This window comes from Vulpes vulpes, chromosome 14 (assembly GCF_048418805.1).
Source record: "Vulpes vulpes isolate BD-2025 chromosome 14, VulVul3, whole genome shotgun sequence".
Lineage (NCBI taxonomy): Eukaryota > Metazoa > Chordata > Mammalia > Carnivora > Canidae > Vulpes > Vulpes vulpes.
Genome location: NC_132793.1, coordinates 71856549 through 72000727, shown reverse-complemented (window position 1 = coordinate 72000727; position 144179 = coordinate 71856549). Strand labels below are relative to the sequence as shown.

Here is a 144179-nt window from a genome sequence, read left to right as displayed (position 1 = left end):
AATCCAGCTCCAAGAAGTTATGTATGGATACTTTAAATGTATTATTATTATTATATTTATAGAAATAAAGCATGAAGAACATAATGACACCCTGGAAGGAGGGAAAAAACTAATTTAGACTGAACAACTAGTTCTAATACAGAGCGGAGGATATTAAGTAGGGAGGTTTTTATAACATAATTTGAATTTTAGATGTAAATAGAATATCAAAACTTACTCTTCCATACTACTAGTTTAACCACAATGGCCTGACAGCAGCAGCATCTAGCATTTAGGTGCTAACCTGAACTAAAAGTTTCATTAGAATATTTTGGTTAATAAGTTGCTTGGAAGACATGACTTGTGAAAATCTTGTTCATCAGATATCTCTGGGAGACACTTGCCAGAAACAGAGGGAGAATTATGGCAAAGAAGGAAAGGAACATTAATTTTCTCAGTCAAGCTTATGTGGGTCAATCCTAAAATGATAATTTTAAATTGACCTGGGGTGCCAGGATGGCTCAGTTGGTTAAGTGTTCAACTCTATTTCAGCTCAGATCATGAACTCTGGATCCTGAGATAGAGCCCTGCATCAGGCTCTATGCTGGGAATGAAACCTGCTTAAGATCTCTCTCCCTCTCCCCCTTTCCCTTCTCTGTCTCTCACACTTTGTCTCTCTCCCTCTTAAAAACAAACAACAAACAGATAAATAAATCTATCTTTTTTTTTAATATGACATAAAAGTATTTCTTGGACCTTGGAACAAAATGCAAATGTACACTCATCCATTCAAGATATATGTAAATACATGATAGGTAAGCATGATGTTTCAATCACTGTTGTAGGGCAGCCCAGGTGGCTCAGCGGTTTAGCGCCTGCCTTTGGCCCAGGGTGTGATCCTGGAGACCCCGGATCGAGTCCCACATTGGGCTCCCTGCGTGGAGCCTGCTTCTGTCTCTGCCTCCCTCTCTCTGTGTCTCTCATGAATAAATAAATAACATCTTTTAAAAAAAATCACTGTTGTAGGTAACTTTGGGAACAGCAGTAGACAAAAAGAAAAATCCTTGCCCTGATAGAGCTTAGGTCCTATTAGAGGGTAGACACACAATAAAAATAAGCATAATAACTGAGTATATGACGAAGGAGAGGAAGTGATAACTTTGGGGAAAATCATAGGTGCTGAAGTGGGAATAGCAAGCTGGCTGCTGTGTCAATGACATCTGGGTGAATCACATGTAAGAAGCCTGGTTTGATAAAAAATTTAAAGGAGATGAGGTCCTTAGCTAAAATGGTATCAGAAGAAATAGTGTTGCAAGCTGAGGGAGTGGTCAGAGCAAAGGCTCTAAGATGGGAGACTCCTTGAAGACAGAGGGGAGCAGCCAGGCCTGTGTGCACATAGTAGAAGGAGCAAGTGGGGGTGTAGGGGATTAGGAAAAGATCAGAGATAATACAGAATTAGACCTTTGGGTTTTACTCTGAGAGATACGGTGATTCACTGCGTCACTCGAATCACCTCCCTATTCTTAAGGGATTCTATCCTTGGACACCCTTTTTGCTCTACAGACCTGAAATTAATTACGTACATTGATCATTATGGCTAAAACTGTGCTACTTCTGATCCCAAGTGCCGACCACTAACTTCTTTCCCAGAGCAGTAGCATAGCATCATCACTTACTTTATATTAAGGAATGATAAGTTTATGGTACTTAGGCAGTTAATGAAGAAATTAATAGCAGTAATAGTTTCATAAATTGCCTTTTACAATGAGCCAGGACATGAGTCAGCAAGCATTTCTTCCGTAAAGGAGCAGAGAGGAAAAACCGTTTGCCTCTCTGGCCATATGCTGTCTGTTGCAGATCCTCAACACTGCCATGGTGGGGTGAAGCAGCAATAGGCACAGCGTCAACAGATATGCACGGTGGGGTCTAGTAAAGATGCACTTCCAACACCAAGTGGCAGGCTTGATTTAGGCCACAGGCTGTACTTTGCTTACCTTTATCACACGATGTAGGCGATCTATCGGCTTTGGAGTAGGAACCAGGGGGTGAGGAGGAGCAGGGCACGGTGCAGGCAGGGAGCAAGCCTTCGACCCTAGTGTCAGCCAGACCTGTCCTTCAGGCTCCACTCTTCTATTTGCACAGTGCACACAGCAGGTGTTATGGGCTGGATGTCTCTGCCCTCCCCCTGCCTCAAATTCGTATGTTGAAGCTCTAACTCTCAGTGCAATGGTGTATGAGGATGGGGCCCTTTGGAGGTAAGCAGGTTTAGATGAGGTCATGAAGGTGGGGCCTTGTGATGAGACTAGTGTCCTTATAAGAAGAGAAAGAGAGACCAGAGTTTTCTCTATCTCTCTCCATCATATGAGGACGCGGCACAGAGGCAGCAATCGACAAGCCAGGTAAAAGATCATTGGTAGGAACTGGGTCTACAGGCACCTTGATTTTTTTTTTTTTTAAATTCCTCCACCCCTTCTTTTTTTTTTTTTTTAAAGATTTTATTTATTTATGATAGTCATAGAGAGAGAGAGAGAGAGAGAGAGAGAGTGAGAGGCAGAGACACAGGCAGAGGGAGAAGCAGGCTCCATGCAGGGAGCCCGACGTGGGACTCGATCCCGAGTCTCCAGGATCGCGCCCCGGGCCAAAGGCAGGTGCTAAACCGCTGCGCCACCCAGGGATCCCAACACCTTGATTTTGAACTTTCCAGCCCCCAGAACTGTGAGAAAAAAATGTGTGCTGTTGAAGCCACTCAATCATGACATTTTTTTATAGCAGCCCAAGCTGACTAAGACAGCAGGCATTCAAGAATACGAGAGAATGTTTACCACATAGCAGGCTTTGAGCAAAAATTGTCACTTCAGGATACAATGACGACTTAGAAATAAGGGAGCAAATGTTGCAGGATAGACTGTTCTCTCTCTAAATATTGCCTCTGTCCCCTTCCCTCACTCTTGTCTTCCTGGTTCTCCAGTTACACAGATTTACACCTCCTGACCATGTGGTACGTGTCTCTTACTTTGTTTTCGTTCTTCTTAGCTCTTTTTATGCCTCTCTTTTGCATATTCGTATGTACCCGTCTTCCAGTTCGCCAACCCTGGCTTGCATTGTGTTCAGTCTGCTGTAAAACCTACCCGATGATTTCCTAATTTCAAATATTATATTTTTCTATTCTAGAGTGTCCATTTGATTTTGCATGTATTCCAATTTTGTGCTTCATTTAGTCTTTTCTAATATTTAACCAATTTTCTCCTCTCATATGTGAATCACCTGTGAATCTTCTTTGCCCTCCGCTGGTTTTTAGCAAACCTACTGTGTCCTATGGATTAGCATGCCTCATAAGTTTGGATACTGTGGTTTAAAGAAAAGGACTGTAGAGGCCCTGTGATTTCTTTCAAAAAGAGCTAGTTTTTTTTGTTTGTTTTTGGCAGGCAGACGGATCCTGCTGAGGTGTGATTTTAGGCTTTCTTAGGGCTAGACTGTTCAATTATTTTTACCTTATTTGACCTTATTTCTTGTGGGTTCCCCTTGCTACTAAGGCATGCCCCTTCTGAAGTCTTGACTAAAATTGTGTAATGTTTACTGATGCGTCTCCTCTTTGGTAAGGCTTAAATTCTAACCTCTATTTTCTCAGTATGGCATGCTGCTGAAATCCGTGATCAGATTTTGATCTTTCCAGCTGCTGTCTTCATCTGGTTTGGCGGACTCTCGCCCGACTCGTGCACGGCTTAGACACTGTCCGCCAGCTTGTTGGGCAATGTGTACATGAGTTTCTGGGCTCCTTTTCTGAATTTCTCTCACTGTCCAGAAATTTGCCTCTGGCGTGCCTCACCCCTGTGAGACAGCCACTTCCTACGTGGGCCCTATTTCCCCGTGTTTGAATGTGGAACACGACCTCAGAGAAAAAGCCAGGGCAATGTGGAGCTCACCCTCTAGGCCTTCCTCCCTCAAGGCTCACAGCACCTGTATTGCAGGCTCCCTCCAGCAGTCATTTTATATATTTTATCCAGTTCTTATTACAGTTCCCATCATAACATGAATCCAATACCAGACACTCTGTCATGGCGGGAACTAGCTCCCTGCTACTCTTCAACTCACCGTGACATAATTTCCATCCCACTCCTCCCATGGAACTGCTCTTGCTGGATTCACGCATGACTTCCACGGTGCTACTCCGGTGGATTGTCTCAGTCCTTATTCTGCTCTCTTAAGAACATTGGATGCAGCTGACTGATTTCTGTCTTTGGCTCTCTCTCACTCTCTCCCTCTCTTTTAAAAATTTCATTTATTTATTCATGAGAGACAGAGAGAGAGAGAGAGGCAGGGCCACAGGCAGAGGGGGAACCAGGTCCCCGAGGGAAGCCCGATGAGGGACTCAATCCCAGGACTCCGGGATCACCACCTGTGCCAAAGGCAGACGCTCAACTACTGAGCCACCTGGGTGTCCCCGTCTTTGGCTCTCTTGCCATACACTTCCTTCTACCTCTGTGACTGTTTTTCCTCAGTCTTCTTGTTGAAGAAACTCTCCTTTACCCAACCTTTAATGTTGGGGCCCCCCAGGCCCTCTGATAGGCGCTCCTTTCTCCTCTCACCACAGCCCCTTCACAGGTGATCTCATCCAAATCTGATGACTACCACAATATGCTGGAAATTTTCAGGTTTATATTCCCATTTCTAAGCTCCACAACTTAGTTCTAATGGCCTACTAAAGATCTCCCCTTGGATGACTCACAGGATTTCCAAATTTAGTATGTCTAGAGCTGAACTATTTTTGTGCTGTAGGCTGACCTCTCCCTCTTCCCAAGTTCTTTCTCTCAGTACAGGGCATGCTCCTCCTCACCCTCCCTGCCCCACCTGTAGCTGTTGCCAGACACTTGGGAATAACCTGGATTCTTCCCTTGAGGTACATGAGGTTTCTGTAGCTTACCTTTTGCTTAGTCTTTCAACTTCATGAGATTCCATCTCTCTGCTGGCTGATGACTTTACTTTGCCCTGCTCTTGGCCAAGTACACATTTCTGGAGCCCATCAGAGTCTTTTATGTTAGGGTATTTGAGGGCCCAGGGGCTGTGAACCTTGAAATCACAGCATAGGACAGATACAGAAAGTCATAGGGAGACCAAGGTCATCCAATATAGATTCATTTATGTTTGCTATGCTTTGTTTTGCATGTTTGGAACATTTGTGATTAATTTTTAAGTAATTTCTAAGGAACTTCACAAATTTGGAGGCTAACAATGTGGATCCTAAAGTAAATTCTGTAAGGCTTGTCTTACAGAAGATAGGCCGTCTCACAGAACTGCTTTACAAATTGTGGAACTGCTACTAGCAGGGTGGACTAACAATTTATGTTCCACAGACTGAAATTTTAGGCTTATTTTTACTCATGGATAAATGGATGTTTTAGATTTATGTATGCCATGCAGTCTACTAAATGTCTTAAAAAATTAAAATACTTTTTAAAAAGAACAATATATTTTAGTTAATGAGTTTCTAGAGAAATGGTCTACATATAATGATACTCTTTTTTTTTTTTTTTTGTTAAGTTTGCCTCAGATCCCTAAGAAGCAGCACAGTACCCACCAACCCTCGGTGACCTCAGGCAAGTCACTTACCCTCTCTGTCTTTATTGTCCTCATTTATAGCTTGGTGATAATAGTGCCTGCCTCATTGGCTATTATGAGGCTTAAATTATTCAGTATTTATAAAGCACCTACAATAACGCCTGGTGCAGCATAAACACGATGATTGCTATTAGATAAATGCAGTATGCCTGACTTTTTTTTTTTTTAATTTCTGTAATATTTTGTGGAAGAACGATGGAGTCAGCAACTCTGGATTCTCACCTTGGAGGTATTTGTTTAGCCTTGTGGCCTTAGTACACTTGATTTTTAGTATCCCATAGTTTTGGTTCTGTCTGTAATGTAAATAACCCTAACTGATGACTTCCCTTGTGCTTCTATGAAGCACTTGACCCACATCATGTCACAACTACATGTCTAGTTAGGCCGTAGGGTAATAATCTGTATTTTATCTGATGTCTAGAGAAGACAATCACTTGCCTGAAGTCACACAGCTAATAAACATGGTATCCAGGCAGCCTCTTTGATTCCAGAACTCAAAGCTCTTGGCCTCCACTCTCAGATGCCTCATTCTTTCTCAGAGCTGCTTGTTTCTTACTTACAGAGCTTTTAGGCATTGAAAAGCAGCCCAGATTTCAGCCATGCCTCTGCCTCCGAAAACGTCTGCTTTGGCTGTAGAAATCCTTGAGATTGTCTCTTTAGAACAGAGTGAGACATCTGCCTCTTGGTGTAGGCTGGGGTCCAGCCCACTTGAGCAGCTCACTAGCTCTCCCCAGAGGTGAGTAGTGCAGCCTGGGCTGGCCTTCCTTCCTTAGCTTTTGGCTCTCTTCTGTCATTGCTTTCTTTCTAGAAGGCATTTGCAATTGTAACAAGGAAATCATGCAGACCCTAAGCCCAGCGTTCTTTCTGAATCATGTCCTAGTTTTCCTTGGCAACCATGTAGCTTGACCCCCACAAAGCAGGTCTCCTGTTGTTTCAGCATTTCGAAACTGAATCCTATTGTCAGTAGAATTGTTGGTTTTCCAGAATCTAGATTAGATTGCAGTGGCCCTCAATTGACAATGTATTTGTTTGTCATCAATACCTCTGTGCCCCTAATGGTGAGAAAAGCAGGCCAGGAAGGATCATAAGGTGGCAGGGTACTGTTCTCAGACCAGTAGAGTCTTCTGATATCTTTTAAGCCACACTGTGTCTGGGGCGTGGAGGCAGGATTCATCTCCTCCTCCACCCTGGACCAGTAGAGTCATTAACAGTCAGCGCTAGAAAGACTCTCCACTGTAGAAATAAGAAACTCAAGACCACTACAGGCTAATTGCCTTGCTCAAAGTCCTGTGTTACTTCAACATTTGGCCAGGACCAGCCTCCCTGATACCAATGCTCTTAACTCTGCATGGTGTCACCTCTTTCACACCAAACTCATGCGTGTAGCAGGTATAAATCCCAAACCACAGAATCAGGCGCGCAGCCTATTGAAGTGTGCCCCTCTACAAGATATGTTCAAGCCCTAACCCCTGGAATCTGTGAATATGAATAATCAGAAATGGGGCCTTTTCAGATGTGATCGACTTAAGGTAAAGTCATCCTGGATTAGGGTGGGCCCTAAATCTGATGACTGGTGTCCTTATGAGAAGAGAGGACACAAAAGGACACAGAGAAGGGGAAGGCTGTGTGAATGCAGAGATGGAATAGAATACACCACCTTCCTGAGCACTAAGGATTATTTTAGGCTGATTACTTTTAAGAAATGACGGAGGAATGCTCTGAAGTCTGAGTAGAAGTTACCCTTTTGTAAGAGACAGTTACATTTATAAGGGCAATCTTCATTTTGGGGGTGTCTTCCTCTCTAGACAAATCCATAGATTTGTCTATAGTTATCCTCTCTAGCAAGAGGAGGATAACTAAATCTCCAGAGACTCTTACCAGTGGAGAAAGCAAGGACTTTAATCCTCATAGCCACGCTTCCCTTGTTTACTGTGTTTTGCCTGGTGACCTCTCATAACTGCCCTCCCCCCAAATTTCTTTTGTCTTAGCTGAAGATGGTATTTAAGAGGGTGGCTTTGGCCATTTGGGGAAATTGATTATAGCAGTCCTAGGAAGCTATTATGAGGTGGCTAGTAAATATAATTTTATTTCTCTGTAATCCAACATGAAGTTTCTTTTGTCCTTTTTCCAGGGGGTAAACACTTAAACCCAGTCCATTTAGGTTACCCCCACCTCCCAGGGCTGTGTGTAGACTGCACTGCGTATGTGTCTGTGCAACCCAGTTGTCTGAGGACATGCCTTGTTTCTGCACCCGTGGCCTCTAGAGATGGAATGGCTCTAGCAGCTTCTAACCTACCACAGGGTGTGAGATTCCCGGACAGGTGGCGTACATTCATGCATACTCACTTGAGGTGTTATGGATATTCCCAAAGTGAGTGCTTCTTTGTCATGATGGCTCTGCCGGGAAAGCCTTGGGGCCTCACTTTCCAACACAGACCTGTCTTCTCTCGAATTTATCCCACCTCTGCAGTGGAAAAAAGAAATAGACCCAGTTCCTTCTACCTCAATTTTTGGGACTCTTCCTACACTTGTCATCTATGACCTGAATCCTCTAACTTCCTAACTTAGACTTTTGGAATATAAAACCCCAAATATTTGCAGGGGTTCAGAGCTTCCTGTCTCTCCACATCCCTCCCCCAGCCAATAAACCCAGAATATTTGTTACAGGGGAGTGGGGGAAGAAAAGTGGAAAATGCTGGTGGAAAAAACAACGAATATTAGTTTATGAAAACTATAATCTGGATGCATGTGATATAGAAGAAAAATGTACTCCTGAAGCCAAAGAGACCTGGAATCAGGTGTCAACAGTGCTCCTTTCTAGCTGTAACTAGGGCAAGTTATAGATGCTCTGAGACTTTGTGTTCTCACTTACCAAAACAAGGAAGCAAAACACCTACCCTCTAGAATTGTTGTGGGTTCTAAATATAGAGAGATAATATATGTAAAGGCACAAAGAGGATACTAACTAGCCAAGTCAACATGGTCGCACCAACGATTGAAGACTGGGTCAATTTCCCAATTCTTTCTGAAGGAGCCAGCATCCAAGGAGACACCAGCCATTTAGCCTGAAGACCCAATCCACATATTGTGCCCTCCACTCCTATGCAAGATGCTGCTTTGAGGATAGCTGGCTCTTTAATGGCCTTTCTTGTGCTAAGGAAGAGTTTGAGGATTGGAACCAGGTTTTCCACTCTTCCCTATCATCATTATTTTCTAGCTTTGGTGCACTTTGGCTTTTGTGCTTTCTTAAATCCAAATAAATACTCAGCAAATAGACAAATGCCTTATATTTTAATCTACTTGGCTGTTAAACTAGAACACTGCTGAACTTTTCTGGGGAATTAGGAGCTGGCGAAACCCAGGCAGAGCCACTGTTGACTTTGCCAGGTTTTCCTTCTCTGAGAAGGAAAATGTCATTCAGATGCAGAGCCACTAGATGTCACAAATGGGGAAGTGTTCTGCTCTGCTCCCTGTGTTTATCCTGCAAAGAGAGATGGCAATGTGCTATAAGCCTTCTTTAAGAAACAAAAAATAAAACATACATTTTAAACTGACTTAATATTTTTAGAACACTTTTAGGTTTATAGCAAAGTTGAGAGGAAGGTACAAAATTTTTCAAATATCCCTTCTCCCACACGTACATAGTCTCCCCCTGCATCAACATCACTCTTTTTTTTTTTTTTTTTTTTTTGTGCTTCACACTTATTTATTAATAGTGAGCTGCTGGAGCAGGTGCTCCAGCAAAAAGAGAGAGTATATTAACAAAGAAGGAGAGAGTGAATCCAACATAGGAAAGCAGATATGGGCAGTCTACGGTCATGGAGACAAAAAGTTCAAATCAATAGTTGTCAGAAAGCTCAGTGGACTGTTAATCCAGATGGCAAGGGAAGAGGAGAGTCAGAGGAAGACCTCGGCATCCCCGTGCTTCAGCTGCAGATTGATGCAAAATGCCCAGTTCCCTGGAAACTGCTTCCCGCTCACGGCATGGAGCTGCACTCTGGGCTCTATGCAGAACTGATTTCTGCTGTATTGAGATCCGGGCGGAGCTTCAGTGCGTTAGAGGTCCATGCTGTTTTTAATGAGCCTTTCTGTGAACCTGTAATCCTGGGCCCAGGCCAGCCCAGGGCGGTGGAGGGACTGCGGGAGGCGTGGGGCTGCGGGGTCCTGTCCCAGCTCTGACCCGTATCGCCGTGGGTAATCTTGGACAAGGTTTATCACCTGTGTGTGTGTGTCGGGGTCATCGGTTCTGAAACCGAGACAAGACTTATCCAGTCTACACTACCGCTGAGATCCTGTGAAACCATGTAGGAGAACACTTGGGGAAAAGATGCAGGTAACTCTGACCTCAGCCCCCTGTGGCTGAGTGAACACTGAAGTTTAACAGTGAAGATTAACTTCAGTTTTTATCAAGCTCAAATACCCGAATGAAAGGGTGGATCTAGGGGTGCAGAGGTCGCTTGCCCCCCCGCCCCACACAGCACACGATGTTATGAAAGGAGATATGTGTTGAAAAGAGGAAAAACACAAGACCGTGGGGGTGTAAAGGAACCAGCAGTGGGCCTTGATGAATGGTCTACTGGATTGAGAGACTGGTGTGCAAAAGGCCTACATGTATTCAGGATTTAGCAATGAGTCTAGGTTGAGCTTGATGCATCGTGTACCATAAGAGAGTAGAAGAAATAAAGCTTGAAGGACAGATTGAGACCAAATCCGGAAGGGGTTTGAATGCCAAGATGCAGTTTTAGGCCTTGTCCTGTATGCAGTGGAGATGGGGAGGGGAAAAAGCAGAGACATGTGGGAAGGTAACAATGCCAACTGTAGGGAGGAAAAGATAGAGAAGGAAGGTCAGTTAGAGACTTTTGCCACCCACTTCAGGAAAGAAATAAACTATGGCCCCTGTTGGCATAATAAGAAATATATATTTGGTCTTTGTCCCCGGTTCTTAGCAAAGAGCTCTTAAAACCATTGTAATTTAAGGATGCCTGGATGGCTCAATGGTTGAGCATGTGCTTTCATCTCAGGGCATGATCCTGGGGTCTGGGGATCGAGTCCTGTATCGGGCTTCCTGTGGGGTGCCTTCCTCTCCCTTTGCCTGTGTGTCTCTGCTTCTCTTTCTGTGTCTCTCATGAATAAATAAATCTTTAAAAAAAAAAAAAACGTACATTATTTTTTTTTTTAACCAGGGATGAACCTACATCGACACATGATTATCACCAAATGTCCATTGTTTACTTTAGGGTTTACTCTTGTTGTTGTATATTCTATGGATTTGAACAAATATATGGTGACATATCTCCATCATTATGCTATTTGCCATCTGTATATCTTCTTTGGTGAGGAGTCTGTTAAGGAATTTGGTCCATTTTTAAGTCAGGTTGTTTGGTTTCTTAATGAGTTGTAGGTGTTCTTGTGTATTTTAAGTAAAAGTCCTTTATCAGTTGTGTCTTTTGTAAATAGTTTTCCAGTCTGTGGCTTGTCTTCTCATTCTCTTGACATTGTCTTTCACAAACTAAAGTTTTATGTTGTAATAAAATCCAGCCACGCGATTATTTCTTTCATAGATCATGTCTTTGGTGTTGTATCTAAAAGGGCATCAATATTCCAAAGGTCATCTAAGTTTTCTCCTGTATGATCTAATAGGAATTTTATAGTTTTGCATTTTACATTCAGGACTGTGATCCATTTTGAGTGAATTTTTGTAAAGGCAGTAATGTCTGTGTCTAATTCATTTTTTGCTTGTCCAATGGTTCCAGCACCATTTGTTGAAGAAACTACCTTTGCTATACTGTACAGTAGTCCCCTTCCCCATGGTTTCACAGTCTGTGGTTTTATTCAACCCGTGGTCAAACACAGTCTGGAAGCAGATGATCTTCCTTCTGATGTCAGGAGGTCATTAGAAGCCTAACACTTTGCCACAATACCTATGTCATTCACCTACTTCATCTCATCACGAAGGCATTTTATGATCTCACATATCACCGGAAGATGATGAGTAAGTATAATATGATATTTAGAGAGAGAGAGAGACCACATTCACATACCTTTTATTATAATATATAGTTATAATTGTTCTTTTTTATTTGTTATTGTTAATTTCTTACTGTTGCCTAATTTATAAATTAAACTTTATCACAGGTATGCATGTATACAGGAAAAAACATAGCATGTATAGTGTTTGGTATTTTCTGTAGTTTTGGGCATGCACTGGGGGTCTTGTATCCCCAGCAGATCAAAGGGGACTGTTGTACTGACTTTGATCCTCAATCAAAGATCAGTTGACTATATTTACTGATGTCTATTTCTGGGTTCTCTAGACAGTTTCATGGGTCTATCTTTCCATTCTTTGGCCAACACCTCATTGTCTTGATTACTATAACTGTATAGTGAGTGTTGATGTTGGGTGACATCAGTCTAGCTTTGTTTTTCTCCTTCAATATTGCATTGGGTGTTCTGGATCTTTTACCTTCCATATAAACTTTAGAATCAGTTTGTCAATATCCATAAAATAACTTTTGGGATTTTGACTGGGATTGCACTGAATCTCTAGGTCAACTTGGAAAGAATTGACATGTGTTTTATGCCAGTCTCAGCCTATCAATAAGCAATGTTGTGGAGGGCCCCACTCCTGCGGTTCTCATTATGATTGCAAGACACGCTGAGCAATAACTATCAGGCAACTTATTTATTTATTTATTTTAGACAAAGAGAGAGAGTGTGAGAGAGTGTAGGGGAAGGAGTAGAGGGAGAGAGAAAAGAGAATCTACTGGGTGTGGAGCCTGACATGGGGCTTGATCTTATGATCCTAAGACCAGGATCCGAGCTAAAATAAAAAGTCAGACATTTAGCTGACTGAGCCACCAGGAGGAACTTTTTTTTAAAGGTATGTTACCTATTAGTTCTGGAAATTACATGGCACACTTGCAGGCACAAGGTAGTGGATAGAGAAAGACTGTGGTCTACTTTTGTGGGGGGTGGGAGCAGTAGAGAATTGAAGCTTAGGGTTTTAAGAGCTCACTTGTATTTGTGAATTTTAAAACATTGGAGAGGGAATTCAAAGCACAGGAAGAGAAAAAAACAAAACAAAACAAGCAGTCCAAACAGTCAGTTATCTACACCAACTAAGATCTCTAAAACAAAGGAGCCATAGGGAGTAGGGGATAGGTGTCCTGGCTCTTTATCTATTGTGGTTCTTACTGGGAACAAATGGTGAAGAGAAGCCAAGAATATGATTAAAGGAGAGTAAATGGCCCTTTTCTCTAGATTGGTGGGGCAGAAAGTGGGAAAGGACTGATCATTTCAGGGCAGGTACTGGCTACTGGTAGGTGTTGCTGCCTTGCCCAAGGGCATATTTTCCTGAGGTGGCTCCCATCCAACAACCATCTGGAATATAAAGGCTCAGTCATTTGCAATGAAAGGCCATTTTAACTTGAGAATTTCCTGCAGGATCACCTGGAGCTGTTTATTAGGCCAGCTTCACAGCTTGTCTTCTCCCTCAACAAACCCCACTTCTTTCTCCCCCTTTCTACAGCACTTTCTCATACCTACCACACATGAACCTCTGCCTCAGAGACAGCTTCTTAGAGAACACATGCATCAGTGTGAATGGAAAAGAGTTTCTTTCTCCCTCTGGAGCAAAACTAGGTATTCCCAGGAGTGAGGAAGTCGAGTGAGCAAAATAATTGAATTGGTATTAAAGAATAGCAGTGGTACTTCTCCTTTTTCTTTTTTAAGATTTAAACATTTGAGAGAGAGTGAGAGAGGACATGGGGGAGAGAGTATCAAGCAGACTCTCTGAAGATGCAGGGCTCGATCCCAGAACCACAAGATCATGACTTAAGCTGAAACCAAGAGTTGGACACTCAACCAACTGCGCTACGCAGACACCCCAGCAGTGGTACTTCTCAGCTGACTATGGCGAAAGGTAGTACCGGTCCGTGAATTATGGTACGCCACACAGAACAATGGGCTCCACAATCCAGCAGGGAATTAATATTTTATAACATTTAATTCTAGATAACTAGATGAACTCTTAGTTCTTTTCAAAATCCAGTTTAAATGCCACTGGCCTTGTTATTCTTTCTATAGCTTTCCCAGAAAAAGTAAATCTCTTCTATCACTTTGCTCACACAGCAGTTAGAATCCGTGTCATACCTACCAAAGATGGGAGATGGGAGAGGGGGAGAGCAATCTGCCCTGGGAACAAGCAGAAAGGGGATACATTGTCTGTGGAAACTTGAAAAACAATTCTAGAACTGACTAGAGGTTAGCTGCTTTATTATCACCATGCACTGGCAACTCTAAACAATGTCAGCAATAGAATATTCCTTCCTTCTGTGAGGCGTGCTCCACTGTAACTCATACACTCCTTTCCACCTTGGCCTACGTGACTCAGTCTATACCTTAATTATGGCACCCATCACCTCGTATTATACTGTTCACCCCAGACCGTGCATTCTTTATGGCTAATTTAAATATGGCTGATTTTGCTGCCTCTTTGTCATCTCTATATGATGCCTGTTATAATTCCTGACCAAAGTAGTCACCAATAATATTTAGTTGACTAAATAAAGGATAGTAGTTCGATTCTTCATCTACGGGTGGGAGTGTCAGGTTATTACAAGATAATAAAGTCTTCCGGCCCTAAAATTCAACCAACACCCTAAAGCAATGTCATTATTACCCCCTCAAACTTGATTTTCTTTTAATTTTTCACAATCATTAAATCAAAACTCCGCCTAACCTGGAACCACCAATCTATTGGAAGAGATGAAGTTATGCAATTGTAATAGCTTAAATGTCCCTGTCCGTGTCTCTACCTGCCTTCTCAGGACCACCAAACCCATGTATTCATGCATGCACTCCTGCAATGGAAAATTGGCTACACAATGAGTAAATATTGACTACCATGTCCCAGACACAGGACTAGCACCCCTGAAATCTCATCCAAGTATGTCTGACAGTTCCAAGGAAGTGTGTTAGCCATAACTACCAACAGCATAGAACTAAAACACACATTTCTCTTGCTAAGAGTGACTTCCTCCACAATGCAACAGTAATGCATTATTTCCTAACAAATGTCTGGTGTAATATGAGTCTTTGCAAAGAGTCCTTCCAGGGGTTAGGATAAGAGGGCTAAAGGGAAAGGAAATTCTCTTTTGCCATTTATTACTCTTCATTTCTTCATTCTATCCTTTACCTTTCAGTCAGATTATCTTGTATGTATATGGATAAATTTAAGCCATTTTCTTCACCAAATCTCATCAGTGGTTTCCTATTACCATAAAGTAAACCCAGATCTCATGACATTCAAGCTTAGTTGAAGGAAAAAAAACATACAAATAAATGTCACTGAACCAAAATGACTCACATATGGGAACTCTCAAATTTTGTCTTCTCTCTGTCAACTGAAGAGTGACCTGGCTTTGCCCTGTTTGGGGTTTTCTTTCCCTTTTTCTTTTGAGGAGAGTCCTTCTGGTCTCCTGTGCACAGCCCCTGGCTGGTGGTAGAGTTTGTCGGCTCCCCAAGGGCACCTGGGGCAATAGGGAGTGGCCAGCCATGACAGGTTTGTCCTATTTGCACAGTCCTGCATAATTGGCTTTTGTGATTTAAAATTGGGAGAACATAAGAAATCTGGGCAAGAGAAGAGAAGAAGAGGGGACACAGAGAGAATGGCTAGAGTGGGGAAGGAGGTTTTTAGGGTAGTTAGTGAGAGAAAGGATCAGAGAAGCTGTGGGTCAGTAAGGAAATAGGGAAGAAATGAGATTTTAGGAAGCATTGCTCTTATAAAGAATCAGAGCTAATTGGAAATTTCTTTTGGTCGCTGGACTGTGCTTTCTTTGTCTGCCATAGTGTTAGAAAAATCAGGGCAGGCTGGGTGGATCAGTGGTTTAGCACTGCCTTCAGCCTTGGGTGTGATCCTGGAGACCCAGGATTGAGTCCTACGTCGGGTTCCCTGCATGGAGCCTGCTTCTCCCTCTGCCTCTGTCTCTGCCTCTCTCTCTCTCTCTCTCTCTCTCTCTCTCTCTGTGTGTCTCTCATGAATAAATAAATTAAATTTTTTAAAAAAATCATTTTACACTCCAGACTCCATGTCTCGGTCTAACTAGCTAACTGGTTAATTAAGGTCTACAACTGCCTCCCAGGAAAATGAATGTTGGAAGAAGAAATCCTTTTGCGTTTATCAGTTGTGTGACTTTAAGAGAGTTAACATTTTTCTGAGCTTCCTTTTTTTTTTTTTCCATCTACAAACTAGGGTAGTAACAGCACCTGCCTCATAGAATAGACACAAGGATGAAGTAAAATCGTATTTATGGAAAGCTCTCTGCTCACTGCATGGCCCAGTGTGAGTGCTAAATAAATGATCATATCTCGTTATTGTTTATGTTGTTAGAAGGGGAAAATAAAACAGAATCTTCAGAAGTCTCTGGGAGGAAATTAGGTCTCCTTGCAAGCTAGATGGGACCAAGAAGAGACCCTGGGGCCTGCTGACTTACGGTGATGAGAATCAAATCATCCTACTCCTGCAGTGGTTCTCTAGTCTGTAGACAAGGCATATTTTTATTTCTAACTGCTAACATGTCATCCTTCCCCGAAGTGGTGTTTCTTTTGGTAAGCTTTTCATGTAATTTTAACATTTTTCTGCATCTCATTTACTAAGTTTGTTTGTTTTTCTTTTCCATATTCCATCTTGTTTACTTGCTCCCTTTCAATCCTATTTCTACTGAGAAGATTTGAGGACTGCACAGCTTCTCTGAACTTGGATTTAAATGGTGAAAATAAGCTTACCACCCCATCCCTCTTCTCTCCAAGCCATCCACCTTGTCCCTTCTTGGGGCCTACCCCCACCCCCTTCTCTGTTTCTCCCAAGAATCACTTGCTCCTCTAGATCTCAGCTCTCACCTCCAGAGGTAAAAAGGATAGAGTCCTTTAGTCAGTGGGATCTTTTTGTTTCTTATGGAATCAAAAACAATAACATCAAATCCATACTCCTTCAGCAGCTAGATGTAATTATAAGACAGATGCAACTTGCAATTCAGATAAACATTGAGGCAAAACTCTGAGCTAGAGTGGTCCAAGGGGACTTTGCCTGTCTTCCTTGGAGTTTTCTTTCACTTTCTCCTAAAGCTTGCTCTTTGCTTGTTGTCTTTCGGGTTCCACCCTCCCACATCATTTTCAAAGGCTCAATGTTCTTAATCTGTGGCCTGAGGATACTATGAAAAAGCTCACCACTGGAATCCACAGATGATTCAAGGGGAAAAGACCCTTTAAGACTATTTTAGGGGCTCCTGGTGGCTCAGTCAGTTAAGCATCCAACACTAGGTTTTGGCCCAGGTCACAATCTCAGGTAGTTAGATGGAGCCCTGACCCAGGCTCTGCACTCAGTGGGAGTCGGCTTGCAGATTCTCTCTCCCCCTCCCTCCTCCTCTGCCCCTCCTTGTGCATGTGCACTCTCTCTAAAATAAATAAAAATAAAATATTTTTTAAAACTATCTTAAAGGTGTGTGTGTGTGTGTCTATCTGTCCATTTACCTGTTTGTATTTATGTGTTCATGTGCACTTTGTTGGAAAAGGATCATGTGTATTAGTAAAATACCAAATATCCATCCAAAATTAGTCAAAATATATAGGACTTTAATGGTTTATTTAAATACTTAATTCCATTTATTTCGGTTTTGTTCCTACTTCTCTCATTGCATTTATATTATTTTTATACACTAATAACTCTTTCCAGGCATTGCAGATATCCAAGCCGAAATATTTCTTCCTTATTCATTATCAATTGAGAAGATTAACTCCCTGTTTAGGCCTAAGCATAGACATTTCAATTAAAATGATGGTTTCAAACAATAAGGATGCATGGTGACACAAAAGAGAATTTGGACTCTTGCTCTCCAGGACTTTCTAATATAACAGAAAGGCAGATGTATATTTAAAAAAGAAAAGAAGAAGAAGCACCACAACACCACCATCACAACAGTGCAGAATCATTATATATGGATATATGAGGAGTTAGGGAGGAAAAAAAAAAACTGAGAAGGTTTTCTTTTTTCTTTTTCTTTTTTTTTTTCTGGATGTTTCTGTATCTTTCTGGGAGAGTGAGGATAGATCTGTTGAAATAGGTGATATTCAAATGCATCTTGAGGGATACCTGGCTGGCTCAGTAGGGCAGGCAACTCTTGATTTTGGGATTGTAAATTCAAGCCTCACATTGGGTGTAGAGATTACTTAAAGATAAAACCTTTTTTAAAAAATGTATCTTGAAAGGCTTTGGGGAATTTTTACAGACAGAACAAGTGGGAATGAGCTTTTTTGGCAGGAATAGGAGCATGGTTAGTTTGGGTGTATCTGAGGCCTGAGGTGAATTAGCAGGTGTGGGATCTGTGGCTGGTAAGTTAGGTGAACCATTCCAGGTGAATGACTCGGGATTTCAGGTAGACTCCTGCATGTGTGTGTCCTTATACGTACGCCCATCTAAAGAAAATGGACCTCTGCTCAGTGCCAAGAACTTCCAGGGTGTGGGAGATGAGGAGGCAGAGAATGAGGACAAAGACACCATTTGGGAACTGAGTGATCCAGCATCTGAGCCCTAGAAAGGCTCAGGTCTGAGGGAGAGCTAGGGGACAGGTCCCTGAGCCATGAAAAAGGATCCAAATCTGTCAAAAGGGAAGGGAGACAAAGCTGCTGTGAACACTATTTAATACTATGAGCACTTTAAAAGGCATCCATGAATATAGACCCTTAAAGGCTTCTCAGTTTGCTTATTTAAACTGGGAACTTCCAGCTTATTTTATCAAGAAGCATCTTGGGTTTTGTGAGGTGCATTGTGCAGACTGCACATGGTTTAGGTCATGCAATTATGTTCCAAATGAAACTCTATTATTCCCTTGTAAAGGTCAGAAGCAAAATGACTATTTTTGAAAAGGTGACTTTCACATAATTCTTTTGCATTTTAATAGCACGTTCGTGGACACTTTATTCTGAGCACATCTTTAGTGCCTTGGCAAACAGGCCTACCCAGTATTTTCACTGATAAACACATTACTGATGGCAGGGCCTATAGACCAAAGAATGTAAGACTAAACATTGTGAAGTTGTTTGTAAGTTATGGCTCTCCTTGAAAGAACCAGACATTTGTATCCTTTGCCTAAGGCGGCTTAGAGACAGTTCAGATGTCAAATAAAGTCACTAAATGGGCTTTTAATTTACTGTATATATCAGAACCTGAGGATAATGTTGCAAGTATCTGAGAATTGGCTTATGGAAGAGGCTACGTTTGGCTGTTTCAGGTTAAAGGGCCACATTTGATTCCTTGTTTTAGTTTGCAGAACTTCAGTATTTTTAAGGAGGTGCTGAGATAATATATTTGAATTAAATATGGTGGGCAGAGTAACTATGGGAAAGATTTTTGCTCTGAAAATGGCTTTAAATCAGATAAAAGGACTTAGGCCCCCCCCCTTTTTTAAGATTTTATTTATTTATTCACAAGACACACACACACACACACACAGAGAGAGAGAGAGAGAGAGAGAGAGAGAGAGGCAGAGACACAGGCAGAGGGAGAAGCAGGCTCCACGCAGGGAGCCCGACGTGGGACTTGATCCCGGGTCTCCAGGATCACACCCTGGGCTGAAGGCGACGCTAAACCACTGAGTCACCCCGGGCTGCCCAAAGGCTCTTTTTCCATGAGGAAAAAAAGGAAAGAAAAGAAAATGCATACGCTGTTTTTTGTTTTTGTTTTTGTTTTGTTTTGTTTTCCCCACTAACTAATATCTACCCTCTATCTTTCTTAGTGACACAGGCCTTCTTTCTTCCCATTGTTACCATTGATGATTTTGGCTAGGCATGCTGCAATGTAAAGGTTTAAATCAAGAAACACTAGGGATTTGCAGGCGGGAGGATGCATAATCACATATTACAGGTACAATCACAGAGCAGAGAATTTGCTAGAAGTGCACTTGTTTGAACCTCACTTAGGTAGATCTATCTATGGGCTGTAGATACTTGCTTGGGTAGTGGGTTGAGAAAAAGATCTTAACCACCCACAGTGGAATTTCTGTTAAAGGGAGAAGTGTCTTTATGTAGGGAAAGCATTTGTGCAATGGACTAGGGTTAGAGATGAGAGCATGGAGGCAAATGAAGAGATGCGGAGTGGTTGTGCGTTGGGAATAATGCACAGAGACGTGGTTGAAGCATGCATATACCAAACAGCCGTTCAATTTAGGTACTCCTGATGCTCAATTTAAAATGTTATGTTGCGTGCTGCACATCTCATCCTTGCTCACGAGGACAGTTGAGGTAGTCAGCTGGGTACCTCCAAGGCTTTGTGTAGTTGCTAAGACAGCTCTTTTTATGGCCATCGGAGCCATATACAAATAATAGAAGAATAAAAATATGTGCAAGTGTTTGACATCTGTTCTTCACCCCTTTAAACACAGTTTTAAGATGTTAAAATGTTAATCAGAATGTTAATATACGTATTGTGTTTAGGACCTTTGCAGAATTAAGCAATAGCTAGAAGTTATTTGCAACTGTGCTTTTCCATTTGTTTTCATTTTTTGATAACTCACTTGAAATTGTGTCTAGATTCTTCGAAAAGTAATTTTACCTGGGGGTTTAAAGTATCTTTATCTTACTTCTTTTTTTTTATCCTACTTCTTATATGGTAAGTTATGACGGTTATTATTTAGAAAGCAATTTCTTATTTCAATTTGTCAAGTTGTCATAACCAAATCATTTTGGATGCTGGTACTCTACTATGATTTCTAAAGCCTTACATATCCTTTGCATATACATTGTTAGCTAAAAATATTTTGTCCAGAAATGTTACCAATCAGCAATTTAATTCTTCCCAAAGGTTTCTCTTAAGTATGAAATCACAACTTAAAGTTGTATTTAAGCACTATTTATCCAAAAACAGAGTTATTTTAAATTGTGGAGAAACTTAGTCACATAAAATTATAGGATATTATATAGTTCAAAATATTACCACCTTTTCCTAACAAACTTAGTATCAGCAGTGTATTGCCCTGTATGTTAGAAGAACCCTAGTTGCTTATTTAGAAAACTTTCCTCTAAAGCCAGAGATGCTGTCAATGCTAGTTCAAAAGGATGTTAATTAGCATTTGGTGTGTGGCATGGGATGCCTGAACACTTTTTAAACATGACATGAGCTAACAGATACAAATAATCCAAATAGTAATTTTTAAAATGAAATTAAATCAATGCATCTTGGTATATATATATATATATATATATATATATATATATATGATTTTAATTCTCTTTTCTTTCTAAGTCCAGGCTTGAATTGCTTGAACATGTTTGCTTTGTATCTCTGCCAACCTTAATCCCATTTCTCCAGCCTTTGGCTCAGCAGTAGTCCTATACTATCATGAGGTTGTCACCAATATTAGTTTAAAATTCGCTTTGCATTCACAAAGTTTCCCTGCTCTCAACACTTAAAAAAAAGGTCTATATGTGAAAAAAAAAAGTAAGTTCCTTTTTAATGTCTATAGGGAAACTGCGTAAAATCCTTATTTCCATAATTATCATTCTATGATGTTATTTGTGCACTTCCATAGCTTTAGATTTTTATTGGAACAGAATGCATAACAAAAGAGCTGTTAAAAACAAACATTTTATTGACAAGGCCAATGTACATCAAAATCTTGAAAAGCAGTCATTTGACCTATCAGATAACAAATGAAGGTAAATTAGCTATGGAAGCCACAGAAAGCCTCTTTTGGACAGATTGTTTCTGGTAAACAGCGATGGTGCAGACGTGCCCCCTCCATACTGCGGCACCGACCCAGAGTCCCTTCTAGCAGGAGTGCTGCTGCAGTCTGGCTGCTCCCAAGTGCTCTGCAAGGCTACAAAGGAAAAAAAAAAAAAAAAAAAAGAGCTGGAATTTTAAAATATTGGCTCAAGTTATGGTCAGAGGATCAGGATTATTTTAGAATAATTTATCTTTTGTTACTACAGGGTTGTCAGGGTTGAAAGAAGACCAGAGACTTGCCAATGATGGAGGAAGTTAAACTTGAAGCCTGCCTGGATCTCTTGTCTGTGGTTGGGGAGGAGGAAACCATGAGGAGGACTGGGAAGGGAGCATTTGTACAGTTTGAATGACACTGAGCATGGTCCCCACAGGGCCTCCTTGCACAGTGACCCCCCTTCCATGTCTGGGAAGCTGGCTCTGCCTCACGTGGAAACCTGCAAAGGTGACGCTGCCTCTTAAGTCGTGGGCCCAGCATGCCATTGGAGACAAATGATACTAATGGTTGCAGGCAGGGTGGACAGAACCCGATTTGGAGAGATGCTCGTGCTCCCAGGGGATGGGCACATTGTGGAAAACTCCCATCTGAAGCCTTCCCTTGGAGTTGGTCCCTGCTGGGGGCTCCTTGGAGCAGCCTGCACCCAAGGCCTGGCCAGTTCAAGGACATAGGGACCTTGCCCCTTTCTTAGTTCAGGACCAGCGTTAACTCAGGGAAGTGCATGCTAGCTAGTGAGTGCCTGGGGGTGGGCCAAGGCCTCTGAGCACACGCCTCACAGTGGAACAGTTCCCTCTGCTGGCTCTACTCCTGGGGCACCCCCTCGCTTTGTGATTCTGAGAGCACCGCTCTCCCAACTTCCTGCATGCAGATCTGCCCCCTTAGAATCTGGATGGTTCTAGAAGTAGACCTGAGACAGTTGCTGCCAGCACTAAGCCACAGAAACGGACTCGAAAATGAAATATTGGCCCTGAATGCTGGGCTGCTGGCTGGGGGTAAAACCCCACCTCTCCGCTCACAGGGAGAGATTGGAGAGCCCTTGGCTGATGGGGGTATTGCAATTGTGAAGACTCCCCAGGGGTGAATTGCTACGGATTTGGGGGGAAGGAAATGCACTCGTGCGTACAATATCTCAAAAGTTCCAGAGATCCAGGGAAAAATAATCATCATCAAGGCTGTGGAACAGGGGTAACTCCTGCTAGTGACCCTGGTACATTAGCGAAAGACCAAGAGAAGCTGGGGGTGATTAATCACCACCTAAAGGCAAAGTGTGAGTCCGCAGGTGGTCTCGGACGCATGTGAAGCAACTCAACCTTCTGTTCCTGCAAGGCAGGGAAAGCTAAGGATCGGGCTCAGGACTTAACTGGAAGAGTAGCTAAGCTGCGGAGAAGCAATGTGGAAATCCCACCCCCAGCAAGTCTCTGTCTCAGGGTGTGGGCTGCCGCGGGGAAAGTATGGGACCCTGGCACTGGTGTTCGGTGCACTGAGGCACCTTGGATCTGTGAACCCTCTGAGTCTGCAGAAAGGACCCACTCCTCCCCGTAATGGGCCAGTGCTCGGCCCTCGTTCTAAAGGTGACGTGCAGGCCTCTGCCCTGGGAGGCCACCAGCACCCCATTTAGGACACAACCCACCTCTGCTACCAGCAAGCAGCTGGGGCGGTAGAGCTGACTCACAATATAACCCGGCCAGAAAGTGCCAGGCTCCCTAAGGGAGGAAAGCCACTGTACTTTGAAGAAGCTGTGGGACTTGGCCAACATGTGCCACCGGAGGCTGGGAGTCCATGGATTGGACCAGATTCTAAGGGTGCTGGATCAGGGGAATAGAATTCAAAGTAGGGTAAGAGGTAGTTTTTCACTATGTGGCACAGGAGTGACTCTGACAAGCACCTGGGAGTCTGGAGATGGTTCTTAGAAGCTTGGAAAAAGTAATGGCCCACGCCAAGGGCAGCAGGAATGTGAGAGCAGCTGAGACAAATGAAGGGAAAAGAGGAAATACAAGCTTGAGGTGAGTGTGTCCGATGGGCATAGCATTTAAAAGCAGAAAACCCTGGCTTGGTTGAATTTGTAAAGAAAGACAAAGCTTGTCCTGTATCCTACAATTCCAGGTGGGTGTCATTCACCGTCAGTGCCTCTATCTGTCACATTCTGAGCCGCCCTAATTAGTAGGTGGTTAATAGGCCATTTCTGTTGCCGTTGGCTTTATCTCACCACATGTGCATCCTGAGAGAGAGCGTGGCAGGGCCGGGCCTTCCGTCTGCCGCAAGCTGTACACATCTGCTCAGGGGTGGGTGGGTGGGCAGGCAGGGTCTTGGGGTGCAAACCCCAGGGACGGTCGATGCGAGGCAGTGGGCTGAACCCTGGAGATGGATGGCATCAGTTCTTCCTGGCCCAGGCCCAGACCAGTCCTCCTGGTTTTCTTGACCCCCTCTCCTGCATCATTTCTTCTGACCCAGGGGAGCTGCAAACACCTCTGCAGGCATTAATCTGAGGCTCTCAGCTCTTTTAGGCCAGAGTGTTGTTGAAGAGTTGGGTATCGTGGATCTCTTTTTTGGCTCTGTGTAGGTGACCTGTATCTGCCTCTGAACACTTGAGGGTGGGGGGAGAAGGCCTCGGGGTGCAAGTGAACAAACTCAGTACTTGGAAGGAAGGACGGAAACTGTTACTTCAAAATATTACTGCACCGGGGCACAAAACTGTGTGTTGTTCGTGGCGTGTGAGGTGACAGAGATAGTTGGAGAACAGTTGAAATGCGTTGCATTGACCAGACCGATCAGGAAATGTTTCAGTCAAGTCAAAAAGTTGGTCTGCTTTTAAGACTTGTGGGCTCTTCTACGTTCCACTGGCACAAGTTACATACATGTCCACTCATTCATTTGCCAAGCTCAGGGGCATCTTGCAGACTTAGAAATTTATTTTAGGACCCTAATTTCTTCCCATCATTACCAAGATTAACTCACATTAAATCACCCAGCAGAACCTGGACAAGCATCAATAACTTTTTTCCCCTTATATGATTTGCTTTTCATTAAGGGCTACGTGAAGAGGAGAAACTCAATTATTTTTAGATAAAAAGTTCGATTAACTGGAACTCTGTATATTTGCCAGCCATCTGGTTCAGTCACAAACACCCTGGGGATCCTGAACATATTTGCAATGGAAAAGAATTTGAACTTGAACGACTTTTAAATTGGGACATAAAATGTGGCAACCAAGACTGTACACAGATACTTAGCAAGGACTAATGAATACATCTATTTTGAGCCTTATGCTCCATGATGTTGTTTTTTTCTTCAGAGGGATTGCAAACACTTGTGAATATTGAGTTAAAAGCTCGTTGCCTAAAATTAAACCGTACCTGCAAAATAGATTTTGAATTAATCTGTTCACTAACCAAACTGCACTTATCTCCACTGAGGGACTGAGCCTTTCCTCACACAGGCCCAGACAACAAGGTCTCAGGATTGTCATTTAATGATATCACAGAACTTTCATGCATATAACTGACAGTGAACAGTTTTGAGACAGTTGGCTCTAATTCTAAACCCCAGAGGGAGGATCTTTGATCAATGAGAAAAAAGCTTCCCTTGCTACAGGAGGCTATGCTAAGCCAGGAAAAAAAAATATTTTTGGTTTGGGTGTCACTCATCTTATATTTTGCGGAACTTCAGTCAGTTCAGCCCATGAGAAAATTTGCAGAGCACATGGATGCATACATTTTACATTGTATTTGACTTTACAATTCAATAATTGTTTGTAAAAACGTATTTGTTAATTTTGGTAATCTTTTTTGAAAAATACATTGTCAAGGACAAAAATCATTGTGTCTATTAGAAATATGGGTACAACTTACAGGGCTCAAATTTTGACTGTGAGGCAAGAACTGTTTAAGCCTTAAGCTAATCATCACCAGACTAGAGAAGGAATGACTTGCTTCGTACAGAGCATGGCATATAGTAGACTAAAGGGTAACCATTATATGCTTTAGGCTCGGGCCTTTGGACAAAATTGCTATTTGATAGACTGAGCTTGCAAAAGAAATCACAAATGATGAGTGTGATTTTACTGATGATGAATATAGCATTTTTTGATCACTTAGTAATGCCAGAGTATAGCATTTATTGAACACTTAGAAGCACTTACCCACATGAACTGGTTTAATTAACAAATAATCTTATCCAATGGGATAAATGCTGAGATGAGTTTCTTTCATAATTGAAGGCACTCTGAAAAAGACTGCAACAGATTAAAGATTAGGGTTGGGTAAAATATCCAGGGACTTCTTGACTGAGGCCCATGGCGGTGGCTGGCTTAGGGAGGAGCATCCCCATCCAGCTCTGGTGGACGTTAAGGTAGGAACTTGGTTGCGGCCATCTAGCAGAAATAATGAAGGTCCACTGGGGAACCTTTCCTTCCCCTTCTACTCAGACCTTCCACATTGTAATAAAAAAAGTCAGGCAGTTCTCAAAAAAGCCACTACTGCCTATGTTGGGGATGTAGGGAAATGTGTGATGTGTTTTGAGTTGTTATGATGATTAGAAGGGAGTAAGTAATCTCTAGCAATGAGTGTCTTGAAGGGTGAGGGATGTTAAGTGTCCTGAGAGGTGAGATAATCCCATAGAGTAAAGAATTACTTTATCTGAAATGCCCATGACACTTCTCGAGCAACATTGGAGGTAATTCGGGTCCTCAACAAGAAATATCAAAGGTGGCTTGATAGTGGCAAAACTGGAGTAGAGGATGACATGGGGGCTGGGGGTGGGTAGGAGTGTTTAGAATTAAATATGAAATGTTTATTCCATTTTTTGGGGGGGGGAAATTGTGATGCTCCAATGCAATAACATTGTGGCACATTGCTTTGTTAAATAACCTTTGTGTAATATACCTTTGCTGTGGAGACTCGAGAAGTAGTTTTACTAGGCCTGTGAACTGATTGATCACAGATAGTTGAGATCATCAAGACAACAGACTTTTTAAAATTGATGTTTTTGATAATTTGCATAGAAGTGAAGAACTTTGGTAGCCTCAGATCAATACCGTATGCTTGTAAATGTTAGAGTTTTTTGAAGGCTTCTGTATATGAAGAGTCATTAAATATTTACATTTCAGATAAGAGTAAGATTTAATCATATTTGCTGTGTTTTATTTATCCTTGTATCAGTTCAAACAAGATTGGAGGGAATTTATTTACATTACGTGTCAAAACTGACTAGTGCAATAAAGCTTTAGCCAGTAAGATGCAGGCATTTCTCTAGACTACTTGTCACCTGAGAGCTTTCTTCCATGGACTCTATAAAACATAGGCCGCAGTCTCTAGACACTCTTAAGCAGTTTACTGGCTCAGTATTTCTGTTTCCAAAGTACATCCTAAATAGTGTTCTCGCACCAAACCCTCTGAACTCTGATACCTGGACTTTCCTCCACAGAGGCTTTAATGTGGAGTCAGTTCTCAATGATTTGTCATACTTCGGTGACTTCCTGTGTCTTTTTTGGTATGAAGTAACTGCAGTTATATGGTTAGTGCACCTTTCTAATGAATGCTTATTCTTTTTAATCCAGCCAGCCAACTGGTTATCATTCTTTTTTAAAATTTAGAATTAGTATTTCCACTAGAGAGGATGCAAAATAGAACTTTCTTTTGCATAGGAAGTATTCTGATAGGAAGTCTTTATGTCTTTAGCCCCTAATCTTTCCTTTGTTTTGTCTAAAGTTAAGGATGGAAGGGGTAGGCCTTTATCACTTTTGTCAATACCTGGCCGCTGGCCTCAAGTAGCTATACCAGACCCATAAGCCAATTAGGAAATCACATGTAGTTTTATTAATAGCATAGCTTTTACATTTTATAATTTGTAGAATTAATGAATTAGTGTATTAAGCATCTAAATAAAATCTATAATCTAATTTTTTTAAAGATTTTATTTATTTATTCATGAGCCACACAGTGAGAGGGGAGGGGTGCAGAGACACAAGCAGAGGGAGAAGCAGGCTCCATGCAGGGAGCCTGACATGGGACTCAAACCCAGGACTGCAGAATCAGGCCCTGGGCTGAAGATGGTGCTAAACTGCGAGCCACCTGGGCTCCCCCTATAATCTAATTTTTAGTTAGAAATTTGACCTATGCAGATCTATAATAGAAAATATGATATGATAAAACAAAATTTAACAGTGATTCCACCTTCTCTGAGTAGTTAGGTTATGAGTGAGTTTCACTTTTTGAGTGCTTGTCTGTATTTTCTGGTGTTTTTACTACAAATATGTATTAGTTTATGATAAAAGCATTACTTTTCACTTTGCATCTGTAACACTATGTTAGACTTTGAGGTGAAGTATTATTAAAATAATATTGTCTGTGCTTTTGGAAAAGTATAATTTAGCATATTGACCAAGAGATTATGCAGATAAAAATTTAAATAGTTATGTATTAAAGATTTACATAGTGACAACGTGAACAATAAAGATACTTCAAGGTAATATGTAATGATGAGTGATAATGAACTTTATGCCTTTAAGTAATCTCATTTAATTACGAGAAAAATGAAGTTGTAATGTTGGAATCGTGATTCCTTTTTTCAGATGAGGAAACAAAGGCCTGTTTCTCTGCTTGACTTGTGAGACTATGTATAGACGCTAATATAAGAAGAGCTAATACTTAGAGTGCTTACTATGTGCCAGGAGCTGTTTCATCATTTTCCATGAGGTTAAATATGGTGCCGTGGTTACAAGGGCAGCTCTTTGAACCATCTGCTTTATTTAAATCTTTATTTTGCTACTTCTAAGAAGCTTTGTGATGTTGGCAAGTCATTTAACCTCTCTGGACCTTTTTCTCCTTGTAAAAATGTAGGTAATAATACATATAGGGCTAAGTGGATTAAACAAATTGTATATGTAAAGTACTTCCAATATAATATGGTATACTGTGTTAGCTAGTACCAAAATATATTAACTCAATCAAATTCTATAACCCTATGAGGCAGGGCTTGATGAAATCATTAATATTAATATCTCTACTTTTAGATGGGAGGAAACCAAGACCAAGAAATATTATATGATTTCCCCAGAAACATCTATGGCAGAGCTAGGGTCAAACTGCTGTAACGTGCCTCTGGTATCAGTGCTCTTACCTACTGTATGGATCTCTGTCTTTAGACTATAAATAGACCAATATCTTTCATTTGGTGAGTGAATTAGTGATAAAGTATGAAGGAATGCATGCCATGGAATAAGCATGCTTTTGGAAAATGGCAGTATTTCTATATTTTAATGGATACTCTTAGAAGTTTGAAAAGTGGACAGTTGTCTCTGGTACTCTATTTTAAGTGAACCATATGTCCTTACTCAGGGCAGGGATAGAATTCTTTCTCTTCTCTTCATTTCCTTTTTCTCTTATTCTTTATATCCCCTCCATCTCTGTACCCCCAATCCTCTTATCTTTCTTACTGGCAATGTGTTGGCTTTTTTTTTTTTTTTTTGGTCTGCATGTCCATGTTTGTAAAGTAAAGCTCATGGTGGACATAGGAATAGGACTTTTTTCTGAGATATAACTGGAATCTCAGAGGCCATTGACTTCAACATGTAGTTTCTTGTCCCCAAAATGTTCTCCACAGTTACTGTTGTAATTCTTGAATATCAGTACTTTAGATAGGATAGAGTTTAATTTCAGGAGTACATATAAATGGCTTCAAGTAATTTTTATAGAAGGAGTGACAATAATAGGTCAGGCAGGTGGAAAAATAGCCTATTAGTTACACATATGCTGACATGATAGGGACCATCACTAGAAGAAAAAGCAAATCGAATGAATTAAATATCTATATTTGAAGTATATTATAAGGTCAATACATTAAAATGAATTATATTGGCCTAAAATTAATTTTAATTGTGAGGTATAGATATCAAATGAATCATGCGTTGATTGAATGGCTTCAGTTTTTCATCTTAAATCTCTTAAGGCAGGTTATCAGGAGCACCTGGGTGGGTGAGTTGGTTGGGTGTCTTGTCTCTTTGTTTCAGCTCAGGTCATGGGGTTGGGCTGGCATTGGGCTCTGTGCTTGGTGCCGGGGTCTGCTTGGGACTCCCTCTCCTCCCACATTTCTCTCTCTTCCTTTCTCAAATAAATGAATAAATCTTTAAAAGAAAAGAAAGGGCTGGTGGTTCTCAACCTGGGCTGCATATTAGCATTGACTGGGGTTGAGAGAGTGGTTTAAAAATTCCCAAAGTCCATATTGCACCTGTCACCATAATCTGCTGGGGACAGAGCTCAGTGTTTTTCTAAAGTTCCCCAGTTGATTGCAATATGCTGAATACAGTTCCCTTAACAGATTACTAAATTTTCATGTACATTGAACTTAAAGGTTGGCTTTTAAAACATTTTTTGACATTTTAAAAATTTTTAACAGATTTTATTTCTTTATTTGAGAGAGAGAGAAAGAGAGAGTGAGAGCACAAGCAGGGGGAGAGGCAGAGGGACAAGCAGACTCGAGGGACAAGCAGACTCCTGGGACAAGCAGAGTGTAGAGCCCCACTCAGGACTTGATCCCAAGACACTGAGATCATGACCTGAGCCAAAGTCAGACACTTAATCAACTGAGCCACCCAGGCGCCCCTAAAAACATTATTTCTATCAGAATGACAGAGTTTGCTTCTCAGTCACTTGAAATTTGGCTCTCATCAGAAGATTAAGTATCTTCCCATGGAATAAGGATCTTCCTTTTGGTGGAACTCAAACACAGGAAGAACCGTAAAGGACTTTATTTGTCTTTTCTCTGGGCTCACGGCAATCATCACACATGAATGTGTTTATTTATCAGAATAATAAATGAGTGGTTCTGCAAGCTTCATTTTAGATTCACATGCAAGATTCTCAGCATCTTCAAAAAAGAGCCTTTCAGAGACTCTAAAACCTCAAACTCAATTGCTTTTTATCTTTTTCTGCTCTCTACATACATGAGTTTTGACAGGCCGAATTTTCATTGACCAAAATCAAAAGGAGAAACATTTTAAAACAAATTTTTAAAACCCAGATATTTCAAGCAGGATAAAGAGCTGATGATTGGGCCCATTCCTTAGCAAGAAAAGAATGAGAATAAAATACTCTTAGAATCCTTTTGCCATCCAAGAATCTCACGTTTGTTATTAAACGTGAATAGGTTTTCATTGTTAGGTAATGAAGAATCTGAGCTTTCTCTCCACCTTGTAAGTATTTCCCTAAATAAACAGAGCTCAGCCTGTAGTCAGATACCAAATAAATAAAGAGCCATCTTTTAATAGCCGAAGCATGTGATGCTCCACAACCCCAGTGGACAGAGAAGAGCTGAGAAGGAAAATTGGTTGATTTCAAGAAACACACGGAATCACCCTCTGGGATGACCCAAGTTGTTTCAGATGATGAGTGGCTATGGAGGTGACAAACTTTATTGGCCAAAAAGAAATATAGAGAAAATAAGTAAGCTTTGTTTGCTTCTTAGTGGAAAAAAAAAAATGTGTGTCATGAATTTCCTCCTTAAGATTGGGGTGTGTAGCCTGCTGACAGTTTCCTAAAATACCACCTCCAGAGAAAGAAGTAAAGGCTACAGAGCCATCTTAAGCTGTGCCTCTCGAGAATTCTAAATAGAGAGCTCAAGAAATCAAGACACAAAAGGAAATATCCTTTTCTTACACTTTTGATATCATCTCCTTCTTAGTCCATACTTAATTTCCTCCTACTACCTTATAATCCTTGACTATTTCTAGTTTCCTTGCATATCTGGCCATCCCGGACAGGGGCCATTCTACTCAAGAATGGTCTCAGTATTAGGTATTATCACTTGGTAGGGAACTAAGGGCATCACGTGCAAACAGTTTAATTTATTTTTACTTAACCACTTTGAAATTCCATAGGACCCTTTGATAGTTGTACCAAACGGGCTTTGTATTTGGTTGGGCAATAGTCACATGTAAAATTTGCTGGCAAAGCCGAAGATGGTATTCTTCATCTCTGTCAGAACTTAAACGCTGATTATTTTAGAGATTATTTAGTTTCATATTTACTCTAGGGCTTTCTTCTCCAAGGTTGTGTACTGTATTCCAAATAAGTATGGGAAAAAATTTTATTATTTTATTTTTTATTTTTATTTTTTAAAGATTTTATTTATTCATGAGAGACACACAGAGAGGGGCAGAGACACAGGCAGAGGGAGAAGCAGGCTCCATACAGGGAGCCTGATGCGGGACCCGATCCCAGGACCCCACGATCACGCCCTGAGCCAAAGGCAGATGCTCAACTGCTGAGCCACCCAGGCGTCCTGGGAAAATTTTAAAGTGTACTTTTCTGTTTGAATGTCAATGACTCAAACTGTTTTGAGTGTGTTTGCATTCAAGTCATTATACCAGCATTGACTCTTGTAAGCTAAGAATTGCTTTCTATATGCCAGCGATCTCCAGAAAGCATTCTCCATGTGGAAAATTCAGGGAAGGTATATTCCTTGTTTTGGGGGTATAGGGACTTTACTCTGAAAATAAGCATCTTTCTTTTAGTTCAGTGCTAATAATTGAATTCATAATGCATGTCAAGCATATTAATTTGATCACCACTACCACAGATTTCTGGGATTACTAACCTGCTGAGCAAAATAAATTAAGATTTGAAGCTTATAAAAAGGAAAAAAGCCAATAGATTTTGCAATATACTATTACTGATTTAGCATTACCAAAGACATGCACCTTTTTCTCCCTTAACTTTGCAAAAATAATAGGAAATGGAAATTTTGTTATGTTGTTTGCAGTTTGAACTGAAATGTATCAAAACAAGGATGGGTTAAATGTCTTTTCTTGAAATAATGTATTTGTAGAGTTTGACCAAAGAATAATAGCTAAGATTCTACAACTCAGACGAATCAAGATACTGCGGTAACACAAAATTGACTTTTAATGTTTGTTTACCAGTTCATTGTATCTTACAGAAAATGAAAACATTTTTTTTTTTTTTTTTGGTAATACAGATTGGTTCTCCTCAGATTTGTATTCAGTAGGTATTAAATATTGGTTTTTCTTTTAATCAGGTGGTTGAATGACTTTTGAATTTTTCATTTCCTTTGTTGTACATCGTTGCCTCTCTGGCAGTAGTGAGCTATGATACAGTTCACTTCTAAACAAAACTATATCAGTTATCCATTGATTGTTCTTGATGCATTCTACGCTGAAAACTGATAGGTAATTCCCTTTTACTCCTCCCCTCCTTAGTGGTCAGCTATTCCATGAGACCACCCTATTCTGAGCACTGAAATCAAGAAACCCAGTATGGCTGCCAGCAACCAAATTGGAATCTCCTTTGAGACTACTTCTAATTGCCAAAATAATAAGCGATTATATTATTGCATAAAATAAAGCTTAAACAGGTACCGGCCCCCTTCCTATGACAGAAAGTTTAAATTTACAAATACCATATTTGACTAAAATTTACCGTGATAAAATATGGCAGCAGTCATTTAAAGATGGTTTCCAGTGTTAATATGACTTCTTTTCATTCCTATTCCTCCTTTTCATGTGAATCATTTCTTTTTGTCTGTGTTCTCAGATGTTGGTATCTCAGTGAAATTTGCAAATCAACTTTGTTCCTTAAGTGGGCCTCAGTTGTTAGTTATGGACAAAATGATTAAAACAAAATTTCCTAACCCAGACTCCCATCTCATCCCTCTGATGCTCTTGGAACCCAAGTCTGAGGAGCACTTTCTGAATTCGATAGTGTTGTTACTGAGTTTCTTTTAGGAATTGTGTGTATTGGGATAGCTTCTCTTTTTTAGAAATACTCAGTGAGATATGTTGGAAAATGAAGTAGGAAAATAGATATTGGTGGAAAAATGGCAAAATAAGAACATTAAAAATACCCTTACTCAGATAGGAGTCCAAAGGGGCAAGGGGATTCTGATCCTTTGGGGGAAGTCAGAAGATAAAAATTCTGCCCAGCAGTATTCATTCTGTTAATTTTTTTGTTTTTGTGTTTTTTTTTTTTTCTTTTACAAGCATGGAAAAATGGCGTGCAATCAGAATAGGTTTTAATTAGCTAACAGTCACTCCAGAGATTTTGAACAGCACCAATTCCAATACTAGTAAGTATTCAAAAGTTAAGAAATGCTACGATGCTTAAAATATTATAAAGGTAGAGTTCTGCAGCAATAACTGAAATTTACATATCTGCTTCAATAGAAATGTGTTCCCACTTGCATTCCCGATACAATTCTTGTAATGTGGGGCATAATCATTCAAGTATGGGCTTCCTCCAACATGCTAACCCCCATATCTGAGGTGTTAAAGTTGCTATTTTGGAGATAGTCCCCTCTTTAAATAATATATTCATCTTATCCTAGACCATTCAGGTATTTTTAGGTTAGTAGTTTGAGTTCTAGTTGTATCAGCAGTGTCTGAGTTAAACTTTACAATCTCTTTGGATTTATATTTTTGTACAATTTGCATATCCAGCCTAATGTAAAAATGTGCATGCATACATTGTCCTCTTTCAATATTAAAGCATCTGAAATTTCCCAGATACGCTTCAATAAAAGAAATGATCAACTCTTATTTACAATATTTTGTCTAGATAATATATGGATATAATTATGGTTTCATGGGCTTCCAATTGTTCTATACCTTCTACACATGTTAACTCTATATTTATAGAGTAAATTTATTAGAATTATTACAGAGCTTTAAATGCAACCACAATCAATTCAGGAAACAGATTTATTTACTCATGTTCATGGGAGGGAAATCTACATAAAAACATTCATGAAAGCATACCAGCTATGTCATACTTGGATTATTATACTAAATCCCATTTATTAGAACTCATTGTGAAACAATGGGAAACCATGAAATGTAAATTGAATACAAATATTGGTCCCTGCGGGGTCTCAACAGTCATAAAAATATAGGAAAACAGAGCTTTATTTAATATTGGAGCTGCTAATGTCTAAAGTTGTTTTTCTGAAACTGGCCTTACCCTTTCATTTAAAGCCCTGAAGATTTTAGTGTAAACTCTTTGATGGGAGCTTCTGCATTTCATTTAAGCCTAATGATGACCAGCAAGGAAAGTGACATCACTGACCACATTTTCTATATGGAGGAAGGTTTAGAACTACTTTGTTCACTTGTTTCCCCCCACTCACAGGCACCGGTTGGGCTTTCTAGTATGTATACAAAGTAGAATAATAGAAATTTTGAAAGTTGGGTCTATATTTCTTGGTTAGGCAAGTGTATAGTTACTCATTCCTTTTGTGATTTAAACTTTTTTCGTGTAAGGTAAAGAAGGAAATATTAAATAGTTTAAAGTTATTTTTATAGGACAATATATTTCATAGGCTAACATAAAATCAAGCTGCTAAATTTTACAATTTTTCTGTCCAGCAGTTTATCTATATAACTGCCCTGAGTAGATGCTAATGGCTGCTTAGCAGACGGCCTTTAGAATTTAAATATAACTCAGTAAAGCTACTCAAAAGATTTAACAATTTTTCTCAGGTACATGTCATTTTAATTAAAAGAAGATAGGAGTCTCTCATTGGTTAAATATTATCTGCTTATTTACGTTTCATACTTCATATAAATGGGGTTATTAAGGAGTTTTAACTGTGCTTGTTATTATGCATTGGAGTCCATATGAATTTTTTTTTTTTGGTCAAAAAGGCAGGATTTTATAGACTAAAACATTGTTTATTGCAGACTTGAAATATTATCCTTTAGAAAAGTGTAGCTTGTTCCCTTGTGAAACTGAGTTTTGTGCAACCTCTCGGAATCTCAGTTTATGTAAAGAAGCCTGTATTTCAAATCTGTTGCTCTAATTTGTATATTGTAGTGCATTTCAAAATTGTACAAATGTGTAAAATTTGTGCTTGTGGAAGCTGCTGCTCCAAGTAGCTGTACTTTCCTCAATTTAATCCTAGCAAACCTCAAGCTATTGCATGCCCCGTTCATGAAAGGATACTTCACTGGGATGATGTAGCCTAAACAGTTGGGCTCTAAAGCCTCCTTAATATAGCGCTTCCCTTAAAATTATATTAATTTATAATATATATTGAATGATAGCTTTACAAAAACAAATCAATGAATTGGTCTTTATGAAAATGACTCTTTACAGTAAGTAAAAAAGGGTTATCACAGTTTTGGTAACTTGCATGAGTTCATATTGAAAAAAAAAAAAAAACAACAACCTTTCACATGTTCTTAATGACTTTAAAACTGATGTGCTCCAGGGGCACGCTCAGTTATATGCTCTGAAGCAGTAGACACCGTACAGCTTATGCTTTTTATCTGGGAAACCCACGAAGCGCACCGCAGCCTCTGTAGGACTGCAGCGCCTTCTTGGCCTAGAGATGGGGTAGCGGACGCTGCCATCGGCCAACCAGCCCGCATCGCAGCGGTCATATCCCAGAAGTTTCCAGGCAGCGAATATCTGGCCCACTTTGGCGATCTGAGCACCATCGTTGAGACAAGCCTGCACTGCTTCATCATAGGTCAGCTTGGTGGGGTGGATAAGGTAGTAAAACCGGCCTGTGGAGAGAAGGGGTGAGAGTCAATGGGCCTGTCTGCAGCTGAGCCCCACAGACATGGAAGGAGCCCAAACCCAAGTGCTTTTCCATGAAGGGGGGGGGGCGGGGGGAGATAGAGCAATGGCTGTCAGGTTTGGGACCATGGGGTTGTCCATTAAACATAGCACCCCTCAGTCATTCTCTGCTAGATGAGTTTTTTCCTTGCCCCTTGCTATGCGTTCAGACATGCCCTTTTACAGCTTTGAAACAGAGAAGGGAAATGACAGATGCAGTTTCTGTTAGCTAATTAGGGACTAAAAGGGCCCTTCTGTAGCACTAGAGAAGACAAAATTCCACGTTAAAAGCAAGAGCTATTTAAATTCTAGCTGTAGCAAGACTGAACCCTCGCACAAGTTTCTGGAGAGGCAAAATTTGAATGTGAAAAGATCAAAACACATTCCTGACATAAAAGTCCATTTAAAAAAAATCAAAAGCCCTCAAGTCCTTTTCACTACAGGTATCAATAAGACATTATTCTGATTCAAAGACTACAGTATGAAAATGCAAAAAATACAGGAAGTCACTTGCCATAAATAATGCAGACTCAGAATGTGAACCCCAGCCTGTTCAGTTCCTAGCAAAGAGGGTGCATTTATTTATTTATTTTTTTTCAGCTTTGCTCCGTGGGAGCCCTGACACCTAACCATTTCTTGATTTCACAAGGAAGAGCGTGTTAGTCTTAACCACTCACTGAATAAAGTTAATTACTGAAATGCCTTTAATGTATATTAAATATGCCTACAACGTATAAAGTGCGACATCCATTGGCTGACGTGCTACATTGATTGAAGATTTTCCCAGACTTTGAGGCTCATGTGGAGTGTAATCAGACTCTCTTGTCTGATCACAGATTGTTATGGGCTGCCTCTTTGCCCTCCATCACATACGGGTTATGGAAGTATACATTCGAGCTTGCCAAGTCTTTCTAGACTAAGACAATGTGATTTGAAGGAAAGGCCGAGGCCCCTGCAACATTAGTTAGAGGTCGGCTCTATCATCCATACCACAGGGAGGTCCGCAAAGTCTACAGCACAGGAGGAGTCAACAGAAGTTTTGTTGGAACATAGCCACAGCCATCGCTTTAATACTGCTTGTGGCTGTTTTGCATGACAGTGTATGGAGCTACATTGAGTAGTTGCAACAAAGACTGTGTGGCCCACAAAGCCAAAAGTATTTATCACCTGGCCCTTTTCAGAAAGTTCGGCCATCCCCTGTCCCTTGCTATTTTTCCCAAAGCATGTCCCCAGGGAACTAGAATATAAAACGACAGGGCCAGGGTTTGCTTTAGGAGTGTGCGACCTGTGCAGTTACATGGGGCCCCACGCTTGTTTAATATGCTGCTGTCACCATCTTAAAATCCTTGATTTTTGATCATGGAACCCACATTTTCATTCTGCACTGGGCCTCACAAATTACACAGCTGATTCTGGACAGAGCAAGACAAGGTTGGGAGTTATGGTGAAGGTGATAGATCAAGTCATCAACACGGAGGCCACCTGGATCTCTCTTCTTCCACTTTTGCCTCCAGTCCTATTGCTACTTATTTATTTTTTGCAAAGTTCTCTTTACTCTGAGCTCTCTCTTTATTGTGCATTTGGTTGATCAACTATGAACATACTTGACTTTGTAATTTAGAGCAAGAGAGCGTGACATAGAGGCTGGTCTCACTTTAGTTGAGAACTCTGTAGCCCAGGGCCTACGTGTCTATCACACGCAGTGGCGGCAAGGTGTTTGTCAATAAGAAAGAGACCCCGTAACAAGTTTGCAATTTAAACTGTGTTTTATAATTACAATCGGATGCCACGAACCTAGGAGTAGTGGAAATACGCATTTTTGCTTAGGGGGATTTTTTAAAAATTATGAATGTTACAGAACTTTGCATCTTTTCAAACTGAGGGCAACACGTCAAGGCCACATTCTGTTCTTTTTTTCCTTAAGTAGGTAGGATTAAAAATTGAGTGTTCCATTACAATACGTATTGATCCCCTGGACAGGAAAGAAGGCAGTGCAGTTAGTGGCTTACCATTGAAGTTAGATGTAAAACAGAAAACATCGTATCTGCTCTTGTCTTTATCCCAAAACCCGTAGTTCCGGACGCCGGGCACCGTGTTCTGGCCTCCACACGGCTCTCTGGGCTTGGTGATGGGGTACTGCACGGAGCCGTCACTCAGCCAGCCAGCGTTGCACCAGTCCAGCCCGCCCCGCCAGGCCTCGTACAGCTGGTCGAAGGAGGCGATCACAGCATCCTGGTCCAGGCAAGCCTGCTGCGCCTCGTGAAAATTGAGATTGTAGCGCCCCAGTCGTGGAAAGTAGGGGAACACCACACCTGTCCAAAGGAGAGGCCAAGGGGTTAGTGGTGCAGTCAGTAAGGACCAGGAGCAAATGCCACTTGACTGGTGAAAAGGCAATAAAATCTCCATCAGGTCAAGTTAGAGTTTATGGTCACCTTACGGTGGTTTCTCATGGTCCCTTTCACCTACGAACAGCCTCTCAGCTCCAAGCATCTCACAGTTAGCTATGGGGTTTATCTCAGTGATTGGTCCTTTTGCCAAGAGCTCAGTTCAAGCCTTACAACTTTCCTTTCTGGAATGATTCATCCACAGGTTATCTTTTTTAAAGAGCTTCCTTGGGAATCTCCCTTCTGCTACTTCTGTTATTAACCCTAAAATGGATTACTACTGAGTCCTTTTCAGTGAGGAAAAAGTCAATATTGAATACTAATGGCGGCAGAGGATATAGAAATCATGCTCAGAGAGAAGTTATTTATTAAAATTCTCCATGTTTTTATTAGTAAGTATTCTAATATAATTAGTAATTAGCTTAGGATAGCCCTTTATATTTCATTTTTTTAAAGATTTTATTTATTTATTTATTTATTTATTTATTTATTTATTTATTTATTGAGTGCCCCTGAGCAGGGGAGGGAGAGGAGGGGGAGAGCGAGAGGGAGAGAGAATCTCAAGCAGATTCTGCCCGTGCTGAGCGCAGAACAGACTCAGGGCTTGATTCCACGCTTCTGAGATCATGACCTCAGCCAAAATCAAGAGTCAAATACTTAACCAACTGAGGCACCTAGGTGCCTGGCTTCCTATAGCCTTTTAAATGTATAAACATATGTGGTAACAAATGAATCAAGTGTAGCTATATACTTCCTTTTACATATGCTCCTAAAAACTGATCTAAGGACTTTTCACTCAGGAGGCTTCCTATTTGGAGAAACTCTAAAGTGAGTTTATCTAAGTAACAGAAACCTAGTTAAGCAGCCTTAGTTCATATTAATAAGAATTGTTTACAGTGAGGCATACCTCACTCCATACTCCATAAAGAGTACTCTGTTAATCTATTTCAACTTCTAGCGTGGTGGCCCTTCTTATTTTTTTTCTGTTCTTGAACAGCACAACTGAAATGAGAACTTTCATTTAAAAATAACTTTTCAGCTTCCATATTCATATGTTGCAAATTGAAACTAGCTTTTGAAAACATTTCTATTGCAAATAGAAAAAAAAACAAAAACAAAAAGCAACCTTCCCAAAGCTTGTCCTGTGCAAGGTAGATACAGAATAAACATTGATTTAGTTAATGCCAAAGAATTGAGCTAAGTATGTGAGAGGGCAAAAACCCTTAACTAATGTGAACATTGTGATTTGGCGCTTGACTTTGCCTGGGAAGATGCAATGGCTTCCCTAAAGCATTCTTTTTGGTCAAATAATCCCTGGAGGTGATTGAGCCATCTCCTGACTTTCTGTGCATTTCCCTTAAAGGATGAGAATTATGTCATAAGAAAGCAATGTTGTATCATTTGCTGGACTTTAACAGGGACCACTGCCTCAAAACATCTCCCCAGAAAAGACAGTTAATTCAGAGTGGTTATTTAAGGTCCTGCCTTGGATTTTTTTTTATTGTAATTAGTAATATTTAATACTTTAGCATGTGGAGGGGCACCTGGGTGGCTCAGTCAGTTAAGCATCTGCCTTTGACTCAGGTCATGATCCTGGGGTGAAGCCCTGCATTGGGCTCCCAGCTTCTCTTTTTCTCTCCCTCTGCCCCACCCTTGCTCATTCTCTCTCTCTCTCTCTCAATAATAAATAAATAAAATAAAATAAAATAAAATAAAATAAACAAATGAAATCTTTAAAAGAATACTTGGAATATAAAAGTTGTCCCACTGACACAGTAATTTGGTGGGTTATATCACAAGTGTTATTTTATGAGACTGCAGACCCTATGCAAGATGAATGTACAATTCACTAATAGTGTAACCAGGACACAGGAAATGTTTTCCTTTTATAAATTGTCCTGGAAGACTCTACAAGAAGAAATTTCAATAGCCTAAATCAAGTCATGTCCACCCAAGGACTCTGCAGGACACGTTTGTCCCTCCAGGGCAGTCCAGCTGGCACCATTCACTAGAGGCAGGGATCCAGGAAGGCTTCCTGATTTCATCCTGCCTTCTCAGGTTCTTGGCTGAAGGATCTGTAAGTTGAATCAGAGCCAAAAGGAAGGAGGAAAAGACTCTCTCAGTTGTCACTGCCCCCTGCAGTGGTGGGGGTGGAGGGGAGCCCGAGATGGTTCTATCTAAGAAGAGCTATTTCCAGGCATCCAGCTAAGAACCCAGTTAGCGCTGGGAAGGAGCTGCTAGAGCTCTCACTGTCCTCTCATGCCTTTCATCCTCATTCCTCAGAACCCCAGCAATGCCAATGAAAAGAAACATATTTAATTTATCCGGAAGAGATTTCTTTGGCAGCTAGACCCGAAGTGAAAGAAAATTCTCAAAGTCTGGAGAGAGAAGCCATTTGGGTAGGATCCTGTTTCCCAAACGTCTCAAGAAGGGAACAGTGGGGAATGTAGGATATTTTAATTTACAATAATTTTCAAGACCTAGACAACATTTCTGGCTTAAATTCACTGTGGTGTTATTTGGTGGACTCTCATGAGCATTAGGAAAAAATTTTCCTGAGTCGTTTGTTCTTGATTAAGCATTGAACGTTCCTGAACCATGGTTGACTCAGTTCCAAATTCAGTGTAATGTATTTTTATTTAAGTTCCTTTCAAATTTAACATAACTTCATGCAAACATTTCTTAAAGTCATAATGAGACCCGATATCGAAACTTCATTATTTTTCAGTTGTAGGAAAAAGTGGTCAACTTATTGTTATATTAATTCAAAACATTTACTTGAATTTTAATTAATGTTTGATGATCACGGAAACACTACATTCCTAGTAAATCAAGATCTATTTCTGAGTCTTAGCCAAGGTTGTAAAAGTTTCACTGTACTGTGCACATTTGGTGTACATATTTCAATAATTAAATGTTTCTTACCAGCAGGGGCATTTCTGGAACTACATGTTTGTTAGTATTTTATTTATTTACTTATTTTACTTCCAGCATGTTAAGATTTCAACATCTAAGGCTGTAATTGCAGAAACCTGTCTCTGTGGAAAAATGTGTACTTCCTGCAGCTGAATTATGGGGAGAATGGTTATTGCTTTCATCCAGCATTACAAAAATACAAGCTAAACTTCCTTCGGTGAAAACGAAGGGCGTGTGATTATTTTCCAAGTATGATTATTTTATACTCATCTGTCAAAATGTAATCAAAAGTTGTTTCTTTTCCTATGAAGGGCTGGTATGCATCACAACAAAGGGAATTAATAAGGATGATCTATTGTAAGGAAAAGAATGTGAGTAGTTTAGTCAGTAGAAATATGTTTTGAAAACACATTATTTAATATTTATAACTGCACAGTCTAATTCATCCTAGTTGTGGGCAAATATCAATTTGTTAGACATCTGAAACATGTTCATACCATGGCCCGTATGAGAGCTAATATAAATTTCAGTAGCTTTAATAATAGAAGGACAGAAACCATGGAGTATAATTTTGCCTTCCTCAGTACTCCTTACAGGGCCTATCAGTACTACACATATCTGAAATTATTTTTCAATTTCTAATAGCTCTCAGACTATATTTTTGTGTATCTGGCCCCATTTTCAATAGCAGAAAACCAATACAATGGGAGATTGGAAGAAAAAGTATTGTTTTTCATATTTTTTATTTATTTGTTGATTGCTGAGATGAATTGTATAGACCAAGTTACTCATTAATTTCTAGTGAGTGGAATCTCTCCGTTATATTCACATAAGGCTAGTCTTGCTGAGTGCTTTTCCTGGCAATGTGGGTAATTGGTAGAAATCAGAAGGTATTACCCAATCAAAGCTTTTATATGAAAAAATTATCCACAGCTAACTCCAGCTCACATGTAGTTTAGTCTTTCAAAAAAGGTTATAATTTTTTTATCAATATTATTCATAAAAGCAATTCTTAAGTCACAGCTAAGAGCAAGGCACTGGGCTCAGTCCTCTAGAATACAGGTTTGGGGAATGGTCTGTTCCTTCAAAGTGCGCATGGTTTGATATGCATTTTATAGATACGTAATACAAATATATATATATATATATATACGTATATTCTGTCTTGAATCCAAGACAGAATAAAATCTTGTAATATATAAATACAAGCCATATAATTTGGACATCTTAAAGAAGAATGATTTCTTTCTAATTGGAAAAATTCTTTGGAGCACACAGCATTTGGTATATATTAAAGGACTAATATAATTTAAAATATTGTACAATTACAGTTGAAAAGGCAGCATAATCATGACATTTAAAATGATATGCTTCCTTGGCCTTATTTACATATGTCGTAAGATTGACGAGGCCTGATGGTCATATATAAGAATGTAACTCATAATGAAAAAAGTCAAAAACTGGGTTTGAGCTAATAAGGAATAACCACAAGATCTCTTTTGCCACATAGCCCTTAAACTCTTAGGTATATAATCGCTGCACCTTGCTCATCTATCCCAGACTATGTGGAAATTATCAAGTCACTTTTCATGTCTATCCTCAGGTTAGCAACTAAGCTTCTTCAAATTTTATTCTACAATGACTATCTTAAATATTTTTTGTAATTTCATTTTACAATAGGAGTCTTTATTGTATATTGCAGCATATGTAGACAAAATAATATGCTATCTGAGGTTTTCTTGAAAATTATTCAGTGGAAGTGGGATTATATAAAATAAGGTGTCTTTATCATGATAATTTTTGAAGCTGGACAATGGCATATAGGGATTCAATATACTAGTCTTTCTAATTTTTCCAAATGTTTGAAATTGGCTATAATAAAGACTTTTATCTCACCCTATTGCCAAAGCTGGGAGCCTTAAACCAGTCCAAGTGGATGCGGACTGTCTGTGGCATCTGTTTTTCAGTTTTCCCTTTGGGGAAAGATCCTCTCCCTTGCTTTTTCATGCTCTCTACCCTTTGGAAGGACCAGGTTCACCTTTCGGGGTCCAAATCAAATGTTGCTTCCTTTGCAGTACTTCCCACAGCCTCCTCTCCATGGCATGCACATTTTGTTTTAGTATTTGAATAGTTTAAACCCATTGTGTCTAACATTCAATCACTTGTAAACTATTTACTGAGCACTAACTGCATTCTTGGCACTTGACTGCCCTCAAGCAGATAGTGGTTAACAGGTGGAGACAGGCAATCTTTACAAAACAAAGTGTGATTAGAGCTACAATGTGGAAGGTGCTGTGAGAATGTCACTGCTGCGGAGTGGAAGAGAAGACACGGGGTAGAACTCTGACCTTATTCTTTGAAGATTTATATTTTTTTTCAGTTGTTCAGAAATGGTTTCCTGTGTATAATGCTCACTGTTAAGATGTTAGCTCTTTCAAGGCATGGCCTCTGGTTAATGACTGTTCCTACCCTTGCTGCAGCACATAAGAAAGATGGAGAAACACTATCTGCAGGGACAGGAATTTAACAGCTCCCATGAGTACCTCAGTTAATGCAGTGGGAACCAAAGACAGTCTGTAGGTTATCACCCAAATAACTTTGGAGCCTCTAAGAATCTCCTGAAGCCAGAAGCTGCCAAAGACTGCTGCCTTTTTAAAGCCTCTGGTCTTCTCCCCATCAGAGAATTTCTCCTTCCTGTAAACCCCTTGATCATAGTGGATAAAAACACATCCAGTGTTCGTCCAATGTTCTTGGTATCAAATTCCAGTTTTAGCTCTGACCACTCGCCATGTTACCTTAGAAAAGGAGTTCTTCCTAAGTCTCATCTGTCAAGGGGCATTACTGAAAGTGAGCGAAACACACAGCACACATGATTACAGCAACCAAGATTTGGAAATCTTCACATCTCCTGGCACCAAAAAGGCACTTATAAAAATATTTATCAGTTAAATTGGTTTCTTGGACACATTTACTTGGCTCATGTGCTAATGGGTCATATGGTCGGGAAGCGTTCCAATAGCAGGGAAAACGTAATGCTTTGGGATGGTGCGGGGCCTAGGCAGGAAAAGTTACCCTTTTTACAGTTTCTACTTCAACATCTCTAATTATGTCTTCAGTACAGTCGTAGAGTACATCCTCCTCTGACATATTGTAAAACTCCTTTTCAAACAAAGCTACAGGAGGCTTTATGCCAAAGCTATTAGCAAGCAGGTATCCAGATGGAATATGGAAGTATCTTATATTCATTGTATATATATTTTTATGGTTTCCTCCTACTTCTGGCAAATTATACTGGTCAATTCGCTTGAAGTTTTCTTTTAAAATAAACAGAGAGAGATAGGAAATATGGCAGGTATACTACATGGGTTTAGGAAATACATAGTCTGTAAACAGAATTTTAGAAGAAAAACTAACCGAACAGATAATATAGTTCAACTTGTTATTCATAGTTGTGAGGAAGCCAGGTGCAACAAGGTAGGTAACTTGCCCCAGTTATGAAACTCATACTGGCAGAGTTGGGACTAACCTAAGAGTCTTGGTTGGTACTACTGGCTCGAGGCTTTGTCCACTGCCTGATGCCCCTTCGATAAAGAAAGTGGGCTGTCATTAACATTTGATTAACTCTTTTCTCTAAGCCAATTACTTTTTTCATCTTGAATAATGCCAGTGATTGTAGATATTAATGTGAGTCAATAAAAACTGGAAGTACAAGGTGACATGTAATCAGGAGCCAAGAACTACAACTAAGAGAGACAAGAGAAAAAAGAGGGACAAGAGAAAGCCACAAGAATGTACTTTGATACTGCAATTTATTAGATACATAAAGCTAATAAATCTCTATGTGATGGGACTCTGTGGGATTCTAAAGGTCAATTTTTCAGTGATAGGCTAGTGGACCAAACAGATTCTTTTCCAAAGGCACAATTTTATTCTAGGACGTGAAAGGATCTTCTAGCAAATACCCAACTATAGTCTATGTGCATAAGGAAGGAAAGTATTCCATCACCACAGCCATAACTCATCCTTCAGTGTAAAGAAACACTGAAATTCATGAATATGAGATGTTTTGAGATACATGAGAAATAAAGAAGAATTTCCCTACTGGTGGGACATATAGAGGGTGGGCTTTGGGCAGTGAGGACACTTTTTATTGTTTAGCGTTCTCTACATTTTGGCTTTGGGACCTATTGAGATTACATACTTAAGAAATAAAATTCCCCCAGAATGCCTAAAATGTTTGGTATTTGGTGTCTAAAAGACTTTGGACCATTAAAAAAGTTTACTTCTTTACTTATTTAAATAAATCTGGAGGGCACTTTTTTGTTAAATTAAGATTTCACAGTTACTTTCTAGAATACAATTACATGTATTTTAGTTAGCAGATGTCCTTCACAAAAGTTGCCATTATTTTGAAACTGAGATAATTTTAGAAGCATAATAAAAATGCATTCAATCTGAATTTCTCAGTAACCATGTCATGAGATTTAAATTTTGAATAGCATAAGGCAGTTTCCAAATATTAATTCAGTTCCACTGCACGTTTCTCCTACTTGCAAATAGCTTCAATTTTGTGTATAACCATTGTGTGTACATTTCAAGTATGAAAGCTGGAACCACTGACAGACTGCAAAATACAAAAGAAAAGAAACAGGCTACGCATGGACTTTTGATTTCTTGCATTATCACTATGGTAACCAGTAGATACTACTCATCATGAAAAATGATTATCATTTCCGAGTTTAACATCATTTAGAGATACCTACCTTGTAACTCTAATGCTACCACAGCAGTATCATCTTCTAATCCTTCAATCACCTCACACTTATATTTCCCATAATCCTCCAGGGTGAGGTCTGCAATCACCAGAGAAGCATCATTTTCACTGCCTCCCTTCAGAAACACTCTACCCTGGTAGCCTCCATAGGCTTTCCTGTGATATCCCATGGAAACAAAAACGTCCACTTCCTTGAGGTAATCTGAAGTTAGCTTGGTCCACTTAATTCGGATCTTGTGGGTTCCTGAGCCAAATGCTGTAGGGTCTCGATAAAATTTACATGGCAGTGTAACATTGCCACCTCTGTGTGAGAACACCTTGGCTTGTTCTGCTTCCACGAGTAGACGAGGGCCATTTTCTGCTATAATTAAAAAAGAAAAAGAGCCATTAATATGCTTTTAGGCTTTGTTTTTTAAATAAAATGAGATAGGCTACCTATACAGGGCATCTGACAAAGAGTATCATCGGGTGATGAGCTTCTCTGTGTTCCTGGACAGTAATCTTTTTTGAACCACATATAAAGGTACCTCTACTAGCTAAAGGGCACCTACAAGGCAGTCATATCTCTTAAACCGCTGAAAAAAAAAGAAGTTTGTTAATTACGATAATTGAAAATTATTGAACATAAAACTCCACAGTCATTGAAGTTTGATAATTTAACAACATTCTATTTTTTCCTACATTTAAATATCAAAAATATAGAAAGACCAAGCAAAATGACAGAGTTTTATGACTCATTTCATCAGTACAGACTAAAAAATTTCAAGGTAGGCAAATTTCTTTTCCCACCTGAGCTTTCTAATACAGTAAATCTGTTTTATTTGCAGTGAGATTATAAAGCAACGTGATCAATTTTCCTCGTACTATTCTAGTCAAAGGACTTAGAATATCCTCACATTCGTAGTTTCCATTCAGATATACACCTGTGATTTGTCATTCTGGAGCATTTCAAGCAGTGTGTGTATGTTTTATTTATTTTCACACAAAGACTAGACATCAGAAAGGTATTTTTAGTCAGTGCTTAAAAAAAAAAAAAAAAGCTCCAGGTTTTGAAATCTATTCCTCAAAACTTAATTGCTGAAAACATATCCAAAGTTATATTTATTTCCTGATTAACCAAATAATTATTTGTTTCTTTGTTCCCATAAATCTCCTACTCCTTGTCTTTGCTTTCTGCTGCATCTTGTTTTATAGTATATCTTATGGCTCCCACTTCTCTTTACCTTGCCCTTTGGTTTCCTCCCTCCCTCCTCCAAAAACGAGATGGCCTTCCAGAGAGCACCGCAATAGCCCAAGACTGCCAAGTCAGTAGGGCTGCATTCTCCAGGGAGCCAGCTGTTCTTGGCTTTCTCTGGGGCTTCCCCTGGTTAGCTTATTATGCTTTTGACCTTGACAAGGTCTCTTGAGGACATGCAAGATTTGAACATGAAAAAGCAATATAAAAACTCCTGGACACACACACACACACCTTCTCATCTATGCACGGTTTCCAAAGCTTGCCAAAAGCTGCTTTTTGTGGAGCTCTGCAGCCCTTCCAGCCTGAGGTAGGTAGGTACTGAGTGAATCTTGGCCACGAATCATTGAGGATTAACAGGTTATGGAGAGCACCCACTCAACTCCAGACAGATCCCATAAGTTACTTATTTAATGGCATACACAGGATTCAGATTTTAAAGAGTATCCAAAAACAGATACCGTGGTTTTATTTTTCACCTACAATGATCAGAATGAGTATTTTAAAATGGCCCCAATTTATGTCAGCTTCAATCCTTAAAAACTGAAAAGTTTAACAAAGCCATTAATGCTCCCACTTGGAATAGATAATAAAATAAGAGGATAATGGCTTCATTAAAATGAATCATAAATCCAGTTCATTAAGCATTTCCTTTAGATTTTATTCTTTACCTTTTTATTTGGGATCATAGAATCATAAGGGAAGCAAGACAAATCTGTCCAACTCTATCCTACCTGTAATCTTCCCTCTACAATACCCCTAATGACTGCATCCAAGTATCCTCTTTCCAGGCGGAGGAAAGTTGCTGTAGTGAAGGGTGCTTGGCAGGTGAGCTTCCAATGCCAAGGCGTGAACTGAGACCTGACACAGAGCTACAGGAGGTTGCATTTTCATGACTCTTGCAAGATTTTTACCATAAAATCAAAACTAATTTGTCCAAATCCATAAGGGATAAGTGGTATTATAGTAATTAGGAACGAAGGTTGCAATGTGATACCTTGTTATAATCTCACCACCTCCATTTACTAGCTCTGTAGCCTTGAGCAAGTTGGGCAGCCTCTAAGTTCTAATTTCTTTATATATGAATTAGGGATAGCATATCTGTCATACATAGCTGATCTAATAGACACATAAGGCACTTAGAACCATGGCTGATCAAAAATAAGTATGCACTCACTGCTAACTCTTCCTACTGCATAGATTTTTTTTACACAGTCTTTCTTTTTTTTTTTTAAATTTTTTTATTATTATTATTTATTCATGATAGTCAGAGAGAGAGAGAGAGGCAGAGACATAGGCAGAGGGAGAAGCAGGCTCCAGGCACCGGGAGCCCGACGTGGGATTCGATCCCGGGTCTCCAGGATCGCGCCCTGGGCCAAAGGCAGGCGCCAAACCGCTGCGCCACCCAGGGATCCCTACACAGTCTTTCTTAAATATGATACTACCTGATAGCATGATTTTGGCATATTATTAACTATCTACTTAGAAAATTTTGAACCCAGTGGGTAAAAAAATACATAAAATGGTACCTGTGTTACAAAGGAAACATAGAAATTATTCTGTGGTTTCACATAATCATAAGGTGTTCCAGAATGACTACAGGGTCTGAGTGCTTCATAAATTAAAGAGTTAAAGCAAAGATCAAAACTCTTGTACAGGGGGCTGAGACTTCTAATTTTTTTCTGTGGTTAACTGTACATCATCTTGTAGTATTTTAAAAGTGTAGGCTTCTGATTTCTCTTTAGGTACTATTTGCTTCTAATCCAAAACTGTGAGTAGATGGTGATTTATGTGGTATAATATTGAGAATAGAGCAGATACCAAAGATTCACTGATTTCCCACAAAATAATTTTTCTAACAAGTCTGCCAAAATGTATAAAATTCTACTGTTCTTATTTTTTTTGTGTGGTGGTGGGTGGGGAGGCTGCAGTGTTGAAGTAATCAGTCCAGAAGTCCATGGCTGAAACTCTAAGAAAGATGTGTAATGTGTGACACATTGGGTGACTGAGGGCTATCAGTGTTCATTAGTCTAAACCCCCAGCATGACGTTGAGAACAATATTTTTTGTCAGTTTGCTTGTTTTTAGAAGTTTGGCACTGCAGATTATACAGCACTGAGCATGGTTGGCGAGAGCGGCCTGTTGCGGAACAAATGTGATACAGGAAGGAGCACTGGCCAGGGAGTCAGGAACACTGGGTGTTTGACCAGCTCGCCTGCCTCGTGAAAACATTGAGTTTAAGATTTTTGTCAGGCTCCCCATGGCAGGTAATCATGATAGGGATGAGCCAGGAAACACATCAGCTGGAGAGGGTAGGGACTACGAGCAGATGAGGGAAGCAAATGGATGGCAAAATCTGTGCCTGTCTTGCCTTGAAGTGTTGAATCTCATCATTGGATGCAAGAATGTAAGCGGTGCAAAATTAATGTTTAAATCAACCTGTTTGATCAATAGGACTTGCAAAGCAAATAAAATGCAAAAGGTAAACCTAAACCTCGATCATCAAAATGAGCATTGCTTGTTTTCCTTTTTGTTTTCTTCTTTAATAAAAAGTATGAGAGGATAAACTAGGCAGCAGACATATGCTCATTTTGGAAGGATTAAAGTTTTTATAAGTTTAATTTGTAAGTCACAGAAATTTCATATTTCTATTAGTGAGTGTCAATGACAGCGAGCGACTTGAAAGATTTGATGCCCTTCAAAGACCACAGTTGTCTCCAGGGGAAACAGCAGGGCCTCATTATTATTTTACAAATTCTGCTGTGAAATCCAGAGGACGTCATTCAATTTCACCAAATTATGAAGGCAGTGGCATGACCAAACACCTGATCTTTGTATTGCTGTGTAATTTCGATGAAGCCTTTCAAACAATAGGACAAAAGCAATTAGTCGCAGAGAAACAATTTAGAAGTATGGCATTGGATTATTACCTGTTGTTCTTAGTTCTTTTAAAAGTATAATCATTTTTTAATGGCAGTTCGTTGCCAAAGAAATACACATGACAGAAAAAAAGAGAAGGTGTCAGAGATCGAAGTTTGTCTTTTTACAGTGAATTGTGGATGGTGCCAAAGAACCAGTCTTAGCGTTGGTTACCTTCTCATTGGGGTATAGAAGAAGTAGCTCCAGACTTTAGAATTTCCTAGACATAAAATGTAAAACACAAAAAACTGGGGGACTCCTGGGTGGCTCAGCGGTTTAGCGCCGCCTTTGGCCCAGGGTGTGATCCGGGGGTCCTGGGATCGAGTCCTTCATTGGGCTCCCTGTGGAGCCCCTCCCTGAGGGGCCTGCGTCTCCCTCTGCCTGTGTCTCTGCCTCTCTCTCTGTCTCTCATGAATAAAGAAATCTTTTAAATAACAACTGGGGAATATATTTAAGATGGCTAAACAAGGACATTAAAAGTACTCCTCTCCCAATATCATTGAATTCTTTTTATTGTGGTGAAATGTACATAACATAAAATTTGACATTTTAACCATTTTTACATATACAATTTCGTGATATTAATTTCTTTCACCATGTTGTGCAACCACCATCACTACCCCCTGCAATTTCCAAAACGTTTTCATCACTCTAATGAAAAAGTGAATTCCTTCTGACATTCCAAACTGGTAGGCAGAGACTTACTTGTCAGCTCCATGATGAGTCATTTGAGAAAACTGCACAAGGACTTAAAAATGAGTCCTTATTTTTGTGGTATTTGTTGTCACCTGGCAGGTTTGGATGTGTAAGACTCACACTGTGGAAGGTGTTAGGTTCCTGCGGGTAGACAGACTGGTGCTGGGGAGTTTCACCGGGGCCTGGGGGGCCACAGGCATTTTTGCTGCAAATCTTAAGCTGCATAAATAATTGGCCATAAGGCAATTTTGCCATAAAAGATAAGACAAAATGCAACAAAACAACTGGTTGCCCATTTGGTGTGATAGTTTCTTGGTTTCATCAGTGGGGGGGACAGTTGGGTTTCATTTCTCCACTCCTGCAATACTATCATTTTATGGTATATGGATCTTAACCTTCATTCAGTGGCACAGAATTTGAATACATGTTCCCCATAGAACTTTGGAATGTCTGTCAAGGGATACGTGACAATATGCCAAGAACAAACAACCATGTGGCAGGTTTTTACAATGCCATACAAAACTCAGTTACAGGGGCACCTGGGTGCCCCTGTAATTGAGTTAAGCAGCCGATTCTTGATTTTGACCCAGGTCATGATCCCAGGGTCCTGAGACTGAGCGTCTTATGGGGTTCCCTGCTCAGCAGGGAGTCTGCTCATGTACTATCTCTGTATATATAAAAAATATTTTTCTTAAAAAAAAGCTCCCTTACAAATATATATCCTAGTATTTGGAAACTGTTAAGTCTCTTAATGAAGGAAGAAATTTTATCAAAGGAAGAAAAAGTGAGATGCTGAACAAGGAGATGAACCAACACCAAAAAATAAAAATAAATAAAAAATATAAACCACCCCCCCATACACACACAAAGGCATAATACTATGAATGAAAGACTTTGAAGACAAGTGCTTAGGTGTAATCCAGAAAATAAAATCAGTTCTTTGCTTAGATTTGCAAAGAGTCTATGCACATCCTAAATATACTCAATTATTTTGTATTTTATAATAAAGTCTTTTTAATTTTGTCATTCATATTTCATGTTTCAGTATGTCCTTCTAAATAAATGTCCCTTTTTTAAAAGATTTATTTATCTGACACAGAGAAAGAGTGAGCGAGTGAGCAAACACAAGCAGAGGGAGAGGGAAAAGCAGACTCCGCACTGAGTAGGGAGCCCGATGACCTGAGCCAAAGGCAGACATTTAACTGACTGAGCCACCCAGGTGTCCCCAAATGAATGTTTCTTTTTAAAAATTTTTTGTGATTTTATCTTTTGTGGCACAATTGCCTTACTGCCAGTTATGCCATGAAAATGCAGCAAAAAATGCTTCTGGTGAAGACACTCATGATGAAAATACTGGATATGAGCCAAACCTGCTGGAGGATGAATGACCTAGATGAGTTTATATCCTTATGGCTTTGCTTACCCGAATCTTCTGAAAACGATGGCTCTGGGCCATGCCTTGTTAACATTGTTCCTCCAGCGTCAGTGTAGTGGCTGGCAATGCCACGAGTGTCTGTGAGTGACGTGGGCTGGTGTCGCTTGGAGCCTGAGCTAGCTATGAGAGGAGACATGGGTGCGGCTGCATTCACTTTCTATCATAATGTAGCTCTAAGATGAAAATATTTCATAGAAACAGTTGTATATACATATTAAAAACACAGTAAGCAGACACATAATTTAATTTGTTTCTCACTGTACCTTATGCCTCACGCTTGAGTAGAATACATAACTTAGGGAGAAATTAAGGAGCATCTTATTCATTCACCTTTAACTTTAAAAAAAAAAAGATTTTATTTATTTATTCATGAGGCACAGAGGGAGAGGCAGAGACACAGGCAGAGAGAGAAGCAGGCTCCGTGTAGGGAGCCTGATACGGGACTCGATCCCAGGACCCAAGGATCACGCCCTGAGCCCAAGGAAGACACTCAACCACTGAGCCACCCAGTTGGCCTGCACCTTTAACTTTGAATAGTTATTTTGCTTCCTTCAGACTGGAATGAACCTGGTTTGGGCCTGAAGCTGCTCATCAGGGCTCCAAAGGTCTCATTGTTTGGACATGATTCTGTTGTGTCCAGTCAGAAACTTCTGTGAGGGCTCTTTCCACTGTCCTAGCTGTCCCCCCTTCACCCCACCCAGCCTTCAGTGTCCTTTTGGAGGTCTGGTTGCCTTTAATGTTGCCCCTTTCCCATGTGTCCTTTCAGTAAGACCCACTGATTTGGGTTTGAGACCTCCTTGGATTTGTCTGTGGCCCACCTTTGCTCTCATCTGGAGTTTAAAGTCAGAGCTGAAGACACATAAGGGCGTGTGTGCCTCTTACCATTTGTATAAATTCAAAAGAAATAATTACATTTGCCTAAACTCTGGAAGAAAGGATTTAACGAGAAACACAAGAAACTAATAACTTCGGTAGCCTGTGGGAAGGTGAGGTGGATATCTGGGGGAGGAATCTTGAGAGATTTTCATTGTGTACGCTTACATGTTTAAGGCCTTTTGAACTGTGCAAGTATATCACCTACACTCACACTGCATAAAATAGTTGAGGGAATTTAATTGACAAATAAATAAACCCAAAGCTTTGACAAAAGTATCTCTGGAAGCAGGTAGCCTCAACCACAGTAGATTGTGGTGATCGCAGGATTATATTTTTGCAGACCTATGGCTCTGTCAATAAACATGTTATCTTCAAACATGTCTTCAAAGCATGCAAGTTTTACCTCATTTTCCCTAGTCTTTTAAAAAACCGTTGACCAAAGTGCTGATTGTTGTCTAGCTTTGACTATAAAGGAAGAATCCAGTGCTAAAAATATGGTAAGTGAAAACTGCTCTTCGCCGCAAAGCAATGGCTGCTGTTCCTCACCATCTGTGACCCTGCCTTTTGGACTCACTCCTCCCCGTACCGCCCCCAACCCCCTGCCAGGGGTCACCTTCTCTCTAACTATTGTATAATCTGTGCCCTGCTAGCTTCTCTCAATCTGCAGCTGAACCAAATTGCCTGGAACTGTGGCCCTTAAATGGCACGTGTCCTTTCTGTCAAGACCTGCATTATCTGATGTGATGGGCTATGGGGCCTTCGCTTAAATATTGACCATCCCCGTGTTCCTTCCTTGTCTTAGAGCTAAATTGATTCTGTAATGGGAAACAGCCTAACCCCAAATAGAGTATTGTTTTGAGGGATGCTTATCAGGAATGTGTATCATCTTATTGTCTTATCCAAGTTTCATAGTAAATAATAAGGGTAAATGTTAACATTGTTTTAGAGCCTAGAGGTACTATTGAAAAAAAAAAAAAGATTTTTTTTTTTTTTGAGACAGTGGAACTTTTTCTCCCTGCAGGATATCTTACACATAACTTTTCCACATAGATCTGATAAAAGGTGAACTTCTATGCTTGAAATGGGCATCAAGAACCTCCAGGTTGGGGATCTTTGGGTGGCTCAGCAGTTTAGCGCCTGCCTTTGACCTGGGGCATGATCCTGGAGTCCCAGGATCGAGTCCCACGTCGGGCTCCCTGCAGGGAGCCTGCTTCTCCCTCTGCCATGTCTCTGCCTCTCTCTCTCTGTGTCTCTCATGAATAAACAAATAAAATCTTAAAAAAAAAAAAAAAAGAACCTCCAGGTAGCTGTAGGAATCCATTTAACACTTTAAAAATCTTTTTTCTCAGAGGTAAACCTGAAGGAGCTATGCTAATATCCTGAACACTACTCTATCTCTTCTTCTTTTTTTTTCTAGTGGGAAAAAGTAAAGTGCGATGAGGGTGTTTAGCTGTGTCCACTGACCAAGTCCTTTGCGGGCTTTGTTTTCCCACATTCATGATTCTTTCATCTGTTTTTTGGATAGTCATGGTTTATTGGTTAAGCTTATGGACTCTCATACTGTGTTATTTAACCTTTCTGTGACTCAGTTTCCTCATGAGTAAAATGGAGTTAAGCCACCAGCTTCCTGGGTTTCCTGTGAGAGTTAAGTGAGATAATTTATTGAGAACTTAGCTTCGTGCCTGGCACACCGTGAGCGCCCCGGCTCTTACTGACCAACATTTACTGAGGTCCAAAGTGTGCCAGGTGTGCAAACTGGCTTCTTCTATCTTCGACCTTGGCTTCTTTCCTGTGCTCTTTCAGAAGATACTTCCTAGAAAGCATTGGTTCCTGAGAAATTCACATCTCGTCAACTTTCGATGATTCTTCTAATCAGTTCTTAACAGGAGTGCATTCAGGGCCACTACCTTGAAGCTTTTCCAAAAATCTCCCCAAATCTATATATAACCCAACTTTTCCCTGTCTCCTCAATTTCCCTGGAGGTTCTGGACAGCCTTCATCTGGGGGTAGGGATGGCATGTATTCATTTGTGTATGTTGCCCTGCCTTCCTCCTCTGACTCCTTAAGAACCACCATGGTGGCCAGGTTTCTCCAAGAAATAGAACAGTTCTGGGGTCACCTGGCTGCCTCGGTCGGTTAGGCATCTGCCTTCAACCATGTATCTTCACACGTGACACAAAAACCAGGCAAACTGCCTCACTTGATTTTTAAGACAGACCACTCACAAAGCAGCACAAGAAAGGCGCTGTGTAGAGCGCTAAAAGACAACAGAACTTAGGGGCACCTGGGTGGCTCAGTTGGTTAAGTGTCTGCCTTGGGCTCAGGTCATGATCTCCGGTCCTGGGCCCAAGCCCCACATCAGGCTCCCTGCTCAGTGAGGAGTCTGCCTCTCTGTCTCCCTCTGCCCCTTCGCCCATGGCTTGTGTGCTCACAATTGCTCTCTCATAATTCTCATAAGAATGGTTTCTTCATGGTCCAAGACCAAACTTTCTTTCACAGTGATTTGGCTTCTTCTGAGACAAGTTATATCAATTGAATGGAATAAAATGAGAGCCATCTTTGCCCACAGATTGACTCAACAGTCTCTAAGAAAAGGCTTAGATGGAAGCTATGTGGTTCCTGTTTGGTGTAGGAACATGAGAATCAGCGTTCCTGAGTCTGTACCTCAGCTTTCCACTTGTGACTTTCCACATATGACTAGGGGCAAGCTTTGAACCTCTCTCAACTTCAGTGGGGATAACCACCTTCATACAGGGCTGCAGTGGGGACTGAAGGAGATGACCTAGGTAGTGCATTTCCTCTTGTGCATCACACATGGTGGGTTTTTTTTAAAGATTTTATTTATTTATTGATGACAGAAACATGCAGAGAGAGAGGCAGAGACATAGGCAGAGGGAGAGCAGGCTCCATGCAGGGAGCCCGATGTGGGACTCTGGGATCACGCCCCGAGCCGAAGGCAAACGCTCAACCACTGAGCCACCCAGGCTTCCCCCACATAGTGATTTTAAATGTTATTAATATTATTGTCATTGCTAAGTCCAATATAACTCACCCAGAACTGGAGACAATCATAACTCACCCAGAACTGGAGACAATCTTATTTTTGTCAACCCAGGGTTATCTGCTCTGGTTAATTCCTTTCAGAATTTAAACTTTTCTGTGTTATCATAGATTTATGCATAAAGAAATAATATTTAATTCCTATCATTTTAGGCTGCAAAACCAAACTGGGTTATCCCAGTAATAGAGAGATTAAGAGGTACATTATAGGAAAATAAAATGAAAAATAAACTGAATATTTCACTAATATGGCAGATGGCATTCTTAATATAAACACACTTTCTAAGATTTTAATTGTAATACAGATTTCTTTCAAAGGGTACGGGGAAACCAAGACATTAGCATGAATCATTCTTCTTCATTTGGCTGTAATTAACCACATACTCTTTAATTATTGGAAATGTGTCTTTATGTGGTCAAGGGCTAGAGCTCAAATCTACTTGTCTCCACTCAGACCACTTCCACTCTGTGGTGGGATGTAAGGTCAAGTTATCCATAATTTGCAGAAAAGACATTGTTGGCTTTATACACTGGTATGCTTAGTGTCTTCGCTTAGTATGCAAGGCATCGAGATAATACTGTCACAAAGTCAGTCCTGGAGGCAAAGGGGATCTTTTGCTTCTTTACTTAATAAACGACGTAAATTGATAACCTATCATGTGTCAAGTATTAAATTGAGTGGTGCAACAAATGAAAGGTAAATGGAACACAAATACCCAGGTGGGCAAGGCTGAGGGAAGTGATGGGAGCACCACGGTGCTGAGAACAACAGGAGTAGAACGGACCATGCCTTGCTGTGCACACATGCTCCACTCTGAAGGGGAGCGAGGTACTGGTTCCCGCTGATGTTGTCCAATGAGAATGCAGGTTGAAAACCAGTAGGCCTTTGGACTTTTCAAAAGATACCAGAAATGCAGATTTTCATGCAAATGTCTTGTATTTTTAAATGCTTGCAATTAATTTAGATTAAAAAAATACACGAGAAAAAATAAGCGTGTGGCCTCTGCATCCTCTTTTCACCTTACATGTTGGTGCTGAGGGTCTCTAAAGCAGACCCGGCCAGCTCTTTATCTCTACCTGCATTTCCTCCATCTCCAGGTGTTCTCGGCTGGTCCATGATAAAAATAGCACTTTGTGCTGATGATTCCATAGCTTTCTAGCAGTGTACTTTTCCCTGAGCACCAAGTAAGTACATACAACTACCTGCGGGGCATATATCGGATGCCGAAGACGCAACTTGAGTCCCTCTTTCCCTGCCCAAACCTGTCCTTCAATTTATTTATGCCTCAACTGTCCATTCATTTGTTTGTTTAAGGCAAAATCTAGAAGGTGTGTTTGATAATTCTTTCTCTTAATCTCTATATCTAATCTATCATTAAGTGTTGCCTCTCTAACTCCCCCCGCCCCCAATTGGTTCATCTCCATCTATCTCTACCACCCATCTCCACTGCTAGCATCCTGGTTTGCACCACTATGATTTCTCGCCTATGCTACCTCAACACCCTCCTAACGAACTCACCTTTACTTGGCACACCATAATCCAGTATTTGTAAATCATATTACATCACTTTCCTGCTCAAAACCTTTAACCATTTTTAAATGCTTTTAGAATAAAATCTGACCTCCGTACCCTAGACGGAATATAAAGTGCTATGGTCTCGCTCTTGCCTACTCTTCCAATCATCTTAAACTACTCTCTTCAGTGAGGCTGCAGTCCCTCCAGCTTCTTTCCAGCTTGAAAACACCATGTTTACTCCCATCTCAGAGAATTTACATTGCTCACTCTTTCTACCTGTAGAGCTCTGTCCCTGGCTTTTGATGCAACTGGTTCCTGCTTACTATTTAGATCTCAACTCACAGAACCCCTCCTGACTCCCCTCTAAAGCGATTCATCCCACAGGCCCATGGGATATATTTATTGTCGATGAGTTCATTTGTTTTTCACTTATTTAATTACATAGGCAGACCAATATTAAATACATAGAAGAAAAGAGGCTAAAGTTTAAGAAGCTTGTTTTGAAGCAGTGTTGATCTTAATATATTGTGGGAAGTCTATAAAAATAAGATATTCTGTTTACATGAAAACAAACTCAGTGAAGTACAGTATTAACCAGCTAATCAGCGTTTTCAGTATTTTCAGCTATATAAGACCCTTTGTTAATGATTGTGTGATAAAAGACAAAGCATTGAAATAATCATCTGCAGATTTTGGAGATTTAAAGCCTGTCAGCATAATTTATGACGCTTTTCAAGAGAAAGTAAGAATTACTCATAACCCACAGTACACTAGAAAACTTTAAAATTTACCTCTCTACTCTTAAAGAAAGCAAAAACAAAAACAAAAAAAGACCCTTGTGTGAAAATATTAATTATTTTTTCCTAGCAACATTATTAGCCACAGATAACCATAAATCCATAGTGAAAAATATGTAACTAAGAACATAAGAAATTTACATAATGCCTATTGTGACTTACAAAGAAGCCTACCTGTCTTTAACTGCCACATCTCTTGTTCACCTGTGCTTTCACTACCACTCAGTAACTCTGAGCCAAATACACAAACATCATTCCCAATGCTTTCTAGGAACAAGCGAAAGCAAGCACCATTACAGATAGAATCATCTAGAACTGGGAATCTCCTCACTTCAAGAACATGTTTTTGGAGGCCTGAGTGGCTCAATCAGTTAAGTGTCTGCCTTCGGCTCAGGTCATGATCCCAGAGTCCTGGGATTGAGTCCTGCATTGGGCTTCCTGCCCCTACCATGCTCATGCGCTCACTCGCGCGTTCTCTCTCTCTCTCTCTCTCTCTTTCTCTCTCTCACACACACACACACATACACACTCACACAAATAGGTAAACAAAAATTTTTTAAAAAGAATACGTTTTCAATGGTTTTCTTATTTTTATTTTTTTTAATTTTTATTTATTTATTTATTTATGATAGTCACAGAGAGAGAGAGAGAGAGGCAGAGACGCAGGCAGAGGGAGAAGCAGGCTTCATGCACCGGGAGCCCGATGTGGGATTCGATCCCGGGTCTCCAGGATCACGCCCTGGGCCAAAGGCAGGCGCCAAACTGCTGCGCCACCCAGGGATCCCCCTTGTTGATTTCTAATGTGATGGACTATGGACTTTCTGCGTTTTTATCTGTAGTGTCCCTGTCCCTTTTGAGTGGACAGTGTTTGGAAAAGATAGAGATAATTCTTGTTTAACTTAAGTTGTTCAATACACTTCACAGAATGATCAGTAAGTGTGTGAAAACATATTGCTCCTAAGTGAAATGCGATAATCTGAGTGAGCACTGAAGTAACCAACTTGTGTAATTAAAACAAGATGAAAATGGCTAGTATTTATATTGACTACTTGATAATCATTTTTGAGGGCACACATGTTTAGTGCTGCTATAACATACACAAACTGTTTTTGAAGAAATTTTATTGAACTTTTAGATTTCTTATGCTTTTGATGTCTTTGTTTTGAAATAAAATATTTCTGTAACAAAGATTTATCCCCCCTAGTTATTATCACCTTGCTAATCTCTTAGTTGAATATTTTTTTTAACATCTTAGCACTTCGGTAGATTTTTCTATTCCAAAAGAGTTTCCTAACACAGTAATTTTCCACTTTATGTTTAAAAAAGGAGCCCAAGCAATAAAGAAATCTTAATCTATTTTTTCTTTGATATCTAGTAAAGTCAGAGAAACACAGCATGTTGAAATTACTTTAACACTAAGCCATTAAGCTGTAAGTCAGTGCTTTAGCTGAGTCAACATTTGTTCTTGCAAAGTTGCAACCAGAAGGGAAGGCTTCTCTATTTAATGGATTTTCTGGGTACTTGGGAAAGTTTCCAAATAATTATTGGCTTCTTGTGTGATTTGCGCATTTCAGCACCCAGAATGGAACAGAGATAGCAATGGCTGGTAGTGTGAATTTGTCGTTAACCTGAAGAAATTATGAAATGTAGATTTTTATACCTGGAAATACCCTAAAATGTGTTGCTTTAATATGCTTTATTAGAATAGCATAGAATCAGCATTCTAGGTTACTCAGTAACAAGTCTAGAAATATTCTTAAGATGCATTTTATGAGTTTATATATTAAGTGATAAAAAGCATCAGTGAATATGGATACAAAGTTCAAAATAGTAAGAGTTTTTTTAAAAATAGCTAATTACTCTTTTCTCTGTATTTCCACTTCTGTTTAATACTTATTTTATTCCTTCCTGTTACCTTTTGTTGCCCTGAAACCCTTGTTATTAAGCTCACTGAGGAGATGATCTGTCCTTCCTCAGAAAATAACTCAGTACTTTGCATGAAAGAGGCTAATGTTTATTAAGTGACTGCCAATTTTCTCAAAAGGACACACAAATCCAGAGAAGACTAGAACAGGGCTAGCAGATGCAGGTTGGTAAGAAAATATATACATATTTCTGAATCCAGATCAGATAATTTATGGAAATTATATATTAATTTATAATCATTTCATTCCTTGCCTTTTCTATTTATAACCATTGTGTATGCATGTATATGTGTTTAACTATACACGGGTGTGTGTCTAGTATAGCAACTATGTAGTTGAAGAAGGGTACTGACATGTTTGACTTATATCCTTAAAGAAACTACTTTTTCGAATGCTTCTGTTTAAATAAAATGACAGATGACGCTGTCTTCTCTCTGTAGCATTCCATGGTTTTCCATCAGTTATCATAGTCTGTAGTTCCATATTCATAGTAATGTCTGTCTTTCACTAGATTAAAAGCTGCATGAAGACAAAGACCATGTGTTTTGTTCATCATTCCATCCCCAATACCTAATGGAGTAGATGTTTGCTATGGACTGAATGTTTGTATCCCTTGAAAATGCCTATGTTGAATAGTGATCTCCATGTAACGGTTTTTAGAGGTAGAGCTGTTGGTACGTGATTACATCATGAGGGTGGAGCCCTCGTGAATGGGATTAGTGCCCTTATAAAATGGACTCAGGAGGGGTCCCTTGTTCTTTTCCATTATGTGAGTTCACAGAGAAAAGACAGCCAGCCATTTGTGAACCAGGAAGCTAGCTCTCATCAGACACCAAATCTGTCAGTGCTCTGATTCTGAACTTCTTAGCCTCCAGAACTGTGAGAAATAAATTTGTGTTGTTTATAAGCCATCCCAGTCTATGGTACTGTATTTTTTTAAATTATTTATTTATTTACTTATTCATGAGAGATACACACACACACAGAGAGAGAGAGAGAGAGAGAGGCAGAGACACAGAGGGAGAAGCAGGCTCTACGCAGGGACCCCGATGTGGGACTCGATCCTGGGTCTCCGGGATCACATCCCGGGCTGAAGGCAGGTGCTAAACCGCTGAGCCACCCGGGCTGCCCTATGGTACTGTATTATAGCAGCCCAAATAAGTGTATATATGTATGGGTGTAGTATATGAGTATTTTTATGCACGTATTTATATGCCTATATATACATTTCCTTTTTGGGAGGACTCATTTATTATATTCTTATGGTGATATTCTTAGTTTGATCAAATGATAAGCCTGTGTTTAATGTATTTAGTTCTTATTATCATATTTAGTTTTATGGCCTGTCATAAACTAGTAGATTTTAGGTCATCTAATACTCATGACGCTGCTAATTTTTATAATTTTATGATTAAATTAGCTGATATTTTATAGCCAATAATTTCTAGATAGAATTATTATTAATGTATATGTTTATCTAAATGCAATTTGGAAAATATAATTGATATTTGTGAATTTTGCATTTGTGACAAGTAGCATTACTCTGCCTCAGAAATACAAAAATGAATTAATTTAACTTTTCAAAATAGACTCAGAGTCCAAATGAGTTTTAAGTGGAAGAGAGAAAATTAAGCTGGAGTAACACTTATCTAGTTCTCACATGAAACTTTGGCTCTGTGGATGGTTTGCGATCATACATTATTAAATTCATTCCATCCTCTTTGATCCACTCTGCACCACCAGGTCACAACTCTGCAGATATTACATAAGGAACAGGATAGCATCACAGTGGCCAATTGTAAATCCAATACTTTGCAAAGCTCCACGCACACATTAGGAAGATTGCCGCCTCCTGCCCTGGGTAGACTCTCATGGAGCGTAAGATGCTGTGTGCAATGTGGGAGCCATGCATTGAGACCAAATCAAATTTGCTACCAAACTCATAATCCTCTTCCTCATCTGATACCTGTCATTCCATGAACTAAAAAGACATCTCTGAGCTTTGGAAAGACTAACTAGGACTGATTAGGAAAAGTATCTGGATTTTGGTCCTGGATTTATTTAACAAACATGTATTGATTACCTACTAGGTGCCAGGTAGTGGTTTAGTTGACTGGGATACATCACACAAAGATCCCTACCTACCTTCGTGGAGCTGATGGACACGTGTGGCAGAGATGGATGCAATTACATAAAAATAAGTAGACAACTAGTGCTATAGAGAAAAGGAAAGGAAGCTATGAGAGAGTTCAGGATGCCAGAGGAGGCCCAGAATGCAGTTGACAGGGAAAGTTCATCAAGAAATTGGGAAATGATCCCAGATTTGAAGAAGGGGAGGGGATTAGCTAAGGGAAACTTCCCCTCATCCGCCATGCAACCTGGGACAAGCAACATAAAAGCTGTGAGTCTTGATTTCCTCATTTGTACAATGAGATATTGATCTAGATGATCTACACTAGTTCTTTTAAGTTTTTAAATTCCATACACTGTGATTTAACTTATGCCAACATTAAAGAATGGAAGCAGTCATATAGTTAATGTTCATTAAGCCCACACAATGTGTCATGTGTTGCTGAATGCTGAGGATGCCACAGGATTTCAGGAATTCTCATTATGATAGTAGTAATTTGGGAGCACCTCATTACACTCATTTATTTTTCAGCCAACACATTAAGCACCTACTATGTGCCAAGCACTACTCTACAGTTGAGGTGTTCCAAAGCTCACAATGTGATGAGGCAAGGGAGGCATGTTAGCAAAAAGAACACATGTTAACCTGGAACAGAGCAGTTGTTTGGGACACACACCAGATGGAGGGGCCAGTCTCACTGAGTGGGAGTGTCCACTTCCCGCAGGGGTTCCAGTTAGACATTATTTTTTTTCCTCTTATTATTCTTTAAAAAAATTTAGAGTAGCTTATCTGTGTTCAGCTTAAATATTACTTAAGTTTGGAAAGCTTCAGTTTCCACAAAGAGAGTAAAAATGATCAGATGATGTTTAATACTACTGAGGAAATCTTAAATTGTGAAATTCATATAACACCTGGTACTCACCACAAGTGCCCTCCTAAATCCCCATCACTCATTTCACTCCCCCCACCAAGTCCATAAAATTAAGTTCCCATGAAGGTTAGGAGGTAATAACCATAATAGCAACTATTATCTATTGGGAGTTTACTGTGTGCCAGGCTCAGTACCAGACATTTCCCATGTATTATCTAATTTAATTCTCAAAGCTCTATAGAATCTGTGATTATGGCCAGTTTTCTAGATGTGGTAACTGAGACTTGAAGAGATTAAGTAAATTGTCCACGGTCTAAAGCCAGTAGGGCTAAAACTCTTGAACTTGCCATCAGAAGACCTTTCTTGAACATCAGGTTATAGAAAGTGCTGGCTCTCTGACCTGGATTAGGTTTAAGCACTTACATCTTCAGTGTAACTGTAGCTACTTTGCTTTTCACATTTGTTAATGGGCAAGTGGTCATAACATTTCTCTGCTGTCTTAAGACTTGTATTTTTAAAAGTATATTCATCATTCTGAACTTCTATTGAAAGTAATTGAAGTAATTGAAAGTCTACACAGAGAGTTTTTGGACCTAATCCAAAGATTTTAAAAATTGTGCTTCTGTGTGATTTGGTATCCCACACAAAATTCTTCCTAATGATCTCAAGTTTCAAAGGATTTTGAAGTTGTTTAGGCATCTTATGAAATGAGGAATATGGTCCATTAGTTCCGAGTGTTATGGAGAAGGCATTAACAAAAGCTATTTCTTCCCATAGAATTGAGGAAATTACCCTCCCTTTCGTTGAGGACAGTATATGATATACAAATGAATATCTTGACTATGCATTTTCAGCGGACTTCATGGAAAGTGGAATTTGCTTTCTCATGTAACCAAACTGATTCAACAAAAAAATTAAAGGGAATGAATCGTGCAATTTTATTTAAAGCTGTGTTTCTCCCCATGGGAAGTTGGGAGAGTTTCCATCCTGAGAAAATACCTTTCACTGGAAACACTTTGCACGGGGGTCTGCACTTGCTATTTTTTTTTCCATGGTAATCTGACTTTTTTTTTTTTAAACCCACATTGTTTTTTGGTGCCTATATCTCTATGGAAGCTTGGAAGCTTCCACAACAAAACTGGGAGGAAACCTTCAGAAAAATAACTAAACTCTTACGCGTGAGATTTAACTATGTATTAAAGCATTGAGTGTCTTTACCATGGCGGCCAAGGAGAATTCAAGGATGATGTGCATTATTCCTCTGGTATTATTTAGGCCTGGAGAACTTAGAGTGCAGAAATAAAATGGGAGACAGTAAAGGTGTTTTGGTAGTAACACGAATTTTGAACAATTTTTTATTGCTGAGAGAAGCTCATACTGCTTATCAGTCCAATTCAGGAATTTGAGATTTAGATTACTAATTTAATCTTCTGACTAAAATTAATATACAATTTTATGAGGATTTCAGGTCCTTTAAATTCCTTCCAGGCCGAGTTTGATAAATAACAGTTTTAAATGTGAGAAAATAATATAGTATTTCAGTAAGTAGTAAAGATTGTCTGCTTTAATGATTATCTACTATGCACTATGGTTCATTTTTCTGTTGTAAAAGACAACTGAAAGTACGGCAGGCCCCTTGGAAGTGTTTCTCTGAATGACTGAAGATTTTGAAAGCTCAATCTGAATACAATCATAAAGAAAAAAAACTTTTTATTGAATAAAAATAACGATAATGGATATTTAGAACAATTTTCAAATAAATTCCAACCTGAAATTATTGGACAGAGCATTATAATCCTGTCCCAAATCACATTTCAGTATCAACTTCCCCAAGCAAGGGCCTTGTAGTTTTATTACTTGAAAGCTGTGAGTAACTTTCTAAGAATATGGATTTACAATTAAAATGAAGTGGACTATCACGTCACTTAAAAAAAAAATGGGTAGTGTATGCACATGACCTGGATGATTCTGATCACTTGTGTCAGAAATTCCTTTGCACTAAATCTCAGCAGAGTATATAGGGTTGGAAAGGCTGGAGCAACAGAAGTTCTCCTCACTGAGAGAACTTGAGCCTGACTGATAGACTCCCCAGGATTATTTTAAAAACAGTATTTTCATACTCTGGGTCCAATTTAGACTAAATGCTTTGTACATAGTTAATAATGTAACAGGAATTTAATAATTACTTGAAACCACAGCTAAAATTCATTTTACATAGGATTTAAAACTGCTATTGTTAATGACTAGATATTACTATTTTGGCTGAATGGAGTTCTGTGATTGCATGTGAAAAGATGTTATCCCTCATCAAGAAATCTTTATGTGTAAATGCTGTAGTCTTTGGGAGACAGCGCTGAGTCTACTATACACATTTAAAGAAACAGCTGAGTCAGCAACTTGCATAGTAAAATTTATGATTATATAATTCCTTTTCACAGTCCAACATTGGAAAACATAAAGCTGTGGGAAGCAAAGAGAACTGAAACTGAAACATTTAGAGATGTCTAAAATAGCCAGACATTGTCAAATTCAGAATTCTATTTGTGTAGACTTAATATATGCAGGAAAATACTTCTAGCCAGACTTACACTATCATTTGACCTTCATAAACCATACTTTCCAACAGTGGATGCAGTTTTCTGAGTCTATGCTTTTGACCTTGAAGATGTAACTTAATGTTTTACATCTCATGGCAAACTTATAATGCCTCTGGTCCCTGGACTGAGTTCATCTAAAATTAATATCACCATATGTTTAAGCCGTTAAGGTCTATAATTCTTATTTTAATTATTCAGCATTCAAGGGCAAAGAGAGATGCTACAGCTCCTTTAAAACTCTCTTTTTCTTATTGCATAAGTCTCTTAGCTTTCTTAATGCAGGATGTCCCTCATCTGAAGCTGGAACTGAGGAAACAGCTGCATTGTACTGCAGCCTCAAATCTTCCACAGCTCTCAGGCTTAGGATTCAGCTGAGCTGAAAAGAAATATGCAGGAGCAATATATTGGTCTATGGGAACTAAAGCTTTACCAGAGGAGATTGTCTTAAGGTGAGTTACTCTCTCCTGAACCTTAGCTTGTCCGACTTTCATTTTCACATTGTTTTTCCTAATGATTAGTCTAACAGAATGACCTTATATCATGAAGTTTTACTTCCTATGTCTCTCTCCTTTCACTTGCATTTAAATGAACTTTATGCCCTCCATCCTACTTCGAAGATAGCAACTGTCCTAAAAAGCCTTGAACAATGCCAATCACCCCCCTGCAGTTGGACATTCTTAAGCCATTCCGCTTTAATTGTCCTCAATTCTTAACCCTACCCGATGCAATAGCATTCAAAAGCCAGAGAGCATGTTCACCAGTTAACAGAAAGGAAAAGAAAAAGTCAATGCAGCAGAGCAAAAATTCAGAAACACCAACCAAAGCATCCCAACTCCAAGTAACTTGAAATTAATTTGACTTTCATAAGAGAAACTGGGGTTTCCTACCTTGGATGTGAATAACTCTGTCATAATTTAGAGTATAGTTGTCGGAATGATGATCAGCCCAGCAGATTGAAATCAGCACCAGAAGAAGTAGACTCTTCATCTTTATAACCCAGAGAATCTTCTTCACTGTGAGAGCATCACATACAAAGAGGCTTGTGAGTGAGATTTGGAACCCTTTGGAGTGTTGCACTGCACTACTTATTACCGCCTTATCATCATAGAATGGGTCTGTAAAAATATTTAACCCAATCTGTTCAGAAAGTTACTGTAGTAGCTGTCTTTGGGAGCTGATGACTGCAGCTTTGAACAATTCCAGTTTCCCTCATGTAGCCAGAGTCCAAATAGTGTTTAACTCTATCTTTGCAGAATTGTAAATCCAGAAATTCACATCAGTATAGTTTTGATATAAAGAGTTATGGTTAGTTACAAAAAGATGTGGCAATGATATCAAAAGGCTTTACAAATATTTAAATCCCTGAATTTGAAGTATTATTTAACAAAGCAACAATTTGATATATCTGTATATGAGGAACACCCGGTATCCTTAGGAACTGAATCTTAAACCAGGGCAAATGAAGAATATTCACAATGAAAGTTGACATCATCATTCAGTTTACATGTGGCTTCCTAAGCAGGTTAGATTTGCTTGTTCTGGATAAAAAAGAAGACCAAAAAAAAAAAAAAAAAAAAAAAAGAAAAAGAAAAAAAGTCCCTGGCTAAGCCAAAGCAGCACATTTATTTACAGATTCACTTACCATCTTAAACATTGCTTGGGTCGATGGTGAATTGTTGAAAATTGTGGACAAACTGGGTTAGAGTTGTGCCTGCTACCACTGCAGTCATCCTAATTGATTTTTCATTCATTTCTACCTAAAATGCTGACGCACCAACTTGGAGTGCCAGGTAGGGGCTCTGCAGTCAGCAGAGAGACAGCTGCAAGGGACGTCCCTGCAGCCTCCCCGGGCCGGTTAGGCCGACGAAGAGCTGAACTGTACAGCGAAGCACAGCTCTGGTCCTAAGTGAGAGAGGCAGAGCCATCACCTGGCTGGCCGTCCTTGCAAGACCAATTTGATAAAAGGGGACACCCTTCCCCCCCCCCCCAACTTTGTCATCTGAAGGACTGAAAAGTGACTCTAGTGATGCGAACCTTAGGACCTTGGCAGTACCTGCCAGGCAAGCATTTCAGGGTAGCTTCTCTGTTTTAATGTGAAAGCTGAGGCACATATTAACAAGGGCTTTCTTTTTCTCCCATGCACAGAGCAACCTTAACAACACTTGGCTATTTTTAAAACTGAAATTGCACAGTACTGGCTCCTCACACTAATTTGTTTTTTCCAGGAAAGCCTGACTCCCTGGAATACTTATTAAAGAGCCCCGAGTCTGTTCCTGGAGGTGCTTGCGGGCCAGCCTTGACTCCTGAGCCTGATGAGGACAGGAGTCACAGGCATCCCTCGCCTCTCCTGGGACAGAGCCGCCTCCCCGTTCTCCCTCCCAGAGCTTGGCATCGCTGGGATGCCTGTGGCTTCAGTCTTTCTTGTTAGTGTTACTCCTTTTCCTTCTCTTCCTTATGTCACAGAAAGACAGTAGATGAGCAAATTAAGAAACTTAGTTTTCCAGGAAGCTGAGAGGGTCACCTTCAAAATTCTACTTGATTTGCTAAATCCTATTCTCTGAAGTGCACTTGCTTGTTCCTCTGAGGGTTTGGGGGGAAATGTTGATTTTTTTTTTGAAACTACTGACTTTTGTCCATAAAACTATTACTAACAAATATTACCAGTTTTCAGCCCAGAATTGCACTGTGGGTAAGTAAACATGACAGAGGGGATCTTTTGGGATTTGGAATGTAATTGAAGCAATTAGATACACAAACATAAAACAATGGGCAAACCAGCTCAAGAGGTACAGTGGGCTCTCTGCTTGCCCCAGGAATCAAAGGAGAGGGAAATGTGGGAGAGATTGTGAAGAAAGCATGCAATTTCAGCACTGAAAGAAAGGAAGAATTCTAAGAGATCAGATGACCAGAGGTGGAGAATTTGCTATATTAATTTTGCCATTTGTGTGGTCATTTACAGCATAATTTATAAACACATGTGCACATATGCCCACTGTGAGAATTGTACATCCTACCCTTACAGTCATCCTGATTTTTATTCACTTTTACCTAAAATATAATATGCACAAATTTAGATATCTCCTTTAGTTCCATACCATGGTATTAAAAATCCTATCAGTAAGTGTTCATCCCATTGAATTAACATAGTAATTGTCCAAGGACTCCGTTTTTTTAAAAGATTTTAAAAATTTATTTATTTTTTATAAATTTATTTTTTATTGGTGTTCAATTTGCCAACATATAGAATAACACCCAGTGCTCATCCCATCAAGTGCCCACTTCAGTGCCCATCACCCAGTCACCCCCACCCCCCGCCCACCTCCCCTCCCACCACCCCTAGTTCGTTTCCCAGAGTTAGGAGTCTCTCATGTTCTGTCTCCCTTTCTGATATTTCCCATTCATTTTTTCTCCTTTCCCCTTTATTCCCTTTCACTATTTTTTATATTCCCCAAATGAATGAGACCATATAATGTTTGTCTTTCTCCGATTGACTTATTTCACTCAGCATAATACCCTCCAGTTCCATCCACATCGAAGCAAATGGTGGGTATTTGTCATTTCTAATGGCTGAGGAATATTCCATTGTATACATAGACCACATCTTCATTACCCATTCATCTTTCGATGGACACCGAGGCTCCTTCCACAGTTTGGCTATTGTGGACATTGCTGCTACAAACATCGGGGTGCAGGTGTCCCGGCGTTTCATTGCATCTGTATCTTTGGGGTAAATCCCCAACAGTGCAATTGCTGGGTCGTAGGGCAGGTCTATTTTTAACTCTTTGAGGAACCTCCACACAGTTTTCCAGAGTGGCTGCACCAGTTCACATTAATTCATGAGAGAGGCAGAGACAGGCTGAGGGAGAAGCAGGCTCCCTGTGGGGAGCCCGATGTGGGACTTATCCCAGGACCCTGGGATCACAACCAGAGCCCAAGGCAGAGGCTCAACCGCTGAGCTACCCAGGTGCCCTCCAAGGACTCAGTTTTTAAATGCAAACATCTCCGGTGGGGTAGGGAAATAAATAATAATACTAACAGCAATTCCTTTTAACCGAATGTCTACTCTTTGTCAAGTGCTGTGCTAAGCATGTGCCTACAATGGCTCATGCTTCTTGAGACCATGAGGCCAAAAACTTCCATTTTTCCTGCTATAGGTACCTTGCTGCAGATCATCTATCTAGTGAGCAGTAAATGCTTTCAAGCAAAAGCAACGCCTACTTTAATTTGCGCTTATTTTTCTGAAAGTGAAACTTAATTTGTTCTTTGTTTACTTGCCTTGTTTATTTAGACTAAATTTGAACCTACTCTGATCTTAAAACCTTAACTTGTGTCATATGCAAATATATACACTTTTTCCCCCCAAGACTTACATGTGAGAATTCACATGGCACTTTCTTACCATGACTGTGTCCTGCCTCATTTCTACTTATGTACTATACCATCTAGTGCCATGAACACTGCCTTGGTGGCTCACGTGTGCATGCTCACACACACGCACACACACACACACACACACACACACACACTCCATCATCGTCATCATCATCATCATCATCCTCAATTTAAAAATGATATTGCACACTTCCAGTGATTTGTGATTAGAACAGAGGAGCACATCAGGGAATACTTTCAAGCACCCCACACTGGCATCAGTGCGGTCCAGGTAGGAGAGGGTGGGACTTCTTTTTGTGCCCTTGGCAGCATAACAACTGTCTTACCCAAAGAGGTGGAATTAGGAACACAAACTTCCAAGGACTCCGTCTTCATGTGTTTAAGCAAACAGCAATACCACAGGAGGTGCCACACCCGGATGGAGGTCCCTGAGGACAAAGGGGTGGGCCCTGGGCCAGAGGTGTGCTGGTAGGTCCTCAGTGAATGATGCTTCAGGCATAGCAGGGGGTCACATGAGTGAGTGAATTGAATCCTGCTTATTTGCATTTTGTAACAGCATTTTCTCTGGGTAACCAGCTACCTTAGGTAAAAAATTTTAGTTTTTGATATGAGTAAAATTTGGGAAATGTGGGGGACTTTTATGTGACCAGTGATTATCAGCTTTCAACAAGCACACAGTTCAACTGCAATGCACACATGGGTGATCTTTTTTTACAGCCTAGAAGCCTTGCTGTGTTATGCCACAGCCAGCTTCTAGAGGAGCTTGTGTTGAAAGGTCCTTGTTCTTGGACAAAGACCTATGACAGGACTGTAATATTACAGTTCTGCTGTGGTGATAATTAAACCACGATTCAGAAGCAAGATACAGTTTGATACAGTAAAAGTATCAAATAGTTGTAAAAGTCTAATAGTTGGGTAGAAATAAAGATACACTGATCCCAAGAATCTAATACCAAAGTGGCCAATTGCTATTCCTTAAACACCTACTATGTTGAGTGTTAGAATGGTAGCTACATTTGTGAGCATGAGGTGATGTATAGACTTGTCAAATCGCAACACTGTACACCTGAAGCTAATGTGACACTGTCAACCAGAATTTTAAAAAATAATAAAAAATAAAATTACTGTATTAGTGGAAAAATGAGCCAACTGGAAGGCACTGCATGCTGTTTTCTGTGCCTTGAGAGCTATGCCACATATTTCCTGAACAACTACTGCATGCGAGGCACTGCCCCTTGGAGCTTCACACATTTAATTACTATTTCTCAAAACAACCCATTGAAGCAGTATGCTATTATACACATTTCACAGTTCCAGAAGCAGAGTCAGAGTGGTGGAGTCCCAAGCATGCAAAGCAAGGTGCCGGGAACCTGGGCCATCTGATCCCAGAGTTTGCAGCCGCTGTCACCATCCATGGGGTCCTGTGGGCCCTGAGGAATGCCATCAGCTGTCCTAGCTGGTTCCCTCAAGTCTCTTACAGTTCACACTAGTTGGAATGCTGTCTCTCATCCCCTCCTCACTGGGTTACAGGAGTAGCGCTTATCACAGCCCTTGTGGCACAAGACACGTCTGATTCCAATGTCTCAAAGTCTTTCCTCACTGTGTGCCCAGGACCCAGGACTTCCCTGTGCCAAGAGGAAGAATGAATGGAAAACTGGACCCGGGAAATACAGCTACAAACATGAAAGCAACCAAGACCGAGGACAGTTTAGCACTTTCAAGACTTCCATGTACCATTATATGGAAGATGGTAAGAGTTCATTTTTTCCCTCCGTGGACCACATAATGAAATAAACCAGGTTTCAATTTAGCACTTGAAATTTAGTTTAAAAAATTATAAGGACCAATGTAAAGGTTGCTAAAGACTGAATTAGGATCCCATTTAACAGAATTACTTTGAAATAAACAATCTTTCCCTCGTTGGGTTCTTTTGTGTCTGATGTAGTTATAGGCAGAAGAGGGTTCATGATCAGTGTTTCTTAAAAATTGGCCATCAGTGCAGTGAAATGAAAACAAAAATACAAAAGAAAGGAAGGAAAGAAGAGGGACTGCAGATGTGTACTTCTTTATTAGATTACCTGAATTCATTTTTAAAATTTGGGTATTTTTGAAATAACTTTTTAAAAATCTTTTCTTTTTAAATCTTTTTTTGCTGTTAGAATGGCCTTTATTTCATGGAATTAAAAATTGTAGGTTTCTCAAATTATATATTTTTTCATGTTTAGCGTTTTAAAAAAAATGACAACCTTATGCTGGCTTCTCAGTTGCTTTGCTGTTGTCGCTTGGCTTTGTTTTCTGCTTTGACTCTCTAGGTATGTGCAATCCAGAAGCCAGACCTCTGACCTAAATGATAGCTAAATAATTCAGACTAACAGTGCATTTGCATTGTTAGTTTGTGGAGGGACAATTGCTTCTTTACCTAAACCCCAGGATTTATTGCACACCATGGGGTAATGCAGAACTGATTAGAATATACTCAGTGCTCAAGAGAGAAGCCATAACTGGAAAAAAATCTTTGTTCAATGATACAACTCCCCTCCGGGAGTGAGTCTATATAAACTTCAAATGAAAGAGTATTTTTCCCTATCATCTTGAATTGTTCTATGAAAGCACAAGCTCCCGAAGAAGCTAAAGAGCATTTTTGATGCCCTGAATTAGAGGGTTGGCCATGGTCCCTTTCTAGTCTGGTCAAGGGCAAGCTATTGCTTCCTAGGATCCTCATGACTCTCAGAATAATCTGCATCTTAAAATTTATGAGTTATTTCTTTTTCTTTTCTTTCTCTGTATTTTGAAATCACCTACTTCCTTTCCATTTTTCCTCTATATTGTCCGTCATTGTTTTATCTTTTTTCATTTTTCTTCTCTCTCTCTCTATTTCTCCATTTATTGTGTATGGATCTTACCCAACCTCTATATTCTTCTCTCCACTATTCTCTTCTTCCTATATCTTTTTATATTTATCACATTATTTGACATCTGACACAATCATATGATTTACCATCCAAACCAGGGCATGGAGTGAAGAGGAGAACTATTTCTAGCTAGATGGAGAGCCAGTGGCATGTACATTGGAGCTCTCCTAGGCAGATGGGGAGATGCAGTGTGAGTGTAAAGGAGGAAAGGGAGAATTTAGTGTTAGTTACTACTTTCCAGTTGTGTGACCCTGACAGAGTCATTCAGCTGCTTTTGGGTCAAGTTTTTTTAGCCATCAATTGGAATAGTCAATGACAAATGTCAATGCCTTATGCACATTAGTTCATTAGTCCTTATTGTTATTATGTAATTTTTTTCTTACTGGAGAGTTCAGGCCCACCATTCTGCTTATATTACATTTTAGGACCGTCCTCAGCAAATAAATATATGGATTCTTAAAGGGATAATATCAATAATGCCTGTTTAAATAGCAGTTCAATTTGGCTGGTTATTGGCCAGTTATTCTTTGCCAGCTCTCTCTTAGAGAACATTGATGGAGTTTGGGGCAAACTCAGCACCCCTTCACTTAATCAGAGTGCCTTTACTTAAGCTGGCCACTATCTCATCTGAGTCTGCTTTAAATAATTCTTGAGCTAAGAGTTAGACTTCCCCCAAACCAGTTTTATGAAAGGGTTCTGCAGTGGTTTTGTTTATGGGTTTTCCAAAACAAACTGAAAAAAAAAAAAAGGCATACATGGATAAAATTACAAATTGTATTTGGTATTTACAGTGTTCAATTCTTTTGTTGAATACGTAGGGTAGGGGTGGGGGAAGCAGTGTATACACGTATTAATAAGTCTAGGGATATTTTCTTGTTTTCAAGGAACTAACAGTCTGGCATTGCTAGATGAATAAATGAATGAAGCACATACAGCAGGATTCTGTCCCTTCCGGGTTATAAAATACATTAAACCCTAACCTTAAAGTGATGTTTAAAAGTTGTGAACATTTCACACAAAATTTGTTTGCATATAATATCTTCCCTTGGCATTGTGTTCATTAGCCAGCTCATACTGAGGTTGGAGGTGGATTTCTACGTATGATAAAGAGAGCATTATATATTTATTTTACATCTTATTTGACTCATTTTTCTATTATGAAAAGAGTAAGCAGAGTAAAGAAGCTCTCCAATTTTGTGGTATGTCCTCTTTAGCCAGGAATCTCCTTAAATGAGATAATACCACTGGACAGGTAGTTGTCAAAATTCACTCGTAAGACAGGAAGGAAAGAATGTAAGTTACAACTCTAGTAAAAGGGAATTTCCTTGTCATTGTGTGTTCTTAGTGACTTTTGCATGTGTAGCCACATCATACAGGTGGATGTCATGTGTACACGGACACACCAAGTCATTCTGACATTACATGCTTAAAAATGTCTGTTTCCCTGTGCGTTTACATGGGCAGTCAGTAACACTCTCCTTTCTGGTCGCTCAGAGGAAATCACAGACTTGCTCTCCATATACTCTGATATTCTAATTCTAACTCTAAAGGATAATTCAAAATTTGTTGGAGAAAAAAACTGGTACAATATGTGGACAAGAAAAAAAAATATGTGGACAAGAAGTCTTGTGGTTTCAAGGTTCTAGAGTGTGGTAGAAATTACTACAAGAGCTTTGGCATATTTCCGCTAGCTCTGTGTGCATACTATCTGCAGGGCTTCTCACCATCTACTCAAAAGCTTTTCAGTTACATGAGATTGCTAGGTTTTCAGGGCTGGGCGGGAACATTTTTTCTGTAATTAATAGTTTGTTTTTTAACCAAATAGTTGTTAGTAGAGGAAGTCAATAAATGCACTGTTAATGTATTACAAAAATACATTTTGATGAGGACAGTGATATTTAAAGAAAATCAACCTCTTCCTTTCTATTTATCTTTGGAGACTGTATCCTACCTTTGCTATCCTGGAAACCATAATTTTACCATAGGACATTAAAAATTAGACTATAATCGATATGAATATTATATTGCTGTGCTCTTAAAAGTACATCCTTCGTGGAATACAGAAGAAAACATGCATTTTTCTATCATTACACATAAAGAAAATGGTCAAAAAAATCAAATCACATTATGAAAAGGTTTTAAAAGATAATTAAATCTGTCAGAATGGGAATTAACATTGCTGATAATTTCAGGGAGTCTCAGAGTTTCTTTATAGTTTTAATATGCTAAATACCACCACAGCATGTTGGCATTATAATAATGATTGGATTATGGGACTAATAAGTCCACATGCTAGAGGTAATTTTGACTAAAATAAAAATTTTACTAAAATTTTCTTTGTTTATGGCCTGGAGTAATTTCCCCCCAAACCAACATTAAAGCACGTACATATGTTAGCATATTTCTAGAAAAAAATTTTTTTCTCTAAAAAGTGAATAAGCATACTCTAAAGACTACTTTTGCTAGGCATACTTGTGCAAGAAAGGCCTTATTTTAGAATTCATTCTTCTTTGATTCTGTGATCAAAAATCTCAGTAGTGGCAATAACAAAGCATATTTTGAATAATATAAAATTAAACTTCAAAATGTTTTTCTTAATGTATAAAATCAAAAGACTTATTGTCATTATCAGTAATAGTAAATGATTTCTGGACACTGAGTAAGGAATTTGGCACTAAATTAAGAACTCTGCAAAGGTGGACATAGCCCGTAGTGAATTACATTTCGTATAGAACTTAAGCACAGGTATTTAAAAGAGAATAAAGGCCTCTTTTAACCAGAAATGTATAGTAACAAAGTTTTTCTGAAACACATAAAAGAATGAATATATATATTCATATATATATATATGAATATTAAGAGCTTAGATTGTTACTTCATTCTTTCCTTACAAATAACAAATCCAAAAACAGACAATAGCAAAAAAGCAAAACAACTTCCATTTTTTATTACTCATTGCCATCATTTTAAAACCATGGAAAATAACTCCCTTATATCTTAATGTGCATATATGAATAAAATTGACAAGTGAGAGGACTGCTTTTAAATGTGTGAGTTTATAATCAAGCTCCCATGCATTCAACTAAATGAATGCAAACCTCTACAGGCCTTATACTTTATAACAAAAGTATGGGTTTTTTAAAAAAGATTTTATTGGGATCCCTGGGTGGCGCCTGCCTTTGGCCCAGGGCGCGATCCTGGAGAGCCGGGATCGAGTCCCACATCGGGCTCCCGGTGCATGGAGCCTGCTTCTCCCTCTGCCTGTGTCTCTGCCTCTCTCTCTCTCTCTCTCTGTGACTATCATAAATAAATAAAATTAAAAAAAAATTAAAAAATAAATAAATAAAAAAGATTTTATTTATTTATTCACAAGAGACACACAGAGAGAGAGAGAGGCAGAGACACAGGCAGAGGGAGAAGCAGGCTCCCCACAAGGAACCCAATGCAAGACTTGATCCCAGACCCGGGGATCACATCCTGAGCCAAAGGCAGATGCTCAACCACTGAGCTACCCAGGTGTCCCATATAACAAAAGTTTTTAAATAAAATATTTAGAAGTAGGGTTTCTAGGGGTAGAAAATTGATCATAACATCACTTTTAATTTAACTGTTTTCAAAAATTTTTCTCATTGAGCTAGCAAAACAGTATTCTAAAACTCCATTTATAATTTTAGCATTTCTTAAAAAGTTCAAAATTTCAACAGCTCTCAGGCAAACATATCAACACTGGATCTAAACACACAACTGCAAATCATCTACAAGACAGCTTTAATGGCATCACAGACTCAGCAGCAACAAACTTTCTACATAATGCAAAATCCAACTCTAAACTCACCACTGTACCCCCCATGTAATTCTAAACTAGTTGATAAACAATAAGAATCCGGCAACTCACATATATTTTATACGGTGATCACACTCTGAGAAGGTGTAGGAAGATTTTAAATATATGTCAATTCTGATCTGTTTATGAAATACAAGGAAGAGTTTTATGATCGATGAAAATTTACTGAGGTACCTGATTGTACTAAGTCAAGATAAAAACAAAAAAAAAAATCCATCAATGTTCGTTAGCAGCAGAAACTTCTGTTTCCTCTGGGCTTGGTGCAGTCACCACCTCTTTTGGCTGCCACTTTTAAGGTCTCTTCCAAGACCCCGAAGAAGGTTTACTATTGGTTCACATCCTACGTCAAAGCATGATCCTCATCAGAATTCAGTTCATTGACTTATGAGTAACAAAGCCTGTTCCAGCCCAAAAGGCTGTGTCTACACAGCACAAAAAGGGAGAATACAATACTCTCCAATTAACTTGGCAAATATCAACAGCTGAGCTCATTAAATTAAGTTTCCAAATTGGTTTTATGAAGGAGATACAGCCAGAGAATTCACCTTGGTAGGCTTTTAAGTTATAGTGATCTTTGAAAGTGTTTTATACGCTTTTAAAACTAAATAACCCTCATTTACATCTCCTTTAGCTGATGAATTTGTTCATTCTGAAAACAACAGAAAACCATTTAACCAACCTTCTTTATAGGCACTGAAGCCCTGATTTACTTGGTCACTTAGAACTGACAACTCTAGACACCAAAGATTTCTACATAATTTGTCCCTTTCTCTTACAAATCACAATGTCATTTAAAACTTTAGAGGTACATAAGTGTCAAGCTTGTCTTTGCCTCAAAACCAAATAACTATCTATGAGTATAAAACGTAGAAATATGGGCAGTGTTCTTACAAGAAGTAGGGAAAATATGTACCCCTAAATCTTAAAGGTTTTTCAGTCCTTGAACACCATAAAATTACCACCCCCACAGTTCTCATAGACTCTTCCTTTCAACCTGGCTCCAAATTCCCACCACTAGCTTATCAACTCTAAGTCCCTCAAGATCTTTTCCATTTCAAATGTGACCATGGCTTTGTGAATTTTCAGGAGAGTGTCAAGTCCATGCTAGTGAGAGCAGTTCCTGGTTGGGTCCTGTCAAAATTCAGAGGAAAAGAGCAACCATAAAAACTACCTTTTTTCTCTTCCATAATTTTCATAGAAAGCAACGGTCCTTCCATGAACATAGAAGACCCAAATTCTCATCAATGTTGAGCAAATGACAGTTGAGAACTATTTGTGTGCTCATGACCTTTGCATAATCTCTTTCACCTTGTGAACTTTAGGAGGTATGCAGAGGCATTTATACCTAGGTGATGAAATGTAATCCTGAGAGTATAGGACCTAGAAAGCAAGAGAAATGGTGACATTGCACAACTCTTCAGAAAAGAAACTGCTGTCCAAGAACAGCACATACACATCTTACACACGCACAGCTCTCAGACGTTGCATTCAGACGTTGGGCATAACTGCACACCTGAACATAATTTGTAGTACATACAGTGCAGCAAATACCAGAGAACCCTAAAGATACAAACGTCGTGGGAAATAAAATGTCAGTGGTTGATTCAGAGATTGGCTTCTAAAAAAGCGTGCTTTGGTAAGCAATTGTTTAAAGGGCAAAAGCTCCTACTGCTGAGAAGCACTCTGAGGAGAAAGGAACAAGAGAACAAAGAGGAGGAGGAGCAGGAGGGGAATGGGGAGTCGGGGAAAGGGGTGAGGGAGGGAAGAAGAGGGAAAGGTAGAGGGGCGGAGGAGGAAGGGGAGGAGAAGGGTGAAGAAAAACTGCAGCTGGGAAGAGGAGAAAGAGCAGTGTTCCTTTGTGCTAATGGACACCTGAAAGAGGCAGCGGCTGCAGCCACAGCTCCTGAAAATAGGAGAAATGACTGGAAGGGCAGAAATCACAACAAAGTGATTAGGCCTAAGTTACCAATCTGAGCAGATAGATGGGGGAAGGGAAACCCCAGCCTTCTCTAGTTCAAGGGCCCCTAAATTGTGTCCTGTGCCATATTTAGCCACAATTCGAGTAATTATCCACTGAGCACCACTCTATGCCAGTGGAAATAAGGCCTCAGATCCCAAAGCAATCACTCTTCAGGGTGGCTGCGAAGGAGTGGAACAGAGCAGAAGGCCAAGGGCAGAGAGGCATACTCAGGATACTACTGGAGAAAGAGGAGGGGTTCCCCAGCAGGCAGAGGGAATGGTACCCCCCGGAGCTGTGCAGTGCAGCAGCCTTGGCAGGCACCTACGCAGGCCTGGAAGAGGACAGGAATGATTCTACAAAGAAGATGATGGTTCAGCTGCACCTGCAAGACAAGGAGATGGCGAAGAGGGCAACGGACATTGCTACCCGTCAGAATAGTATGTGCAAAGGAAACCAGCCAGGGGAGGCCCTGGGCTGCCGTGTGGCTGCACCCAGCCCCATGGGACTGCAGAGCAGGAGACTTAGAATGATGATGTGGAGGAGCTGGAGCTGGTTTGGAAAGGGACCAGAAGGCCATGCACATCTCCCTTATTTGCATCTTTTCTGATGTGAGCAGGTCTTCTACACAAAGCTTCACCACCACCACGAGTCGTTTACCTTATGTTTACATGTCTCAAGATAATACCCTAAAAATATAACTGTTAGAACCCAGGACAAGGAGGGGGTGTCTTAATCTTGTCACGTATACTCTATTTACCAAGGAAGATGCGTGCATAACACACTTTCAAAAGATTGCCAATGTTTTACAAAAATGCAATGTAAGAAGGTCAAAGTATATCGGGCTAACTTTTAGTGTTGGATTTTCACTTACTTTTGAGGAATGCCAGATTAACATAGATATTGCTATAAGTTCAGTATCAGTGTAATCACAGAACGTGCCAAAAATTTAGTACATTTCCATATCGGGTTATGTCAAAAGACTGTCAACTAAAGTAGTTCTAGGAATATTATATGAGATTCAAGAGCAGAATCCGCCCCATAGCAGGGGTGCATACCTGCTGGAATGCAAGCTCCAAAAGGGTAGAAACTACCACAATATCCTCTGGGACCCACCAGGACCTCAGGGAGCATTGGTTCTGCACTGTGCACTGAAGAATGAACGGCAACCCCCAGTGTTGTGTAGTACGCAACCTACACAACCCTATGTTGTAGCCCTCTAGATATTAGACATACCACACACATATTAGCCCTCTAGATATTAGAAGTACCACACAACCTATTGAACAAATCATCACATTTCATACTAATGAAGGAAACAATCATCTAATTTTCAAATGATTAATGAAGCAACTGAAAGTGATTCCATGCTGATGTTCCAAAGGTTTAAAGCTGAGGACAAAACCCATATTTTATGAGTTTGTGATATTTTATCAAGATACTTGTAGCATCTAGTGAGTTTTCAGTGAGTGTACAATGAATGAATAAAGGAGATGGGCATCTCCGTGGTTCCAAGCACAGTTGAAGCAAGGGCAAGCCAGAGCTAACTAAATTGCTGTGACCCTTGCTAGCCTGCCTCAGCCTCAGCCTGTCATGGGCAAATCTTGCACGTTTGTTGCTCATTTGAAAAACATAATCTCCGGGGATCCCTGGGTGGCGCAGCGGTTTGGTGCCTGCCTTTGGCCCAGGGTGCGATCCTGGAGACCCGGGATTGAATCCCACGTCGGGCTCCCGGTGCATGGAGCCTGCTTCTCCCTCTGCCTGAGTCTCTGCCTCTCTCTCTCTCTCTCTCTCTCTCTCTCTCTGTGTGTGACTATCATAAATAAATAAAAATTTAAAAAAAAATCTCCTCTGACATAAAAAGACTGCTGTTGGCCAAGGGCATACATCTGCCTATACCTTTCCACAAGTATTTCCACACATACTTTTGTAGTCCATTTGTGGGACAACATAAAGCATAAGCATATAGAATAAAAGGCATTTACACAGGCTCTCGTTGCTAACTGTCCACCTCCTCTACCTCCATAGCCAATCCCAGTGATAGAATATTCTCATGCTGATGGAAAAGGAGAATAGCAGGGATCCCTGGGTGGCGCGGTTTGGCGCCTGCCTTTGGCCCAGGGCGCGATCCTGGAGACCCGGGATCGAATCCCACATCAGGCTCCCGGTGCATGGAGCCTGCTTCTCCCTCTGCCTGTGTCTCTGCCTCTCTCTCTCTCTCTCTCTCTCTCTCTCTGTGACTATCATAAATAAATAAAAATAAAAAAAAAAAAAAAGGAAAAGGAGAATAGCATAAGCCACTGAAGGCTTAGTGTGAGTGGGTTGATACTTCTTCAGTATTTACCATTTTATTTCTTCACCCTGGAGATTGTCTGAAGTGTTGCTGACCCCCATGGCAGTGTCAAACAAAAATCAGATGTGTAAAATGTAGTCAAATGGGGTGGGGAGAGGACAAGGGAAAGAACAAGACTTAAGGCCAAATTATTGATCTCATTTCCTCCCACCAGTTGCTAATTTAAAATTTACTCAAGGGGGACGCCTGGGTGGCTTAGTGGTTGAGCATCTGCCTTCGGCTCAGGGTGTGATCCTGGGGTCCCGGGATCGAGTCCCATATCTGCCTCTCTCTCTCTCCCTTTCTGTGCCTCTCATGAATAAATAAAATACTTAATAATAAAATAAAATTTACTCAAGGATCAGGCCCTTGCATGATTATCTGACCTCAGTCTAAAAAGGGAAAGGCATGACAGGCAAAACAAAGACACAGCTGCTACCGATGGTGAAAAGGTAGGAGAGGGAACGAGGCAAGAGTGTCTAATATAATCCTCATAGCAAGGCTTTCTGAACTCTGCTTGGCTCTTCCTACACAGCTTATAGAAACCTCCCTTGGCTGGTAGGAGAGGCAAAGATAGTGAAATCTCTATACTTTAATTCTTATCCGAGTTGATGATGTCAAGAGCAGCAATGAAATGAAAAGGCTCAATATCATGGTAATTTCTAGCAATGAATTCTGCGGCAACCACGTCACCTCTTCATTCTGCTAACGCTGGCTGAAAATGTTAATACAGCACATCCAGTGCCACCACAGACACGTGCCCCACCCCCTACCTCCCACCCCCACCCCAGCCCTTTTAGAGACTCAGCAAGTGAATTTAGGAAAGTCTTTGTATCTACAATGAAAGGCCAAAGGGTGTGAGGAGAGTAGAGCGGGTGGGGTGCAAAGTGACACAAAACAAAAGAAGGTCATTTAAATTTTAGGAAGTTCAAAGCAGGATAAGGCTAATTTTCTCCACATCTGGAAGGGTGTGTTGTTTTCTGCCATTCCTGAATTTCAAGGGAAGAATTTCATTCTGTAAGAATGCCATTGGGAAAAAAAATTAGGTTAAGTTGGCTTTTTGTAAGTTAAGGTGACAGGTATTTAAAAATATACACAAAAGAGGAAATGTACTTAAAAATAATGAAAGGCCTATAACAGAACTTATATAGAAAGGGCAACTGGTTATTAAAAAAAAAAAATTTAAACACAGGAAAAGAGGGAAAAGACAATGATCTCATTGAATCATTAACCTCAATGATCTAGTCAAGTGAAAATCAATTTTTAAAAACTGTAAAATTGGCAAATATTTTCTCAGTAAGTAGTGAATGGCCTGAGGACGCATCTGCTGTTTCTCCCAGTGAGAGGAGTAGCATGGCCCTCAGTTAAGAAACCCTTGACCACAATTTGCATTTTTAGCGATAGTTTAGGCAGGTCTTTGCAAAATAACTCGTTCAGCAAAAGCATAAATTTCTGTTTAGTCATCTGCATAGTCAGAATAAATACTACTTACTGGTATCGTATTCAAGGCATTTATTCAACAATATTTCAGAGGCAAATATATAAAATGCAATCCGCATCTCCAAATATCTCTCACCATTGTGGAATCCAAACCAGGAATGAGGTCTTTAAATGCCATTGGATTGCATTTGGTGTCATAGTAATATGAGTAGATACTCATTTTCCCAAGTAGAAAGCAACTGCCTTGCCCACGTGTGTTGTCAGTCTTGAATCTCCAGCATGCAGGCTGAAAGAATGCCCTCATACTATTTCGCAACTTATCTGTCACTTTTAATGTTTTAGACCATCCTATTCTTTAATCTGGATAATGGGGGGAAAAGAAAGTATCAGGAGAATTGATTAACTTTTTATTTTTGTTCTTTCTTGTTACAATATCTAAATTATGGAAATGCATTTACGAGAACATTTCCAGTTACTTCTCTTCAACTGACACATCAAAAGACTGTTTTTACCCCCCTTGATTTTCATTAGGTACAAATACTGGATAGACAAGAATTTCTAAATCACAAAGTAGGTCAAATGGGATGAAGGGAATTTGCTCTCATATCTCTACGTTCTTTCCCTTGTTTCCATTTTTTCTTCTTTCTCTTTTTAGGACACCTGGATGTCTAGGATGCTTTAACTACTCCTAGTTCTACATTTCTAGGCTCTCTCTTCAGACCTGCTGTCTTGACCCAAGTAATAGCTCCTTTCTGACCCTCTCTGCTGTTGAATCCAGCATTTCTTTTTTAGTCTTCTGTTGGTCTTTTGCTTCTCTAACAATACCTTTGATTTTTCCCTTCCATAGTGAACATTTTAGGCAGTGGGAGACATATTTTGCTCAAGAAGTCATCCCAGTGACCACTAAATTACACCATCCACCTTGGCTGCCTGTTCTGAGGCACAGGCTACGTTTATCTCCATGTGGTGGAGTAGTTCCTGCCATTCTTTATTTGGTTCTCTTTCCAAGTTAAACTTTTCAGTATCCACAATGGATCTGGCATGAAATCACTGGCATAATCCCCACTTTAGGAAGCCTTCATTCTCAATTGTAAAATGAAGTTGCTTCAAAATACTACCATAATTGGCAAATCAAATTCTCTCCAATAATTAAATGCACATGAAAAGCAAATGGTTGTTGACCTCTTTTGTGGGCGCCCACGATTGTGGATAATTTCCTGGGATAGTATTTGCCAAATGCAGGCAGCTTTGAGTCTTTTTTTTAACTGTGGATAATGGGTATTTGAGGAAAGCTTATTTAAATGGGACGCATTAATATAGATTGGGGAGATAATAACACTGGAAAATGATGCATTCAGAGTATGGTGGACAGAGGCAGAAAACTTCTATCACTTTCTGCTTATGTACAGTGAGAAATAGTTACTAACAATTCCACTAATAAAGCCATAGACCAGGAAAACCAAGCTGAAGGCCGTGGCCATATTCATTTGCCAACCAATGCCCATTTGGCCAATAGCTGATGAAGCTCAGCAGCGCCATGGGGAACTTATTCAGGCTTATGCACAATTCTTCGTACAGATATTGCATTAGTAAAGCCAAAAATGCCATTTGGAATGAGCTTGCCTGGAGGATTTGCAAAGTCTACAATGGCTACGTGGTCTACTTTATTTGAATTTTCTCAGTCCATTAGCCAATTATCCCAACCATTAGACCTCTGTTTGTAGAAGACTTTCTCTTTTCATGACAAAATTAATTTGACCATCCTTCCTGTTTGAGGGGGATGGTGAGGAGGGTTTGTAGTCACTGGATTTAGCCAAGGCCCAAACTGAACATTCTGAGCTTAAATGGCGACTGTTTTCATTGTCTACCTCTTAGGTAGACACAGCCAGCGTAGTAATGTAAACCACAGTTATGGGTATTTGAGTAGTGAAGATTACTAATAATATCAGCCTGTCCTTGTTTCTGTGGAAGGGATAGATGCCTAAATGGTTATTTTTCCAAGCAATAAATGGCTTTCCAACTGAAATACAGTTGTTTTTCACTGACCAGCCAAGAAGTGTAAAAAGGAGAAAGGAATCTTTGGAAGAATGGAGTGCTGAGAAAAACAACTTCAATACTTTAGTATTTTGCCTAAGGCAGACTGTAACTGGCAGGGGTTGGGGGGGTGGGAGATATCTGAGAGCACACAGGGGTGATTTCAGTCTTGAAACTGGAATAAATATGCAGACTAAGACCAAATGATGGACAATTTTTCAGAAGTGGAGGGAGTTCTTTATTTACTACAAGTCCTTATTTTAATTTATCATATACTGACTTTAATACAGAATGTAGTATGTGTATAGGAATCTATTTACATTTAAAAATAAGTAAACCAAGTGATGTGGGAAACAAAGGCAAAAGAATAATTAAATTTGCTTATTACCTACAGCCCACTGAAAGGTCCTTGAAACAGGCAGAGTGACATTCCTCTGGGAACTCAAATCTTAATACTTTGCTAAGGGCAAAAAGCAACCTAAGCCTGACCCCCAGGATCCTGTAAATCTACTTTAACATATAAAAATTCCTTTGGAGACTTACTTTATCTCTACCCCTCAAGGTATATGTTGGCAATCATCCCCCAAGTATATGGCCCACCAGTATAGATCTTAAAGGTCTCATGACTAAGGTTTTATTAGATGATAATAAATGACTTTTCCCACCAATAGCTAGCCCCCTCAAGGTCTTGGAAATCTTGCTTCCAGAATTCCTTACAGACTTACTCTATCCCTAACCCTCTCCCAACTTGAAAGTATATAATGGCCACCTTCATGAACCCCAGTGCAGCCCTTTCTGCCCATAGGTCCTGTCCCCATGCTTTAATAAAACTACCATTTTGCCCCAAAGACATCTCAAGAATTCTTTCTTGGCTGTCGGCTCTGAACCCCAATTATCTTCCCTACATCATTTGGCAGCCACAAAGGGACAGTCTTCTCCTCTGGATTGTGAGCTTTGGTGCAGATTTGGTGAGTACTTTCTCTTCTCTCCCTTTACTTTCATTTCAGGGGCTTTGCAAGGAGTATATTGTTTTATTGGAACACTTTCATGTCGATTACTCAGGCTACAGTCCTCTAACCCAAGGCTACTTTTTGAGGCAGAGAAAGCTTACCTTTTGGCTAGAAGTTAGTACCACAGCAGGAACAGTATTAGATCCAGAAGCTTGCTGCCATATTTTTTTTTTCCCGTTCTTATACAAAGCTGTCTGTCTTGGGCACAGGATGACCACCTAAGTCACCAAGCAGCTGCCAATCATAACACTCCCATGAGACTTCATTGGTCCCATATGATCCCCTTCACCTCCCTGGCCTAACTGCTTCTAACCACCAGACTCTGCTCCAAGCTGGCAGAAACCAGTACCTCAATTGAATTAAAAGTCAACCAGGGACATTTCCTGGAGAAGACGGCTGTAAAGACTACATGTGTTGAAATATCTCTTAGATCATGATGGACTTCTATCTTTACTGTTTTTCATCAGTGTCCTCTACTAACTTCTTAAGCTACAAAATTGGTAATTTCCCCTTGTAAAACTTTTCTAGTATTCTCTATGAGTTAAAAATGGCAGGCAAGCTCAAATAAGGCACGACTCACAGCGCAGGGCCATAGCACGGCCTTTAAGGGCATGGGGTGCACAGTGTTATATTTCCTAAGCACCCATCTGTAGCCTAGGATGCAATGGAGAAGTGGGGGCAGACTAACATCCCTTCTACAGGGCCTTTAATGGCAGGAATGCCTTCATGGTAAGGCAGGATGGTGATCAATAGTGATTTTTGCTACAGGGATGCCTCCGATCGCTTTTGACACCTGGAATCTCTGACATATCCTGTGTGCAATGCCACCCAGGAGTCAGGGGTGGGGATTTTTGGTAAAGGACTTTCTCTACTTTTCTAGGAGTATGGCTTCAGTAGGCTTCTTCAGTCTCCAAGGACTCTCCCTGGGGATGCCTTTTAATCACTGGAAACAATTCAAATTGCAAACTTTAGGAAATGACTGATATCCTCTAACACTGCATGGCCTCAGTGGGATCTGTCAGTTTGATCTCTGCTTCAGGAAACAGGGAAGAAAATGTTTGGTCAGTAACCAGATTAGTCAACTCCCTCCTGATACACTGGATGATAATGATCTCAATAGGCCTCCTCCCGATAGAACCCAGGTTGGAAGAAACACCGGTCATCTGAAATGAAGGGAACGCTGACTCTCTCTCACTGTTCTTCCTCCTGATAGACGTGGGGACTTCTCCCTCATTTCCCATGTTAATGGTTATATTTGGAGCCAACTGTGGTTAGTCTACCTCGGGACTGGGACTTCAAGGAATATTCCCAAGCAGCTGACGACTTTCCCTTTGTTCTGGGGATGTTCCCTGTCATCTCCAGCCTGACATGGACTGCATATTTCCACATTGGTGGAAACAAGCATGGCATCTGCTCATCTGTCTCAGCTGACAGGTTTAGAACCCGGAAACTTCTTCCTCTGCCACCAGGCAGCAATCTGCCTCCTGCCGCCCCCTGCTTCCCCTCCTGTTTTGCACCATCTTGGGTGTGATGTGGCCTGCATACATCACCCACTTCTGATTTCCCCACTGGTGGCCCAGGTAAAAATTGACAATTGACAACTTGATTGAGTTGTTGTTGTTGTTGTTTTTTTAAAGATGTTATTTATTTGAGAGAGCACCGGTGGGGACAGGGACAGAGGGAGAAGGAGAAGCAGACTTCCTGCTTCCAAGCCACCACAGGGCTTGATCCCAGGACTCTGGGATCATGACCTGAGCCAAGGCAGACACTTACCTGACTGTGTCACCCAGGTGCCCCCAAATTGATTGACTTTTAAGTGACCCCAGGTAAAACATAATTCAGTATTTAAAGTCATTTAAGTTCATTGGTTTAATAAAAATAGACATGTTTTCAGGGTTATCAGCATTAAATATGAAACTTTTATTCTATCTAGGTTTGTTGAAGGTCAAACTTGTGTTACCTCTGTTGCAAATTGTTAGCAAAAACATGACTTAAAATGATGGCTATTCTTGTCTGTCTCAAAGTTTTCATGAGGAATTGTTAGGATAGCTTTCAAAGTCTTTGGTAACCTGAAACTTTAAAGTTTGCTTGGATAATAAATGGGATTAAATTCTTTGGACATTTAGGTCTTTTCCAAATAGGGTAAAGTGCTAAGGCACTGATTACTGGACAGAGGTTTGTGTTTTTTTATTTTCCTTTTGCAAAGAAACTAAGGCTATTTGGGTCTCTTGGTAAACATGCTTTGTACTTCACTGATTCATAAATTTGCCATCTAAAGAGTTCTGGTGTAGTGGTTCACAATTGGTTACTATTTAGTCTTCACTGGAGACTAAGGTTTCTATGAGTACAAAATTTTGCTAAATGTGATTAAGATGGATGGAAATAAGGGAAGCAAGTCTGTATCTTAGAAAGATCTAAGGAATGGAGATAAATTTTTATTGAAGGTAAAAGAAAATAATTTTGTCCTAAATGAGACTGGTTGTTTGGAGAAAAGTGGGTTGGTACAAACTCTGAATACAAAGGAAAGTTGTAGAAGGTTTGTGAAGGGAAATCTTTTGAAAGATATTTTATGTATGGACAGAATGGACTAAGTTTGAAAATGAGTGGATTTTAAAAGTACACTGACATAAGATGGAAAGTCTGCTTTCTCTCTGGTAAAAAGACCAAGTCTTCGTGAATTGTTGTCATAAATAGTTTACACAAACACACACACAATTAATTAAACTCGACTAATTCTAAGCCCAAATATATACACATCTTTAAAAAAGTTGTTTCTCTTCCATTGGAGTTTTGAAGAATTTTTCCCTCTTAAAAGTTAGAGATATGAAATTCTATATTAATAAACAAAACCCACAAAATTGCAATTTATTCTTCCTCTGCTTCAAAGTTAAAGAACTAATACTACTTTAAATATAAAGTAGTATTAGTTTGCTATTTTCTTCAAAGAGCCTTTTTTTTTTTTTTTTTAAAGACCACCCAGTAGTTTGAAATAATTGAAGAGGCAATCTTCAGCTTACTTAAAAAGAAAGACTGCATGGGACACATTCCTGGCACTAGTTCTCTGTATATCTATTTGGATATAATGCAAAGGACAATCATGTTGAAAATGCATTGGTCTTTTCTTTTTACCCTTAAAAACTCAAAGCAGAGTTAAGAATCTCTGATACTTTTTTTTCAGAGAAATTGTTTCATAATTTGAGGTTTAGAAATGCCAGGAATAAACGAGCCACCCAAGGAGATCATAAAAGCCAAAGTCACAGATGTAGAAACAGGTTTTCAGTAGTGTGATGAGTCTGAGTTTGGGGAAAGTGCAAGATGTTATTCAAAGTAGAGTTATTTAGGCCATGGAATTCTCATTAGCTGTTTGGTCATGAGAGAAACATCTGTAAATGGTAACTAAAAGGTTTTATGAAAAAATAGTGAGAGAACACGTTGGAACCTAGAATAAGAAAAATGTTGAATAATTTATATTTAGAGACAAGTTAATATTATTTTCCCAAGTACTATTGTAGCATTTTAGGGTTTTTAAATATGAGTTTTATATATCTAAAGAGCCACATATCTTTTTTTAAAGATATTTAAAAATATCTTTTTAAATATTTTTTCCCCATTTTTTCTCTCTTAAATGATGATATTTGTGTGCCTTTGATTATCTTGTCTCTGGGAAAATGTATATGATATAATTTGGATGTTGGTAAAAAAGTTGAAAACTAAATCATTATTTGTTAGCTATTCAAGCATGTTAATCAATTCCCAAATAAATTTTAACTTTAGTACTATCCTATCTAGTTTATTAAAGTAAGTCACATATTTTTATTTTACAAATTTCTATGTATGTGTATTAATTAGTTTAGAAGAACTACAATAATGAAGAAGAGCAAAAATGTGAAAATAAAACCATATAGAACTTCTTCTTCTGATTAAGATGGAGTAAGAGGGACAAGATTTACCCTCCTGTCTAAAATAAGTAAAAGGAAAGTGGACAAAACATCAAAAAAAAAAAAAAAACCCACAGCACTCAAAGTACTGAGGTGAGCTGTGTGATTGTCTCATGTTATTGCCTAAAGGAAGTTTCTATGCTTCAGTGCAGGATAATGGAATCTACATCCATGCCATTGGAAAGCTTGAGTTGAGCAGATGGAGCCCAGTGTTCTAGAAATCCGAGGAAGCCAGAGATCACAGGTCAGAAATATGGAGAGGAAAGAAGAGAGGAGAGAAGAGAAAAGAAGAGGTAAGAAGAAGGGAGGAAGGGAGGAGCGAGGAGGAGAAGAGTGGCTCAAAGAAAGAATTTAAGTAATCTCTATACACAACCCAGGGTTTAAACTCCAACCCCTAGATCAAGAGTCACATGCTCTACCGACTAAATCATCCTGGCACGCTGAAAACTTTTTTGTTGTTAAAATTGATCCAAAAAAGGAAAAAAGGGGCAGGAGATGAAATGAAAAATGGAAGAAGCAAATAGAAAAATTAGCAAACTGATAGGTTCATAACCAATCACATCAATATTTATGTTAAGTGTAAATGACCCAAGAAAAACTATTAAAAGGCAGAGATTGTCTATTGAATTTAAAAGAAAGATTTAACCAAATATTACCTAAAAGGTACTCATTTAAATGAAAAAACAAAAATATATTAAAAATTAGAGTATGGAAAAGTTATATAACATGCTAATGCTGATAAAAAGGAACCTGGGGAAACTACATTAAAATCAAACAAAGTAGATTTCAGAACAAAAAGTATCAGCAAAGAAAAGAGGATGATCTCAAAATGGTAACGTATTAAAATCATTAGTAAGATGTTACTGTCTGAAAAATGTAGGCCCCTAATAACAGAGTTTCAAAATACATGAAGATTTTAACCTGATACAACTGTAAGGAGAGATTAGAATATCTCTTTATCAAAAATTTATAGAATAAATAGTTAGAAAAATCAGTAAATATGTAGAAGACTGGGACACCCTAAATCAATCTGATGTCATTGCTATGTATACAACATTCTTTCAAGAACAGCAGAATATACATTCCTTTCAGGTGTAGACCAGGCGTCTACCAGGATTCTACTAGATATTACATTCTAGGCCATAAAATAATCCTTAGTGAATGTAGAAAGATCCAACTCATGTAAATATACTCTATGACCATAGCAGAATTAAGTTAGAAATCAATGGCAAAAGAATAGTTGGATACATAGATCAATAGAACAGGATAGAGAGCCCAGAAATAAACCTTAACTTTTACGGTTAATTAATCTACAACAAATGAGGCAAGAATATATAATGGAGAAAAGACATTCTTTTCAATAAAAGCTATTAGGAAAACTGGACAGCTACATGCAAAGAAAGGATAAAAGAAAGAAACAAACAAACTGGATCACTTTCTGACACCACACACAAAAATTTGAGTAAATTCATTCAAAATGAATTAATGACCTGTTAGACCTGAAAACATAAAATTCCGAAAAGAGAGTATAGGCAGCAATCTCTTGGACATTGCCCTTAGCAACATATTTATGAATATATCTCCTCAGTGAAGGGAAACAATAGCAAAAACAAATTATTGGGACTGCATCAAAATTAAAAGCTTTTGCAGCAAAAGAAATCACCAACAAATTGAAAAGGTAACCTACTGAATGGGCAGAGATATTTGCAAATGATATATCTGATAAGGGGTTAATATCTAAAACAGATAAAGAACTTATACAATACAACACCAAAACCCCAAATCATATGATTAAAAAATGGGAGATGATCTGAATAGACATTTTTCCAAAGAAGACATACAGGTGCTCAGCATCACACACCATCAGGGAAATGCAAACCAAAACCACAATGCGATATCACCTCAGGATGGCCAGTCTCAGAAAGACTAGAAATAAGTTTCCAGTCAGGATGACTAGTCAGGATGACCAGTCTCAGAAAGACCAGAAATAAGTTTCCCCGAGGATGTAGAGAAAAGGGAACCCTTGTGCACTGTTGGTGGTAAAGTAAATTGGTGCATCCACTATGGAAAATAGTATGGAGACTCCTCCAAAAGTTAAAAATAAAACCACTGTATGATCCAGTAATTCCACTAGTGGGTATTTACCCAAAGAAAACAATAATACTAACTCAAAACGATGTATGTAGCACTATGTATTGCAGCATTATTTACAATAAAGTTATTTGTTGCATACCTATCCAAAGGTTTTAGCCAAATACAAATGCTCTTTTTATTTTTACTGCAATAAAACCAAATTATATGGTGTTTCAGAAAGTGATTTTTAAAATTGAATATATTATGGGCATCTTTCCATTTCATTAAATCTTCTTTTACATGGATGCCAAAATTTATGTGTATAAAATGTATATGCCAAAAATATTTTAAGCGATAACCTATTTTTGGATGTTTAAGTGTATCTTTATTGTTTTTCTCATAAAACATTGCAATAACATAACTATAAATAAATTTTTAGCAGTCTAAATTTATTTTCTCAATTCTACAATGTGAGATTACTAAATTAAAGATATACATCTACAAAGTTGTGCCATCATTACCACTATCTAATTCTGGAACATTTCATTACTCCTAAAAGGAACCTTATACCCATGATGATCACTCTCCATTCTCTGACAACCACAAATCTATTTTCTGTCTGTATGAATTACCTATTCTAGACATTGCATATAAATGGAATAATATAGCAGGTGGTCCTTTTATGACTGGCTTCCTTCATTTAGCATCATGTTTTCAAGGTTCATCCATTCTGTAACATGTGTAAGTATTTCATTCTTTTTAATAATATTTTTCATGAATATATCACATTTTGCTTATCCGTTTAGAAGTTGATAGATATTAAGGTTATTTTTTTACTTTTTGCCTCTGATGAATAATGCTGATGTGAACTAGTAGTGGAATGGCTCTTCATCCACTTTATGTTCCTACAAACAATGCATGAGGGTTCAATTTCTCCCTGTCCTCACCAGGACATGTTTTAATCAAACAAATTATTGTCTGTCTGGCATCTCATTTTGTTTTTGTTTTTAAAGATTTTATTTATTTATTTGAGAGACAGCATGTGCATAGGGGAGGGGTAGAGGAATTAGGGAGAGGAAGAGGGAGAGGAAGATGGAAAGAATCCCAAGCAGACTCCACACTGAGCCCTCTGGGACATGGAGTTTGACCCTGAGATCATGACCTGAGCTGAAACCAAGAGCTGGCTGCCCAACTGACTGAGACACCAGGTGCCCCTCATTTTGGTTTTTATTTGCATTTTCCCAGTGATTAATGACGTTGACCAACTTCTCATGTGTTTATTGCTCAGTAGTATATCTTCTTAGGAGAAAGATCTATCCTAGTTCATTTCCCATTTTTTAATTAAGTTGTCTTTTTATTGTTGAGTGGTAAGTATTCTTTATATATTCTAGATACTAGACACTTAATAGATATATGGTTTGCAAAAAATTTTTCCAATGTACGTGTTGTCTTTTCATTTTCTTGACATTGTCCTTTGGAGCACAAAGATTTTAATTTTGATGAAGCCTAATTTATTTATTTTTTTCTTTGGTTGCTTTGCTTTTACTGTCATATCTCAAAAACCATTGCCTAATCCAAAGTCATGTATATCCATTCCTCTGTTGTTTTCTATGAATTTTAGCTCTTAAATTTAGGTATTTGATGGTTTGAGGTAGAGGTCCAATTTAATTCTTCTGTCTGTGGCTGTTTAGTTGTCCCAGCATCATTTGTTGAAGAGTATACTTTTTCCATTGAATTCTCTTGGCAGTCTTGTTTTAACTATGCTATTGATTTTTTAAAACTTTCTGCTTATTAAGGTACTGCTCTTTTTGTCTTCAGTGCATATTGAAAACATTTGCCTTCATTTTGATTTATAGTATTTTTTTATGAACAGAATTATAAACATTCATGTTAACTAAGTATTTTTCTCAATGATTTCTCTCTGCCAGTATTGGACAAATATTTACTTACATGTCCCCCAGTAGTTGTTTATGAAAATAATATAAAAAGTCATCAACCTTTTATTATTTTATATGGTACTTTACATATATTTTCTTGTTGGATTCTCAAAACTACAAACACTGTGAGGCAAATACTATTAATCATTCTATTTAAAAATGGATAATGAAACTCAAGACTTGTGTAATTTGCACAAGGCATGCAGCAGCTGGTACATAGTAAAATGTGAGTTGGGATTTAAATCCAGGTCTACCTGAATCCATAGTACAAGTTCCAAAATAACTGAAATAACTTAAATTTGAACTTCATCAGCATGGATATATAAGTTTCCCCAAAACTATTCTAACTTTTCTAATCCACGATGTTCAATTTTATTCAAGGATCAGAATCTTTTGATTAAATGAAAATACTTTAGTACAGAATATGGTATTTCAATTTTTAAAAACACATTAAATTAATTCCCATGTAATATGTTGGATAAGAAAAATTAAATTCACTGTTGTGTATAAATTATTATCAATGATTAAAAATTAGAATGGTAAGTCAATAAAATATAAACTTTGTCAGAATATATAAAATAAAGTTGAGGTTTTGAAATAGTTCAAGTAGTAAGTTATCAAGGCCCAGGATGCCTTTTTTTACTTCAAAGGGAAATCCTATGGGCTGTGTAGAAAGAACCATGAAGTAACCAAACAAATGTAAAATACTCAGTGTGATGTAGCTAACCATCAAGAAACTACTGAAAGAGTTTTTTGTTTGTTTTTGGGGTTGGGGGGTTTTGGGTAGAATTATTCCTCTGTTCTTATCTCCTTCCATACTGCCCCTTAAAATAAGCCTCTGATCCCTGTTACACTTTTTATCTCAGTCAACAAGCAAAGGCTTTACAGCATCCAAACATAAAGATCTGGTCTTATAAATAAAGGTATAGTTTGTTTTTAAGTCCCTTCCCATTTCAGTTTTGTATTTAACCAGTTAGCAATCTTCCAAAAGCAGAGAATCTTGAGGGAGATTATTCTCTATCAAATGTGTCCAAAATATTTTAGGTGACTTTATATGATGATTACAGTCATTAGGGTAACATATGTAGAGCCTAGTCATGCTAAATGAGACTCCTCTGGTTGTCCTTAAGGAGCAAATCTATAGTTCAAATTGTAAATTATCAAGGTCCAGGATGCCTTTGTTTTACTTCAAGAGAAATCCTATGGGTTTCTCGTGTAGAAAGTTGCTCTGTTCCAGAACAGTCATCATTAATCAAAGGATTGTAAGCATTACACAGAGCACAATTGCAATGATCAAAATCTCAACTTCACTGGCAGTCAATACACTGTAAGACATTTTGTGTATGCTTAAATAATTTTCAATTGTGTATCAGGGCACAGATAGTCCATTCAAACTTGAATTTCCTATAGTGTTCACCCATGTACCAAAAATTTGGATTTGCAATTCATGATACATAAATGAAATGTGTAAACAAAGAAAGAACTGATTCCTGATATATTTAATAGGAAATCAGTCCTGTTCAATAATTTAGGATAATAGGCTTAATTAACATCCAGTTAAAATGTTGATAATAACAGGAGCATAATTCAATCTACACATCTACTTTAACATTAAGAGCAGAACACCGGAATCCCTTCCGTTGGTAGGTTACAAACATACTTTATTTAAAACTATAGTTATTGAGGTGCCTGGGTGGCCTACTGACTTGGCATCCGACTCTTGATTTTGGCTCAGGTCATGATCTCCGGGTCTTGAGATAAAGTTCATGTAGGGCTCCACACTGGGGGTGAAGCCTGTTTAAGATTCTTTCTCCCTCCCCCACTGCCCTCCTCTCTCTCTTCTTCTCAAATTTTTTTTTTAAATAAGTAAATAAAAAAACCATACTGATCTATTGTTATACTGCATGGAGATGAGGAGTTTTAAAAATTGGGAACCTTGGCATTCTAGGTACTGCAGATGTCTCAACTTTGAATGACCTCCTCTCTTATCAGTTTGAAGTGGCAGTTGCTAGCCTAGAGCATGGAATAATTGGTATGTAGGAGTCATAGATTGTCTACTTCTAATCCATAGTATGGATATTTCCCTGCGGGTGCAGCCAAAGAGGAATGAGGGGAGACACTGTTTTTTTTTTTTTTCCCACAGAATGTGTAATGCAAATGAAGATCACATTTCGCTTTATACCAATTATAGTAAATCAGTATTTTCCTTTTAAGTTTAGATCTCAAACTCTTTGAACTATTTTGGTTTACCTTTGGGCAATTAATACATTACCACTAATGGTAACTATTAGACCAAGCTAGGTTTTAATTTTTGATATGGCCTAACATTTCACAGATGGACATATTTAAATGATGATGCATTGCTCTTCTCATTCTGCTATCTCAAGATTAATTTGAAATAGTAACAATATGTAATGAGATAAAGTCACAATAAAGGAGTGCAGATGATCAATGCCTTCTATTTTGAAAATAAAGGTTTTCAACTCTGCACTGACATTTATTTTCCATTTCTCTGGTACACCAGCTATTTGTTTAATAAAAGGAGACCTTTCCAGTGACAAGGACATTATCTTATTCATTTCTATAATTCTGTGAGCACTATCAATCAGGAGGTTTGCTTTCAAGTCATGTTAATATAAATTAGGTTTTTCCTTTTAGTCATAAGAGTTTCAAGACTCAAAGCCTACACATGAGCTGGAAAGCTAATGCCAGAGAGTAATTGCAATGTGACTTGGAAGCTAGAAGAAAGAAAACGATCTGCAGAGTTTGGAAAGATGTGCCCCAAATAACAAACTTTTACAGAACAAAACATACTATTTTGCATTTAGAAGTAAATTGCCCAAATATGATGTAGGAAGACAGTAAACTTATTCAAGGTAGCCTCACAGGACAGAACTAGAACAAATGGATGAAAGTGAATGAAGTCCATTTTGTACAGCGTCAGGGAGAACTTTCTGGTAAGTCCTCTAATAGGGTGATGAGTTGCCCTGCAAAAGACATAGCACTTTCTGCCACTGCAGGTGTTGAAGTAGATCAACAAGTTATAACACACATGGGATTCCTGCAGTGGGTGGAATATTGGAACAGATCAGGTCTCCTGGACTCTGATTCAAATCTAAACTTTGAGGTCAAAACTCTTATGAACATCAGGTGGATAAAATGATCCAACATGGGGGCTCTAAATTAGTGTAAGACATATCAATGATGAATTACAGCATAAAAAAAAGTATGCTAAGGGGAATAATGATGGTGCAAAGAAAACACTAACAGGGGACCTCGCAAAAAGTGACTTATTTTGGTGAGCAGTACAATGCAAGGTTCTCCAGAGGAAGTGTTTTCTATTAATGATCCTGGCAGGAGCCGTAGTGCAGGTGGGAGGGATCAAGTGTAAGGGATGCCACAAATGAGCAAAAAATTAGAGTAGAACTGTGTAAATGTTTGGAAGAGACAAGTGATATTCTGAAGACTTTAATTATCATCATCTTTGTGATATATTTGTATTTACTTTACTTACCAAGACCTGACTTTTGGTGCCTCAAAGAGTCATGACATTGTAAAAATCCTGTATAAATCAAACTTTGCAATCATCACATTGATTTCTTCTTTGTATTTTAAAATGACATTTGATAGTGATAAATTACAAAGTTAGGAAGCTTCTTCCCTCACAAGGAAAAAAAAACAAAATAAAAGTAATGTTTAAAGTCCCATACTTAGTGTGAGTTTGCTCACAAGATTCACTGGGCCTGTGCTTCAGTTCAAGTAACTGTAAAATGCATGTGGCCATTTGTTTATAGCATGACTCTATTTATTGAGGTCCATCTTTCAGTTATTCTCTCGAGAATTTTTTCTGGGTAACTGATATCTGCACTGTCCACTTCTTCAACAGCAGGGCATCCCAGATAATGAAAATAAATACATTGAGAACATTAGATAGTGATGCAGATGGCTCTGAACCTCCCAAACTGTTGTCCAGAATTTTCCCTAGACAGCAGTAGGACCACACAACATCTGAAAACCGAGTGCAGAAACTGAGCCAGCACTAAAATGTGTCAGTCCAGCTCCTTCTGGGAGCCAGGGACACTGACATCCCTGAGGGCTGGAAGACTGGGCTCTCTCAGAGAAAGTAGGGCAACCAGATAAGAGCTACCCAGAATACGGTCCGGCTCACCTGCTGACTTGGGGCATTTTCTCATGTGGAAGGAAAAGCAAAATTTCGAGCTGGCTAATTTTGCTATCTGTTCGTCTACCTGAAGACCTTTGTTTCCAGAAGCTCTTAGTAGTCTCTCTTTGCTTTCATCAGCAGTTTTTCTGTGCCATGCCTGGGTGTAGGTATTTTCTTTTTATTTTGGCATTTACCCTGTTGTGGCTTTGTAGTGTTTGAAGCTGTGACCTGGACAGTCACAAGCTATTATTTCTAAAAAAAATTGCTTCTGCCCCATTTGCAGTTTTTCCTTCTGAGATTCTGATGTCCATATCCCATAGATCTTTTACCCCCCTCTCCCTGTGCGCCCCGCACCCCACACCTCAGTACCCTTTTTCCTCCCTTTTTCTCTTAGGTTTCACTCTGATTTTTCTTGTTGCTGTTGTTGTTGCTTTTCAGACCTATTTTCCATTTACTAATGATCTCTTCAATGTGTCTTGACTTTTTATAAACTCATGTATCGAGTTCTTAGTTATTACAGTTTCTTACTTTTAGAATTTCCATTTGAATCTTTTTTTTTTTTTGGTAGTTTCCAGTTCTTTGGTAAAATTCTCTTAGAGTCTAATTTCTTAAACATATTACTCCCATGAAATCTGTATCTGGTAACTCTGACAGATCTCCTACTGATCTGTTTCTATTTTCTGTTTCATTATCTTGATTTTTTGTTGTTGTTGTTGTTCGTTTGTGTGTTTCTTTGGGTCCTTTGGTCCTGTCAGCTGGTATGCTGGCTAATTTTAGTTGAGGAGAGGTGAAGCTGGAAAGGTAAACTAGAGCTGGTCACTGAGAACCTTGAAAATGAAATTAAATAATTTGAACTTAATTTTCACAGCAATAGAAAGGTGTTGCAGGGCTTAAGAAGGCAACTGTTTTCAGATTTGTACTTGAGAAGCATTACTCTAGCCTCAATGTGGGGAATGCATTAGAAAGCAGAAGATAAGGGTGGGAGAAACCAGTAGGTAACATCTGCAGGAATTTGGGCAAGACAGGATGCTCATAGATGCCAAGAGAGATAGAAAAGAATATATACATTTAAGAGATACATATGGGATACAATCAATCAACACAGTGACTCCTGTCTTTCATATTTTGGAAAGAGTGGAGAAAAATGGTGTCATTTACCACACTAGATGAAATTGGGAGCAGTTCAAGTTCAGGAGAAAGAGAACATATCGAGAACAAATCATTGGTGACCCCAATGAGCAGCATTCCGTTGGAGTAGTTGAGGGAGAAAGCACATTGCCGTGAGTTGAGGAGTGGATGGGGTGAAGAGGTAGAGAGTGAGCACAGGTAATTCATGAAGTTTGGCTCTGATGGGAAGGAGAAAGACTGATAGATTGTATGTGAAACTAGGGAGATTATATATCTTGAAGACAAAAGACTCTGACCATGATTAAATACCATTAGGAAGAAATAACCAGAGCGGGAGAGGCTGAAGATATGAGAGAAAAAGCTTTATTAGTAGGGACTATCCCTGAGAAGACTCTGGAGGACATGGCACCTGAAGCTCGGCGTGCAGTATCTGCCTTAGACTCTCAGAGCTAAAGGATACTTTTTTCTCCTAATAGGAAAAAAAAAAGAATATGGGGGTGCTGGTGGTCAAGGACTCATTTTGGTGGCAGGATGGTGACTGAATTCTTTGTAGGTGGCTTCTGTTTTCAGTATGAGATAGGGAGGCTTGGACATCTGCTACAGGGGACTCAAGAAACTAAAAACTTTTAAGAATTTGGGTAGAACTGCCACACAGCACCAAAGATCTAGCTGAAGTCAGATATGATGAATTTATACAGTGGCCCCATTCTGCAGGGTGTTATGAGTTGTTCCTTGCAGTTCCCAGCATTTGAGAGCAAGTGTGGAAGAAGCAGTGGGGCAGTTAGGTTTTCCTGAAAAAGGATTTTTGGCTGGTGGGATGGCTGGTGGGGCTCTCTGAAGAAAACAGGACAAAGAGTGAGAATATTGGCAAGCTGATGGACCCTGGAGGAGAAAGTAAAATAAAAGGTAGAAGGATGAGAGGTAGAAGGATGAGAAGACATCAAGGATGGAGGTTCCAGGTCATTTTTTTAAGATTTTATTTATTTATTCATGAGACACAGAGAGGGGGGTGGGGCGCAGAGACACAGGCAGACTCCATGCAGGGAGCCCAATTGGAACTCGATCCTAGGACTCCAGAATCATGCCCTGGGCAGAAGGCAGGGGCTAAACTGCTGAGCTACCCAGGAATCCCCAGGTCATTTTTTAAAAAAAGATTTTATTTATTTCTTCATGAGAGACACACAGAAAGAGGCAGAGACACAGGCAGAGGGAGAAGCAGGCTCCCTGCAGGGGAGCCCGATGCAGGACACGATCCCAGGACCCCGGGATCACACCCTGAGCCAAAGGCAGACGCTCAACCACTGAGCCACCCAGGTGCCTGTTTCCAGGTCATTTTGATGGTCATTTGATGGACTCCATAAGTCCAAGTATTCTAGTTTGGATGACTGGGATTATGATGATTTTTAACTTATATAAGACAATCAGTTTGCTTAAGAGAGTCTTGGTTTATACCACTTTGCTGGAATAATTAGTAGGGTGTTCCATTTAACTTTCAAAGTGTTCTGGTTTAGCTAATAAATTATATGGCCTTGGTATCTATATGGAGATGGCATGGACCAGGCTTGATAGAAGGAAGATGATGAGTTCAACTGTGGACATGTTAAGTTCGAGTAGTTTATGGGAAATTCAGATTGAAAGGTCAAGTAAACTTAACAGACACATGCAGATACAACCTAAATTCAGTCATAAAACATAAAACAGTACTAAATGACTTATAATTTACTATCTTAGGAATCATTTACTAATTTGCAGACAATACATTAAACTTCTAGAAAATGTTCTCATTAAATACTCAAGAGCCCTTTCTAAGTATAAATTGTATGGCCATTCTTTGATAGAATGAAAAATATTAATCACCTGAGGAATAATTTTAACATTGAGCAAATGGTCAATCTGGGAAAACAGGTCAATGGACTGGTTAAGTTGAATCATACCTCAAAACATCACAAGGTGGCAGCACAACTACAATACGACATAATTAAGGGAAAAGCTTCCTTTCAGATATTTCTGCAGTCAGAATATTTGGGAATTTATACCCATTGTACATGTATGCATGAATATAGGCTTTTTTCATTTAAAAGTAATTGCTTCTTTTTTATTATTGCCCACTTGAAAAAGTGAAAATTAAAAAGTTTTATTTTTTAACATGTGCGTTATTTTAAAACATTTTAGATAGACTAAAACACAGGATCACTAATATACATTTACGGCATTCCTAATATGGTCATTAGTGTATAGGCGATATATATATAAAACACCATAGTTACAAATGTTTTGTAAATTGCATCGATTGGTGTATTGTAGATAGTTTTATTTCGATTATCTTTTTAATACATTTAACTAGTGAAGATGGATTCAGTAACTTCATTTGTTGACTTTTATAAGGCGAATGTTCAGAAGTCTCATGGAGAAATTCTTGTTTGCCATATTCTAGTAAAAGTAATTTTAGTGTAGGCTAGGGTTATCCAGCTTAGCCACTAAAAATTACAGGACACCCAGCTAAACTTCGGGTGAATAACAAATAATCTCATTAGCATAAGTATGTACCATGAGGTATCTGAGATATACTTGTAGTAAATATTATTCAATTATCCTTTGGATTTTATATGGCAATCATAGTATGGAGGGTAGAGAGGAGAACTGGGGAGAAAAAGGAAGTTGCTGGGAAAACCAGAGAAACCCAGGATTTTGGACTCCAAATCTGCTCTAAGGTTTAGAGGTCTTTAGGAAAAGAATTATAAATGGACCTGAACTAGGCTGCATTCTGTGGCGAACTCATTTGTATGCTAAGCTAAACAACGTGGGCTCAGGTTAATCAAGTACTCTGGTGAATTACCATCTACACCACACATTGATTACTGATTTTTAAACAACAAAATGCAACAACATATATTTAAAGCTGGCTTGGTATTGGACAAAATTGAATAAATAACTACAATTCAGACATTTTGGGGTCTTACCCAGGTTCAGAGTTATCATTATGAAAATCTGTCATTAGAGTATCAAGGCTCGGAAATGCCACTTTAATTTCATTTAATTCAACAAACATGTCTGGCACCTTCAATATGCAGAGGACTACGACTCTGTGATAGAAAGATTAATAACACACTGGTGTTATCCAACTCAGTGGACATTTATAGTTGATAAAATAAAAGTTAAGATCAAGTACAAACAATGGAAAAACTCATTTTTATCGATTTTTTTTTCCTGGATTTCAGTTCATGGTTAGCTGTTTTCCCCTTTGTTCTTTCCTGGGATGATTTCCCTCTTCCATATGATTTTCAACAACCATTTTAATAGCAAAGACTTCCGAATGTCTCTTTTCATCCACGACTTCTCCCCTGTGCTGAAGATTATATGCATTCAACTCACATGGGTCCTTGACTGTCCCATCGGTCCTTCCTAAATTAGATTCACTATATTTACCCAGAAACTTTTATTTTTCCTTCATTTCAGTCTTAATCAGTCACATCTCTCTTTGTGTTATTGTCTATCCTTGAAACCCTCACACTATTCTTGATGTCTCTCTTTCATCCAATAAATGCGTCCTTATTAGATGATGCCTACAGTGTTCCAAGCCTCTCTCAAGTCATGTCCAGCCTCTAGTCTTCTTTTCCTTAAATGTAGAGTTTTATTGAAATGATCAATTCTATTTACATTATTCGTTTTTTACCAATTATTATTATTTAAGTCTGGGAAGATTTCATGCATTTAGCAACACTGAAAAATCAGAAGACTAAACAGGAAACAAAGGCTGAGTGAGGAAATGGCCTGAGGTTGGAAAGTGTTCAAACATCTGGAATATAGGCACTGGGGATAAAAGGCCAGGAGACCCCGAAAGCCCCACATTCTACCCTGTACTGGGCACTGACAACGGTTAGCATTTGTAGGGCACCAACTGAGTGTCTAGCATCTTGATATCCTTGCTAGGTGAATAATGCAGACCCATGATCCTTCTTCTCCTGGTACTAGGAAAGAAGCGGAAGGAAAGTATCTAAATCTGGGTTATCAGTCCTGGCAATTTAAAAGGTGGTGAGAACATCTTTATATAAGAACAGATCAGTATCTTACTGGAGTACTAGACTGTGGTGGTACAATCAAGGGGATGTAATCAATGAGAACATAAATCTGAAAAAAACTAATAAAATGTGGCTATCATTATACTGTTAATTAAACATAAAATGGGAAGAAATTTACACAAAGGACTCTGATTAGTGTTCCTTATATAAAGGCAAGGCAAAGCTTCATTTTTGCCCCTGCAGTTAGTTTACCAGAACCTATAATCAATATCAATGTCAAAATTTCTCTATAACTAATTGTAGTGAACTATCTGAGCATTTATTTTAAAAGATGTTGACTTTGACCCATATTTGCAACATGATGGCTCATTCCTACACTTGCCCTATGCAGATGTCATCTTATTCCCTCAGCCTTTTCATGCAGAGGAGTCCTTGGGCCAAATATGTGCATTCTGTTGCTCCCTCCCTCTAGACCTGGACATTGAGGGTGGCCTAAGGGATCAAACGGTAGGACCTAAGAAGCTCTGGGCATTACACCTGTCCAGGGGCAGCAACCCAAGCATGGCAATGAAGGGCTGAGAGCACTGAGAGCAAGTTTTGGCAAAGTAAATGGAAGGGTTCAAAAGGATGGGCTCTGGATGCCCCTCCTGGTGGGAGGGAGGAAACTTGGTTCAGGCAAAAGCTCTGGGGAGAGGGTGAAAGGACAGGTTGATCAGGCTCAGCTGAAAGGAGCCACTCATTAATAGGACTCAAGGTCCTTTGAGTTTCTAGAAACGAGTCCTTCCAGCCTCACATATGGAGTGGGGTAACTGAGAGATTGAAGACCTTGGAGGACTCAATCAGCTTAATTACACCCTTTGGTGGAAGGATAGGAAGGCCCCCAAATGTTTGAAATTCTTTTTACAGAAAACAAAACATTTACTTTAGAGACATAAAAGGCTTGAAATGTAAATGCATGAGTGAAACTCATTCACACTGAAGTGTAATCAGTCAGTCAAGAAATCAATAAACCAGAGAAGTATCAGATCCTCCAGGGTGGGGGGTAGAGTGCAGGAGCTTCACTTTATGAGATAGAGGCAGGGTGGAAGGTTTGAATAAAGGCAAAGCAAAGAGCCCCAGGAGACTATGAAGGCAAACTTCACCTACGTGGCAAATTTGACTAGTGATTCACGATGTGCATCCATCTGTCTTCTCCATCAGCTTGTGAACTCCTTGAGCCAATTACTCTGCAACACCTAGCATGGTGCCTGGTGCAAATGGTAGGCACTAAATCATTCTGTGTTCAATCTGAATTTTAGATGCAAACTGGCAGACAGCAACTGTGTGCAAATGAATTTTTGCTTTTCCTGTCCATCCAAGCAGACAGATTATTGGAAGCCTCACCCTCCTGGAGTTCTGCAGTGTCAGAGCTGCCCTCCCAGGCCCATCTGTGCCCACACAACCAAAACCCAAAGCTCTTATCCACTCAGCTAGAGACCAAACAAGGAAAATGATTTTAAAGATGCATGCTCAAGATTCTCTTAATACAGAAACCAGGAGGCTAGAACTTTTTGTGTGTTTCTGTTACTCTGTGTACCTCAGGGTCTTGCAGCATTTTACATTCATATCAATCAACTTCGACTTTCTGATTTTTTCTTTTTTAATTTTATTTATTCATTTGTTTGACACAGAGAGCCCTCTGTCAAGCAGGGGAGCAGAGGAGGAAGAGGGAGACGCAGGCCCCCCGGCTGAGCAGAGAGCCTGACCCAGGGATCCATCGCAGGACCCGGGGATCATGACCTGAGTCAAAGGCAGATGCTCAACCCACTGAGCCACCCAGGAGCCTTGACTTTATGATTTTTTTAGAATGAATTTTCATGGCATAAAGTGAGGGTCCCAGCACATTGTGCTAGCGCTAGCGTGGTGCCTGGCAAATAGCAAGTATTTAATTTTTTTGTTGAATGAGCAAATGAATGCATGAATGATCAAGAGAGGTGATCCACAATTCACAATAAGAGAGCCAACAAGAGAAAAATTCACACAGTATAAGTGGAGGAGACTGATCCAAGATACTATTCATGAAACTTTATGATAAGTTTGGGAAAATCCAGATTTACCATAAAAATAATTTGAATTTTTTCTTAATTTCGTTGGATTTTATTTAATACAGTAAATGTAACTGGAGTATAGTAATTGGAGTTCAGTAACAAATCAAATGATTTGTGTTCTCTTTGGGTTAAGCAAGGCTGAAGAAAAGGGTAATTTCTGTTGCCCTTACAAGTCTGAGAACCAGTCCCTGAACTGTAGTTGGTTTTCTGTGACTTTTATTTTGTGAGTTTGCTTTGTTTGTTTTTGTTTTGCCTTGTTTTGCAAATAGCCTCCTGGCTTCTGGCAATCCCCCCACCTCAGGTGTTCCTCTCACCCCCCTGTTACACTGTAAAACAATGAATATGGGCTCACAATAGTCCAGCTCCCTTTGCTATTTTCAACAAATCCTGGCTCTCTCTGTGGCTAAGAACTCTTCACCTCCAGGTCTCCACCACCGGGAGAAGCCAACCTGTGGACCTACTACGTACAACATAACCGAGAACCCACTTAGCAACAGACCATTTCAGAGAGCTTGGCTGGTTCTCTCACAAATTTGTTCTTGTCTGGTATCACTGAGCCATCTGAAATCATTAATGACAAAGTTCTAATCCACGTCTGAAGTCCTGCTTTTTCACGGCCTCTGGCTTTTAGGTACTCCAACTACAAGTATGGGATTCATTCTAAATCACGAGGATGGTCAGATGAAATTGTTAACAGAATGGTTTGTTTCTGGTAGATGATAACTTATTGGAAATAAGAATTAAGATAATATGTTTTATTTTACATGATTGATAGTGTTTCCAGCCACCACCTCTGTTCAACTCAGGCTATAATTTTGTGGCATTAATGAAAAAGGACAGGACTTAATGAGAGGCTCTCCATGTTTCACAGTGTAGGTCTTACTGCCATACACAAAACCCAAGTCCCCTAAGTAGTAGGAAGCTTCCATTCCACACTAGCAGGCCTAACTCGATTTGTGGAGCTCTAGAGCTCACTCAGCAAGTAACCAATTAATCATTTTTTTCTTACCTAGGCATTTTACCTTCTAATATGAATTTCAGAACTTGTCTTGATTAATGCTGATGTGCTGAACACTGTTGCCATTAAGTCATAGATCTTGCAAAAAGCCACTCAGAATAATAATTCACATACTCCCTGGAGAAAAGTTTTTCAAAATTCTCAAAGTAATATTCTGATGGATTAATCCATGACATCCTGACGCTTCTTTCAAACAGTGGCTTTCCTTGGAATAGTTGTTCCCTAGGATTTTTTTTTCCTGTTATGTCATTTTAATAAAAGCAGTGTTCCTGCTTCAAAACTGCATTATGAATGACATTTATTGAAGAAGCTGTTATACCTGCTACTTATTAGTGTTTGAGGGCAGTACTCTGTGCAATATACCTCTAGGGCCCCCAGACAAATTTTGCTACTATCCTTTCACATTTAGTAAAAAAATATCTAGAGAATATATAATATGTGCTGGTATCTGTGTAATAGCCTCCCTTTTAAGCTAGTAACTATTTCCCCATTTAAACTCGGCAACACTGAACTTTACAGAAATGTATTTCCGTTTGAGAAATAGTGGTTCAAGATTCAAAGTCTCCCCATCCTTTCTTGAGCTAGGTCATGACATCGCTGTAAAAAAAACACATCCTCTATTAGAAGCGGGTTACAGTTATTAAACTATATCCTCATGGAGGCAGAAAGTTGATGGTAAATTACCCAGTAAAGAGTAAACTGATTTTAAATGCAACTACCAGGAATTGAATCAACAGTTAAGTGGTGCCTTGATTTTTAAATTATATAAAAGTCACTTGCTGTATTTTTTCTTTCTTTCCTTTCTTTTCTTTCCTTTTCTCTTCTTTTCTTTTTTCTTTTCTTTTCTTTCCTTTCCTTTTTTCTTCTTCTCTTCTCTTCTTTCTCTTCTCTTCTCCTCTTCTCTTCTCTTCTCTTCTCTTCTCTTCTCTTCTCTTCTCTTCTCTTCTCTTCTCTTCTCTTCTTTCTCTTTTCTCTTCTCTTCTTTCTCTTCTCTTTTTTTCTCGCTGTATTTCTACTGTGAGCACCTACACCGACGCCTGGCACACAGTTAGTGTTCAACTTCAGCAGAAGTCTCAGAAGTTTTTAGAGAGGCTGGTGCAAAAGCCTTCTTTGACTCAACCACTAGGTGGCACCCAGGGACCGTACTTGACACGCGGACCCGGCCCAGACCCTACCTTTCTGGGTGTAAATAAAGAGCTGCATTATTAATTTATGCCATCAGGGCCACTCTACACCTAATATTTGTTTAACCAGCTGTTTCCTCTAATTCTCCTTAAACACTATTGATTAAAATCCTAAGTATGTTCAGGTTTCATCCCTCCCCATTTTCCTCCAACAATATTTTGTTATTTTAAATAACAGACTAAGTACATTTAACTAACACAGACCAAGTATCACGGTTGGTTACTAACAGTGAATCCAGGATGTTGGAAAGTTAACGAAAGGCAACAGAAGACTGTGATTGTAAAAATCATTTGCAAATTTGTAGTGCATTTTGTTGGAATTTTAATTGGTGGAATACCATTTTTCTTAAAAAAAAAAAAAGTAGTCTGGAAAATAAAATATGCATGGGAAACAAGTAAAAGGAAATGAAAAGAAAACCAGCACCAGTGTTTTCTGGAAAAGGGAATTATTTTCTCAAAGGGATTCGTGTTCCTTTTTCCAGAAACTTAGGACAGTGCTACCTTAAGATTTAAAGACTTCTTCCACTGTTCAGAAAATACCAGTGTTCTAGAGCGCAGATGTTAAAAAGCAGGACTTTGGTAAACCATCTACTCATAAAGTATCTTTCTGCGAATACTGCCAAAAGTATTTATCCTGGATGTGTTACTTGCTCCCAAAGGAAGGAAGGGGAAGTGAAACCACTAGGGATATAATGAATTGATTCTTCTCTGTGAAAGTCTCTTCAGCACTTCTAAATTACAGTGTCAGTCATTCCTCTGAGAGACAGGGCCTGCTGACAATAAATAAATGGTTCACTTTATAAGGACATGATGGTCTCCGCTGTCTTGTTTCTCATAGAAAGCCCAGATCCACAGGACACTTCTGGAATATTGGCCTCTGGGTACATTCTCCCCTGGAGCCGGGTGATCTTTTGAGGCTGTTGGTTTTCTCGGGCTCATTTAATTAAGTTTAAGGAAAATGACTGCTACTTATCTAGTTTTTCCATTTTAAAAGCCGTTTCCAATTTTGTGAAGAGGTTACCAGAAATGTAACATCATTGTCTCAGCTTAAACAATTAAATTATTGAGAACGGACAGCCCCTAAATGACTAAAGACTCATGAATGCTCAATAGACCTCTGGCATGCATTCTGTTTTCCTGAATGGAATCGAAAACTTCTTTAGTAGTGGAAATAAATGGAACTGAAGTTAAACACAGATGTAAGAATTAAAAGTTACCCAAAGAGAACTACTATGATGTATTTTTGGTAGAACAGTATTCCCATCTTATGATCCCATTAAAATATTGAGGTCTTGGAAGTATGTATAAAATTACCACGAATTTAGTACACTGAAATGATCAAATAGAATGATTACCAGAAACTACATTTGTAATGAATAGATACTACATTTCACTTAGGAATTAATTCACAGGCTTTATTTCTTAAGAACCGTTAGCTTCAAGAAGCCAGCCAGTATGTTTGATTTTATGACATCACGCTGGAACATGTACAGGAACACTTTCCATCCTAAAAATTCCCAAATGTACCGGTCACTCTGTGTATTTTTCCAGTGATAAATGAAAATAAAATAACTTATTTTCAAAATAATAAGCCATCTCATTTTGAACACAACAGTCAAATTCAGTGGAAGAAAACAACTTCATTTGAGTCCAAATGCTCAGATCTGCTTAGAGTGGTCAACAGTGTGAACACGTAAATCCTTTAAGCAACTTTTAACAGTAATCTTAACAACTACGACTATAAAATATTTTTCATTACCTTAAAATTAATTATCCATCAACATCATTCAGTGTATGAAACACATCATAATTCTATTATCTTAATTTCAAAATTAACTGGCGGAGCTGGGACCAAACTTGGTAACATCTCCAAGACTATCAATCTCACAGGTATTACCTATGATTACAGCGACTTTCTTTTCCACACAAACCTATATATTCCCGAGAACAAAACTCATAAATCTGGAATGGACATTCCCATTTCTCAGCATTTCCTTCAACGTATACAATTTTTTTTTTTTCCATCTCAGGTGCTATAAAAATACTTGTTGAAATACAGATGGAAAAGCCACCACTTGGAAACCACGCGCCTACCAGATTTACAGCAGCACTAGCAAAAGCCAGGCTACTAGGGTTAATCCTTACCCCCAATCTAGTATTTTATCTGACAATTAAAAAAAAAAAAAAGTTGAGATGTCTTGTTAAATTCAGAGGAAAATTAAAGAAAATAAGAAAATGTGTTTTCATGTATAGATATATACATCATAATATGTATGAAATCTTAAAGGCCCTAAGGTTTGAGAGGAAGAGTGAAAAATGTAGGGAAGTTTTACCTTGTCCTGAAATCCAGAAGTTCAGATGCTCTCAAGTGCTGCTGAGGTTGGAGCCTGGAGATCAAGTGAAGCGAGTGCTCTCTCTCCTCACCTTAAGTTTGTCTCTGGGCAAGTGTGTGTGTGTGTGCGTGTGTGAGTGTGTGTGAGTGTGTGTGCAGAATGTCTCTTTGTGGCGCTGGATGGCAGAGGTCCTGGTCCTGGGAAGAAGGAGGCACTTTCTCACCAAGAGCAGAAGAAAAGCAAAGCGTCACCAGGAAAGTTCTCCTCCCAGATCCCCTAATTACAGCCCAACGTGCACTTCATGCAAACTTCAGGGAGGAAGGGAGGGGCCGCTCTGTGCCCAGATCTGGGGAAACAGCGGCTCCTCAGATGACTCCCCCTCTGCGCAGGGCGCGGGCATCCGTCCGGGGCGCGGGGAGCAGGAGCGGGGCCCTGCGCCCTCGCCCTCGCCCTCGCTCCCGGGCGGGACGGTCGCCTGCTAGCCTCTGCCGAGGAAGATCCAAGGGTGGGAGATGTCCTGGCTTCCCCGGGTCCCTCCCCCAGTCGACCCAGGGTGACTGGGGGAGAGGCAATTAGGGCAAAGCTCCCTGAGCTGGAGGCGCCCTTCCACCCACCTTGCGAGGCGTGTGCTTTCTTGTGTACTGGACCCGGTGCCGGGACTGGGTTTGACTCTGCGCTGCTGTTGTGTCCCGGGGTGCGGAGCCCCAAGACCCTGGAGTTATTTATAGAGCGAGGAATGCGCGGGGCAGCCGAGGTGGGTGGGGTTGGCTTCTGGATCCCGACCCGGGATGAGAACCAGATGGGCGCGGGGCGCGCGGGGCGCACACACACGCACACGCATGCACACACACATGCACACGCACACACACATGCACACGCGCACATACATGCACACGCACACGCGCACACACACACGCACACGCGCACACACATGCACACGCGCACATACATGCACACACGCGCACACACATGCACACGCGCACACACATGCACACGAAAATAACCCCCGGGGAAGAGGCTGGGACGCGCGGGAAAACGCCTCCTGAACAAACAGACGTGTATTTATAACTCCTGGGAGAGTATATGGGCCCATTGATTCCCGCCTTGAGTAACCAAGGGTTTTGGAGAGGAAACGGCTTCATATTTCAATAACAGAGCCACCTTTGATGGAGCCCAGGAGGGGAAAAAAGAAACACACCGCAGGAAGCGAACGGCAGTTGGGGCGGCCGGGAGGGAGCGGGGCTGGCCCGGGGCGAGGACAAGCAAACAAGCCCCCGGGGCCCCGAGCCAGGAGGAGGCGAGCGCGGGCTGGGCGGCCTGGGAGCCGGGGTGCCGGGCGCCGGGGCGCGGGGCGCTGGGCGGCGTCCAGGGGCTCGCGGCAGCGCTCCCGTGGGCCCCCGAGGCCTGGGGGTCGGGGTGGGGGGCAGGCGGGACTGCGGGCTCCGCGGGGGCGCTGCTGGGGCGGGGGGACCCCCGGGGCAGGGGAGCCCCCGGGGCAGGGGGCTGATGGGTTGGGGCAGGGGGTCACCCGGGGCAGGGGGCTGATGGCTGGGGCAGGGGGACCCCGGATCAAGTAGCTGATGGACTGGGTTAGGGGAGCTCCCGGGGCAGGGGGCTGATGGGCTGGGGCAGGGGGACCCCGGGTCAGAGGGCTAATGGGCTGGGGCAGGGAGACCCCGGGTCAAGGAGCTGATGGACTGGGGCAGGGGAGCTCCCGGGGCAGGGGGCTGATGGGCTGGGGCAGGGGGGCCCCGGGGCAGGGGGCTGATGGGCTGGGGCAGGGGGGCCCCGGGGCAGGGGGCTGATGAGCTGGGGCAGGGGGACCCCGGGGCAAGGAGCTGATGGGCTGGGGCAGGGGTCCCCCGGGGCGGGGGCTGATGGGCTGGGGCAGGGGGACCCCGGGGCAAGGAGCTGATGGGCTGGGGCAGGGGGACCCCGGGGCAGGGGGCTGATGGGCTGGGGCAGGGGGACCCCGGGGCAAGGAGCTGATGGGCTGGGGCAGGGGTCCCCCGGGGCGGGGGCTGATGGGCTGGGGCGGGTCCCCCGGGGCGGGGGCTGATGCGCAGAGCGGGGACCGCGGGCGGGCGAGCGGGTGAGCAGTGGCGTCAGGGGAGCGGAGGCGCAGGTGTCCCGGGGACCCGCGCGGCGGTGCGGTGGGTGGGGACGGGGGCCGCGGCCAGGAGGCAGCAGGCGGGGACCGGCGGGCGGCGAGAGGCGCTATTGTCCTAGGGATGGAGCCTAAGCCTGCGCCCGGGGGTGGCTTCTCCCGCGAGAGGCGGGAAAGGGATCTTAAAATAAATTCAAAAAAAAAAAAAAAAAAACCTCCTTGCTAGCTAGCATTTCCTTGACTGACGCATTTCACCGGCTCCTGCCCCAGACCCCGGTCCCTGCCATCCCGGGGTTGGGTGAATGATCACGTGCCTCTTGGAAAGATGTTGTCAGGAAGGCTCACCAGACACCCACAAATCCTACTAAATGAAGACAGTTATATTCAAACTGCCGTACTCAGAAGCGAATCCCCCAACAGTCAGCTCAACACCTTCCTCGTGCAGTCATCCCGAAACCTGGGCAGGACGCCTCGTTAGTCATTTTTTCTATTTCTCCCCGCAGAAAACAGGCAGCTAAAGCTTTCGCAATGTTATGCCGTTAATTTAATGGCTATTGACGCAGCTGTTGTACCGTAGGCCCCCGCAGTAACTGCCAATAAAAAGAAGATACATCTCTGCTTTTCAGCTACGAGGGGTGTTTTTGCTATTTCTTGTAAACGTTGAGGATGGTATGTGTTTGGAGGAGCATAAAGGAATTAGGCTTAAAAACAAATATACTACAATTTTTATATCAAAGCTTCATAAAGATGGTGAGGCTGGTGGTGTCTGTTGGTTATGAAATCATAAAAAGATAGGTTAAACGCTAATCTTGTTCTTGCAGCTTAAAAACCTAATTTCTGGGAGCTGCCTGGGGAGTAGTCAGATCAATAGGCCCATGGATGGCACTTGTTGCCTGTATTTTGTGCTCTGCTCCATACATTTATTCCAGCGGAGCATTAGGACAATGTACTGCGTTCTCTTCGGAAATTGTTAGCCACACAAGACCATCTGTTTTGCAATTTTTTCGGACCATGGTGAGTTACTCTAGGATTTTTGTTTGTTTCAATTTCAGGTATAACCCCAGCAATGGAGATAAACTTCCAGAAATAATGGCAGCTACTTACCACTGCCATTCCAGACAAGAGTTATCTGGTCAGTCCTTTCCTACCCCTATTTCCTAGCTCCCTTTCCCAGGTACCTAGTTACTAGTTTCTATCAAAAGACATCTAGTTTGCAAAAAAAAAAAAAAAAAAAAAAAGATGTCTAGTATTTTTTTTTATTTTTTATTTATGATAGTCAGAGAGAGAGAGAGAGAGAGAGAGAGAGAGAGAGGCAGAGACACAGGCAGAGGGAGAAGCAGGCTCCACGCACCGGGAGCCTGACGTGGGATTCGATCCCGGGTCTCCAGGATCGCGCCCTGGGCCAAAGGCAGGCGCCAAACCGCTGCGCCACCCAGGGATCCCGATATCTAGTATTTTTAATCAAAAGTACTTAACCTACCAATAGTGTGTGCTTTAAGTGTTATTCAGAATAATTTAATTGACATTATATATATACACATTTCCAAACTGTCAGTTTTAGTTTCACATCTTTTAGTAATTATTTAAAGTTTACATTGGAATCCCTTCAAGAGTCTTAATATTTTTTTGTTTTGTCTAAATTAATTAACATTCACCTAAATAATGCTTTATAGAGATAGATTTGACTTTGATGGGTTATTACAATTATCTATCAGGGCAAAGTCATATTAGTAAGCTTTGGTTAAAAAAATCAAGTCACTAAATAAATACAAACCTATTTCATGACCAAATATTTTACAAAGGTGTACATTTGTAAAAAAAAAAAAAAATTAGAAGACCCAAATATCTGTATTTTGTATATGAAGCTTCCAATTCTTAATATGGTAATGCACATGGACGCTCAGGTCTTTCATGGCATATGAGGTATTTTTGGTTTTGTTTTGGGGAAGGCAGGGCAACCAGCTTTTTTAAGTTTTAAGAAAAAAAAAAACAAATATTTTCTTCAACATTAGTTTTTAAAACAACTTCTGTGCTTAAAATGTACGGCAAGTTCTACCTTAGCCAGTTACCTTGCTAAGTGCTAGAGATACAAAATCTAAAAATCAAAGTTGAAAATCAAGACCAGTGCAAGGAAAAATGAACACAAATTTAGAGCAAATGGGTGTCTCTATAGCTACGTATAGATATATACATATCAGCACATTTTGAAAAGATCTTTGGCATAATGCGAAAATATTTCTTAAGAATGAAAATCAGGTCAGGATGGTGTTATAAAATAGAACTTTCCGTCCTTTTGCTAATTGTAAGAAAACGTGAGTAGTCGGGTTGAACCAGGTAAAATGGAATACTCAACCATTTCTGACCTACCCACAGAGGCAATTTCATCCGGCTTAACCTAATACAAACTTCAATATGTGCATAGTATAAACATAGCAGAAACATTCTCAACATTTAAAAAATATCAATCTAAAATATCATGAATCTTTAATATGTGATACATTTGCGAGCCAATGGTATGCCTCCTGGCATATTACACCTCCGATGAAATATGCATTTATATTCAAGCAGTGATTATCTGAATTCATCTGCTCTTCAGACTCTTAAAGAGGCTGCTCTATTATCCACTGAATTCCAAAGACCTCCTACCCTGTGAGTTCATGTTTCCTGGAATTTTCGCCTCAGGCCAACATTATACCTGGTTGAACATCTGTGAGGATAAAGGTGCAGCTAATGTGCACTTTGAGGTACCCGGGGAGGAAAGCCATTTGACCTTTCCTGTCTGAGGGCTCAGAACTTCATTAAAGCATCCCTTGGGATTGCGGGCATAACCATGAGAAAGACATCATTTGTAATTAAGTCCTTCCCACTGGCTATATTCCTGTTGAACTCCATGATTAAAATACAAATTCAATATTCGAAATGGTCACAAAGCATTTGATAAAAGGTTATTTTGCTTTTAATGCAATGGGGGGAGGATAACTTTCCAAGGGCCCACTTTTTGTGCTCTCACTCTCAGAAAGTGTCCTGCAGAGAGACTCTTCAAAAGGGCAAACGAAATAATTAGGCAATAAATTGTTCAAATGTTAAGAGCAGAGCTGTTCCAGAAGCTAGTGAGCCCATATGAATATCATATCAAGTGATAAATATCTTGAGAAGTAAGCGCCTACATGTTCCCCTGCTTGCCTGTTGGACTGGTTTTGGTTTCATAGCACTTTTTTGTGACCTATTGTTCTCTCAGTGTGTTTCTTTTGTCCAGGATGCCCAAACCTTTCCGTCATTTTTTACAATAAATTGCTGTCTATGTCATCATTAACCAGATTCGATCCCATGACCTTTGTCATGTTGTCTTTGATTGCCCTAGCATCAGAGACTTCTTCCTCCTTCAAATCCCACATTACTGTTAAGAGCACCCACATGCCACTTTTATGCTGCCTTGTGTTTTATTTGTATTTTCATAGTTTTTTTTAATTAGCTATATTGTAAACTTCCTGAGAGACAATATTATATCTTTGCATGTTCAGTTTCTAGCACACAGCCTTGCTGTTAGAAGCTGATCAAAGAATGTTTATTGCTATTCTTGAAGATAATGAGGAGATTCTCTATATTTAGGAGAGAAAGTAAAAACAAATGAGGGGAGCTAGTTATTGAACAAGCTAATTCATAGTATTTTGTGTCTAGTAGCCAACGGCATAAATAATAAATCACCAAAGGTTGATTAATAATTTGTGTCATTGTTGTTGATCTCAAAAAATTGAAAGAAATATAATACATATTTTTCTTCCATGCCTGGCTGATGAGTGATTGTATAAATGATAATAAATAAACTATCTTAACTCTTTCAAGAAACTAGGTTAAGGTTAGTGACAAATAAGGTTATTGTCTTAGAATGACAATATCAGTCCCCTGAATATTGATTTCTTCCCTTGCATTTACATAGCTATTTTAAATTTGAACCAATTGTAAGTACCTGTAAATGTAGTCTTCATTCTATTTTCTTCTTATTACCTTCAAGTCTAATCAGAGTGGTGATTCTTAAGGTAAAATGGGTGAATTAGCTCATGCACCAAGGTTGGTATAGAGAAAACTGCTCAAGAGAGACTGAATTGTGGGGTTTTGTTGATTTGAAAGTGAAGGAAATGGTCTACAGTTGTCATAAAGATGAAGAGAAAGAATTATATTGTATCAAAAGCCTATGAACATTTCAAAAAGAGAGATTAGTCAAATTCTAAGTTTAGGGATGTTTCCACCAGAAGGCTAGAAGAAAATATTAGCATGAGTCCTTAGAACCACATACCTCTTAGTAAATTTTGAGTTAAGCTTGGTTTGGAATAGACATCGAAATGTTTTGAAATTTTATGTATAAGTGTATGCTGACTTTGATAGGTAAAATCCAATTTTTTTTCTAATATCACCAGAAACACAGAATCAATTCTCTCCTAACATTCAAGTTTGAGGCAGGCACTAGGCAGTGTTTAAAAGAAGAGCTAAGACTTAACATATATACATATACATACACACACACACACACACACACACATATATATATATGTATATATACTTTTTTTGCATTAGGTCATTAGAAAGCTCACTTGTGGTTTATTTTCAGCACTGAGGAGGTAAAAGGATTTTAGATGGAGCCTTTGAACAGTGCAAGTAGAACTAGCTTTACATGCATTTATCTTCAATATTTCCTTTCACACACTAGCTCAGTGACTTCATTCTACTGTAAATAGGAAATCTGAGCTTCTTTCTTAAGCATAATCTAGTTGTTCCAGCATATGGTTCAATTAAAGCAGAAAAGGTTAAACTGGAAGAAAGACCCCATGAGTAAATGAAGAAAAGAAAAAGAGGAAGTATTTTTCCATTTTGTGTCTAATTGCTTACTAGCCTTGTTGCCGAGTATGCCGTAATTCTTCAGTAATCCTGCCCTAAATGTCAACTAGAAAATGCTTGCTGGTGCAAATACCCAGGGTCAGATCTCTTCTGAGCTTAAAGGCAGGTAATTTGGGAACATGAAAACTTTGAACATCGGCAAAGGTGAGGTGACTATCTCTCAGCTTGTACATGGAAAGCCTTATTAGTAACTGAAGAATCTGGCGATCTCTAGAACGTTTCTCCTTTACTATAAGCTCACCTTACCTCCCCTCCCCCCCCCCCCGTAACACTTAAATAGAAGTAGAAAGTTTTATAATTAAAAGTAAGTGAAAATGATTTAACTCAAAACTTTGCTTTCTGGATATGTAAACCAAATCTCCTGAGATTAAAGATTTGTCCCCAAATCACCCCAGTATCCTTGAATATTGCCAGCCACCTATTTCTGTAAATCCAAGTACTTAGAATACGGTTGTAATTAATGTATTTCTTCTAGAACGTAGCTAGGAATTAATTATTTCTTCCTCTCCGTTCCTTACCTTAAATCTCTATTACAGAATTTTGCATAGTTCAACGCATTAGTTAGGCATAAACCTATGTCTCTCTACCATTAGCACGTGGACTGTTTATGTCAAATTTATTTTTAAATCTTTCAGTGTTATCTGGGAACCCATCCCAAGCACAATGCCTTGTCCATGTAGGGATAAAGAAAAGTTTGCTGAATTGAGTCACATCAAAGGCACAGAGGAAGTATGTTAGCAGGAAGAAATTGGAAAGTGATTTCTGCTTGAACTTTTAAGTTTATTTTCTATAAAAAAAATAACAATATGGTTTGATTTGGGATTCAACCCGGCTCATTTGTTGGCCTTGTCCCTCTTAGTTTTTCCCTGTGGCATCTGAGTGCCTTGCCACACCAACGTTTGATCATTCTTACAAGTTGAAAATTACCAAGTCAGGATTCTGTTGCCCCTCCGAGGAGGTCTGAAGTGTTTCCCACACCTGTCACCTCTTTTTCATTTTGAATATCCCTTTCTTATTTGAACCCCACTCTTGTAGTAGCATCTTGGTTGCCTCCCTGACTCTTAGTTCTCTTCAGGAGCCCATTTCTACATGTCCATAACACTATTTCCTTCTCTCATAGCTCTGACTATAGCACTTCCTTCATCAAAACCTTTTTGACAAAGCCTCCTGGATAATTAAACTCTGAAAACCTGAAATGCATATTTGATTTTGCGACCTAGATGTTAAAATCTACGTTGCTTTACTATACTTGGCCTGAGTGTGGCATTCTTTACTCTTTGAATTAATTAAGTTGTTTGGAGGATGTAGGAACTATCTTTGGATAAAGTCTAGTGAATGTAATTGTTCATCAGACTCTGGCAACTCCAAATATAGTTTTTGATTATCTAAATTACCATACATGAAACTTAAACAAATAGGTCACTGCTGAACAGAATTTTGTACTCCAATTTCATAGACAGTCACTATACTCAAAACAATCGAGAAATATTGTAAACCAAAAAGACTTGATCATTTTATATTATGGTTTGATCCCTTTGTGGATTTTCTTGTGACTTGATAGGCTTGAGCCATTTGAGTATTACTTATTACTTGAATCCCACTATTAGAATTGTGTGTGCAGGGAGTCCAGAAGCTACTACCCTCAAATGGAATATCTGTAAGAAGTAAAAGCAAAACTATATTACCTTAATGACTCTCTATTTAAAAAATAATAATAATAACTTTTTTAGAGCAGTTTTAGGTTCACAGAAAAATTAAGAGGAAGATTATAGAGATTCGCCAAATACTCCTTTCCCACACACATGCATAGCCTCTCCCATTATCAACACCCCACTGGAGTGATTCATTTATTACAAATGATGAACTTAACTACATTGGTACATACTTATCCTCCAAAGTCTTCAGTCACTGTTGCTGGTATATGTTCTGTGGGTTTGGATCAAAGTACAATGACATGTATCCACTAGTACAGTATCATACAAAATATTTTCACTGCCTTAAAAATCCTTTGTGGTCCACTTATTCATCCTACCTTCCACCTAACCCCTGGCAGTCACTGACCGAGCTTCCATTTTTGATGCTCCCAGATAATTGAAGGAGCTAACAGTGAGCTTCTATGAGATCCCATCCTGAATTAAAATGTATAGTCCTACCAACTACTTAGAAAGTACAATAAAGAACAAATTTGGGAGCTTAAAATACATGGTATTTATTTCAAAATACATCCTACTATTGCCCCGCTTCTATATAGGAGAGGGTAAATAAAAGCTTTTAGGTAAAAACAGTGCAGTACGAGTATATTCCTGACCCTTTAATAAGAGTAAAGTTTCTTTCTACCTGGTGGGTTGTCATGAAGGCTGCTTCACTACTCCTGATAATTAATTCAATAATTAACCTTTGACTCTTTATTCATAGTGGTATTATTTTCTGTTTTATAATTTTACTATTAAAAATCATGAATTTAAAAAATCATGAATTATTTTTTATCAACCACATAATTGAAAGTAAAATAAAAGTTCATAGTCTTATTTTCATTTCAATGCAAGATATGCATGTCATTTTGTGACTACTCTTTTAAAAGTTAACTGTGAAAATGATTTCTTTCTACCATTTTTCAAAATAATTGAATTTGAAGCATATTTTGTCTCACTGATTCTTCAAAGTTCTGGCTGTCAGAAGATATCTTTTTTTCCTTAGGGTTTAGAGAAAAAAGATGACTCTTAAATAATAAAACATTTAAATGTAATGCCTATAATCTTTCTGATATTATGTATTCTGGTATTATCAAATAATAAGAAAAACAATAGACCCATGGCTATAATTTCTATGCTTTACTTGATCTCTTAAAAAGGGGTTATTTGATACAATCCATCTTTGTTGTTTTGATGCAGTGACTATTGCAAGATTTTTGTGGTCAAGATTTTTGTGTTTTTGGGGTGCCTGGGTGGCTCAGGTCATGATTCCGGGGACCTGGGATCAAGTCCCTCATTGAGCTCCTCATGGGCAGCCTGATTCTCCCTCTGCCTGTGTCTCTGCCTCTCTCTCTGTGTCTCTCGTGAATAAATAAATAAAATCTTAAAAAAAAAAAAGATTTTTGTTGTTTTCATTCTGAAGTGGAAACAGATTTTACTCCAAACCGTGGATTGGTCGATGACCTTAATTGACTGATCAATAAAATAAAATGACTATAATCTGTTCTTTATGCATTGAGTCATCTAGCTTGTGTTCTTGTGTCAAAATATTCATCAGCAATTGTTGAGGCTGTTTGGATTATTCATACAATTAAAACAATAATTTGTAGAAAAGACATATAAATATATGTATGTCAGACAAGTGAGCGTTACAGTACCTTCATATAGTTTTGAGGCCTTCATATAGTTTTGTGCCTAGAGGGGACTTCTACTTTGTATATTGGTAAAATCATTCTCTATGGAAGCCTTTGTGTTCTCTTATTCAACAGAATACATGCTCGGTCAAGGAAGGGTTTATACCTGTGAATATTTGATGTCTGGAAAAGTTGTAATGAGCCATAATTTTAGAACCCCAATGCCTTGCCAGATAAATTTCTGTTGGTTTTTCTCGGAGACATTGTATGATTTTTCTGTTTACAGGCACATTGGTAGAAAGGACTGTAATCACTTCTATTTTTATTTGTACTTGAGGAATAGCTTTTGGGAAAAACCACCCACTCGATGTGTCAGAAAACTGGAAGACTTCTGCTTCTGCTCTCTTTGAATTTCAATCTCTGTAAAATTTTACTTTAAACTGTATTAAATTGTTGTAGTTAGAATATATAAGTTCACTACCTACCAAGTTCTAACCATATTTAGAAATTTAGAGAGCAGTTATATAGGAATGGGAATCCAAAAAGGACCTCAATTAAGTTCTGTTTTGCTCTCATTTATTTTCTTATGGTATTTTTCACATGAGGAAAGATAAACTATGGAAACAGTAATAGACTTGGAAGTAAATGATATCTAGATTTTTCTTCTTAAGAATTATAGCTTCAGGGGCACCTGGGTAGCTCAGTGGTTGAGCGTCTACCTTTGGCTCAGGTCATGATCCCAGGGTCCTGGGATGGAGTCCTGCATCGGGCTCCCTGCGTGGAGCCTGCTTCTCCCTCTGCCTGTGTCTCTGACTCTGTGTGACTCTCATGAATAGATAAATAAAAATCTTTTAAAAAATTATAGCTTCATTATCTAGAATTCTAATGCTTATTAATATTTCTGTAGATATAGTGGCTTAGATAGCTTTCATTTGAATGGGACACTGTGATGCAGTGGATACCAATAAATTTTGGAACCAAAACACACACATGCATACACACACACACACAAAGCAGGATAGTTTCAGCTTCCCTGTCATAGACTTCCTTAGCTTCCTGAACCCCTTTACAGCATAATTTTATGGCTTATTTGATATTTATCTTCCTTGGTTTGAGCTACCCTAGGGCAGCAACTAAGTGCATTTTGTTCACCACTTTATCTTCAGTGACCAGCATGTGGCAAGTTATTGACAAATATTTGACAAATGTTTTAAAAATGAAGTTTATTTTAAAAGCAAAAAATAAAAAAAAGACTAAAACTCCATAACTAAAATTAGATTTCATGTCCAGAGTGTCCTCAACTGAATCTTTGAATGACATTGACAGTTGAGAGAAAAATGTTTTCCTACTCTAATTTACTTGTTCCTCATTACAAATCTTTTCCCAGATCTATTAATAAGAAACAGTATTGAAATCGTTGGAGCTAGGGTGATCCCACTTATAAACAGAGTGGGAGGCAATGCCAGTGGTATAATTTGAGGGACAGCAAACGGTCTGTCCGTTTAAAAATAGCCCCCACCTGGCTACCACAGTATTTGGAATCTCCATCATTGGAGTTGTGTGTTGTTGTCGTTAAAGTGTCTCCACTCAGCCCATTTTAAACTTACTTATTCTGCTTATTGTGCAAACCGAAGGACATACTACCTCCTTTATTTGGAAAGGTAGCTTTTGATCAGTAAAAGGACATCATATGTGCTATCATTTTGCTGAATACACAGAGATTTTTCACCTGAAAATTTGGAAAAAACAAACAAACAAACAAACAAACCCAAAACCTCTAAAATGACCTGGTAAGCTTCAGGAAAGGCTTAGAAGGTATTCCTCTAAGGAGGGTAAACGGATAAGAGATTAAACAATATTGGGTAAAAGATTATTAATGCAAAATTTTAGAAAAAAAAAAACAACCCTGAGAATACTCTTGAGGTATGGAAGGACCTTGAAATGTGGAAATTCGATGTATTATTCATGTATTTGGCTTCTGGGATGAGCAGGATGACAGGGCCATGAAATCTTGCCATTTTCAGTGATGTGGATGGAACTAGAGAGGACACTACTAAGTGAAATAAGTCAGAGAAAGACAAATATCGTGTGATTTCATGCATATCTGGAATTTAAGAAACAAACAAACAGGAGAAAAAAGAGAGGGAGGCAAATCAAGCTACAGACTCTTACCTATAGAAAACAAAACTGCTGGTTACCAGAGAGAAGGTGATGGGAAGATAGTTGAAATAGGTGATGGGAGGCAGCCCGGGTGGCTCAGCGGTTTAGTGCTGCCTTCAGCACAGGGCATGATCCTGGAGACCAGGGATGGAGTCCCACATAGGGCTCCCTGCATGGGACCTGCTTCTCCCTCTGCCTGTGTCTCTGCCTCTCTGTATCTCATGAATAAATAAATAAAATCTTAAAAAAAAGAAATAGGTGATGGGGATTAAGGAGGGTGCGTGCTGTGATATGAACCAGGTGTTGTCTAGAAGTGTGAATCACTATATGGTACACTGGAAACTAATAACATACTATATGTTAATTGGAATTCAAATACCACCCCCCCCCAAATTTAAAAGAAGCAGGTGATCAGGTAAGTAAACTTTCTCAATTCTGTGAGCTGCCCTAGAAAATTAATCAAACCCAAGAAGGGAAATGGGAGACCCTCTGATTTGTAGACGGTTGGTACAGTTGGTCAGAGCACAGGCACCAACCTACACTTGACTCTTGTCTGAAGTTGGGGGTTAAACAGGGGGCTATTGGTGAACTCTTAAGCCTGTGGGATCGAATGCTCTCCCGAGGTAGAAAATGTCAGAATCGAGTTCAACTGAAGTACAGTCATTTGGTCTCCTGAGCATTGCTTGGTGCTTTGGGGGAACCTCAGCCCCCACCCCCCCATATTGGAATTGAGTGCTATTTGGTGGTATGGGGAAAACCTTCACACACTGGGTGGCTAGGAGTGAAGTGCACTGTATGTGTCCGGTAGCAATGTGAGAACAAAAGAAACAGGAAGGACTGGGTTTTTCCTTCCACCCGTAAACTGAACTGAGGTTTTCCTATTTACGTTTTCCTATTTCCTTGTTTTGAGTTTACCCTTTTTTTGTTTGTTTGTTTGTTTTCCTCTGTACCATCAGGAACAAGACAGGAATGTCTACTCTCCCCATTACTATTTAACGTAGCACTGGAAGTCCTAGCCACAGCAATCAGAAACAACAAAAAGAAATAACAGGCATCCAAATTGACAAGGGAGAAGTCAAATCTCACTATTTGCAGATGGCATGATATTCAATATAGAAAACCTAGAAGACTCCACTAAAAAAATTGATAGAACTGATACATGAATTCAGCAAAGTCTCAGGATATAAAGTCAACATATAGAAATTGGTTGCATTTCTATCCACATTGATCTATGTGTCTATATTTGTGCCGGTATTGTACCGTCTTGATCGCTACAGCTCTGTAACTTGAAATCTGGAATTGCGACACCTTTGGCTTTGCTTTTCTTTTTTAAGATTGCTTTGGCTACTTGGGGCCTTTCGTGGGTTCATACACATTTTAGGATTGCTTGTTCTAGCTCTGTGAAAAATGCTGTTGGTATTTGATAGGGATTGCATTAAGTGTGTAGATTGCTTTGGGTAGTAGTGATATTTGTTCTTCCAATCCATGAACATAGAATGTGTTTTACATTTCTATGTGTCACCTTCAATGTTTTTCAACACTGTTTTATAGTTTTCAGATTACAGGTTTTTCACCTTTTTGGTTAGGTTTATTCCTAGGCATCTTTGTGTTTTTGGTGCCATTGCAAATAGGATGCATTCCTTAATTTCTCTTTCTGCTGTTCATTACTGAGTGTTTAGATTTTACTTAAAATACATTTAGGTAACACACAGTGTAATACTAGTTTCAGGTGTACAATATAGTGATTCAACACTTAAATACAACACCTGGCGCTCATTGCAACACGTGTGTTCCTTAATTCCCATCTATTTACAGAAGTTAAATAACCTGTTGGGAGGACTGCCAGGGAGAGGGCATGCTCGGATTTGAATATAAATAGAATCTATACACTCTAGTTAGTTCATTCTTTGGCTTCTCCTCTACAGGTATATCATTCATTTATTCAGTGGAGAAAAAATTTGGCTGAAGAAAACAAGTAAACATTGACTCAAAATCATTATGATTCAGGAGGCTGAATATTTATTTTGGGAATAATCTGTTACTTTCCCTTTTTCTTTCCTATTTTGCTGGTAGCCACTGCAGAAGACGTTATCACCTTTAATGAAGAGAAAGCAACAAATAGAAAAGGTAAACTGAATCTACTTTGTTCAGGGTTTTTTTTAATCATGAATAGATGTTGGACTGTGTCAAATGCTATTTCTGCATCTATCGAGAGGATCATATGGCTCTTATTCTTTGTTGTTGTTGTTGTTGTTAATGTGGTTTAGCACACTAATTGATTTGCAAATATTGAACCACTCTTGAAAACCAGGAATATCCCACTTGATTGTATATCCCACTTGATTGTGGTGAATGATTTTTTTTTTTAAATGTATTGTTAAATTCGGTTTACTAGTATTTTATTGAAGACTTTTGCTTACATGTTCATCAGGAATATTGGCCTATTCTCTTTTTTTTTTAGTGGTGTCTTTATCGGGTTTTGGTATCAGGATAATGCTGGCTTCATAGAATGAATTTGGAAGTTTTCTTTCCTTTTCTATTTTTTGGAATAGTTTGAGAAGAATGGGTATTGATTCTTCTTTAAATGTTCTGTGTAATTAGCCACAAAGCTCACTGTCCATACCAAAACTTCCCTATTTCTCTTGAATAAACTCTCCTTGGATACTGGCAAGCATTAGTTAATTTTCTGAGTTCTGATTACATTGGTTTTGTCAGTGTTTCCATTACTTTTACGGAGGAGATCCTTATCCCACCGTTCAAGAAATCTAGCTCCTAAACAATATCTTAATAGCCTCCTTTCTTCCCAACCTTGAACAAGCATGTTATTTAACATCAGTGAGCCCTAATTTCCCATCTGTAATGTGAAAACTGTAACCTAAGCCTCATCGGGTTGTTGGAGGTACTAAAAGAGAAGTTACTGACCACTGTGCCTAGACTGCAGTAGGGTGTTAAGAGGTTGTTTCTCTCCCCCCTCTTTTGTAGTTCTAGTTCATTTTGACCATTTAAATCTTCCCAAAGTCTAACTTAAAAACCAGAAGTTATTATTATTCATACTTGTTAAAAACTATTCTGCTTATCTCTCATTGCCTTTCATGTTTGTATCTCAATCCATGTTTCTATTTATAGTCCTCTCTATACTCTGACATTAATGTTTGGCTCCAGCCAACCTGTTTCGTTCTATTGTCCTTGGATTGCCTAGGAGTGGAGATTTTTTTCAGCTATTTATGTTTATTTTGTGGATTTGCTTGTGCTTTATCTCTGCTCTCTCACTGGTACCCTGCTGAGTATCCCCGCCCCCTTCCCAAACCACAGCAGAATCAATGAATCAAGACATTACATACACTTACTTGAGTGAAAAGTGAAAGAATTTGGTCCCTGCTAGCAGAGCTGTTTCTGAGTCCCCTACGCCTTATTTATACAGCCTTCAAACCTCTCTCTGTATTAATCCTATACCTTTTCAGGACCACAGATTCCCCCATTTCCTTTTAATCTCCTTCATGCCCAGTTTGAAGCTCAGTCAATTTTTGCACGTGATTGCAATCAATTTATTTAACTACATGATCTTTGGTCTATTTGATTGCATTATGACCAAAGCTTTGGCAAGGCCTGTGTATTAGCATATCAGTGCAATGTTGAAAACATCAAAAAATACAATTTTAAAAGGTTTGAGTATAAAAAATAGACACTATTTCAGAGAGGGATTTATAAAAGGAACTTTTGTGCGGTTTGCTATTGCATTAATTTTGCCCATGGCTTTGAAAATAAAAGTATCTTTTAAACAATGGCATTCAGAAAACGTTACCTTTAGACAGGATCAATTAAATACCTGCTGTAAACCATTAGGAAATCAATTGCACACGCATTTTGCTACTTCTTATCAAACAACTTCTGACTTCTTTTGTCAGGCTGCTGATATTCCTACTTTTAACATATTCAGGGTTTATAGTATACACATTCTTAAACTGGCCTTTTAAACTGAGCAATATAATATCTACATCTTTTTAAGATAATAAATATTTTTTTGCATTTGTTCTACAGAAACATAATATATTCCATTGCTGTACCACAACTGATATAACCTATGTCCTATTGTAGGACATGTATGGTATCTTCTATTTTTCTTAGATAAGCAATATTCTGATTACTCTTAGAAAATTTTGCTCACATAATTTTTTTATCCTTCTAGCTTTTGTTTGTTTCTTCATAAAGTTAAAAATCGAAGTCTGGGTAATCATTGGCTATCATGTTGACCAAGCATACAGGAATTTCAATTAACATATACTAAACTTGCCATAGTTCACCCATAAAATTAAAATGTAAATGCCTTTTACCCCAGGGTTTTGAAAGTTGCATTTAGATAAAATCTGAAAAAGATATGCTATCAAACAGTGCAGTATATTACTAATTTCATTGTTGAGGCAGGTTTATGAAACCACTGCCACCACAGTACTGCTTTCGTGCTTTATTACTTTTTGACATAAATGACTACTTACAAAAACTGAAAACACTATGAAAATGTCAGAACAGTCCTGGGTTCTACACATCCCTGGCTTTATAGACTCTAGCAGATCGTGAGGTTTCAAAGTATGCTATTATTAGGAATTCCTAACACATACCTTTTGGAACAGTACCTGATAATGACTTTTTCAAATATTTCATTTACTGACTATTGTATTATAAATTATAAACCTGAAAATTTAATATGCACATTTTGTTCCTGTAATCGTAGTACAATCCCACCCATTATAGTGATGGCATTTTGTGTACCTGATTAAAAAAAAAATTGTCAGAGGCTCTGCATGTATAATATAAATATAGACATTAAAATCATTTTTAGCTAATTGGTACCTTTCATAATATTTCCAAAAATTATACTGAAACACATGACTTCACAGAATGGGTTAAGGTTAGAGGAGTTTATTTTTAAGAATCTACCTGAATATGTGCTTAGGTTAAAGGAGAGACCAAGTGCATTAATAATTCAAAATGCTACCGTTTATACTTGTCTAATTAAAAAAAGCTCTTTACTGAATCTGTCGAGTGGAGTGGAGTGTCTGTATGTTACTAAAGTCTCTGCACCATTAGCTTTCCTCTTCTGTTTAGAAGTGCTCAACAGAGAGGCAAATGCTATTGTAAATATGCTACAACTTTGCCAAGGATAGACCATTAAACGTGTCTTAAGATCCTACTACGTCGCGAGCACTACACTAGTTGCCAGAGGCCCCAAGATCAATGTTGTGTGGTTTCCATCTCTGATGAGTTTATAGTTGGGAGGGAGAAACTGACCACAGACAGGTCATCTCAATACAATTGTTTGAAATTAGTATTTAGGCAGAAGCACTACAAATTATTTTGAGGATTGACCCTGTATGGAAAGGTATGGTAGGGCTGGAACTCCATTTTTCAAGATAAAAGCTAATCCTAGAGGTCCTTGCAGCTGGGACAGGGGAGTAATTTCAGCCTGGTTTGATCAAGTCCCACCGTGGATGGTATGGTGAGTGCAGTTGTGCAGGCTTGTGTTTAAGTCTAGCCTGTGATGTTCAGACTTGCTCTCTTAGAGTGTTCTGGAATTCATCGACCTAGAGGAGGCACCTTTCTGTGATCTAGCTATTGAGAATGGTTCCTTCTTGTATTTATTCACTTAGAAAGGGGCCCTTACACATTTATACAAACTATTCCTATAAATTATGCAATTTATACAATGGGACTGTCCTTTTAGCCTTGCACTGTTGATCAGAGGGCAAGGGGCTTCTCTTCATATCCTCTCTAACATGTTGTCCAAGCATCTAACATCCCTTACTCTGTTTCCTGGAAGCTTCCAGGTATCCTGAGCCTTCTGCCTGTGGGTGGCCAAGGGCTAGCGGATGAGAAGTGGATGGAGAGGGTAGGTCTGCAGTCTGGGCTGTCTCTCTGTGGTCTAGATCAAAGTCAGTACCAACTGAAGGAAACGTAGGCAACTGGCTGACCACTCAAGGGAGTGGTTCTCAAGAGGTAACAGCTGCACAGTTAGTTTCCAGAACAGTTAGCTTCCAGGGACTCGTGGCTTTCCCACTTTCTTCTCCTTTCTATGTGGTGTATGCCTTCCTCCCATTGGGTTGCTTTAGAGACTGCCAGTAGAAAACTTCCTGTGCCATTGCTCTGTCTTCCTTCGTTCTCAGGCTTTGTTGAGATTTCTTCTCAATGGGTAATTCACATCTACCTGACCTGATGCAGCAGGGAAGAGGTCTTCAGGGGAAACAACTGGAAAAGTTCAGAGAAGATGTGGATATAGGGAAAAACAGGTTAAAATTTGGAAATACTCTATTACCATGTTTGTGTATGCTGGAAATCACTTGCAAAATAACGTTTTGGAAATCCTTAGGATGGTGGCCAGTCCATAGAGTCACCTGTTCTATCTGAACTCTTCATTCAATTAAACTGAGTCTCTGAGAAATAGGTCTAAAGTACTCGTAAGGAACAGTGTGCCAGAGAATATCAGAACTACAATCAGCAAAGAGATAAGCTTGGTCAGGCTTAATCTTTGAAGTTGTTAGGCAAATATTAACCCCATAGATAATAAAGGATTGATAGTAGTTTAAATTGCTGTTCTACTCCTTGAAGGAGACAAGAGGGGCCTTAAGAGTATTCAAAACCTTTGGGGCACCTGGCTGACTCAGTCAGTAGAGCATGTGAATTTTGATCTCAGGATCCTGAGTTGGAACCTTTAAATTTCTTACTAGGTATCTCTAAGGAGCTCCAAGGAAAAGGTTGCAAGCCGGGAAGCATGACTTTGAAAAGGAGTTGTGTGATCTTTGGGAAGTCCCAACCCAGCAAAGTCTTTTTTAACTTAAAAGTTGGACACAAAAGTCTTATCCTTAGCCAAGAAACCCAGCAGTAGCTGTTCAGCAGCAATCAATTGGCAAGTAAGATATACATTTCAGAGAAGAAATGTGCTCGGATAGAATTATCTGGACAAATTGGAGGATGAGATAGTTTGATCAAGTCTCCTGGAAGAGGTGGTTATTGACCTACAAGAATGACCTAGAGAGATTGAACAAATATTGCCTCTTAGAGTAGGCCGGTTCAAAGTAATTTTTGGCATGTGACCAAAATCCTGCAGACCCTCTCCTACCACCCTCTACACCACCTTACGGCAGTGCTTCATGGGTACAGGCCACTTGTAGCACAATGGGTAGTAAAATGTCTTGTTACTAGATCCTACCCCAGATTTACAGCTTTGGTATCTCTGGGAATGAAACTGGAGAATCTGACTGTCCTTGTAACGACCCCGAGTAATCCCCAGGTCTATTAGCACTTAAGAAATCATTGGCTTAAAGATACTGTGTACTCTGCATTGTACTGAGAGAACATTTAGGATCTGTCTTCACAAAGAAGCTACAGATATAGACTTTTTAATTAATTAATTAATTAATTTGTGATAGACCTAGAGAGAGAGAGGCAGAAACACAGGAGGAGAGAGAAGCAGGCTCCATGTAGGGAGCCTGACGTGGGACTTGATGCCGGGACTCCAGGATTGTGCCCTGGGCCAAAGGCAGGCGCTAAACCGCTGAGCCACCCAGGGATCCCCCAGATATAGACTTTAAGATGTAGATATTCATGGTAAGCAGATAACTCATTATGAGAAGACTACAGAAATATATTGCTATTTCAGAATAAGAGTAGATGAGAAAGAAGGGGAAAACAAACTGATATTTATGTAGTAGCCTGCCCATAATTAAAGTGATAAATGTACATAAATAAATTATACTGAATATTATGGTGGCATGCTATAAATGTGGAACCACTAGCTTTTTGGGAAAAAAAGTCCTGATTTGTAGAATTTGCTGACTTTTTTGGTATAAATACTTGCATGTTCATCAATTTTTTTAAAGCTTTTATTTATTTATTCATTCATGAGAGACACACAGAAAGAGACAGGGACACAGGCAGAGGGAAATGCAGGCTCCTGGGAGGGAGCCCAATGTGGGACTTGATCCCTGGACCCCGGGATCACGCCCTGAGCCAAAGGCAGAGGCTCAATTGCTGAGCCACCCAGGAGTCCTGCATGTTCATCACTTTCAAGTTATCAAAGAATCAATAACCTCTAGCAAAGTTCCTAAAAGTTTATTAAGTCCTAAGTTCTTATGAACCAATATTAGCCATTCCACTGATTTTATATGTAAATTACTATATTTATAACTGTAATTTCAAAGTTAACCTTGTAACTTCTTTTATTATATTGGACAGTATGTAGTTTCTTCTCTGCGTCCCGGCCAACATTCATATACCCACGCATTTTTTTGTGTGCTCACTTCGGCAGCACATATACATAGACCCATGCATTTTTTCCCCCTTTTGCTGCTCTTTTTGTATCATTATGATTTTGATAAGTTAACACAGCCAAGTACACTTTTCATTTAAATTGCTTTTCTATAATTCTACAGCTTCAACGTGCTTTGAAAAGGAACAAAGAGACCTTATAATAATGAGGAAAAACTAACAATGACTACTAGATGAAGTTAAACTTATTTTTTAAAAGTATCTGTAAAACTAAATGGCATCAATATATCAGATACCATCTGATTCCTTTTGAAAAATTTCTTTTTTGCAAAATAATTTGGTTCATAGACTTGGAGGATAAGAGGTATCTGGCTCAATTGCTAGAAAACTCTAAATAACTGTGCTTGATATTCACTGAGAAGTGGAGGCAGATGTGCTCTGGCAGCCAATGGGTCTGGCAGGGAAGTATTTGTTGTATAATTTTCTAAAGAGAGGAAAGGCATGGGAGAAATCTGGGGAGATCTTATACCAGTATCTAAAGATAGCCACATAAAACCTTCTAGAGTTGGAGAGGTTAGTGAGAAAGACAGGTATATTTTGAGGAAGTTCCACAAGATAATTCTGACTTAACTATTATAATACCATCTGTGAGCTGCTCCCCATTTCTCTGCTCAATCCCCCCTCCTTTAGGAAGTATTTAGGTACGACATAGGCAAATACTGGATTCGAGTTATGATTAATTCAGTTCTACCTGAAAATGCTATTTTTAGGGGAAGTTAGGAACTGGGAATTTAATTTTACAAAGCATCATTAAATCGTTCTTCTACTGAGTAATTCAGCTAAACTAATGTGGGCTAATTAGTAGGGAGGAATATTTTGGTGAGATTGGTTAAAAATGGGAAATATCTAGATTATATGTTAAGGACTGAATTGTGTTTCGCTCCCCATTACCACTTGAAGCCTTAACCCCCTGTGTGCCTGTATTGGAGACTAGGGCCTTGAAGGTGGTAATCAAGGTTAAATGAGGTCATAAGGAAGGACCCCCAATGAATGGAACTGGCTTCCTTAGAAGAGGATATCCACCCCCTCCCCCCCATCCTGCTGTGTGCACAGAAGAAAGCTCCAAGAGTCCTCACCAGAGCCCAGTTTATCATGCCTTGATCTTGGACTTGGCGATGCCAGAACTGTGAGACAATAAATTCCTATTGGTTAAGCCACCCAATTTGAGGTGTTAGGGCAGCCTGAGCAGATTAATATCTGTATATTATAAAATGCATTTTAGTACTTTTAGGCACATAAAATAATTAAAAACAGGCCAAATGTTGTTGTTGTTGTTTTTTTTTCCCACCATTATCAAAACAGTAACAGCCTACACTTAGTGGCAGCTGCTGCTGCTTCATCTTTTTTGTTTAGGCATGGTCTCCTCTGTTTCTCTGCTAGTATCAACCCATTTAATTCTCAGGGCTATTAAGGGGGTAATCCCATTCCAGTTTGTCCTGTGTTGCAAAATGAGGAAATGGAGGCACAAGAGTTTTAGGAATTTGCTCAATGCCACTGAGCAAGTTAGTGGAAGGGTCTTTGAACCCATCCTTCTGACTCAAGAGGCCAAGATCTTCCTCATTATGTTATGAGAACAATATGTGAAATAGGATAATTTTGTGTTCCTTTAAAGTTTTATTTTCCTAAATGCACGACGCTTTGACAACAAAGCTACTCCTTTTACAAATTGTTCCCAGGGGAATGTGGGTGAAGGGTGATATTAAAAATTAGGCTTTTAAAAAAATTCATCCTAAAATAAAAAATAAAAAATAAAAATAAATAAAAAATTCATCCCTCTTGACCTGTACCCTTAGTGTAGCCACAGCGAGCCTCTGCTACTGTGATAGGGATGTCTCACATATCCCGGGAGTGCAGGGAGGAAAATATCTGAGAACCACTGGTTAAGATCATTAGATTTTTTTCTTGATAATGTTGGGCCTGAATGAATCTCTAGCCCAGAAGTTCTGCTTACTTGATGACACATGCATTAGAATATGCACAAACATAATTCCTTTAACAACAGCAATGTTTTTGGATATCCCAAGTACCTACACATGTGAGCAAATCAAAAGTAAATCAAAATCTGTTTTCATTGAGTTTCCATCATACTTGGTGAGAAAAGCCTAATATGCCTTGGAGAAAAAAATGTTAATATGAAGAAACTATATTTCAAAGTTGAGCAGGGAATGGTTTAAGGCAGGACTCTGTTGTAGTATTTTATTTCAAAAAAGAAATTTTACTCTCACCAAAATAATTTAAGGTGGGCATTAAAACGAGTCCATAACTATGATAGGTTCTTGTGTATATTCCTGTGTGTGGGAGCATTAAGGATAAAAAATGAAGCCAGAAATCACATGGTAAAGGAAAAGGAGCTGTTCTCATCAGGGATAAGATGGTCTGTACAAGTGCATGTTGAATTGGCTCTGGGAGTCTTGGTGTTTTAAGGCAAATATGATCTAATAGCTTGCATAGATCTCCTTGATGGTATAACTCACTTTATCACCTTGCAGTACATTTTATTGTCCAAACTCTGCTTAACATTGTGCTGTAGAACAGTAATAGTTGACTTCTAAGAATAAATAATGATGGATCTGGAGGGTTCATCCATTTACTCGGGTGCAGCTTTTCCTTGTGGCCCTTAATGTGCCCCTACTGCCGGGTGATTGCAGTATCCCACATGTTGTGACTTCATAAAAAGGAAGAAAGGGCTGGCCAGGATTTCTTTTTTTTTTTTTTTTAAGTATCTCTATCTAATACATACACACACATTTCCTGGCTAAAACAAAGGGTGACTTCGGTATTCATCAAGAGCCTTCCTGTTTTTGCTATATTTGGTATCTTCCTGCATTCTTCCCTCTGGCTCCACAGCTCCTTTAGATCCTCTGCGTTGCCCGTTTGCTTGAACTTTGAACCTCCACTGGCACCTTCCTGTAGTAGTTCTGCTCCTGTCTCTGACTGTAATATCTTCAGGATTTTGAGGATTCTTCTTTTTTCCTAAATAACTACCTAGAGGATAACTTTTGCTTCCACTAATCAGAATTCCAAATTCATTCATAACTCAAGTTATGAGTTCTAACGGTACTTAAGAGTGAGTTTTTATATTTAGCTTACAAATCTTACTAGTATAATTTTTAAGTCAAATAACTTTCAATCATCATTTAAAAATGTTTTTGGAATAATATTTGGCACCATTTCAAACTTGTTAATTAACACCTTCAAATATACATAGCTGAATTTATAGATTAAATACTCTATGTTCAATATTCTTCTTAAACATTTCAATTGTCCAGAAGGAAAGGTATGTCCCAAATAAAAAAGATCATCTTTCTCCATAGTATAAATATTTCTAACAAATATGACACATCTATAAATACCTTCAATTTTTTTTTTAAGATTTTATTTATTCATTCATGAGAGACAGAGAGAGAGGCAGAGGCAAGGCAGAGGAAGAAGCAGGCTCATGCAGGGAGCCCAATGTGGGACTCGATCCCGGGTCTCCAGGATCACACCCCCGGCCAAAGGCAGGCACTAAACCACTTAGCCACCCAAATTGAGGATTCCCTCAATTTTCTTATTAATGACACAAGATAGGGTAACTTTAATTGAACACTGTCCTGTGTCACTTCATCCTCAAAAGTCTGCAGCTTTCTTCTTGGGTTCTACTTGGTTGTCACATGCTGGTGAGACTCTCCTTTAGAGAGAAAGCCATGTAAATATCAATATCTCTCAGTGCAATTCCTTTCTTCAGTTTCTGCCTGTTTTTGATTCTCTTCCATTGCTTTGGAGAAGTTGTTTTTTAATGATTTGTTCAAAGTTTTAATTGGTTTATGTGAGAGGGATAGTCTGATACCAACTTCTTTTTTTATTACTTGAACGGGACCTTTTGAACTCGAAGCTCTTGATAACTATAAGGAGAAGGCTGAGCAAATAGTCATCACAGAAAATTACCCAACAGCAAATAATGTCATCTTTCATAGGCAAAGGTGGAAGATTTAAGTGCAGAATTCATACGTGTCTTGGGTCATGCTGAAAAAGGAAAAGGTTTGAAATGCTCTTGACTTGCTAGCGAAACTCAAGGAAGACTGCCATTTCATAGCTGTGACCGGTGGTGTTCTGGAGTTGGCAGTGGCTCAAAATGGGTCTTGCAAAACCTTGCTCTAGAACCTGGGTTGTGTTTGGTGCTTCTTTAAGTGGCTTTGATACGCAACAAATAGAAGATGACTGGTCTTTCAGCCTGCAAAAAAAGAATGGCTATGCCATTAGCGTATGGAGATACTTACGCAGACTTTGATAACTGCAAATTCTGTGAGTTTAAACTTGTGAGAGAATTTGTTATTCCATTTGAAATTTATATTCTACTGAAATGCCTCATTAAATGCAATGGATAAAAAGTAGCAAAGAATAAGTATGGAAATGGATGGTGGAAGAGAAGATAATTTTCAACAAAACATTACACATAAAATGTGTCTGACAAAAAGGAATGAAGAAAAGCAGGGAGCTGGGATAACTGGCTCAAAGAGTAACCACGTTTGTGAACGAATCTAAACTAATCTGGCTAGTAAGCAATGTCGTGTCAAATAAAGATGTGTGGGAGGCTACCTTCATGTTACTGGGTGAAAGCAAGTCTTAGCTTAACCCCCCCATTTCTGCCTAATGTACAAACACTTATTACTCAATGGGAACAAACAGTCATAGAATCTGTTCTTATTTCCTCTGGAACATTCATCTCTCTGTGTTCAGCTACTTTGACAGGTAGCTTACATGAAAGATTTAACCTGAGGTCTATGTAAGAATATTTTGATGACAGTTTCAGCCAACACTTACGGGGGTCAAATGACAGAGCTGTCCCTGAAATGGAGTGAGCCTGGACTTCAGTGTCTTGGATCTCAAATGATTCCCAATTTGGGTTTGTACAAGTTCTATGACGTCTTCCTTTAGTCTCATATATTCTCTAGCCTGTCATATATTTCAGGAACCATTCATTGTAGCAATGAAAATTTACTGTTTAGATTTCTTTGTGATTAGTCAAACTTCTTATAAAGATTTTGATAAGATATTTGAAGTGCTTAAGTGTGCTTCCTGTGTGTGGATGCCTCTTTAATCTATTTCAGATGCTAACTGAATGCCCCTGTCTTGAATATTAAAGCTAACCTATACCTGCCTATAATACCTACTTACTGATGGAGTTTTAAAAGCAATTTTCTGCATAGATAACAATTTTTTTTAAGATTCTACTTAATTATTCATGAAAGACAGAGATGTAGGCAGAGAGAGAAGCAGGCTCCCTGTAGGGAGCCTGATGCAGGACTCCATCCCTGGACCCTGGGATCATGACCTCCTAAAGCCAAAGGCAGCCCCACTCAACCACTGAGACACCTAGGTGCCCCAAAATAACTCTTGATGACAGTCAGACTAGTCTGGAATCCCTTCTCTCAAATGAATAGATTGGAATCACCACCCATGCACAGAAGGCAGACACTACTAATAATAAGTAACAGTTTTCTGCTAGGGTTAGATACAGAGTCATATTCTTCAGCAGCAAGGGCAGTCCCTACCAATCAACATTTTCAGTCAATAAAACTTGTCCTGTTAGTCTTCTGATATTAGTTTAATATCAAACATTGATTTTATTTAAATTCCTAGGTAAATAAATAAATAAATAAATAAATAAATAAATAAATTTCTAGGTAATAACCGAAATTCCCCATTTCACAGAGTGCACGGCAGCAGCTTCAGGCAATACACATTTGACATTTGTAGTCATTAAGCATTTGGGTTTTTTTTTCTAATGGGGATGTGTAAAGTGGGAGGCAGTTATGTCCTGAGTAGCACAGCTTTGAGAAGTCAGCATTGCAGATGATTGCCTAGGAGCTGTCGCAGCAAGAGACCACCTATGAGGAAAATAGAGATAATTACAAACAACAATCACAGCTGTTAACGGCAGCACTCATAACCCATCGTCAGCGCGTAAAGATTGCAACTGATGCATCAGACATTGAGCCACACTCAGTCACTGGGATGGACCCAGAGTGGAGACAATCGAGACAAAGCCAACACTAATAGCAGGAGAGGTCAAAACTGAAGTCCAGAGCTTGCCTTGCATGAGAAAGTTTTAATCATTCCAGAATTAAGGCCTACAGGCTTAACTTATTTTGCATAAGAGATTTATTATCTAAAGGTTACCTATCAATCAACTGCAAGCTTTCTTACCATATTTTAACATTTCCTATAGATGGCACTTGAATCTTTATGCTCATTTTCCCCAACTGCATAAAGAGCCATCTTTCACGCAGTTACAATACTTTGCCATTCAGGAAACATTTCGTTGCTCCTTGACAGAGACATGATTTTCAGTAGCCAGGACATAGTTATGTTTGACTCTTTTCCAGAAAAATAATGATGATTTATTTAAGAATATTCATTTTTGGAAACCCTCATCTTATTTCCTGTGAAGCATATTTAATATTGGGATTATTTAAAAAATCTTTTTTCCTCTAATTTTTTTGCATTAGTATCTTACCAAACCCTCAAAATAACCGCCAACCACGACAAGTAATACAAGAAAGTAAAACACGCATAAAAATAATAGCATAAGTTGAATAGATTAAATTCTGATAAAATCATCTACTTCCTTGAAATAAGCAGCATAATCAGAATATATAAAAACTTATAAATAAGGTAGAGGAAGATAATATTGCCATCACTGCTATTCTTTGTGTCCCAGATCTGCATATCCTATTAACATAAATTATATGCATTTGAAATGTTTATTGTCATGCATAGAAAAGATGTTTTGAATTTGGCAAAGTGTTAGTAATGTGTTTGCTTAGGGACGCTGAATGCAAAAATATATTGATGAATTTAGTTTTTGTTTGAAGTGAATGTGGGTTAGCTGGCTGGTGGTGAGAGAGACTTAGCTGGAAGTTTCTATTTGAGAGACAAAAATATACAGATTAGTTGCAGCCTTGGCCATAAATGAGTTTGTGTGGAGAATGTGTAGAGGAGCATCTCTGATCCTAAGGCAAGCAAACAATGATGGGTGTAGATTTAGGTAACTTAACTAGAGGGGAGGGATTTTAAGGTAATTCCTGTATCATTCCTGCTTCTATTTGCTCTTAAAAGAAAGGCGTGGTCAGTTTCAAACCCATAGTGATAATTCCTTCTTAGAAGTCTGGAAAGTAGTCTCATTTCTTTTTCAAATTTTAGTGCTTTTCTCCCCCTCCCCAAATCTGACTTCTCTCCTGTTAATGCTGATTTTGGAAGGGAATCTACTGGAAAACATACTATTTTTCATATCACTGTACAGATAGGTCATGAGTAAAGTGATGCCCATGGGAAAAAACGGCACACATTCCTTTCCTGCACCTTCCATCTGTGCCAGTTAATCAACAAGCTAAGGAACTATTGAGTGTATCCAAGCGTATTCTACGTGTAAATACTTTAAGCATTGTGACATGTAATATTTTTCTTGATCTGAACAATAATCCCAAAAGAAGAAAGGGAAGACATTCTTACTATTAACCAGACTCTAAAAGCCTCTCATATTTATAGAGCATCTTACAATATGTAAAGTGTTCTACAATTTTCTCAATCCAGCCTCAAACAAATGACGATGGTATCAGGACAATTTGCAAGAGAATAAGCATGAGTGGTTAGTATTCACAAAAGTTGTTCAAGGTCGCTTATGACCAAAGAAATACAAATTAAAATGACCAGAAAACATTTTCACCTGTCAAATAATTGAGGAAATGATAATACTCAATTTTTTCAAGGGCATGTGTTGGCAAAAGGGTACTGTTGTTATGGGCTGCTGGTGAAGTTAGAATTTGTTATAACCTTTCTGAATGATATTTTGGCACTAGGAATTCACTCGGTAAAATGAGAGATATAAACAAAGGTATGTCTTTGAATTCATTAACAGTTATTTCTAATATAGTGTATGAGAAACCACATTTATTTGGGCAAGTGTAATTTGAGGCAGTTGCTTTGGAACATGAGGAAATCTTGCAAAAGGAGACCCTATAAAGCAAAACAAAAGCTGGAAGAAGGGAGCAGAACAAAAGTAGGGAGCAGAGCAGTCCTAATCATCTGCAGTGCCCATCCCTTGAGTCTTATATAAGAAAAATAAAATACTTGTGTAAGGCACTATTCCTTTGGGATTCAGTTGTTAGAGCTCAACCTAATTTTGGCATAACCATACTTGCTGGCTTGTGTATGTCTGCATGCATCCACTTAATATTTAAAAATATTTTAGAAAATCTCAGTCCCTTTATTATAAGCACAGAAACCGTGTTATTAGGGAAAGAGTAGGCATCAACCTACATAATAATCACTGACTTGGTAACTACTGCAAAGCCCATAGATACTGAAAATCTAAAGTTATTTTTAAAACTATAGAAATATACGTCTCTGATTTAACTGCTTAGGTAATACCCTTTATTCTGATTCTAAGACTTGATGATCCTGAGATTTCTTTTAGCTTTATGAGTCTATGGCTGATTTAGCAGCCACATTTATTATTTGAAGAAAGCGAGAAAGATGGTGTTAAATGTTCCTCAAAGTGGAATTGAGGTTTTAATTATTACAGGACATATGGAAGAAAGAGACACTGAGCAGCTCAATTCCAAGCCTGAGAATTTTTCAGTGAATATTTAAAATTACAACAGTGTGCCTATTCAATTAGGAAGCTGTTGGTGTTTATTTGCTTTCACTGGGCAAAAATTTGGCCACTCAAGTCCTTGTAGCACTTCCAAATTAACAAAGAGAAAACTTTTTGTAAAGCGGTGTTTAATATTCCCTTAACTTTCACTTAAAGAGATTTTGCAGCGCTGATTTTGTGTAACCGTTTTGGCCCTGGATGTAAATCTTGTGATGTAAATTGTAAGGGCCCCATAATAGTTCATGAAATCTGCAAAATTAAATTTAGTATATTGGGCTATTGGAAATTCTCAAGTTTCTTCTGTTTCTGAAATATTAGAGTGAAGATGTCAGACTTCTTGACTATTAAAACAAAGTTAAAGAATACAGTGCTTCTCTTCCTAGGATGTCCTCTCAGAAGACTTTGTTCTTGTGTGTGTGTGTGTGTGTGTGTGTGTGTGCGCGCGCGCAGCTGACAATCCTCCTATCTTTCTATAGCATCTTATTTTATATAATATTTTCCCCTTTTTCCCTGTTGCCTTGACTTTCTACGTGCTTTCCTCTTTTCCTGCTCAGTTACTGGGATCAAAATGTTGGGGTTACTATAGACAGGGACAATGGGAAATTGTGGCTTCATTTGGGCATCCAAGGGGGCCTAAAATAAATACTCCCTAGAATGAATTAAACCCCCCCCCCCCGCCCCCGCCATGCTAGCATAGGTGGACCTGAGAGGGGTTGTCCCTGTAAGCGTACACAGCAGAGGGCAGAGAGTGCTCTTCTTCCTTATAACCACTCCCTTTGGGGGCTCTTGTTATACTCGTTATTTATGAAGGAACCAAATTAATTTCTCCAGCTCTGGCTCTGGGCTCCTCACTGGACATCAGTACTAAAACTCATTTTTAAAACCAAACTCCTTCTCTTTCCCCCTATACAAACCATCCCTTTGATGTCACAGTTTTTGCTCCTGTATCACCCTTCTCTAGTCACCCAGACACAGAAAGTCTGATAGGCTTTCCTCTAATCAGACATTCCTTTGCTGTATCTCCTGCATCCATCCTTTCCTTTCCATTCCTGCTGATACCACGCTGGCTCCATCCGCTCGGAGATCAGTTGCACAGAATTTGAAAGGCCACACAAAGATTAGCCTATGCTCCCAGCGTTTTTAGCCTTTCTCTGGCCCAGCTCACCCTGCATATATCAATCTTCTTTAACGTTAATCTCCCTTGCCTTTGGGACTAAATCCCTTTATACTGCGTCTGAGAGCTCACACAATTTACCCTTTGTATACCTTGGGAGCTAATCTACGTTTCTCACACAAACCTTCCATTCCCTTCCAATTCCTTTGACATTGTTTTTACACCCCCCCCCCCCCCATGGTCTTTGCTGACTCAGTTCTTCCTACATACTTCAACATGTTTCTCTACCAAAATCTCACATTTCTTGAGGGCCCAACTTAAAAGTTCACCCCCTTTCACAAGCTTCTCCCAATGTGAAATTATGTGTGCTGTCTTTTAAACTCCATAGTGTTCTGTAATGTTTTTAGTTATTTCTCAGTTGTATGATTTGTCGCTTTATCTCTTTTTAATACATTTTATCTCCAGGTTTAGATTATAAACTACTTGTGGGCAAGGAGTCTATTTGTATTTTCCACAGTTAATAGTCAGGTACAACATACCAGTTTGCTGATTGCTATCTGGAGATTATGTCATTTATTATAAAAACGTTTCACCTCCCTTCTTTCCATGAGTGGTGAGTAATTCTGAAAGTTATTATTCAAAATAGCTACCTATTAGATAGGGATTGAATTTTTCCTGATCTATGTATTTAGGTTTTACCCACTTAACGCCAGTGTTGGTTTTGGTCTATCATTATTTTGTTTCACTCTTGGAGAACTCTTGGTGTATTTAGAGCCCTAGGGCTCTATTTATCATTGGTAAGTAATACCATTGTGCACAAAAAAAGGTCAGTTTCAGGAAATTAGCAGGAAAAAACTTGTATGTCCTTGTATAACCACATGCAAAATTGCAGGTTTTCAACTATGTGAGGACTCAGGACTGCCTCATAAGGAGGCTTTATCTGTTACAATCCATAAAAATGAAGTTTCCAAGGCTAAAAGATTCCAACATGATCCAGTTGGGGCCCAACAAAACTAGTGAAAAGACTTTTCCCAGAAAGATAGTGTGGTCATCTTTGTCTAGGGAAATGATCCCCCTTTCCCTTCCATGATGTGTGTTGACAATTAAGCTAGCAGCAGGCTCCTTTTCAGCTTTTGAAAGCAAAGCTTGGAAGTTGGCAGTAAGAAAACCAGTACAATTAAAGCAACTGTCTAATAAAAAAGCCACATTGCTAGAATTTCAGCATGAATTTTAAAAAAAAGTGGAATTCATGTTCTAAAAAGCAGTTCCCATAATTTGCAGTACTTACTTTTTTGCCAAAAAGTGTAGAACTTGACCAGAAAGTGATGCGGTTGCTGTGAGAGAGAGCACTTTGTTCTTAGATGTGAACTAATTTTGACTTTTTTTATATATTGAAATCATCATTGAGTTAGAGCCACCCTCTTGTAAAGATCTATAGAATCCTCTCTTTAAAATAATTTTTATTGCTTCACTTATAAGCAGACATATTAGAATCCAACTTTGAATAAACGGCTTTCATCAGGTATTCATTAACATGCCAGGAATATTTTCATAGCCTCTTTTTTGTGTTCTCTTTTTTAGGCAAACTGAACTACTAAGCATTCACTTGGTGTAATTTCCCACCTCTGAATCTCTGTTCTCATTATCTTTCCATCAGAAATCCTGAAGAACTGCGGTCTATAAGCAACCCAATCTTAAGTTACGATATAACTAACCACCCCCTTCTTGTAGCAGACAAATATGGATTCAAGTTAAATTACATCACACACCTCTGTGTGGCTACCTGATAAACCTCATCTTAAAACTGACAAAGGGAGGACTTCTAGAAAAAATATCACTATCTAATTTTTAGATTGTAAGGTATTTGCTGAAAAGCAAGAACATAGAGTTTTTAGCATCTAGATTTCATTTTCAGGACTCTGTTCAGCATTTTAATAACACACCAAATCTGCAATCATTTCTAGAGCTCTGTACCGCCTCTGTATCCACCAGTTCAAGTGGAGGTAAAGTTGACTGCTTCAGTGGAGTTCTCTACTCTGAAGTGGGCCATTTTCTGTTTTTTTTTTTTTTTTTTTTTTTTGGCAATGTGTGACTTGTAATATTACTTGCAATCTATATTTTGATTGCTAAGGTTTTCAGACTTTGTTTTTGAAGAACTTTTGATTATTTCTTTGAAAGTTCTAGCTTTAACTAATCATGTTTAGCATGCTTAGAAATTAAAGAGACAGCATCTGATTTGATGTTGGGAGAGACTGCTGAGCAAAAGTAAAAAAATCTAACTTTCAAGAAAGTGGGTAAAATACCTGGATAGAATTGACTTATTGATAGAAGGGTGATTCTTAATAAATAATTGCTGATAGCCACTGTGTCAGTTGCTTTGCTGAAGTCCTCTCTTGTATTTGTCATGGGAATTCTGTAAGTAAAATAGGAATGAATAGGCCATGTTGTAGACTTCTGCAATTTTTAAGTGGCTTCTGTTTTCTTTCTGGAAATACAATACACATCCATGTAATTCTGATGGCGCAGAATGTAATTGTGCTATCATTTCTATGTAACATAGATCAAATATGCCAGTTTGTATTAAGCTCAGTAACTAAATTATTGTCCCAAGAGTAAGAACAGAACTCAAAAAACAAATGAACGACCAACACAACAACAACAACAAAAGTCATACATAATCTGTTTATGTGGCTTTTTAGGGAAAGACATCTTGCCATTTTACTGGATTTTTAAGTATTGAATATGTATACTTGGAATGGTAAGGGCCCATCTTTGCTGCTCCATGGGAATAATCTTCCTATAAGTGAAGCCAACCCAAAAGAAAGCAGAACCAATAAATTATGGTAGTCAATACATTTTCATTCTTTACTTAAACCAACTTTAATGGGGTTTCTGACATTTCCAATAAAAAAAAAGTTCTAAGATTCCTTCCCCCTTTTGTTCAGAAGAGGTTACCTGTCTATACCCAAAATACACAGCTAGTCAGTTGGTGACAGGCCCAGGTTTTGAATATAAATCTCTCTGCTTCCAGAACCACAGTCCTATAATGACATTGAGAATAGCTTGAACCTCAGGACGAGTCAAGATGTCAAGATGGTCATGGGCTCTGACTCCAAACTGTGCTAACCATCTTCTTACCAAGAGGTTTTTGTGTGTCCTGAAATGAGAGAGTTTTTGAGGGATGGATGTAGCCCAGCAGGTTCTAGCATATAGCCTCTGTTTTTGTGGAGACCATTTTGAAGAATGTTTGCTTATCTTAACCTTGGTAAATGGCAATGTTCCATAGAAATCACTTTTCTTCTTCTTTTTTTTAAATCTCTATCAGTGTTGGCTTGCACTGTTTATACATTCTGTTTACTGTGGTGCAAATAGTTAATATACTCTAGTACCTACAGAAGGGGGCTGCTGCAAAAATCTCTGGATTTTGATGGGCATCATCTCCTGAGATGGATCTTCCTTCCAGGTATTTGCATAGGCTGAGCAGGGGTTGTTTGTCCTCTTTAGCCCCAACTGTGTTTTGATGACCTAGTTAGTAAGAGGTCTCTGCTTGGATGTCATTAATAACTGTCATATGGGAAAGCTGCTTCTCTGCTGTCAGAGACTTTTAGTAAAATCTTATCGGCTGGTAAATATTCATGGACCACTAAGTATATCCCTTTGGTTGAGATAAAAACAAGTATAGGAACTCTTTTCAAACAAGATTTCAAAACTTGTTCTAAAATTTCCTCAAATTAGCATATTGAAATAATTTTCAGTATTAA

The 144179-nt window shown here is 39.3% G+C and overlaps 1 protein-coding gene across 3 annotated transcripts; it reads right to left on the bottom strand.

Moving 5' to 3' along the window:
• Window positions 1-33372: 33372 nt before the first annotated feature.
• HAPLN1 (hyaluronan and proteoglycan link protein 1) lies at window positions 33373-110376 on the bottom strand. 3 transcript variants are annotated; one of them, XM_025992935.2, is made up of 5 exons: window positions 77262-77571; window positions 66950-67075; window positions 45996-46367; window positions 37942-38244; window positions 33373-35880 (listed from the first exon to the last, which is right to left on the bottom strand). In XM_025992935.2, the coding sequence occupies exons 2-5, from the start codon at window positions 67047-67049 to the stop codon at window positions 35591-35593; spliced, it is 1065 nt and encodes a 354-aa protein (XP_025848720.1). In that variant the 5' UTR covers window positions 67050-67075; window positions 77262-77571; the 3' UTR covers window positions 33373-35590. The 3 variants fall into 3 exon arrangements, with proteins under 3 accessions (XP_025848720.1, XP_072592966.1, XP_072592965.1); XM_072736865.1 differs by lacking the exon at window positions 77262-77571 and adding an exon at window positions 109863-110376 and having other exon boundaries at window positions 34059-35880; XM_072736864.1 differs by lacking the exon at window positions 77262-77571 and adding an exon at window positions 67705-68199 and having other exon boundaries at window positions 34059-35880.
• Between the last annotated feature and the right edge of the window lie 33803 nt (window positions 110377-144179).

What these genes read in the sequence shown, in the direction of transcription:
- HAPLN1 (XM_072736865.1), bottom strand. Translation starts at nt 67,049, where the DNA reads ATGAAGAGTCTACTTCTTCTGGTGCTGATTTCAATCTGCTGGGCTGAT. An exon ending in GGTAGCATTAGAGTTACAAG is followed by an intron (nt 38,245 to 45,995) that starts GTAGGTATCTCT and finishes TCCTTTGGACAG; the next exon opens with GTGTGGTGTTCCCCTACTTT. An exon ending in TTTTACATCTAACTTCAATG is followed by an intron (nt 35,881 to 37,941) that starts GTAAGCCACTAA and finishes TTCTCTCCACAG; the next exon opens with GCCGGTTTTACTACCTTATC.